This window comes from Pinus tabuliformis, chromosome 2_1 (assembly GCF_031772625.1).
Source record: "Pinus tabuliformis cultivar Carrire ecotype Pingquan chromosome 2_1, CPIR1, whole genome shotgun sequence".
Lineage (NCBI taxonomy): Eukaryota > Viridiplantae > Streptophyta > Pinopsida > Pinales > Pinaceae > Pinus > Pinus tabuliformis.
Window position 1 is genome coordinate 192,792,600 of NC_142299.1, and position 144,179 is coordinate 192,936,778.

Here is a 144,179-nt window from a genome sequence, read left to right on the forward strand (position 1 = left end):
GGCCAACATTCCCCCTCTGATGTGGTACTTATACACTGCATGACTTTAAACATGCAGAGAAGGAAGCTGAGAAAATTAAAATGTTAAAGTTAGCAGTCATTCCAAAGAGGCAGTATGATCCAAAAGCAATTGCCTACAACTTTACCTCTCATGTCAAACTTGCCAAGTTTGAACATGAGAAAGATGATTATGATGATTTGTTCACTTCAGCTGAGTTATTTTCTCAAGTAAAACATCTTGCAAAAATCAGATTGGGAGCAGAGGGATTAGAGGGATTTCTAAAGTCCAGAACACAGAGGTTGCAAACTCTACCTCTGGACTTATTAAATACCACCCCTATGGTGCAACATGAGGGCCACAGTGAAGGAGAAACTATAGAGAAGACTCCTGAAAAGGAAAAGAACCCTGAAAGGGAGAAAAGTCTTGAGAAGGACTGGACAAATGAAGGGACTAGTGAGATCCTTGATACTAATGTTACTATTGATCCTACTTTAATCAAGGAATGGGAGCAGTTTGATCTAATCATAAAAAACCTAAATGACTCCAAAGAACTCACTACATCAAAATCACCAGAACCTGAGGTTACTAATGTTCCAATTCAAGGGGCAATCGACACACACAAAATTCAGCAGGATATTGAAATAATTCCAGAAAATCCCACAGAGGAGATTGTTCTAAAAATACAAGAAATACCACCACTAGATGTATTCTATAGTCCAAAGCATAGGGCTGTGGTCAAGAGACAGAGGAAAAAGAGGAAAATTGATCAAGGACCTCTTTCAACTCCTCTTGCCGAACCGATGAGCGTGGTATGGAAAGACTCAGAAGTCAATCCTTCTGAGGATTTAACAAAATTATCTCAGTATGCAGGGGCTTACACAGCCGCAACAATGGACAAAGCCTCAGAAGTTAGTCAGCTAATCAGAGAAAAGGACCAGAGGATCAATCAACTTGAAATGCAATCAGCAGAAGAACAATAAAGGATTAGTAAGCTTGAACAATAGCTAGCAGAGCAGAGACAACAAAATGAGCAATTAAAAGAGTAGTTGAATCTAGAGAAACAGAAGATTGATCAGCAGGCTCTCCAGAAACAACAGAAATTGTCTCAAGAGCTGAGCAGGCTTCAGATGGAAATTGAACAGGAAAAGAAGGCTAAGGAAGATCAAATTGCAAAACTGCAATTACAGATAGAAAAGTATAAAGGTTATCCACAGGTTAATGAATTCAAGAAAGAAGCCTTGGAAGTAACCAAAGCCTTATCCCAGCAGTTAAACATCCTTTGCCATAATATATCTTTGGCTGACCCTTTGTGTGACATCTCTGCATCACTGATTGATAAGGCAGTTGACACCAGACTGGAGTTGGAAAAAGTAGATGAAAAGATATCAAATTTTCTCTCTTGGCAAGATTCAGAAGAAGGCAAGGCTGCCAATTTGCCTAAAATACAACAATCACACAAGGAAATCTTGTTTTCAGAGTGGGAATCATAGATAATGAAAGCCGAGAGGGCGACTTCTAGAGCCAGAGCTATAATGAACGGAGTAATCGAATTAGTAAATGACAGTTTATATATGGCTAATTTGGTCTCCGATTGCTCTCCAGGAAAACTCCCGAAAGAAAAAGTACTAGAACATCAATGGAGACAGGATCTGGCAAACAGAGAGAAACAAATCAGAGAACTACAAAATTTGACATGGGATGCATTCTGGCTTTTTCTAGTCAAGCCACATAGCCAATAGATGGCCATGAAATGCCTTTCCGATGCAGTCAACCGAATGATTCCTGAACTCTCTGATGCCACCTACACAGTGCAGCTACATTCCAGGATGAGCCATCCTCTGGAAGTCCAACCAATGCTCGCAATTTGTCAACTGCAAGCACAAGAAAGGAAGCAGATTCAATGAATTAGTCCAATCGCTATCACACTGCTATTTTTATATAGAAAATCTCATATTTTCATGTTTACAGTTTTAACAACACATAGCGATTTTTATTGATAGTTAGTTTTTATTTTTATTATTTAAAGACCCTTTCATGTATTTAGAAAGGGTCCTCAATTTCTATAAAACTTGACTTGGGAAGTTGCACTTCTGTACTTCTAAATATTTTTTTTATCAAGAGTGGATGTTTTTGTCTTATTTCCTTATGTGAATTAACATGTCTTTCAAAATTTGCTATTGTTGATATATATGTATGTTTTTCAAATATTATTAGGAGTTTATATTTTTTGTACTTCTAAATATTTTTTTATCAAGAGTGGATGTTTTTGTCTTATTTCCTTATGTGAATTAACATGTCTTTCAAAAATTTCTATTGTTGATATATATGTATGTTTTTCAAATATTAATAGTAGTTTATATTTTCTGTACTTCAAAATAATTTTTTTTTAATCAAGAGTGGATGTTTTTGTCTTATTTCCTTATGTGAATTAACATGTCTTTCAAAATTTGCTATTGTTGATATACATGTATGTTTTTCAAATATTATTAGGAGTTTATATTATTATTATAATATTATTATAATATTTATATAATAATATATAGAAATAATCTAGTTGTTAATATTTATATAGTTATTAATAATACTTGATTATAATATTATAATAATATTATATTATTATTATTGTATTATAATAATATAATCAATATTATTATTATTCTTTACAATCCTTATGAAAATTCCATGTTGGACCATGGTCGACATCATAATGAACCATGTTTCACCCACGAATAATAAACCGAAGTGATTGATATTATAAACCCAAGGGATTAATACTAAAACCCCAAGGGATTATGAACCAAAGGGAATACTATTAAACAAAAGGGACTAATAATATAAACCCAAGGGAATAATAAACCCAAGGCATTGATATAATAAACCCAAAGGAACAATAAACCCAAGGGATTATTATTTATTTTCATGGTGAGACAATCCTTGTCACAATGTGACATTCAAGCATGGTTGGCTATGATTGACAATGGTTTACCATGATCAATATTATAAACCTAAGGGAATAATAAACCCAGGGATTAATATGAGAAACCCAAAGGAATTGTTGTAGCTTATATTGTGTTTTAAGTTTATTTATCAGTTATATCACTAGCGGAGGTCTAAAAATCATTGCAGGGGTTCATCCTTAATGAAGCTCTCTTATTTTCTTTACATTCGCAGAGTCTAAGGGAAATGAAGTATTTTGTTTATTATACATTGAAATGGAAAAATAAAGAGGTGTAAAAGAATCGGCCCCGATATAGGCAAGAATTAAATCAACTCATAATATAAGAAGTTATATGGAGTGGTCCCCTTATATATCTATTACTAATGCAAATAAATCACAATTGCAAAAGTGCAGGAGGTAGGTTATTACCATAGGAATCACCAATTCTCGATTGCGATGAGCAGTGCGGACCTGAAACACATTTATATTTTGTTGTAAAGTCCCGGCGGTACGCAGTTATATGTATGTAGATATATAAAGATTGCCGATTGTGATTAATCATGGCGTACCTCAAACATATTTACGTTATGTTTAAAAGCCCAGTGGGTCTGCAAGGTGCTGAATACGTATGTTGGTTCATTCAATGATTTTCAATTACGATATGGGTAAGCAGGACCCGAACATATTTACGTTATGTTTTAACAGCCCGGTAGCTCCGTAGAACGTTGAATACGTATGTTGGTGCATTCAATGATCAACGATTGCGATTTGTGATCACGGGCCGCACCCGAAAGGTATATTCATTATGGTTGTAATTGCCATTAGGTTCGGCATGTCAAAAAGTCTTTTTATGATTGAACATTTTATATCTTTCAATTATAAAGAGAATTAATAGAAATGATTGTCGATTGTGATATGGGTAAGCCAGACCTGAAAGCCTATGTATTACATTTCATGGCTGTGGCGGGTCCGTCATATCAACGATATAATCTGTATATATATGGGGAAATGGTGATTGCTGATTACAATGAGGGGTATGCCTCGACGGTCGGGGTAACAGTATTAAAAGTGGGAAAAGCACATTTTATGTTATATTTTCAAAAGCATAGATACAAAGGATTTATATATAAATCCAATATTATTAAGGGTGCATAAAGGGCTGATTGCGATTGCGACTAATTGTGATTACGATTGCGATGGTCTAAGATGTTTTGGTCATACATGTACCAAGCATTAAAGACCAAGTTTCCAGGTCCTTCATTTAAAGACACAACATATATTTAAGTGACAAATAAGTGACAGTAAATAATATTTATTAATGTCTTAAGCACAATTTCCCTACAACCAGAAAGAGATTTATTTAAACATTTTTTTTTTGAAAGAAATATTAAACCCAAGGGACCAATATTATAAACCCAACATATATAAACCCTAAGAAAAATATTATAAACATTGAAATAAACATGATGGACCATCATTGATTTTCATATTGAGACAATCCTTATGACAATTCCATGTTGGACCATGGTCAACATCATAATAAACTATGTTTGACTCAAGAATAATAAACCCAAAAGATCGATATTATAAACCCAAGGGATTGATATAATAAACCCAATGGAATAATAAACCCAAGGGATTATTACTTATTTTCATGGTGAGGCAATCCTTGTCACAATGTGACATTCAGGCACAGTTGGCGATGATTGACAATTGTTTACCATGATCAATATTATAAACCAAATGGAATAATAAACCCAATGGATTAATATGAAAAACCCAAAGGAATAATAAAATGAAGGGATTAATACTAATACCCCGATGGATTATGAACCCAAGGGAATAATATTAAATCCAGGGGACTAATATTATAAACATTAAAATACACATGATCGACCATCATTTATTTACATATTGAGACAATTCGTATCACAATTCCATGTTGGGCCATGGTCGACATTATAGTAAACCATGTTTGAATCGGGAATAATAAACCCAAGGGATTGATATAATAAGCCCAAAGGAACAATAAACACAAGGGATTAACACTAAAACCTCAAGGGATTATGAACCCAAGGAATTATTCATATTGAGACAATCCTTATGACAATTCCATGTTGGACCATGGTCGACATCATAATAAACCATGTTTGACTCATGAATAATAAACCCAAGCAATTGATGTTATAAACCCAAAGGATTAATACTATTACCCCAAGGGATTATGAACAAAAGTGAATACTATTAAACAAAAGGGACTAATAATATAAACCCAAGTGAATAATAAACCCAAGGCATTGATATAATAAACCCAAAGTAACAATAAACCCAAGGGATTATTATTTATTTTCATGGTGACACAATCCTTATCACAATGTGGCATTCAAGCATGGTTGGCTATCATTGACAATGGTTTACCATGATCGATATTATAAACCTAAGGGAATAATAAACCCAAGGGATTAATATGAGAAACCGAAAGGAATAATAAAACAAAGGGATTAATACTAAGACCCCAAGGGATTATGAACCCAAGGGAATAATATTAAATCCAAGGGACTAATATTATAAACCCAACCTATATAAGCCCCAAGAAAAATATTATAAACATTAAAATAAACATGATCGACCATCATTGGTTTTCATATTGAGACAACTCCTATCACAATTCCATGTTGGACCATGGTTGACATTATAATAAACCATGTTTGAGTCGGGAATAATAATCCAATGGGACTAATATTATAAGCCCAATATTGATAAACCCAAGGGACTAATATTATTAACCCAAGGATTGATATAATAAACCCAAAAGAATAATAAACCCAAGGGATTATTATTTATTTTCATGGTGAGACAATCCTTGTCACAATGTGACATTGAAGCATGGTTGGCTATGATTCAAAATGGTTTACCGTAATTGATGTTATAAACCTAAGGGAATAATAAACCCAAGGGATTAATATGAGAAACCCAAAGGAATAATAAACGTAAGCAATTGATATGACAAACCCAAGGGAATAATAAACCCAGGGGATTGATATAATAAACCCAAGGGATTATTATAAATCCAAGGGATTAATACTAAAACCCCAAGGTATTATGAACCCAAGGGAATAATATTAAACCCAAAGGTCTAATATTATAAACCCAACATTCGTAAACCAAAATATAAATATTACAAACAGTAGAATAAACATCAATTATCTTCATGGTTAGAAAATCCTTGTGACAATGTGACATTCAAGCATGGTTGACCATAGTTGGCTATGATTGACAATGGTCTACCATGATAAATATTATAAACTAAAATTTGTAAACCCAAATATAAATATTAAAAAGAGTAAAATAGACATGATTTATCAATAGTGGGACAATCCTTGTGACAATGTGACATTCAACCATGGTTGACCATGATTGATATTATAAACATGAGGTAATAATAAACCCAAGGAATTGATATTATAAACCCAAATGAATAAGAAGCCTAGGGGATTAATACTAAAACCCCAAGGGATTATGAACCCAAGGGAATAATATTATAAACCCAACGTTCGTAAACCCAAATATAAATATTACAAATAGTAAAATAAACATCATTTATCTTCGTGGTTAGAAAATCCTTGTGACAATGTGACATTCACGCATGGTTGACCATGGTTGGCTATGATTGACAATGGTTTGCCATGATCGATATTATAAACCTAAGGGAACAATAAAGTCAAGTGATTAATATGAGAGACCGAAAGGAATAATGAAACGAAGGGATTACTACTAAAACCCTAAGGGGTTATGAATTGAAGGGAATAATATTAAACCCAAGGGACCAATATTATAAACCCAACATATATAAACCCTAAGAAAAATATTATAAACATTGAAATAAACATGATGGACCATCATTGATTTTCATATTGAGACAATCCTTATGACAATTCCCTATTGGACCATGCTCGACATCATAATAAACCATGTTTGACTTAGGAATAATAAACCAAAGCGATTGATATTATAAACCCAAGGGATTAATACTAAAACCCTAAGGGATTATGAACCAAAGGGAATACTATTAAGCAAAAAGGGACTAATATTATAGACCCAAAGGAATAATAAACCCAAGGGATTGATATAATGAACCCAAAGGAATAATAAAACCAAAGGATTATTATTTATTTTCATGGTGAGACAATAAATAGAATTTAAACCATTAATACATTGATATGAATACATGAATTTAACCAACATTGCAACCACAGAAAGAACATTGAGTCTTACCATATATTTTTTGTTATTTTTACTACAAAATTGAAGTTCAAAACTATAAACAAGGTCATAATGTTATTAGTTTCATTTATTAGTTATATGGACTTCAATCGCTCCTCTTCCTTCTTCCTAATTGTAACATATGCGCTATATTTCATCTTGGCATATCTTTGGTAAGAGAAAGACGGTGCAATGCGTAAACCATCTATTGATTTCACTCTTGATATGGCTGTTAAGGTAAGGCCTTGCTGCGCTTTATTCCTGATATCAACTGACGTTCATTCTCAAGTCAATCACTGTGACTTGTGGATTGTAAGAGCCCATGCCATCTTCAAAGGAATTTGTTTTTCGTTTCCTCTTATCACTAAGGGTATAGGGACAATGTTTGGATTTCTTACATCAAATGGAACACCAACATACTTATCAAAAACAACAGTTGTGAACATTGGAAGTCGAGGTGGCTTATAGGTAGGCAGATGGAATATATCCTTAACAAAACCAAGTGCACCATTCACCAAGCCAGCCTAAATCCATGAATTACATGTCAACATAACACGCTGACCATGACACAACAAAACTTCACAGTCCAATTGATCATCATAAACACCACCGATTTCTGAATGCCTTGAATATTCAACAACACATCGTGCAATTGAAGCATTTAACGATTTTAGCATATGCCTATTATGCAAGGACACCAAATTATTTGTTGGAAACATGTTAACTACTGCATTAAATAAATCTCTTTCTATAGGATTCAACCTCATATTAGCCTGAGACATAATAAAGTCACAATCTTCAAGAACAAGTTCCATGCTTCTTATGTTATTGAGGACTCTGCAAAAACAATATTGTTTCTCATTATTCCCTTGTTGGTGAAATATTGTGTCAAGTGTGACAACAATGTTGAATTTGTTCCACAAGACTCTCCCTGCTATATTACCTGCATACGAAGGCTTATCTCTAACAAGAGGCAGTTGGCAAAGGTCACCCACAAGGATGATGGATCTCCCACCAAGAGGACAATTCTTTTTCTCTGGAAATGCTTCTCATAATCGAGCATATATTTACATAAACAACCTTGATCCTAGAAATCTCATTTCATCAATCAATATATATCTAACATGTCGCATTTCTTCTTGGAATACTGCAAGTGACTGCCCCTGTAGTCACTGCATATCTTTAACTGGAATTTTTAGAGCTGAGTGTATTGTTTTTGCATGTATATTAAAAGCAGCTATTCCTGTTGGCACAAGAAGTAAAGGTCTTCTTCCATCACTTGAAGAATTAGAAAGAGCTTCAAAAATACAATGGATAACGAAAGACTTCCCAGCACCCATAGTTCCCTGAATAATCATAAGAAGCGCTTCCCGAATTTCATATTCAGCAAAGTGCCTTAACACAATTTGAAAAGCAAGTCTTTTTTTTTCCGAAAAATAATCTGAAGATGCAAATGTTCTGTTTGAAAGGTCAACAATATCACCCGTTGATTTTGCATTCCTTATAAATTAATAGCCTCTTCTGTAAAATCATCAGGAATAGTTGTACTTTACCAATCAAAGGATATATCAAAGTCCCTTCGACCAAGGATGTGAAGATTAGAAACATTCACATCGTTTGGTGGAACCAAACGAGACAAAATATGCCATTCTTGAAAATCATCTTCAACACTCATTTACTGGTTAGAAAAATCATCATGTTCTTCATCTTCAATATTGTCTATAATTGATGGGTGTCGATCAACATGCCATGCTCAATATCAAAATTCCCCCAACTTTCAATAATAACTTCATCTGAAAGGTCAATTTCTACATAAATGTCACGAAATGGCTTGTACAATAGAAATTCTAACCAACAAAAGGTTTCAAATTCCTCTAAAGCCTCACTGAGAATAGAATAAAACGGTGGCTAAACCTGAACAATAGCATGAACATCTCTAGGCTTCCATGGATCTTGTTTACACTTGCTATCAAATTTCTGAGATCTTTTAGTTTCTATCAAAGGTAGATGTTCAAGGCAAAAAGGTCTCTTCTGATAATGTTGAACGAAATTATTCTCAGATGAAAATTGCAAGACATCCCTTGATATTTTCCTAAAAACATCTCTTCCAACATTTAAGGAAACAAATTTCCGACTAAAAACAACAAGAGGTAGCTTCAACAACATATGGCATGTTTCTTGTGCTCCAATGTCATGGTCAACAATTTTTTCTACAAGAAACTTTCTATATGCACATAAAGCATGATCCTCATAGCCAATAGAATTTGAAATTCTAGTTAACGTATGATGATAAATTTCAGACCTTTTTTCTGCTTCCGATGTATACTTAGCAATGTATTTCAACGCAGCATAACGAAAAGCATTGGCTAGCAATCAACATTTGCACGCCACATTGTTAGAAGGTCAATGTTATGTACATTAAGCCTGTCATCATTTCTTGTTGGCTCATATTTTTTTCTTCCTTGATCATCTATGAACAATCTTCATTCACCACAAAGATCCCATGGAGCATTGTACCGACATGTTAGAATAATTCCCTTTTGCTCAAAAAAGAATCCACAGTACACATTGTGTGCCTTTGGACACAGTTTAACAATTCTTTGTAATCATTATGAGGATTACAAGAGAAAATCTGACCAGTATTCAACAGTAAAGGGTCATAATTGAGGCTTCGTGGAACCATTATGTTGTGAGGATGTATTTCACATGGATTCCATGCAGTTACATATTTTTCGAAGAACATCTTTGCAAGTTGTACATCAGAACTGTTTGACCAATCAAGTATTTCCATGTCAGGAGAAACTTCTAACCATAGTAGACCATGGATATGCACTGAACCTCTGTGTTGCCACTCATATCTGAAATAAATGAACATATAGTTACTACAAATAATATGAATAGAATCACAATAAAAGTTGAAAAGGTATAGAAAAAAATCAGCACAAACCTGTGCCAAAAGTCTTTAGTTTTAAGATATTTTTAGATAACTTCCTCTCTAAAAGTATTGAATCTATGGTGCATAAATTCCACAACAATATGAGGGTGTTGGATAACATTCTCAATTTTCTTACAATGCTCATTTGAAGAACAAGAATGTGAATGTATGGGCATGAGGTTATGTAACTCTGGCCACTTTGTGTCAGCTGCACTAAAAGTAAAAAATAAAGATGGACATCCTAACTGAGTAATCATGTCCATCAATTCAGATCGACACTTAGTCTAGCATGCCCTTGTACCTCTTAGAGAAGAACCAAACCACATGAGATGATCAACCAGCTTATTATCTGGTAAATCAGATAGTTGGTGACGCAACTCCTCAATTGTTGTAGGTGAGTTATCATGTAAATGTTTCTTTGCAAAAACTACAGCAGTTGCTTGGCTCTGATGCCACATTATCATGTTTAATAGGTAATATCGAAATCGAGGATGGCTTCCAAATCTCTAATCATAATACCTAAGAAGATGCAATGCATACTCATGAACTTCAACACTAAAAATACGTGGTTGCAACCAATCAACATCACCAGTTGGGAACAATGTTGGGAATGCCATATCAAACAGCCCCTTTGTATTATATTCATTCACTGGAGAGGTTCCAATAGTGGGCCAATCCATGTCTTGAACATGTGAAGAATGAACATTATCAAGAAATGCTCTAATTTCTTCCACTTCTCTTCATTCATTTGGTAGGCAAGCAACAAAGGAAGAAAGATGAGAGGGCAAATTCTCAGCATGAAACTCTTCATTACTAGTTTCATTGATCTGAGATTCTTCAATATGACAATCAAAAAATTTAAGCCTAGAGGAGACATTTTTTGATCTTTCGGGTAGAGCGTTCACTGAATCATAAGCAATTACAACATCTATATAGTATTGATCACGCTGGATTTTGAAAAGCAAAGCATCCATCACTCAAGATCTTTTGACATAACATTCATAATTTTTAGACTCAGCACCATGTCTCCTCACAATTAGAAATTCAATATCTTCAACACGTCAGGGAAGGCTTCGTACAATTGTAGAAATATCTTGAGGAAAGCTAATTGTATTACCACTATACTTATATTGCCCACCTCGAGCATGTGTCCGTTGCAAAATGGGATTCACACATGCTATTAGAATTTCTTCAACTTGAGTAAGAACTCTTAAAATATGAGGTTGATCACCAGGATCTATGTTATTATACTGACAAAAAAGATGGGCTCCTCTTTCACTCTTACATCGCTTACAAACAGGTCCTTCAGAATCTCTCAGGACAATGATTCCAGGATATGATTCTTAGAAAATGTGGCACATCTGGACAATTGACAAGCTATCCATCTTTGCTTGAAACGCACTCCAATCATGCTTTCATCAAAATGAATATGATCTATACTCGCCGAACCATGTTGAAAACCATTTCGATGATTAAAATCTCTTCTATCATTTACTTCATCTTCAATAACATGAGATTCCCTTCACAAATTTGAAGCATGTGGAATGGATCTATGAGAATGTCTTTCTGTTATGGTGTGCACTTCAAAAACCTGAGAGGATGTAAAGGTCTCTTTGTCATAAAAGACCTTAAAATTTAATTTCCAACTAATTATAAATGAAGAAAATGAAAAAGAATCAAATGCATTCAAAATTTACATTTGTGTCTTCATGTGGATGAGGGTTATGAGATGGTTTCTCTTGGATTCTAAGAAGAGTGGATGGAACATTTTTGCATGTAGTTTCCTTGCCTCTATTCAAATGAGTTGTTTCCTATTTCGAAAAAATAAAATACGTTATAAAACTAAATGTCCAAAAAAGAAAGATTCAAAAATTGAAAATAAATCAAATACATTTAACATCTACAATAGTTTTACAATTTGATATTTTGGATTCCAATTGGCCAACCTAATGACATGACATCATGGTTTCTCCATGAAATGTTACAAAACACAATTTCAAGGAAAATGTAAATGAGAAAATGAGAACAATATCAAATGCACTCAACATTTACATTTGTTTGGTGATGTGGATGAATGCTATGAGATAGTTCCTCTTCACTTCTAACATCAGTAGATGTAACATATACAAAGTTAATTTCTATGCCTCTATTGGAATGACTTCTGTCCTGTTCAAATAAAGTAAAAGACACCATAAAATTCAATGTCCAAGCAATTAGAAATTTAAAAAATGAAAAGAAAATCAAAAACACTGAAAATTGACATTAGTCTGAAATGTAGCTGAACAACCACTATTGCAGTGAAAACCAAAATATAATTGTGTTACCTCCATTGTGCCACATGAAATGCTATCAAGGGTGACTGATTCTCTCTGTGGGACCACATTACTTTGAGAAGCGGGATTTGAAGGTCTTTTGTTTTGAGTAGCTGGATCCAAATTATCAAACAAATGGCCAAGAGAAATATCATTTAAATCATTAGAGAAAATGTGACCATTACCTCCACCATGAATTTTTTGCAACCTTTGGCCATCAGAACATCCAATTGGACACACGGAAGGGTTAGGGTGGACATTTGCATGCACAATATCGATATGGCATTATTCCTAATTGAAAGATCTTTCCCAATTTTATGAACATTTTCAGAAGAGCATCGAACAAAAAAATTATGCTCAAGAGGAGCATATCCTGATAATGAACTATCAACAGGAAATGTTCTTTCCATTATATCGTCCATACTACGATACTTACAAGGAACTATAGAATCATTTTGACCAGTGGATTCACTCGTTTTTCCCTTTTATGTAGCTCTCCTACGCTCATTGATCACATCCTTATTTTGTTGATACTACAAATGACAACTTTCATTAGACCTCTGACGTGATTGTGATGATAAATTTCTTTTTCTTATACGCATGCTTATGTCTTCAGATGACATTTCTACAATGAATAATAATTATTCATTATGGAATCATAAACATGGAACATAAAAAGTGCATATCTTATTTTTTTCCAACCATATAAACTTATGAAAATAGGATTTTTCCAAAAGCATAAAAACAAAAAAATAAAAATTCAAAATGGCAAAAAAAACAAATGAATCCTTCCAAATGGCTTAAAAAAAAAAAAGTCTAAATTTCCATGTATCATATTATAATCAAAATGAAAACCATATTATTGTAACACAAGAATCTAAAAATTTGCAACTATATATACTATCAAAATATAAATATAAATATTAAAATGAACATAAACATATAACATTGCTTGAGAATCAATGACAAAAGCCATTACAAATATAATGTATAACATAAATCATAGAAATTATAATTATACTAACAAAGAAAAAAGCATAACATCAAGAAACATCTACATGTAAATAAGAAAACTTTAGCGGAAACAATATTAAATATTTTACATCACAAAGATCGATACAAACATAATTTTAAAGTATTACCATAAAGACACATAGTATGTATAGAGGAAAAAATGGAAATATTTTCCACAACCATAGAGAGTATATAAAATGGAAATATTTATAAGAACTACTAAGAATACTAATATCCTAAGAATCCATCACCATATCCAATGGTGGAATCTCATCAACGGAATCCATACGAGTAGCAATTGCAAAAACATCTCCATACTCAATCAGATCATTGTAGTCCTCTTGTACTGGGTACCAAAAATAAGACATATGCGCATTAGTTGAACAATCAATATCTATTGAAAAACAGATGTGAGTTACCATGTCATATAATAGGAAAGGAACTTGACTGCAATTGCACATAAGAACCAGACCATGGATTGTTCAGAACAAAAGATAGTTAGGATATTTGCTATTTATATCTGCAGAAATTTCTTCCAACAACTTCCATCTGAAACCACAATCATATTCAAAGTAGTCAATTCTTCGTTCAAGACGTGGTTGACCAAATTGGAAATGATCTAATTCTTCAATTGACCATACAGAAGTGGAGCCATCATTGACAAGGCATATCAACTGATTCATGTATATTACTAATGACATACAACGTATGTCAGTGATTGGAACAAATGAAAAACCCCATTCATTTTTTATTACATCAAACCAGTAGATTGTATATCCATATTGAGGATATTCTTCATACTCCTTGTCGAGATACACCCAAAAAATTTTACTTTTATAAAACACTACATTCTTGGGGTGTGAAGTGCCACGAAATGGAACAACAACCCATTCCCATACCCTATCAACACTACTACAAACATAAAATTCATACTGAATTCTGTCATAAATATGTTTTAGAACAACCCAATCATATTTTCTGCTGCTTACGTTTTCCAATAATGAAAGGAACCCTGAGTCTCCAATGTGTATTGTCCCTATGTTTTAAAATGCCTTTGTAAATGGATTCACTACAAAATAGTTGTGTGTTTGGGAGCATTTTGTTGGTAAGGATAAAACCACCATTGGTCCAACAACACACTCTATTCTGTATCTTGAATCTATGAATCCCAAATGAAATTGATATATGTGGCCATTCTAATTAAGGTATTGGGTAGCAAAACAATTGTCTTCACTATTGAGGAAACGAACAAGAAATCCAAATTGGTTCATGGAGACATCCTTGGAATGTACAAAGAAAGAAGGGTTCTGCAAAGCACTCTTCCATTTTTTACATACAATGCCAAACTTTATCACAACTGATAAAGGGAGCCACAACAAGACAAGTTCAAGAACTTCGAATGGAAGAGAACTCCAAATAGTTGGATCCATGATGAAATAGTGAAATCACCTAACAATAAAAAGAAAAGGCATTTGATATCAACAAAACGATTTAATTTTGAATAAAATTAAAAGTAACATAAATACATAATTTACCACACACAATTTTCCATTTTGTTGAGAGTATGTTAACTGAAAACATAGTAAAGGATCATGAATCCACCATGATGATAGACATAATGCAAATAGTCATGGAAGCTTTTGGGGCAGTCACTAAGAAGGGAGGACATATACTGAATGATGTTAAGAAGGAAGAAACCTATGCAGAGGATCTAACCTCGAGAGAAGGAAAACTAACTGAGGAGTGTTTTATAGAGGATGACCAATCTTTTGAAGCTGTCAGAAGTATGGAGAAGTATCTTGCAAAAGATAAAAGCTCTGAAGTAAAGGAGGATGGATAATTTCTCTTAAATGAGAGAAGCAGTGATTTATTGCAGCAGAAAGAATTTGATAATACATTGAAATTTGAAACTGTGACAACACGGGAACAAATTTTTGTGCAAGAAGGAGATGAAATTCAGTTTGAAGAGCTGATCTGTGAAGCAACAATTGAAACTATTGAACCTTATGATTTCCAAACTAATAATTTTTGTATAAATGTAGGAACATAAGTAATGATGAAATACTTATAAAGTGTCACAAAGAAATTGCGTTTCTTACTCTTACTTTGTAATTATGTATTGATTTATATATATTTCGAGAGATTTAATCCCTAATTGAATAAGTGTAAGCATCGAATGGTGGAAGATGAGCGAATTATATCGTTTTGTATATATATATATATATATATATATATATATATATATATTTGCAGGTGAAATGCAGTAATCACACAGAGAATACTTAAAGAGGAGGATCGAGATGGGGTGTTGAATCCATTATAAGGACCAATCGAAGCTCAAGAGGAAGAGTGCGTGGCAAAATAACAGTGGGATGAAACCTTTAAAGAAGAGAAAAAAATGAAGACTTAGCATAAATTCTATGTAAAAGGAATGAGCAGAGGAGCGAAGATTGATGCTCAACAACCATTAGATCTAGGAAGATCAACCTTTGAGATCGAACCGGGAAGGCAAAATATCGCATTGGCGGGGTCATTATATAGTTTGACTCCACCAAGCAGAAAACCCAATTACACTAAGAAATGACGAGAAACACTGTCGGAACAAAGTGTCAGACTTGAAATATTATAGTGAATGGTTTATATCCCTATCTGGTCCATAAAGATATCAGATTAGTGTATGGAAGTGGAAGGAGTCTGTTGTTGGGAAAAGTATCCAATACAGAATGACCCTATCCCACTCTAAGAGTGATAGTTCCTTAGCAACAATCAAAGCAAAGCTATCTGAGATTACTTCTTTATGAGATGTAAAAGAGGGGAGAAAGAGATCCACTAACCGATGTCTTTCGCTAATGGTTGATCCAATCTTCTCTCCTTGCTGCTTGCCCCCAACTCCTTGCTCTTTCACTGGCCCAGCTACACCAAGATCCTGCAAAATGGCAAGAGAGGGAAACTACAAGAAGCATACATTCATAATTGATTCAAGGATTAGGATATATCAAATACACAAATATAACAATACATCATTGAAACACATGTATATAGAAGAACCTCAAATGCTTTATTAATGGAAGAAGTAAAGTTCAGGAAGTGATACAACCATAAGAGGCCCAATCCAGCATCACCTTCCCAGCAGAAATAAATCTCCTCTTCACCTCCTTCAAAGCAAATCACCCAATAGTTCTAAACTCAAACCAACAGCACTTCCTTACATTCACAAGATTCCAGCCTCCCTAGACCTCATGAGAGAGATCTATATATAGGAGTTTTGGAGAAAGGATGAGTCAGCTTGAGGCTGGCATGAAGCTGACTAGTGTCCTCTCTCACTTCAGTTATTCTTCAGTTCTTGAGTCCACTTGGAGGTTCTTGCTTCCACTTGGAGATCTAGACCCTCTTACTCATCACCAGTCGAATTCCTTGATCCAAGTGTCATTTTGGAAGCTTCCTGGGCATTGACACCTTGAGGAATGACTGTGCCACATGTCCAAGCTCGCTCAGCGCAGGTAGCCTTCTTTGCAGTTGACATTCAGCGTAGGTAGACAGTGGAGCACTTGACATTCAGCGCAGATGCTCAGTGGAGCAGTTGACATGATCGATAATTTCCTTGTTTTTGAGTGTTTTCAGGTGGAGAACTTTTATTCAGTGTTGTGGTTTGCTGACCTTGTTCCTCTAGGGGTAGGAACAACATGTTTAGGGACTTTGGATCCCTTAGATTATGGACATTTCATGCTTCATGCTGTAAGGCACAAAAATGTCTATAACAGTTGCCCCCTAAAGTATGAGGTCGTTTATCGGGTGAAATGCTTTATCAGGAGGATCCGAAGTTCATTCAATCGCTGAGAGGTGACCTGTAATAAAATACAATACAATACATTATTTTTCATTCTGCTTTCATGATCTAGCTGAGGTGGGCATTCCCATGCTCAGCTTTATAAATTCATTTTGGTACATAGAACAGACGATCGTCTGATGGTAGACTGATAATTTTGGTGAAAATTATCATCCTTTGAGTAGGATGATCATCTGCTGCAATGATGTACATGTCAAATGTCTTTTTATTTCCTGAATATATATCGCAGCCCGGATGGATGAAACTAGATCCGGGGTCTTCAAACTCGTTCGATCTTCACTCTAAGTACAAGTCGATCGATGTGAGAATTGTGCTGAAGTCGAACATGGAAAGACATCGCTTGATTACTAGTCAATGATGTAAATCGTTAACAAGCACGAGAGGAATCACCGATAATGATAATGACCCTCAAGGTACTGCAGTACAATTCACGTGGTGTGAAAAGGACTTGACATCGAACACCACGCAAAATCTTCTGGTCGAAGGTCATTGATGTATACCTGTCGCAGGAAGTGAGAAACTTGCCATTGAGGCATGCAAGCTTCAAAGTACTAGGGGGGGTGTTCCTAGATCAACTTCTTGGATAATGAGCTGAAGTCGACAAGAAGCGATCCGTCGAAGGAGGGCCTTAATGAATCCCACATCAGTGACACGGAACGGAGCTAATGATTTTAATGGAGGTGAAAACAATCTGTGACATATGATTCAAGGTGGCGATCATGGATGGATGAAGGATAATGTATGGCAGTGGATGGGACACGGTTGACTCTTTCTGAACAACATCTCTTGAACATATAACGACACTGATGTGATGGATCGGTAGCATTACCCCAAATGTGGATGGTTTGGCGAGACCATGGTGATGAAACAACCCAACCCGATATGATACGGAGGAAAAGTGTCATGTTCAAGAGCGACTTGCTACCATTACAGCTTTGAGGTTCTCCCAAATTTTCCCCAGTAATTTCTGACTAGTACCTCTTTATTTTTGTCAAGCTTGAGGAGGATAACATATGCTTGCTCTATAACCTGCCCTTCGGGCAAGCCCATCGCTATGTTTTAACGAGCCTAGCGATAGGGAAACTCGTTCTCGTCTAAAGACAAGTTTGTCGCTATTTAATCATTTTAACGAGTCTAACGACAAGGAAAACTTGGTCCTTTTCATTTTTAGAGAGTCTGAAAAGGTACAGAAATTTAACTCCAAAATTCCTTTTTCGTCATCTAATCCCTTAAGTCCGAAAAAGTATAAAACAATACAGAAGGGATGAGCTTTCGATAACTTTAATGAGCCGAATAAAACAAGCGCTCGACCTTTTTGTGCAATAATCCCTCAGGTCCAAAAAGATTAAAATCTAGAGGAGGGATAGCTCTTCCGGTCACTTTAACGAGCTGCAAGGCCAAAACTCAGCAAACTTTTCATATTTTACGAGTCAGTTGAAAAGAGCTTAAAGAAGACTCGTCTTTTGAGGAACGAGTGATAAACAGGGATAGCAACTGATTCCAGGTACAGGTTGGAATTTTCCAATCACAGCAGTGTCACAAGGATGGCTAAGTGAAATCACTCTTCGCAGCTGTTCCTCAAAATGGGTAAACAATCATATGGAGGTGAACGATCGGCCAAATGACGGTGGAGGTGGCAGGTGCAAACACGACCAAGGCTTTTTATGGCTGATAAATTTATGATCACAGAGGTTATTTACAGGAATAGGTTCATTTTTTATTTAAAAATGAGCTTAAACTCTGGGGGAAACATTGCTCACTGCTTTTATTTATTTTTTAACGAGCATGAAGACCGCGTTAAAACTGCTCGGATCTTGCGTTTATTTTTTAACAAGCATGAACTTTATGCTAAAACTGCTCGATCTTATGTTTATTTTTTAACGAGCATGAACTATGTGCTAAAACTGCTTGATTATACCAGTCATAAGATAAGAAATGTCCCCTGTGAGATCTCTATTTTTTAAGGAGTTTCATCTTCACTAAGCTTTACTCCATATCCTTTCTTTATGCAAGTTCGGAAACGGTTAACCCTAAAAATAGATAAATAACCACTCTTTGCTTGCACTCCAAAAGGGTTGCATGCCCCCAGGTATAAAATACAATTTCAAGGCTGCCCCTCCTCCTTCCCACCTCTGCTTTTCTTTGGGTGTTCACAACTACTTGTCGTCTTGCCAGTCTAATGTTAATGATACTTGTCTTCTCGTTATTTTTAATGGGTCTTATGCGATACTTGTCTTCTCGTCAGCCCAACTTTTAACAGATCTTTCGCAAGATCGCAAGAGAACAGCTACTTGCGACAAGAGAGCAGCTACTTGCAACAAGAGAAGAACACTACTCAAAGACAAAACATTAGTGTTATTGAGGGAGGCTTACCTCTTTCTGGTTACCCAAAGATTGTTTCGTTAATCTTTCAAACAAAACATTTCCTCGGCACTGTCTACCGAAATAGATAAGGGTGAATGACTCTTGTCAAACACGTAACTTTGACAAAAGAATCCTATTCCAGAACAACCCCTCTTCCATCCACGGATGGGGTACGGACTAGTCATATTCTCTCGCGGAAATTCTACCTTACACCCAAGGTTTTCTCTGCCCGAAGCAGACCAGGATGCATGCCCCCTGGGTTCCAGTCCCATCTTTCCGAATCACTCGCACTCATCGGGAAGGAGGACTGGGAGTGGAGACATTTCTTGATTGAATAGACCATTCAGGGTTGGTATGTGACTATTTGCGATGTGTGATCACGGAAATGAAAGTTGGTCTACGAGCTTGACCATTCTTCCTTCGTGTGGAAAACACATTACTCTAAAGAGTGAGGAGACTATTGCTCCCATGCAATATATATAGTCTCGTCCAAGGAGTAGGTTATAATCCAAGGGTCCTTGAACGACCATCACGTTCATTTGAACAGTCTTCCCTTTCAATGTAACAGGCACATTGGGGAGGATCCCTAATGGTCGACTGGTTCCTTTATCGAAACCCGAGAGATTTCTTATCTCAGGCAAAAGCATCGGGGAACCCAATGCTTTCCAAGCAATAGAGGAAAGGATACTCACAGATGCCCCTTCATCAATGATAGTGCCAGCCATTACCATTCTGTATATTTGGACTATGATTCTGAATGGTATACTGGCTGGCAACCGGGGTCTGCCTAGTTGGTTCCAATCAAAGGACACAACCAGGTTGCTTGGTGGTGGGACCGAATACACGGCCGGATATGACCCTGACGATGTTCCTTCCTGCGATAAAGGAATGGGCGCATTGCCCTGATGCTCGTCAGAGTCTGTGTTGATGAAAAGAATCTAGATGGTGTCATCCTTCTTCTCTTCAGTGAGGGTGTCATTTGAAGATGAATCTTCAGTGACGGTGTCATTTGAAGATGAAACTTCTGAAGGGAGAACCGGGTCAACTGCCGTTTCGACCTTTGGACTTTCGTCCGGTCTGGATTCAGTAGGTTCATTTTCAATGACTGACTCTTCAGCTGACCACTTGAGCGGGCCAGCTGTATTCTCAACCAACGAAGGACTTGGCACGAGTTTTTTGTATCCAGGAGGAAGTCTCAACGGTGAAACCGGACAATCTTCCAAAACTCTCTTCGCTTCGTCTAAGAAGGGACAATGGCGGATGGCGTGGCCGCCTTTACACAGTCTGCAGGGGGATCTTGCTCCCCTTTTTTGTCTTGAACCTTAACTTTCGCTGGTTGACGGTAAGCATTCAACATGGCTATCAGAGGTTGATGCTCCCAAATTGTGCAAATGAGGGGACCAGTCCCTTAGTATCCGGGGAATACAGGGACAATCTCTATGGAAGTGGTCTCCTCTACATATGACACATGGCGATTTAGGCCCGGTCTGTGCTGTGTGTGGATTTTTGTCAGATGTCTTTTGCTTGCCCCTAGTCGCCTTAGGCTCCTTCTTCTTCTTCTCTCTATTCTTCTTCTCCTTCTTCTCCATGGGAGCTTGGCTTTTGCCGGCTCTACCTTGCGAAGATGAAGGATTGGAGGAAGAGTTATAGGAAGTAGAAGGCTGGTGGGCAGCTCTAGATTGATCTAACTGTTGACTCGACTGTTCAGGAACCGTGGTGTTCTGAACTACATTGGTTGAGAATAGCCAAATTGGTAGGCCAATTGTCAGTCCTGGAAGTGACAATGTGGCCATGTGGGGCGCACCAACTTCTCCCCAAGAGGAGAAAGAACTAGGATTTCCATCATGGGGAATTCCTTGGTTGGGGCATTCCATATTCTCAACTTACAGATCAACGCAGGAATAGGAGGTGATTATGTTCCGTTTAAAATAAATTTTATAACGACGCTTTAGACACAACTTGCTTTTTCACTTTTTAAGAGTCGAGAAAAAGCTAAAGATGACTCTAGTCTCCTTCGATGTTTTAACGAGCCCGAAGTGACAAATGCTCGGATGGACTTTTTTCAGTTATAGAGTTTGAAAAAGGCCAAAAGAAACTACTCTGGAGTTCTAGGCAGAGGGTGTGCCAAACTTTTCGCAAAACCACAGAATACGTTTTACGGTACGGGTGGTCGATCTTCGTGAATGTTGTGTTCACTGCATTGCGATCAGTAGGGCGGTCGACACGGCTTCCTATGGATAAAGGCTTTGTTCCTATAGGGGTCTCCCAATATATACGCAACGGTACGTGGGAGCACAAGTCCGTATTGATACTTATCGCTTCACCGTGGAGGAATCACCCAACCACTCAACGCTAAGATATCACGTTTAACGACGCCGGAACACGTCTCTAGCTTAGACCTCTATGTGTTTGTGTTATGTTTCAATGCGTTGTTATGTAAATTCAATTTATTTTAAGTTGATCTTGTTTAGCAGTTTTCCTTTATGGATCACCATGAGATGTATGGTACAACTCCTAAATGCAGTCTAAGATGATAAGCAAGCTTTTCAATCTTTCAACTTATGAAAATCTTAACTACTGAGGGAAAAGAAAGACATCATCTTTTCACACAGATCATAGAGCACACACTACTGCACTTTTCCCTAAATCAACATGCAAGCTGTCAAAATGCACATGCACAATGCAGGTATTTCTTTTCTCTTTCTTAATGTTGATGTACTACAAAAAGAAAGCTGTTGTATAACTTTGAATTCAATTTCAAGTGAAAGGAAACAAGCTTTTTGTCCAAAATCAAAAGACACCTTAAGATTTACTTGTTTCAACACTAGAAATACATAAATTCAAACCATATGACGAAAGAAAAAGCTCAATCAGCTATGAACAGCAAACAAACTAACTCTTAAGATCAGAACGACACTTATCACAGGTCTAGAACTAAGAGGCCACAGCAAGACTAGTTCCCTTTCGTTATGGGAAACTGCAAATGATGTAAGAAATGCACAAAGAACAAATACAGTTTCTTTATACAACCGAGGCGGAATAGTGGCAAAGAAAGGTGGTTTCATATAGGTACATTGACTGATAACAGGCTGCAAAAACAGGGATGAAAACAGGGCAACAGAAAGCAGAGAACCCCAGTTGCACAAGGCCACACTGGTTCAGCGCAGGTAGAACACTGTCAGTTTGACATTCAGTGCAGGTAGCCCCTTCGGGACCTGCGATGAAATGCAGACTGCCTTCACAGTGCCTGCAATGAAGAGAGAAACTCTCGTTTCTCCCGGGTTCAGGGTCACAGATTGCTAAAAAATCAACAGTTTTTGGCCAAATCAAAGCTACCAATCAAGTACACACTAAAGGATGAAAAGGAGGATGAAAAGCTATCACTAAGAGCTGTTCAGAGTCCTTGTGGATCAGCTCTTTAAATCATAAACATGCCCAGAAACTGAGCTAGAGTAGCTGCCCTCTACTTTGCATTTGAAAGATCCAAATGCAGTTCGATTCGGTACTCCCGGTGTTTAGGAAATGAATAGCAAAAACACAAACAATCAACAAGATACGATCCCCAGCGGAGTTGCCAATTTGTTGTTGGGAAAAGTATCCAATACGAAATGACCCTATCCCACTCTAAGGGTGATAGTTCCTTAGCAACAATCAAAGCAAAGCTATCTGAGATTACTTCTTTATGAGATGTAAAAGAGGGGAGAAAGAGATCCACTAACCGATGTCTTTCGCTAATGGTTGATCCAATCTTCTCTCCTTGCTGCTTGCCCCCAACTCCTTGCTCTTTCACTGGCCCAGCTACACCAAGATCCTGCAAAATGGCAAGAGAGGGAAACTACAAGAAGCATACATTCATAATTGATTCAAGGATTAGGATAAATCAAATACACAAATATAACAATACATCATTGAAACACATGTATATAGAAGAACCTCAAATGCTTTATTAATGGAAGAAGTAAAGTTCAGGAAGTGATACAACCATAAGAGGCCTAATCCAGCATCACCTTCCCAGCAGAAAGAAATCTCCTCTTCACCTCCTTCAAAGCAAATCACCCAATAGTTCTAAACTCAAACCAACAACACTTCCTTACATTCACAAGATTCCAGCCTCCCTAGACCTCATGAGAGAGATCTATATATAGGAGTTTTGGAGAAATGATGAGTCAGCTTGAGGCTGGCATGAAGCTGACTAGTGTCCTCTCTCACTTCAGTTATTCTTCAGTTCTTGAGTCCACTTGGAGGTCCTTGCTTCCACTTGGAGATCTAGACCCTCTTACTCATCACCAGTCGAATTCCTTGATCCAAGTGTCATTTTGGAAGCTTCCTGGGCATTGACACCTTGAGGAATGACTGTGCCACATGTCCAAGCTCGCCCAGCGCAGGTAGCCTTCTTTGCAGTTGACATTCAGCGCAGGTAGACAGTGGAGCACTTGACATTCAGCGCAGATGCTCAGTGGAGCAGTTGACATGATCCAGAATTGCCTTGTTTTTGAGTGTTTTCAGGTGGAGAACTTTTATTCAGTGCTGTGGTTTGCTGACCTTGTTCCTCTAGGGGTAGGAACAACATGTTTAGGGACTTTGGATCCCTTAGATTATGGACATTTCATGCTTCATGCTGTAAGGCACAAAAATGTCTATAACAGAGTCTGGTATTGAGGTTAAGCGATATGTGATCAGATGAGTAAATCTAAACTGTCGGATCGCAGATCGAATCAGGAAGGTGAAATATTGCATCAGCGGGCTCATTATACAGTTTAACTCCCGCAAGTGGAAAACCCAATTACACTAACAAAAGGTGAAAAACATAGTCAGAATCAATTGTTGAACTTGAAATATTTTAGGGAATGGTTTATATCCCTATCGGATCCATAAAGATATCGGATTAGCATAAGGAAGTAGAAGGAGTTTGGAATTGAGCTTGAGCAATATGCGATTGAGCAACTTAATCTCAACCATTGGATCATAGATCAGATCGACGGTCAAGATCTGATCGTAAATCGTAATCGGAGGAAGCACAGATTAGAGTGAACAATGGAAAGGCTTCGAGACCTGGAACCAATGGGCCTATAGTGGCGAATCTATAAAATTTGAGATCGACTATATATATGATTTAGAGTGGGTTTCCTGTGTAATCCATATATTTCCATTAAAGTGGTTTAATGCTGAAACATACATTAACACTCCGATATTGCATATCGGAGCGGAAGGGGTTATGAAGATACATATATATACGTATGACTGTGGAAGGAGCGATGGCCGATTGCAATGAGGTTAAACCTTGGGAAACGTGACAAGGTTGTACTGAAGGGCTAAAAGGTATGTTTATGCAGGCATTTTCCTTTGTAAATGGTTTATAATGAAATATGTGCCGATAAGAGATTTATGTGTTAAAAACATATGTAACCAAAGCTTTTGTAATGAGAAGCTTATATATGTGTGATTTAAGGTTTTGTAAAGGTTGCGAAATGATTTTAAGTCTCGATATTTTGGGAGAAGATCAATGGCAGAGAAGTAATAAATTTTGGGAGAGCGTTTAAAAAAATACCAGAACCTTCTTTTTTCTACGGGCTAGTGATATCACGAAGATTTGATACACAATAAATTCCCATGTTTTTTTCTATGGGCTAGTCATCTCATTTGAGTTAGAGTCGAAAAATATCGTGGAAAGAAAATTTGTACATATCTGTAAGGTCGATTTCTGAATGCCTTTGAAACCTGAAAAAAATAGTAAGGAATAATTGAATCACACACGAACTACACCAAATTATCAGAGACAACTGCGAGAGCATGGAAACAATTAAAAATGCAATCACTGAGAAAGTGTTTCTCCAATCCTAAAACCTGAAAAAATAGTAGGGAGTAATTCAATCAGACACAAACTACACCAAATTATCAGAGACAGTTGTGCGAGCTTGGAAACAATTAAAAACACAATGAGATTTTCCAGCTTTTGTACCAGATAAAAGTTGAGAGAAGCCAACATTCCAGTTATCCTTCAACAATTCCAACAACCTTAAGTGCTAACAAAGAAATGCATGCATCCATGGAGCATTTGAGAATCACTGAGAAAGCGTTTCTCCAATTCTAAAACCTGAAAAAATAATAGGGAATAATTTAATCGGACACGAACTACACCAAATTATCAGAGACAACCTCGAGATCTTGGAAACAATTCAATACGCAATAAGATTTGCAACCTTTTTTTTACCAGATAGAAGTCGAGAGAAGCAGAGAGAAGCCAACATTCCAGTTATCCTTCAACAATTCCAACAACCTTAAGTGCTAACAAAGAAATGCATGCATCCACGGAGCATTTGATTATAATATATGGAATGGGCCCTACTATGAGGTTCGAACTTTTGTAATGTAACTAAAAACTCAAAACCCCTAGTGGAGGAGAATATGAATAGGCAAAACATTTCATATTTTGACTGTACTTAATTGAATTAAAGAAATGTTTCATCGATCGATGCCTACATACCTCATTGTCTTGGTTATTGATGATTGTCGGGCACAAATGCTTCAACCGTCATTGTAATGGATGAAACGTGTCCTTATTACTCAAATTTATACCTACATACCTCATTGTCATGGTTGTGGATGATCGTCGGGCATAAATGCTTCAACCGTCATTGTAATGGATGAAAACGTGTCCTTATTTTTCAACTATTCATACGTTTTAGAATGCAAAGAGACCACTTTCAAAGGCACTGTCAAAGACGGGTGTTCGACACTAATTTTTTTATTTCACTTTTTCTTAATCCTGCATACATGATTATCAACAAGAGGCACAGTAAATTTTTAATCATGCTTTGTAAAAAATTAATACTAATTATGGTCTAAACATGTCATCTAGACATGCAAGAAAGTTACTGTTGTGAATTTCATTCATTGATTTAGTGACGACTACAAGAATATACTGGCATCTTTCAATACAGGCCATCCAATAAAAAAGATTAATTAAAAAAATTATTAAATTGCCAATTCCGATAGGGAGATCCCTATCAGCGTAACTATATTATAATTTAAATTTAACCTTTGACTTTTAAAAGAAAAAAATAAAGTTTTATTTTCCACATATTGAATCACCCCGTTCTTCCGCACAATGTACGTGGTAAAGATAATGTTATCCTAAAATTCTCGTTATAGTGTGCTAAAACAACATTGGATCTTCCTCTTTCAGCAACCACATAATAGATTCTCATATTAGTGTATGCTTTATTAACTCTAAATTTAAATGTCCAGAATAATATATCCATAATAAAATGCTAGTGTTATTATATATATATATTTGTATTAATTAAAATTAATCATCATTCTTTAAAATTTTAGCTCTTATTATTGTTCATTTAAAAAAATATTTTAAAAAAGTTAACGATTAAAATATAAGTAGAATTGCTTTATGAATTGGACACCAAAATGTCTACCAGTTTCCTCTTTTCCAGCGTTGTTTGTTATATAGTGAGGAAAATGGCTTAGAGAGGCTTCAACCATTGAGGAAGGATATCTTGGACTCAGCCTTTGGGTTCACATGAGAGTGTGGGGACCTAATTTGCATCGAAAGCATTTCTTCATGAATTTTAGCTATTGGGCAAAAGGAGATAGCCTCGGGTGAGGAAGAGGCATGTTTGAAATAGAGCTTCATTCTAGTTGAGGAGTTTGATGTTGAATTTGAAGATTCAATATTATACATTGTAAATATTAGGATTCACATTAATAAATATTATCACACTATAGTATGAGGGAGATGTTGTCATGTAATATTACATTTAGAAATAATAAAATAATAGTTATATTAACGAACAAAAAATGATATTAACAAATGAAATGAATATATCCACAAATAAATAATTCAATTTCCACTTTAATTGTATATCAAATATTATATTGAGAGATGAAGTCATTGAAAATAAAGAGAAATTAATTTAACTTTTAGTAATTCATTTAGTATTTATTATGTAGTTGACAAAATGGCATGTAAAAATAATATTATTGATACTACATGATGTGTGATTCATTTTATGTCTTCATGAGATCTAACATATAAAACCAAAATATATTAATAACTATCCTAGATCCATCTTAAGTCTATATCTATCAAGCACCAAGCAGGATCCAATATCTTGAGGTGAAAACCTCTTTTCGAGTGAAAAAGCTGAGAAGAAGTTTATGCCTCATGAGATTTGATCCCTCTTGATGCTTGATATATTTGAGGTTAAGATGCATCTAGACTAGTTTTAGTCATGTGCAAATACATAGACTTTGTCGAACATATCATTAATTTAATCATTTTGATTATGATAAACGTATCCAATATTAGTATGATGGATAGATTCTCTTATACATCTTATGCACATTATGCATGTATTTATATTAAACACCTCAATTATAGCATATGACTCCTCACACAAATGACATATTTTAACTTGACCTAATTGATAAATCTTGTCACGAAATTTTGAATGTGTAATAGTCATGTGAGAGATAGTTATAGGTTTCTTTTGGGAAAATATATCTTTTAAAAAACTCCTTTCATAAAATTTTCTTTTGCATCTTGTACTATGCATGATTTAGTTGATTATTTCTTTCTTTTTCAATATGCTCTTTGTTATTCATCTATTGATTTCATTGACTCTTCAATTTTCATTCTCCCTAAAAAAATTGTTGATTTCCACTTCATTGTATATTTTCTTGTATTATTTACTCTTATCACTATTCAATTGTCATTTATTGTGCTCTTATTTATCGATATGTTCTTTGCTATGTCTTTCGTCGTTCAATTTTTCCATTCATCTTTTCTTATCATTGTATAGTTGTTATTTCTTAGACTATATTTGTTGATCTACTCTTTGCATAATTTCTTTTTGTTGTTGACACTCCTTGGTAACTTCCATTTCTAATGTATTTATTTGTCAACTTGCTCTCTATTGTTAATTTCTATTTAAGATGCATCTAGGATGATGATTAAAATGGTTCTAGGCTCTTTATCATTGCTTTTCATTAAAAATGGATCTATGACGATGATTAATGTAACAAAGAAATCAATGTTCGACACCAATAATTACTTTGTGCATATGGTGAGATACATGCACACTATTAATCTAATTACTTTGAAAATAATGTGCATCATCCATTTATTTACATCATATCTCAAATTAACATTGAGACTAGAATTAATGCATCCTTAATTGTCATTTCATGTTCCTTTCTCTCTCAACCTGCACTTTGTTGTTCATTTCTATTTAAGTTGAATCTATACTAATGATTTAGATGGACCTAGGATCTTTGTTGCTCAATTCTATATAATATGCATCTAGGATTATGATTACTATAACACATAATCAATACACATTGTTAATAATTACTTTGTGCATACACTAAAATCAAAGGATCTAGTGCAAGCGATAATATAGGATCAGAAATAATCATTTACATTGGAATCAATGCATCAAGTGAAGTTAATCAAATGATATTATGAAGCAATATCTACACTAAAGTAAAAGCATCAAGTGTAATCGATCAAATGAGAATAGAAATTATGATCAAAACTCAAATCAATTAATATATTTTGGCGGAAAAAAGTAAAATTATAATGCCAAAATAATTTAAGAACATTTTAGGATCTTACATATGCCTTTACCCCCTTAGATTAGTGAAATTTCCACAATTTTTGGTATCTTTTTTTTTTAATCTAATTTTGGGACATTGATGGATTTCTATATCCAACTTATTTTACCTTTTGTAAAAGTCTTTCTTTCTCTTTCTCTATGGTTAATAAATTTTAATATTATATAATATCATATGCTATTAAACATAATATTGTATAGCATTATAATAAATATTATAGAATATTTTATTTCAATACAATGATATTAATATTATGTATTATTATATTATATTAAACCTCTCTCGCCTAACAAATATATATATATATATATATATATATAAATATAATTTTAATATATAAATAAATTAATAATAAATATTTTATATTAGTATTATGTTTAATATTAATATTAAATCTAGTATTATATTAAAAATATTTATATTATTTGGATACCTAAACATGTAGTTCTCTCTCAAATTAGATGAGAGACAAATTCGATAGAACTATTTAAACAGGTCCTAAATCGAAACATTGTCCATGTTTTCTATCATTTTGAAGTTTATACCCGACAAAGCCTTCATGATGTCTACGATGAAAGCATCGACAAACGCTTCATGATATCTATGATGAAAGCATCACCTTCTTCCCAAGACATAGGCTAATCTTATTTCACTTAAATAATTTAATAGGATGTAACATATCTAACTTAATATCATGCAATATATCTAGCTTACATTAAATCTATTATCACAATATCATAAATAATTATAATATGATAATAGCTATTAAATTACCATTATATGATATAATCATTAATATATATTTATAAGTGTGGATCATCATTCGTTTTTACTTTAATTATATAAATTAATAAATAATCAACAATTATTATAAGATGCATGTTAAGTGAAACAATCATCAAATTCTTATTTTTATTTGTTTTTGTGCTAAGAAATGTGTAAATAATCATGGGCGATAATTGTTAGTTAGTATGCCTAATTTCATACAAATCATGCCTAATTTATTTAATTCATAACATGAAGTTCACATATAATATTTAAAAACTATTAATAATAAAAGAATTTTAATATGGATTACAAATCAATTATAACCCCTCTCCCATGTAATACGCACATGAAATTATTTTCATTATTAGTATTTTTTCAAATATTACATTTAAGATTGAAGAAATTACAAATATATATCGTACTTTGAATTAAAAAAAATAAAATATTAACCAAATAAAAACTCTCTCCATATATAAATTATTTAAATAAAAGTGAAATAAATATTCTAACTGCTAGAGTAAAGATCAAGTTTCTATTTTCAAATCCACATAACCATGCAACAACCGGAGGAATTTAGCAAACATTCGCGCTCAAATACATAAAAAGAGAAACACAATAATTATATTAAGAGGACTCCAAATGAGTTGCTTAAGCAAACATGGAGTCATTTATAGACAAAAACATTTGTTTCCTCTAGTGCCCAAATTCAGGAAAAGCGTGAAGATAATTATATAGTTTGATAACAATTTTTCTCGTAGTGTTAAAAACCTGAAGGTCACTACAATAGTTGAATACATTAGAACTTAAGAGAGAGGACGTAAAAGGACGGAATATGGCCATCAATAATTCAACATCAACCTCCTTACCAATACAAAAACCCTGCAAAAATGGAAAAAGACTATGGAAACCCTTACTGGGTAGGTATGTGGCATTCATAAAATAGTAACGTAATGGATTTGTGACCAATATTAAGATAATCGATTTGTGACAAGATTGATAGGTCTAAGCTACATAAAAACAAAAAGGAAACTCGTTGTTAGGGTTCTCGTTTCAATTTACACAATAAAAACATACTATAAATGAAAATGCATAGCCAAGGTTTTACCATGAAGATCAAGTTCCAATGGCTAATAATACATATGGTATTGGATGTAATGTTTTCATGATTTCGAAGTTGTGGTGAGTCATAATTGTCTGAGTTTTTAGGTTAATAATTGTATTAGCTATTCACCATTTTCAAAATCTTTCTAAAATCAATAAAATTTTATTTACTTATATAGTCTTTTATATATAATGTCTTTCATATCAATAAAATTCTGATGTGTTGTTTGGAATCACTCTCCCCTATATTTTTAACCTGGTATTAGAGTTGGTACCCGCTTAACTCCTTCCCCGGACCCCGGACTTCTAACATGGTATTACAGTTGGTGCTCGCTTAACTCATTCCCCGGACCGCGAGGAAGATGTGACAGCTTTGAATGTGATTGCTTCCTAAATAAATTAGGATAGTGTGTGATTTAATAGCTGTGAGAATTTATTTGATTAGATTAAAATACCCAGTGTGTGAAATTTGTTTGCTGCCTGTGTGTATAGATCTGTCCGTTGTGTAGATTTGAATAGTTTCGTGGTGTTGACGATTTGGATAGTGTGATCCTTTTTCCATATTAGGCTGGGAAATTTCATTGTGATTGCAACGCTCACACGTTGTAAAAAGGGAATAAAATAAGCTAGACATTACCAAACCAGAACTTCACTCCCTTAGTGTGTCTGGATCTCAATAAGAATGTGCTCTCTAGTTCCATATGTTCTTTGCCATCGTCATTTGAATATCTTGTTCTTTCCAAGAACCAATTGAGCAGCGGGATACAGAATACAGGGGGTGTGCTGCAGTTAACCTATGTTGATCTCAGCTTCAGTAAATTGAGCGGAAGTGTCCCTCGTTCTCTGTTTGGATTTCACATCAATATGCTTCAGTTGTAGAGGATGTATTTTTATCTGGGTTGATTGAACTCCAGCGTTTGGGGCAGTTCCTCCAATGTTTGCAGATTGTCTCCTTTCTGATGGCGCAGAACAGTTTAATAAAAAAGATAAAAACTGAAGGCATCTTTCTACAATTAGTGGGATTGCGGTGTGTGTGGCGACATTCCTAAGGGAATCCACTGAATATTTTTCCTGCTGGTGCATTTGCTCAGAACGACTGTCTATGTGGATCGCCTCTTACCGTGTACAGGAAAGCTAATTTAGTTCAAAGAAGAGATCATGCCGCTGATCTACTGATTCTTTAGTAAAATCGCGCTTGTCTATTATGTGTAAGCCATTAGGGAAGAAATGCTAAAAAAGGAAACGTTAAGTGATTTACTTCAAATGTACGTTCCTATGACGTTTCTAATGCCTCACATCCAGAGCATGGGAATGGATCGAGATCTTGCAGTACTCAATGGTGACAACCACTCTTGCATTAATTAATGGTCCTTTTACTTGATTTTTTTTTTTTTAATATGGTATGGACAAATCTTGACGATTCTGGTGTGAACTCTATGGCGGTGTTGGGACACAATACAGATCATGTGTTTGGTGTGGATCGCGGATCCATGTATAATCCATTTGGTGAGCCATCCTTCGTGTAATGCTCCGGGATTTATTTGTGTTTGAAAGTCAAACTGAGCGCTGACCGAGGCTCAGGCCCGCGACAGGCCGTTCCACAACGAGGACAATTTCTCGTACCGGGCCCTGTTGAGGATTTTCAACATCTGTAAAAGAATTTTAAATTGTTTTTAAAGTGTTTAAATCATTTTGAAAGATTTTAAATTGTTTTGAAAGCATTTTAGCTCCATGAGTTTAAATTTCGATGTCAGAATGCAAACTTAGCGGAGAAGGAAACAATCCTAAACGCATATTGCTGGCGTTAAGACTTTCATGTCATAATAGTATGGTTGGGACCATGTGCATGGTTTTTAATATGTTAATTAATCATGTAGTTAGAGTGGTTACTATGATAATTTATATATATTATATTTTTGAGTGTTTGTTGTTTATGGTAATTTATATAGAGTATATTTGTGAGTCTTTGTTGTTCATATAATAAAGATGGAATGATATGCGTAAATTTTTTAATGCATATAAGGATGGTGTTTCACGCATCTAGAGTGAGATGATCAAATACGGAGAACTATAAATAATATGTCAATTATTTAACAAATTAATGTGACCCGTTGTGATCTAGGAGCATTAGTCACATGTAGTTCTTAATAAGGTGAAGATGGTGTGACTCGTCGTGCTCCGGGAGCATCAGTACATGTTATTTTATACAAGGTCAAGTTGTAGAATTGTCTGCTGAAGACATTTGATACCCAAAATGTTATCCTAGATAACTGTATTTTACACAAGGTCAAGTTGTAGAATTGTCTGTTGAAGACATTTGATACCCAAAATGTTATCCTAGATAACTGATGAAGGTTGCGGAGGGTCGTGTATTCAATAGATGGTGGCAGTTTCATAGGATGGTTCAGTATGGAGACTAAACCATTGTGTTCCACGAGGTTGAGAAACATAAATTCTACAAATCACTTCAATGATGGTCTAAAGCAATTATATCTTAAATGGATCAAGTGGAAACCTCGAAAGTGTGGTGAAGGAAAGAATAGAAACCATGAGATTTCAAAGTGGATATGAGTCCTAGTGATGACCTTATTAGAAATATTTGGCAGAGATTCATTTATTGTTGTAATGTCTATTTTATTTATTTGTCATGTAAGAATTAAGGGAGGGTGTTGGAAGTATTTCTTCCATGACATCCAAGTTATGGTGAGTTGTAATTGTGTGAGTTTCTAAGTTAATAGTTGCTTTAGTTATTTTTAATAATATAGATCCATGATTCTCGAATCTAGAAGTATAATGTATTCCTATATATGTAATGTCAGTGAGATTAATAAAATTTGAGTGTGTTTTGTGTCTTGTGTAATCGCTCTCCCTCATATTTCTAACATGTGGAAAATAACGGTATGATAAATCATACTTTTGACTTTTCTCTAGAAATATTAGCGAGAGAAATGATAATCAAGAACATAGAATTTGACCGACGGGGTGAATTAACCGATAAAAATTAATTGGATTTGTTTAGGTTTATAATTTCCAAAGTGAACTAAAAATGAATCTTCCCACATACCCTACAATGGTATGCACATAAGAACATGATTTGAAAATGTAAAATCCACAAAGAAATAGGAGCATTAGGGGTACTCCCACCGTTGTAACCAACAAGTGGCTTCAAACCCAAACACATACAACAAAGAAGGTTACAAATGAGATAAGTGAGTTAGATACTTATGTAATAAACCTTCCTTGGCCATGAAAATTGATTAGGAGGTCTGTAGACCTTTTGTGCCTTTGTAGACATTTGCACACAAATACCCTAAATAAACTCAATTAGAGACCCTGGACAGGACCCAAATTCATACCCGGAGGAAATAATCTTAAAAAAATACAAAATACAAAAACTTTGACATGAAGCATCTTACGGTCACATTCCATGCAAGTGGTGACCCTTCTCTATGGGAAAAAATAGCCTTGGTGTCGCATTCATAATAAGAAGAGTGAGCGAGAGGGGATTATTTTCCTTTTACACCAAAAGCCATTTTAAATTATCATGGATGATTGAAAGAAAACCCCAAACAAACTTGTAAAAACTAGGCATTCCATATCACATTGAATATATGGTCATGTGTGGGGTTCCTTCATCACATGGATCACCTATAGGGAATGGTTAGGGCCCACCCATGTGACAAACATTTATGTGGGAATCTAGAATATCTCAGGTGTAATCCAATAGAGCTTATTGCACAAAGGTTTGGTTCAGTCTGAATGACTACTAAATTGTCCATGTCATTTTGTCATTTTTGTTTCCTATTTTGAGGTTTTCATTCTACTAGGGTTTTAGCTTCAGTGCATGATTTAACATAAGGTTTGGCCTTGGGCCTATCACTCAAGTGACAACTTCATATAGGCTTTGGAGGGTAACTAAGTTAACTTTTGATAGTTCACATGATATCATATATTCACATCAAATAAGATTACATATAAATATATTTAGTGTTGTCTCAAGATAGGTAGACTGTCTTGGACACACAATCACCTGCTTGAGAGAATATCTCAACCACACACCATTCTAGGAATATCTAGATATAACAACCCTAAAGAATAAGATCATACTCCTTTACATAGAGAGTCACAACAGAGACAAATAGGAATTTGTTATGAAACCAGCTCACAAAAAGATAGAAAACAGAGATCAACGCCTTAGAATTCAGCCTCTTCGAGGGGGAAACCTCCTTTACATTACACAAATGAACAATTCTTGGATGATTCAAATGAAAAAACCTCCTTTCTATATATAGGAGTGTATGGAGTCTCAATATAACCTAGCCAACCTAACAATAATAATATAAAGCCACAAAAATAACAATAGAGGGATTCTATGGGGCACAGTAATAAAAATATGGGGACAATAGGGACTCAACAATATTAATAAGGGATACAACTTTAATAGTAATGGGGTAATCCTCGTATTATAGGGACCTAACATGCCCCTATCCTTCAAAAAAGTGTTGTCCTCAACGCTTGAGTAGTTCTGGATGCTTTTGTATAAAATTCTCATCCTCCCATGTGGAATCTTTAGCGGATAAGTTCTTCCACTTGATGAGATACTCTGAAATTGATCGATTTCGTAGCTGTCGAGTTCTTGTTTCTGTGAGTGGTTTCGGTTCCAATATTATTTTTCCTTCCTCGTTAAGTTTTGGCAATATTGTTTGAACTGGGAGGTTGTCACCTATAACCTTCTTTAAACATGAAACATGAAAACTAGGTGCACTTGAGACGCCGCAGGAAGCTCCAATTTGGATGCCATAGTACCAATCTTTTGCAACACCTTGTATGCACCATAATACTTTGGTGATAATTTATTATCCTTCTTAGCTTGCTTGAGGGTCATTTTCTTATATGGTTGTAGCTGTAGGAGTACCCAATTGCCTACATCAAAACTTCTTTCGCTATGATGTTGATCTGCTTGTTGTTTCATTCTATTCTGTGCCAACACGAGATTATCATTTAAGAGTTGGAGGACTTGTTTTTTATGTTCGATGTGATGTTCCACTACTTGAACCTTAGAATTTTCTCTTAAATATGATGTGATGGATGGTGGTTGATATCCATAAAGTGCCATAAATGGGGTCATTTTTGTTGCTGTAAGGAAGGAAGTGTTATACCACCATTCAGCTAGAGGCAACCATTTGACCCATTGTGTCTGTTTATCAGATACAAAGCAACGAAGATATCCTTTCAAAAGTTTGCTTACTATCTCAGTTTTCCCATCAGATTGAGGATGATAAGATGAGCTATGAGCTAACTGAGTACCAAGACAAGAAAATAATTATATCCAAAAATTTCTAGTGAAAATGGGATCTTTGTCACTTACAATAATATTTGGGTTTCCATGTAGCTTTTGAATTGTTTCCATAAATGCAGTAGAAACTGTATTGGCTTTAAATGGATGTGATAATGCACAAAAGTGTGCATACTTGGTAAGTCTATCAACTACCACCATGATGACCCTCCTTCCCTCAAACTTCGATAAACTTGTGATAAAATGCATTGAAACCTCCTCCCAACATTGGCTTGGAATGTATAAAGGTTGTAATAGACCCGAGGTCTTAATTGTTTCAACTTTACTTTGTTGGAAAACCAAACATTCCACCACAAAATTTTGAATATCCGATTTAAGGCCATCCCAAAAAAATTCCTTCTTAACCCTGTGGTAAGTTTTTAAAAATCTTGAGTGCCCTCCTAAGAGAGAAGTGTTCAATTCTATAAGAATTTTTTGCTTGAGTTGTGAATTCTTATAGAGGTATAAGTGATCTTTGTACCATAATGAATCATTTTGCCAGCTGAATCTACTAGATGTACTGGAATCTTGTTGTAGCTTTCAAATAAGTGCCCATACTTCCTCATCATTCTTCCATTCCTCCCTTGCTTCGTTTATCCAATCTGGTTCGATAATAGAAATGGCGCACAACAATGCTTCCACATCCTCATCCTTTCTTGAGAGTGCATCTGCCACCACATTTTTCTTCCCTTTTTTGTAGATGATTTCAAAGTCATAACCCAACATCTTTGTGACCCACTTTTGTTGCTATTCAGAGGATAATCTTTGTTCTAAAATGTATTTAAGGCTATCATGATCCAATTTTACCTTGAAGTGTCTTCCCATTAGGCAGGGTCTCCATTTCTTAAGTGCATGTAGTATTGCCAACATTTCTTTCTCATAAATAGCTTTGTGTAAAAACTTCCCTTGATTGGACGACTTTCAAAATCAATGGGTCTTTCATCTTGCATTAAAACAACACCAATTCCATTTCCTGAAGCATCACATTCCACAATAAAGGATTTCATGAAGTCTAGTGTAGCTAAGATTGGTGCTTCGCACATTTCCTCTTTAAGATGTTCGAAGGCCTTTGTTACTTCTGGAGTCAATGAAAATGCATCTTTCTTCAATAATGTTGTTAGAGGTGCTACTATTATCCCATATTTCTTCACAAACTTGCGATAATACCCTGTCAACCCGAGAAATCCTTGCAGATGCTTTATCGATGTGGGGATTTTCCATTCCTTAATGGCTTTAATTTTGCTAGGGTCTACTTATCTCCTTCATGAGATACAATATGACCTAGATATTCCACCTCTTGTATTCCAAAGAAACATTTGGATCTTTTTGCATATAATTGTTTCTCCTCGAATAGTTGTAGCACCCTGTCAACATGTTCAACATGATCCTTCCAAGACTTGTTGTAGATTAGTATATCATCAAAAAATGCTAACACAAATTTTCTAAGGAAGGGTTTGAAAATGGAATTCATCAAACCTTGAAATGTAGAAGGTGCATTGGCAAGGCCAAAAGGCGTGACAAAAAATTCATAATGACCCTCATGAGTTCTAAATGTTGTTTTTGGAATGTCTTCAGTCTTCATTCTGATTTGATGATATCCTAAAGGAAGATACAACTTGGTGAAGTAAATTGATCCATGCAATTCATCCAATAATTCATCAATGACAAGAATGGGAAACTTATCTTTAATAGTCAGCTTGTTGAGCTCCCTATAATCCAGACACATGTGCCATGATCCATCCTTCTTGTGCACCAATACTACTGGAGCAGAGAAATAACTTTGACTAGGTTGAATTATACTAGCCTCTAGCATTTCTGCAACCATACATTCAATTTCACTCTTTTGGGCATAGGGATATCTGTACGGCCTAATGTTTGGAGGAACACTTCCTGGAATCAGATGAATAGCATGATCATGATCATGAATAGGTGGGAGACCTTTGGGAGTCTCAAATACCTTGGAATGATTGTCAAAGACTTTTTGGAGATCTGGAGAAATAGATGATTCCGATGTGGAAACATCTAGCGAACATAATTGAGCAATTACACCTCTTTTTTCCTTTTTTAGAAGCTTTGTCATACCGTTAGAGCTGATTATCTTTCTCGGTTTCCCTGCAATACCCCCTAATTCAACTTCCTTTCCTTCGGCAGAAAATTTCTTGAAAAGTTCTTGAAAATTAAAAGCTTTTGTACCCAAGGATTGTAGCCATTAGACTCCTAGTACAACATTAGCACCTCCCATTGGAATGGAAAGCATTGGCCTAGTCAATATATATTCTCCCATGGATAGCTTGATATTATGCCACTTTCCAGAGCAATTTATCGTTCCTCCATTTCCAATCATCACTTGACACTCTGGTGCTGGATATAGGAAGCATTTCAATTCTTTTGCTACCTTACAATGAATAAAATTGTGGGCACTTCCTAAATTAATCAACACTATTACACTTTTCTTCTTGATTCGTCCTTCTATCTTGATGGTTTGAGGAGTGGTAATTCCAGCGAATGCATTACAAGATATGGTCGGATTAATTTCTTCTTTATCTAGGCTTTGTTCCTGGATTATATCCTCGTCCTTTGACCTTTCTTTCTCCTTTTCTTCTTCCTCTTCACAATCTATGTAGAATAATTTCTTCTTGGCACATTTATGACCTTTAGTGTATTTACTATCACAATTGTAACAAAGCCCTTTTGCTCTTTTTTCTTCCAGTTGCTGTGGTGTCAACCTTATAGGTTGTGGAAGGCTAGGGGTAACAACACTTCCATCTTTATAGTTGTGACTCGTATGCTTCCTGGTTGCCATAATTTTGCTTTCCATTTTTCTTGCTAACCTGAATGCCTTCTCTAATGAATCAGGTTCCTAAAGGCAAACATCATGTTGGATATTATCCTTTAAAGTCCCTATGAACACATCAATCTTATGCTCCTCTAAAATTTTTTTTACCCCTATGTTCAATTTTTGGAACTCCTCAATATGATCCATTATTGAACCCTTTTGTTTGAGACTTATCAATTGGCTAAAAAAGTGTCTCTTTTTGTATCCTCATAATGTGTTGTCAATTCTTCCGTAAAAATTGCCCAAGTGATAATTTGTTTACGAGAGCAAAGCCATTGATACCATACAAACTGATTTGGTTTCAAATATAAAATTGCAATACGTACTTTTTGTGTGTTTTGCACATTATTGAGATCGAAAAATTACTCCATCTATAATATCCATGTTGCGGGATCCTTTCCATAAAACTTTCTCATATCGATTTTTGGAATATGGTGGGTCTTTGATCCAACATTAGAGTCTATGGAATCATGATTTACATTTTTTTTGTTCTCATCATGAGTTTCCTTTACTACCCTTTCACCATTAGTGACCATTTCTTGTAGCAACTTATTCATATTTATCTTCAATTCTTCCATCTTATCATCCATGCCATCCATTTTAGCATCCATGCCATTCATCTTAGCTTCCATGTCATCCATCTTAGCTTCTACACCTTTCTTTAAACAATCCATCTTAGCTTCTACACCTTTCTTTAAACCATCCATCTTAGCTTCTACATCTTTCATCTTAGATTTTGTTACTTTTTGTGCAAGTGACACTTGTTGCACTTGGTCTTGTAATTTTGATATATCATGTTGCATTTCTTCCTCTTCTTCATGAGTCATTCTAGAGCTTTTAGGTTGCTTACTAGTTGTTTGCATTTTTTTCCTCAGGGCATCAATTACCAATAATAATGCTTTACTATGCACTTTGAATTCATTCAAATTAATTTTTCAAACCAAGCTTAAGCAAAAATTTAAAAAAAACTACACACCTTTTTTCGCTTTGTAGGATCTTGATATTGAATCTGATGTACCTTTGTAATTTTGGATCATCCAGTTCTGAAATTACGACCTGTAGTAGCCCTCTGCGTCCTCTTTCCAATGCCACCAGTCTGATCCAAATTGGATTCTCCAAGAAAGAGTTATGCACAATTTCCCAGGATGACCTGATTATAGACCTTCCCAGAAGAGCAAACTTGTATGAAGTGCCACGTGTCACTGTTTCAACTTATGGCACTGAAAAACATGTACAAGAAACCACAGTCCATCCCCTTTCTGTACCTTCTTACAAAATTTAAGTCCGATGCTCAGAGAGAATGTTATGACGATTTTCCCTAGGTCACCTATTTGGAATGTAATTTAGGAGTTTGCAAACAGACCAACTTCCTCAGATCATATCTCCGCAAATATAGCGCAAAAATATCTGAAATTCGGACCCGAGGTTCAGTTGGATTTCGTTTCAAATGGATTTTTTTTCACTTTTGAAACGTCACAGAAATAAGTTATAGCGAAAATGCCATAATGACCTATTTGGAGCAACGAAACCCTAGAATCCAAAGCTTTGATACCAAATGTTATGGAACCAGCTCACAAAAAGATAGAAAAAAGAGATCAATGCCTTAGAATTCAGCCTCTTTGAGCAGGCAATCTCCTTTACATTACACAAATGAACAATTCTTGGATGATTCAAATGAAAAAACCTCCTTTCTATATATAAGAGTCTATGGAGTCATAATATAACCCAATCGACCTAACAATAATAATATAAAGCCACAAAAATAACAATAGAGGGATTCTATGGGGCACAGTAGTAAAAATATGGGGACAATAGGGGCGCAACAATATTAGTAAGGGATACAACTACAATAGTAATGGGGTAATCCTAGTATTATAGTGACCTAACAAAATTGCATATTCCAACACCCCCCTTAATGAGTACTTGTCTCAATATCACCCTGAAAAGTCTAGTTCTGGTCCAATATCACAATTACACGTTTTACCTTTTTCATGTAGACATCATCAAATTGTCAATGTCCATATAAAGGAACAACCATCCACCGAAATGCATGGGTACCCAACCGCTACAACCGCTGGTCTAATAGGAAGTCCTTCACATACATGGTTCATCCAACTTCTTGATGAACTTTCTTTGACTTGGTCCTTTACACTTTGAGATTATTCCATCTCACAATTCCCCCACTTAATCGAAGACTCAATTCTTCGATTACATATCAAGCTTAGATACGAGTACACCTGCCACCCTTGTACCTACCGAGTGGTTGATTCCACAACTTGATGTCACTAGGGAACACATAACAAAGGGGTATCCATGCCTCTTCGGGTGTTTCAAGTAAATGCCCTTTTAATATACTCCAAGCTTAAGAAGATACTAGGTACATAAAACATTTCAATTTCCACAACGGACCATTACAAAGCAATCTATGACATGTAGATTTGCTATAATTACAATGTGTGACTCATAATTTATCAAAGTCGTAAGTCTAGTCCACAAACTCACACAGTCATCCATTATGATGTCCTTGGATCCTTTGCCACTCATGTTGGATATACCACACCATTCATATGTTGGAGCACGCCACTTCGTTCCCACTTGAATATCATAGGCTTTGTACTTTTGAGTCTTTGGAATCTTCATTTTAACTTTGGCATATTGGTCTTGGTCTCCATGCTTTACCTGTCATCAGTTAGAGTCGCAATTTCTAACAAAATGACTTCATATTGATGGTTTTATCAGTGCTTTTCTAAATTTTCCTCAGGGTTTATAGACATTACCATAATTTATCTACGTCTAGGTCTCAAAAGTATTTTCTTGGTTTGTTAGAACCGTATACTTTTATGAAACAATCTTAGTGACTAGGAGGTTTTTATTCCTAATGAATCCCAATATTTCTATGGTTACTACGGGTCTCTAATGTGATATTGAAATGCCCTGTTTTACTACTTCATTTTGGGTTTTTCTTTAATGCTTCCTTAGATATCTAAAAGTCGGTTGTAGTTAAAACAAAATACCCACTGGCCTAATTTTCTTACTTATACATCTCTTTGTAAGCACCAAGTATATTCCAGGCTCGGTTTCTTAGAAAGGAGTGCCACCACATTCATTCAATTCAACCCTAAATTGCATGAGGTTAGATTTTTTTTATTCCGCTAATATTTTTTTTCTTTTAACAAGGTCAAGGTAAAAGTAAAGGTAAAGGTATATATATATATATAAAACTTAGAATAATTTTCTTGGGGTTTTCAATTAGGATCATTTAAAGTGTTCCTAAGTTCAATTCTTTAGCACATTTTGGGTCCAAATGTCTACATGGAAGAGGGAACTATTTTTTTGACATTCCTCCTCAGGGTCACATAACCCCCATGTTCCCATTACATAGGAATTTTTAGTTCAGAATTCACATTAAAGGTTCTTATCCTTATGCCCTTGTAGGGTTTCATTGGAAGATTCACCTATTAAGCTGGATTTGAAAACTATGCATTACAATGAACTCAGTTAATTGTTATCAGGTAACTATACCATGTTTTTCCAATTCAATATTTTTTTTTAAACATCCTTTGTCTCGTTAATATATTTCGTTAATTATTTGACGAAGAATTTATTTCAGTGCGCTATGTACATTTTTTGTTTTTGTTCACTAGACTATTCTAATTGTTGCTTCCTATTGGTATTGATAGCCAACATGGCTTGAGAAAAAAACACTCAAGGTAATTCTTGGCTAAACCTTTTCTTCTAAAATTTAGGTTTATTGTGGAAATCTAAATGATAAACCCTAACCACAAAATTTCCCATTTTTTTCATATAAGTTAGACCTTCAAAGCATTTCCCTAAACATTACCTTACCTTTTTTATGAATACCATTTACCTATCCGGTAAGAGTTCCCTCGAGCTTTTTCTTTCTTGTGCAGGGTTTTTCCATGGTGTGGCCGTTGTTGCGAACTTTTTGTGGCGATGGTCGTTCCGTTTACAACCATTCCCATAAAATTGATTGAAATTTATTATATTAAACTTTAATTATGTAGTTAACTTCAAGATTTAATCTGAGTTTTAACACTCAGTATGACATATTGTTTGTTTGTATATGAATGACTATGAATTTTCTTAAGTAGTTTAGTTGGAGTTCTCCTAACACAATTAAATTTAGTATTAAATTTATTTTATTTTATTCAACTGGGTTCAGAATACACATGGTTGGCGTATCTATTTTTCTCTTCTTTTGTTATGTATCTGAGATTTCATCAATTTTTCTCATATCTTCTTGCATGGTTACGTAGCCAACAATGTTTAGTTCCTTATTTTAGCAATTAGAATGTTTTATTCTATTATTATTTAAACAATTTAAAAAAGACTGGGATGAGTTAGTCTCATTGTAAAGTATATATCTTTTGTATATACCGAATTCGTAAATTAACGTTTATGCCTATTCTTATTCTTATTTTGTACATGAATATAATTGAACAATATCTTTTGTTTATGTAAAGACTTGGATGAGTTAGTCTCATTGTAAAGTATATATCTTTTGTATATACCGAATTCGTAAATTAACATTTATGCCTATTCTTATTCTTATTTTGTACATGAATATAATTGAAACAATATCTTTTGTTTATATTTTGGATATGTACTATATCATTAAATCAACTCAATATAATCAACTCATTGGAAATCACTCTCAATTAAAGTTACATTGTACACATTATTATTTTATTATAGTTGCCAAGTTGTAAATATGTATTTTTTTCGTTGAATAGTACTATTTTCATTACCTTGATATTTCCATATTTATTTAGTTACTATTTTTGAAATATTTCCTTACCACTACAATATTAGTTTTTCTTAAGTAAATCTTGCTTTCTCAAATTCTCACTCGAGCCAAAGCTCATATATATTATAGGAAGGATTCAACAAAATATAATTGTGATATTCCTGTACCTTGTAGATATCGTGTCCTTTCTCGAAAGCATGTTTACATATTTTTTACAAGTAAACACTCATCTCAACAATACCATATTTATAAGCGGTTGATCTTAACAGTTAAATAGAAATTCCTAACATTGATCTGAAAGACACTTTTTCTATTCATACCATGTTGTAGTATGTGGAGTTATATCTACGTACATATAGTTTGATAATACTAAATATAAATCTGACACATATATATATATTTCAAACCACACTTATTCTAGGTATAAAAGGGAGTTAATAAATTATTGAAATCATATCAATTAAAGAAGAGAGTAACTTATTTATTTGTTTTAACCCTTAAAAATAAAGTAGGAAACCACATACTCCTTTCATTAACCCCCAGTTAATAAGTATTTCAATTATTTTCACTTAGTGCTACTTTTTTTCTTTCCTTCTTAATAAATTTCTAACAACATCTTGCTTTTAATATATACCTCCTTTTTTTTTTAGCTATGCACTCTATATATATGGGAAATAAATTTCCTTTTTCCCTTCTTTAGAATGCATTTCTCTACTGCTATGCTTATCATTCTCTTTCCACCCAACATAATATATCTCTCTAGTTATGTTGTTCTATGGTAGTAGTCTTTCTCCCTTTCATTTTTGGATAATTCTAAATAGATGAAACTATGGGCATGGTCACTTTTCTCTATTTTTTCCTTGATTTGGACACTCATGTGTTTTTCCTTAATATTTTAAATAAAAATGAAAACATTTTTTCATTAATATAATTTTTTTTACGTGCCAATCAAATATATTCTTGGTCCCATATTTCCAACTTCAATATTTATAAATAAATATAAAATAATAAAAACTAAAAAAATTGCCCAACCTTATTATATTATACATATTCTAATACAAATATCAACTTAATATTAATAATTAAGTCTTATCCGAGGATCACTTACAACTACATAAATATAAAATTACAAGGTGAATTTGGACACCGAAAGTTTAATTGACTTATATAACTTAGGTTACTTTTACACACTAAGACTAGCGTAGAAAATAGAGTTATCATCAACAAATTGAAAATGATATTTATGACATTTAATAGAAAAACACTATAATTTATGACATAGAAAAACACTAATTTTTGTAGATTAATGATTATCTATATATATATATTGTTTCTCATTTATTAAATATGGATTTTTTTATCATTAATTTTTTTTCCTTAAAAAAAGTTGTTAATTTTTTTACATTAATTTATAAAATATAAAAATTAAAAATAATAAAATTCAATTTTTTATATTATAATTTTGTTTTTATTAATATAATTATAGACAACTTTTAAGATAAAATAAAATCGTAATATACATATCACATTAAAATATATAATATATAAGTCGTAGCTATAAGTTAAGATGCATTTTACCTTATAAATTAAACTAATGATTTTGTAATTATATTTAAATTCAATTAATAAGCACATAAAAACATTGATAGTTATAATAGACTTACAATATAACAATATTTTTAACCATGGAGATTCATGCTCACTTTACCATATATTTATTAATGTGTAAATGAGATTTGTTACAATAATTTGGATCAATATCATGACTCATCAATACCACATGCTCAAAAACCATCTATCATCTCAAAATCAAAATATTCTATAAATTTTTTATTTGAATTTAATTTTATAACATTTTTTAATTAAGTGTAAAAGAAAAAAGTATTAGCATGCAGTCTTCTATGATTTATAATCTTAGCATAAACTCTTTCAAAAAAATCACGTCACTGTTATAAAGTCAACACATTTCAAATAACATAGGTCAACATATTTCAAACCACATACCATGGTTCATCATGACAACCAAGATGGATAGTATGATCAAGAACACCAATAAATATAGTAGAGATGCAACCTTCAAATAAGAAATAATGAAATATTAAAGTGAAGTGTTGCCTAAAACTAAATATATATATATATATATATATATATATATATATATATATATAGATAGATATAGATATATATTAAATTAAACATGAAAAGAAAAATGTAAAGAAAATAAAAACTTAAAAAAAAAAAAAAAAAACTTTAAAAAATCAAAAGAAAGCTATTTAAAAAATAAATAAAAAATGAGAAGAAAATATATTACAAACCAACTAAAATAAAAAAAAATAGAGAAAAAATGTCACATACCCCCAAGGTTCAACACTGCCAATCATGCTATGCTCTATTGGAACCAAGACGATGAATTTTATATTCAATTACTAGACTTAAATTCCAATCAAACCCTTGTGCACACATGACAACTTGGGGAAACAAATTTACTCATGGACATTAAACATAATAAGATTCTTGCATTCTCTTCCATTCAGATTTCATTTATGTGATGACCCAAGGCAAGTGTTAATGGAAGGTTATCTTCAATACATGGTAGCTGGAATTGTCATATATCATGATCATAGTGCTATGCTCTATTGGAACCATGATGTGGACTTTTATATTCAATTATTAGACTTACATTCCAATTAAACCCTTATGCACACATGACAACTTGGGGAAACTAATTCACTCATGGGCATTCAACGTAATAAGATTCTTGCATTCATATTTCATTCATGTCATGACCCAACACAAGTGTTAATAGAGTGTTATCATGAATACATGGTATCTAGAATTGCCCTATATCATGATCATCGTCCTATCGGCATAGTTGAAAGCCTTTCTGATATATGTATCATATGCCTTATGAATAAGTAGCTAAAACAAGCCTCATGATGCTTAATGCATAGTGTAAACAACCCAAACCTGATCCACAGGCTATAAAATTCCCCACCTTAAAACATATTTATTTCGCATACATAGTTGTCTCATGCATAAATATTTACCACCTTAAAAATAGAGATAGCACATAATTTTAGAGATGTACTATGTTCCTTCACTAAATTTAATTGTGATTAAATTTAGATTCAATAGTTATCACATGCATCCATATAAAATCCTCTCATAAATAAAGTTAACACAAGAAGATCTACTCATTCATAGTGGTCACATGGAGATTCTATCATTAGTCACATGACCCAAGTACTAATAATTACCTACTATGATCGCATCACTAAATCTATACTTGGATTCAATAGTGGTCAGATGCATAAGAATTCAATCATCCCCATAAATAAAGATAACACATACAACTAAACAAGTGTACTCAGCTATTCAACAAGATAAAAAGTAAATAGTAAAAATAGAGTACATCCCAACATAAAATGTAAGGAGTAAACATACAATACATTCCATGGAATTGACTCAACCAAGAGCAATTGGAAAGAATGTCACTTGGAGAATCCAACATGACCACCCAACCAAGAATTGTCGTTTTCCAGTTCACCACCGAGCCGAGGTTCTTGTCTTCTTCCAATTCACCACTGAGCCAAGGTTGTTGCCATGGATCGACTTCCTAGGTTGATGTCTTCAATGGGTATTTAATACCATCTTTCATGATATCGTTTCCATTAGCGGTGTCCCACTTTTACGGACCATTTTTATCCATTTGCCTAGGCTTTTCCTCACAAAATCTTGCATTTTTCTTCCATGATCCTTTTATGTTTTTCTTGCATCTTTCTTGAGCTAAGTAGCTTAATGCATGTTTATCTCCAACTCATTAATCTTATCTAGAATTGGATCTAGAAGCCTTATCATGGATGAATTATCCCTTCCCATTCACCAATGAAATTTGGCGAGAACCTCATCTCTTGGTGTCTCAATTTTCCAAATGATTAATTTATTTTATTTTAATAATTAAGTATTTATTTTCATTGTTACACATTAACTTTTCTTAACTTAGGTCAACCTAGGTTACCTACAGCGAAAAAGTGTTAAAGAAAACAAAAATATAAATTAGAAATAATATTTAAATATTATTATATTACAAATATTCATATTTTAATAAATATTAATGAATAATGAATTTTACTGAACATAAATTAGAAATTAAGTAAATTAACAGTAAACCAGAAAACAATTAAAAAAATAAATAAACAATAAACAACAAAGAATACCAATATAAAAATGGATGATAATAATTAGATGTTATTTAATAACAAATGTTATCACATTTGAAATGAATGAATTAACATAAAAAAATAAAACAAAAGAATAAAAACGAAAGGAATTTAAAGGAGAACATGGAAAGATAATTTGCTAAAAAGGTAAAGAAATATTAAAGACGGGTAAGGAAATAAATCTAATTTTTTTATAAAACAATGTAAATTCCAATAACAATAAAACATAAAATTATATAATTTTGGTAAAAATGAAATAAATGAAGGAAATCAAAAATAATATAAAAGATTATATATTAATAAGAATATAAAAAATCTTTCTCACCTGAAACCTCAGAAGTTTCTTGTAGGTTCTTCTCACATGAAATTTGCATGATAATGGGAGGATCGACGCGGTGGAGGCACAGCAGAAGCAGATAGGGTTTCAGTGCAACGAGGTTTTTTCCATGGATGGGCACAGAGGAGGGGGCTCCACCCCCTCCTACAAAGTAGCGGTGGTCAACAACATCTAAAAACCTCTGAATAAAGGCAGAAGTAATGCGGAGGATGGAAGGAAAAATAGGGAAGAGGAAGTAGAGGAACCATATCGACGGAGAATGATAGCACAAAATACGAATAAAGGGCCAAAAAAGAAGGAACAAAAGACAAAAATCGAAAGGGACCGTGTAAACCCAAGGCTGAATTCACTCCAAGAGTAGTTTTAAATAATCTTGAGCTGCAGGTACATAGGGAGCACATGAAAACTTATGCAATCATATGCAAATTCATGGGACTATGGCCCACTGAAAAAGAATTACAATCTTGGATCATATACCACTGGAAACCTAAAGGAAGAATTGATCTTCATCTAGGGTCCAATGGTTTCTTTATTGTGGTGTTCACCAACATTGAGGATAAAGACAGAGTGTTTGAAGGCAGACCCTACTTTTATGCAGTAGCAGGGCTCTATATGAGGCCATGGAAGATGAATTTCATTTCGGAGAAGGACCTTCACTGCAGTGCCGGTATGGGTAAGACTCTACTCTCTACCTCTTGATTATTGGCAAATAGAATCACTAGCTGCCATAGGCAATAAATTAGGGAGGTTTGTCAAAGCTGTTGAAGCCACTAGGAGGAGAAAATATACATCCCTTTGCTAGGATCTGCGTGGAGATGGATCTATCTGGAGCTCTTCCGAATGAAGATATCTTGGAGGTCTTTGATGAAGAATGTGTATAGACAGTAGACTACGAGCATATTCCGTTTAGATGTCGTAGCTGCAATGAACACAGGCACTTTTTAAGAGACTGTCCTCTTAGCAAATTAGAAAACAAAGGAAACACTAACACAATGAAAGATATAGATAGTTTTCAAAAAGTAGTTCACAAAGGAAAAAACAGCAAAAAAGGGCCAAAACAACACCAAGTGGGGGGTCAAAAGGCTAGACAGAATCAATTCCAAGTTCTTGAAGAGGAAGAAGAAACAGTAGGAGAAGATCAAGTGATGAAGGAAGGATATGAAAGGAGGGAAAAGGAAGAAGGTAATGAATGAACGCAAGAAAATGAAAAACATAAAGGAAAAATGATGTGTGTTTCAGAACTGGAAATGGATCAGGAGATGAACTAGAGTGAGATAGAAATGGAAGACAATGAGCTACAAGAGATTCTGGACAGAGAAAACCTAGATCTAGAAGGGTTCTTACATCAGGGAACTACAAGTGGGGTAGAATCAATACCACAAGAAGAGATCATTAGAATTCAGCAATTATTCCTATGGAAAACTTCGGCCAAGGGTTTGGAGGAAGTAAAAAACAACGATAAACATAGGAATGAAGGAGTGAAAGCAGTAAAAATAACTCAGGGGCTTGCATCGAGATATCCTGGAAAGAAAAGAGGAAGGAAAAAGCAGAACGAGCTTCTAATGGAATGCTGAAAACTCATGGTAGACTCAGGTAAGATGAAAGATCTAACCAGTTACTCCACCAATCTTTGATCATGAAGTTCACAACTTGGAATATTAGAGGTCTAGGTACCAAGAGAAAAAAGAGAATTATGAATAACAGAATGAAGCAAATAGCACCGAATATAATTTTTGTCCAAGAAACTAAATGCTCTATTCAAAATTTAATACAAATTCATAGCAAATGGCTCAGTAGATTTGAGTTTCTAGAAGCTAAAGTGGAAAACACAACAGGGGGTATCCTCACCCTCTGGAACCCCATGAAGATTGGAATAATAGATGTGAAGGCATCAATCAATTACTTATCAGTGGTCATACAACCGATAGGAGAGAGGGACACTTTTCTAGTTACGAATGTTTATGGCCCTCAAAGATTAGATGACAAAATTAGATTTATAGACTCCTTGGTGGATCTACGGGCTAGGCATGAAGGGTTACCATGGATCATTGGAGGAGACTTCAATATGATCAGATCCCTCTTGGAGAAAAAAGGTGGCACAAGAGCTCTAAACAAAGACTCCTCATCCTTCCAAAACTTTTCAGAAAACATGAAGCTTGTGGACATTGAGACGAAAAATGGCTTCTGCACATGGAATAATAAAAGAGGAGGGGATTCCCATGTAGCCTCCAAGCTAGACAAATTTATGATCTCAGAGGATCTCATGCTTTTAAACAAGGAAATAATCACAGAAATTCTACCTTTTGGAGGCTCAGATCACTGGTCGGTTCAAATGGAGATCAAGGGCATAGGCACCCCAAGAAACCGACCTTTCAGATTTGAAAATATTTGGCTTTCACACCCAGATTTCAGAAGCAACATTGAGAAATGGTGGGTGGAAGATCTGCAGTTTCAGGGATCTTCAATGTTCCTGCTACACAAAAGATTAAAGCACATCAAGATGAAACTAAAATATTGGAACAAGAATGAATTTGGAAACATTTTTGCAGACAAGAAATCTCTTGAAAATAAAATCCAAGAGCTCAGCCAAGCTTTGATCAAGGAAGGATTTGATAAGAACAAAAATGATCAGGTAGAGAAACATCATCAAGAATGGGAACAGTTATGCAAACAAGAGGAAATTTTTTGGAGACAAAAATCTAGAGTTCAATGGCTAAAGGAAGGGGAGCGTAACACTAATTTTTTCCATAGATCCACGATAGCTAACGGGACCCACAACAGGATCTCCTCGATCAAGGATGAGGATGGGTAGATCCATCAATCCCACGAAGAAATAGAAGTGGTTTTAGTTAGACACTTCAGAGTTATTGCCCAGGAATACTTCTTAATAAGGGAACCTTTCATCAAGGACTTCACTAAAGACATACCTAAGCTAGTATCTAAAGGGGACAACTGTAATCTCGACAGACCTATAACTGAAAAGGAGGTCAGTGAGGTACTCGAAGAAATGCAAAACGGCAAAGCTCCAGGTCCGGATGGACTTAATGTGGATTTCTTCAAAGCTCGTTGGGAAATAGTCAAAAAGGATATGTTAAGGGTAGTAGAAGATTCCAGGCTGAACAGATCGATTTTGAAAGCTCTCAACACCTCTTTCATTGCCCTTATACCAAAACAAGAAAATGCTCAAATGCCAGAGAAGTACAGGCCCATAGCCTTATGCAATGTAGTTTACAAAATAATTTCCAAGGTGGTGGCCAACAGATTCAAGCCTTTTCTACCTTCGCTTGTTTCGAGTGAACAATCAGGGTATGTTGAAGGCAGACAAATTCTAGATAACATCATTCAAGCTCATGAAGTGGTTCACTCACTAACAAGGAGGAGGAAAGCAGGTATGATAATGCAATTGGACATAGCCAAAGCTTATGACAAAGTAAATTGGACATATATTAGGAAAGTGCTCACTACGTATGGTTTTGATCATAATTGGATCAGATGGGTCATGGCCCTCGTGACTTCCTCCAGCTCCTCAATTTTAGTTAATGGATCTCCCTCTGAAATTTTTCTTCCTTCTAGAGGTCTCAGACCGGGTGACCCACTCTCTCCTTTTCTTTTCATCCTCATGATGGAAGGGCTCGGAAGGTCCATTAAGCATGCTAATGTAATGGGAAAAATTAAAGGACTCCAACTATCGGAGAATGGTCAAGCTCTGACCGATCAACAGTTTGTTGATGATACCATGTTACAAGGAATTCCCATAGTCAAGGAAGCACTTGCCTACAAACAAATCTTGAATGACTTCGCTATGGCAACAGGTATGGAGGTCAATCTTTCCAAATCAAAAATTTTCTTCTTCAACACCCACATTGCCATTCCTCTAGAATTCTTGGCTTTCAAAGAGAATCCCTCTCCTTCAAGTATCTGGGAGTTCCTCTAACAGCGAAACCTTTGCATAAGAGAATTTGGGAACAGTTAATCAACAAGATGCAAGATAAGGTCAAAAATTAGACGAACATATATTTAAATCTAGGTAGCAGACTAGTCCTTACAAAAGTTGTGCTCCATGCTATCCTAGTCTTTATGCTTTCTGATCTCCCAGTTCCAAAAGGAGTCTTATAGCATTTTAGAAATATACAAAGAGATTTTATTTGGGGCAAGGAGGAAACTAGGAAAAAATGGGCTTTTGTTTCATGGGAAAAAATCTGTAAACATAAGAACCAAGGAGGACTAGGACTAGATGATCTAGAGATTCTCAGTAAGGCTCTTGGAGCCAAGCTTTGGTGGTGGTGGGTTAAAGATCATAAGGCTCAATGGGAAAACATCTGGAAGGAAAAATATGCTAGCTCCTGGCAATATTCTGAGCTATTTAGATTGTCTGGAAATATAAAGGGCTCTCCCATTTGGAACAAGGCCTGGGAGAACAGAGAGGTGGTTCAAAAAAACAGTTTCTGGGAAATTAGAAATGGAGATCAGGCACTATTCTGGGAGGATAAGTGGCAACAAGAGCCAACACTCTTGAGAGAGGATTTTTTGAGCCTCAAGCTTGAGACAGATAACCAAGGACTGGTAAAGGTAAAGGACTTTTGGGATCATAATCAAAATACTGGAAAATGGAGAGTGTGCAAAAAAATAATTAGCAGAGGGGACAGAATAATCGACAATAGAGCCGAGACCCTAAAGAGGATGCTGGATTAGAGAATGATTCTTGTCACTAAAGGGTAGGACCAACTAAGATGGGGTAACAACAAAGAGGGCAACTTTAACATTAAGGAAGCTAAAGATATTCTCTTAGGGCCAGAGTCCCAAGATCTGGATAGAATTTGGCAGAAACTTTGGAGAAGCAAGAGCTGGATGAAGATCAAACTCTTTATGTGGCTGGTCAACCACAGAAAAATCTTAACCTATGACAAAATTAGAAAGAGGGGGATGTTGGGGCCCTCCAGATGCTAGCTCTGTGAAGCTCAAGAGGAGACAATGGAAAATCTTCTCAACAGCTGCAGTTTCACCTCCGGGTTATGGGATTATTTTTCCACCATCTTTAATCAGTCTGACAGAGACAAAAATTGTATCACTAACACCCTAAACAATTGGAGGAATAAGGTCTGAGACAATGAATTCCTTAACTCAGCCTGGGCTCTCTCGCCAAGCTTCATAATATGGAATGTGTGGAAAGAAAGAAACAAAAGAATATTCAAGGAAGAGAAGAATTCCTCTCTCCAACTATTGGAACAGATCTTGAAACAGTTAAAAGTGACAGTAGGCACAACTGTCATGGATCTCCCCAATAATTCTCCCTCAGAAATAGATTTGAGAATTCTCAGGTAGTTAGACTTGGAAGGGTTCACTCCACATGGTATGGATAGGAAAACAAGCATGAGAGAAATGGTCAAAGAATACTAGAAACCCCCTCCAAAAGGTTTTCTAAAGTACAACATCGATGGTGCTTCAAAAGATAACCTTGGAATGGCTGGCTTTGGAGGAGTTCTGTGGGATGAAAATGGAAGCATCATCTCCCTCTTCCATTGTCATTTAAGAAAAGCCACCAACAACATGGAAGAATTAATGGCTTTGGAGAAATGCTTAGTTTCTCTGAAATAGGACAACTGCCAGAATGTGATAATAGAAGTTGATTCAGAGTTAGTTATCAATGCGGCCGAGAAAATCAGCCATGGAACGAGGCTGGAAAAAGTCACAAAACACTAGAGGTTAATAAGGGTGCTTCAGAAAATACAGATTCATCTTCAAGGACTACGCACACTCACATTCACTCATGTGCATAGAAACACCAACAATTTGGCAGACATTCTGGCTAATCAAGGTGTTACATGCAGGGATAGCAAACTTTCGATGGGCTAGCTGGCTATGCCACAGAGCGAACTAAAAGAACTCTGCCATAACCAGGTGGAAGAGGATAAAAAAGTGTATGAGAACAAAACCAAGGAAGACAATCCGCAATAAGAAGAATGATGTTGGATTCTCCCTTTGATCAAATAGGTCTAGGGCAGTTGAATCGCATGGGACAGTCCCTGCAACTACGGTTTTCACAAACACTGAAAATCTTCGAAGGTGGATGATGGGTTGTTTGTAGTTTCGTAAATGGTTGAGTGTTTTAACTATTGGTTTTGTTCTGGCGGAAAATATCCATTCTTTACAGGGTTGGGAGGCTAAACCACTTCGGGGGTGGTATGGGCGCGATCGCACCACTTTTAACGTGAAAGTGGTTTTTGTTCACTCAGCAACGATTCCATATATCAACGGACACATGGATGAGGGCTGGGTCGGAAAACCACCCTCGTCGCATGTTAAACCTCGTTCATATTGGGTGAGCGATATTCATCATAGCTGTCTGATCTTGGTAGGCCTAATCAATGAACAGGATTGCCCGTATGGTTTGGTGGGACCGGGGGTTAAACTCCTTGCTTCTTTTGGAAGAGTTTTGCATCTCAAATGGCGGGTTTAGTTAGGCTACAGGAAAGTTGTGATATAGTGGATGGTTAAGAGCTTGTTGGCGCAGGTCTTAGTGGGGCGGGCTCTTTTCCATGATGACCCTCCTTGTTTATTTTTTGTTGGCTTTCAAAGGTTTTGCGATTACTTTTTGCGGTTAGAGAGCCTTGTTGTCATGGGTTTTCTCTTTCTGCCTTTCACCACTCTATTTGGTGAAACTATGTAAATAATGTAATTTTTGGTTGATTTAATGGAATTGAAGGTACGACTCTTGCTTAAGCAAAGAAAAAGAATAAAATGAATTTAATAAATAAATACAAATAAAGCTATATATTAATAACAATAAAAAAATCTAATAGGAATAAAAGGAATTTAATAAATAAATAAAAATAGAACTATATATTAATAACAATAAAAATCCCAGATTTCGATCCCACTACAACAGTCATCACCAAGCTCCCCATCTGGGTCAGGCTTCCAAATATCCTAGCGTACCTATGGCATTTTGCAGTATTCCAAGCGATCAGAAATTCTCTAGGCCTCTTTCTAGACACAGACGTCTCTAGAGGGGAGAAAGGAATATACACCTTTGCCAGAATCTATGCAGAAATAGACATGAGCAAAGGTCTCCCTGACCAGATCAATCTCAGAATTGGAGACTTCCATTGGACTCAAACCCTGTACTATGAGAACACAGCCTTTCGCAGTCGTAACTGCCATCACACAGGGCACCTTAAGGGCTCTTGTCCCACGATACCTGCCCAAAAGAAGAAAGTTAGTCCTAAGTAGAAATCCAAGAGCTGGAAGCCTCATGATCCACCCCCCATGGATGACTTTGATTTTAGCTCGGATGAAGAGGAACAGGTTGAGGAAGGAATGGAAGCAAAGCTAGCACAGGACCCGCCCTTGACCGATCCTGAGGATTCGTCTGTCCCACCAATCTCACAGAAAAGGAATCATGAATCCTCCCCCTCGGATTCAGACAAGGAGTCCTCCCCGTCAGCACAGCCCAGTCTGCAAATCATGTCGGTTCAGCAAAGTCCTCTTGACTGGGTCAAAGTTGGTAAAAGGAAAGGAAAAAAGAGCCAAATAACTTATTCTACACATGTTGGGTAGAATCCTCTGTTCTGCTCTTGCTCCTCTGTTCTTCTTGTTTCTTCTTGCTCAGCGCAGCTCTCTTCTCTTTTCCTTTCTAGGGGCCGAGGTGGATAGCCTATCCTTTCCGGCAGCCTGTGTTCTTGCCTCTCTTGGCTGTAACTTCTTATTGTACCATTCTTCCTTTTAATAGAATTAGTCTTTACTGAGAAAAAAAATAACATTAAAAAAAAATCTAATAAAAGTAAAAATAATCTAATAAATAAAACAAAACGAATAAAAATAAAAATATTATATTTTACTAAACGAGTATATTTTTTTTTGACTTATATCTAATTTTTTTATCACATTAAAATATATAAGATATAAATAGTAGTTATAAATTAAGATTCATTTTATTATATAATGTAAAATAATAATTTTGTAACGGTATTTAAATTTTACTAAGAAGTATAATAAAATTTTTATATTTGCAATATACCAAGATTTTTAATTTTAGATATTCATTCTCATTTTACTATGGAGGTTATTAAATTTTAAATAGGCTTTGTTTCAATACCATGGTTCATAAATATCACATGTCTAAAAATCATCTCTCATTTAACAATCTAAATATATTTTAGTTTTTTTTTAAATTTAATTTTATTATATATTTGCATTGAGAGACACTCTCCATCTCAATATGGAAGAGATTTTCTAATTCCTTATTATTTTTATGTATATAAACATTTTGATTTGGTCAAATTATATAAAATAAAAATAACTAATTATAATTATTAATTAAAATATATTACATACATATTAAAATTAAATTAAAAAAATTATTAATTATAATTATTAATTTTATATATTGTAATTTTAATTGATTTTAAGTTATAAATTCAAATAATGATGCTTTAACCACATGTAAATTTAATTAATAAGCACATAAAAACTTCTATACTTACAATAAACTTACAATATAACAATACTTTTAATCATGGATATTTATGTCCATTTTACCATAGGTATTCTTTACCTGTAAATAGGCTTTCTTAAGGTAGAAAGGGCCAATATCATGGTTCATCAATACAACATGCCCAAAAACCATCTCTCATTTCACAGTCAAGATAGTTTATAAATGTTTTATTTGAATTTATTTGTATAACATGTTTTTAATTACATATTTAAAAACTAATTATAAACTTTTGAAATATACCTAAACCCTCTCTTAATATTCACTTAATCACGAATATTCATCCCCACTTTACCAATACCACGAGGCAACATCATGTCTCATCCCATGGATATTCACCCCACTTTACCATGTATATTATTAACTTGTATGGAGCCTTTGTTAGAAAACCATGGCTTATCAATACCTCATCGCCAAAAACCATCTATCATTTTACAATAAAAATATTTTAAAAATAAATATATATTTTTTTAATTTTATTTTATTACATCTGTTATAGAATTACAATGGTTTGTTTGAAATCGACCAAACCCTCTTGATCAAAGATTTGCATACATATTCTATCTATGAAAGCATGCATTCTCTACCCCTCTGATTTTCAGCTTGTGACTTTTTAGGAAGAAACACATGCTCTTAATCATTAGACCTACTCAAACTATATAATTAAGCCACAGTGGATTATTCTTATCTTTGTATTTAACAAACTCCTAAAATGATAATATAATTGAGCATGCAATCCTCCAAATCTTACACTCAAAAAGTAATCATAACTTCTTCGAAAATTTTGATCCCTCTAACGATTAAAAAATCCACCATTAAAATAAATATATGTAAATTAATAATATTTATTTTTAGTATGGCAACTATTTATATTATATTTAATATGTAATCCAACATTAACACATATATAGATAACTAATTTATTGTCATACATCACGTAACTCACCATAGTTTGTTATTAAAGAAGTCCAACAATTAACGTAAGGTCATAGCCATGTAATAAGTTATTATTACTTATTTTTAATTTCATGATTTATTTATGTAACACGCTGTATAATATATTTATAATACACATCAGGTAGTCGAAGTTAGTTATATATATATATAGATAATAATAACGAAAAGTCCAATTCTTTGGGATATGGTAACTCTTTAATCTTATCAAATTTGAATTTTCGATCCTTAATTAAGTATTTCTGCGATATTTTACATCACCATATTTATATATTTAATTATAGCTAACTTAGATCTATCTTAACACCGGATCTATCTAGTGCCAAGAGGGATCAAATCCCTCTAGGTGAAATCCAGTGTTAAGATGGATCTCGGCTAGTTTCAGTCGTGTGTGGTCATACAAAATTTGTTGAACATCTAATTATTTTGATAATTTTAAATATGTTAATTGTGTCTAAGGTTAATTTGGTCAATTTAATTTAAATTTTTCTTAGTTACCTTAGGTTGTTGAGCTGAGAGAGATGATTAGTAACTTAATGATGAAAAATGATGAAATACAAATTTTGAGTGCAAAGTATCAATGTAACAATTTTGATAGATAGAAAATGTCAATACTAAGAATATAGTCAATTACAAAAAATCTTCATTGCAATAAATCTGAAACCCATTTTTTTCCATTTCCTCATATTGATCATATGAAAAGAGTAGCTGGAATCATAGACCATTTAAATATTTAACTTGAGCTACTGTAGTAAATGACATACCTTATCTATGTTGCTCTCTAATATTAATAGTAGTTTTCTCCAAAGCCAATCATTGTGACTTATGGAGTTTCAAACCCCAAATAATTTTCAATGGTAGTTATTTTCTACCTTGTTCTATTTCTCTCTAATATTAATAGTATTTTTCTCCAAAGCCAATCGTTGTGACTTATGGAGTGTTAAACCCCAAATAATTTTGAATGGTAGTTACTTTCTATTACCATGTTTCAATGCAAAGTACTTAACTATGTTATGAAGAAAAGTGTGAATAATAAGAATGTACCCAATTATAAATTGAAGGAAGAAAACATTTTATTTAGGATGAAAATTCAAGTATTGTATTTATGGTTGAATAATTTTTATGTGCTTCCACTAAGAGAGAGTGTGTATGTTTTGGGGGTGAGAAGGAGAGACAAGGGGAGATAGAGATATAGATGGGGGGGAGGTAAGAAGAGAGAGGCAAAGACAGGGAGGGAGGAAGAGATATGTATATGGAGAGAGAAATGTGTGTGAGAGAGAGAGAAGGGGAAGAGAGAGAGAGAGAGAGGGAGGGGAAAAGGAGGGGGAGAGAGTGCGAATCTTTAGGGGGTGAGATAGAGAGATAGAGAAGGAGAGATGATACAGGAGCATGAGACTTGGAGGGAAAAATCTTCAAACTTATTCCAAACATCCAAAAAAATCTACAAGAAAAGGAGTGGGGTCCTTTAGCGAGCAATTTCCATGCTTTTCTACTTTAAGATAAGGATAGAATTAACAATAAAATCATGTTGTAATAGTCACTTATGGATAAGTGATAATAAGCCTTATGGATAATTACTTTAATCACTTTACTGTAATTGGCATGCTTTTGTAAGAGATAAAGATTGAGTAAGCTTTATCTATTATGTTTTAAAAAGGAAATAATGGGACTGTCTAAGTTAGTCGAGCCCGGATGCATTGTGATTTCGAGAAACCTCTCTCTATGTCTCTAAATTAATGGTTCTCTGTTAAAGAGGTAATGGTATGCGTGTATCAGTTCGATTCTTTTCTTCTTATTTTTATATCAATGATTTGGCTTAGAATTTCCAATTAACGTGGAATTTGAAGCCTTTAACCTGTTTTTGTTTCATAATGGCGAGTCTAGTTTCTTTATTTACTTAATAGAGTTCGCCGGCAAAAACCTATTTTACACAGAAAATCGTGAAATTACTTAGCCAAAACAGAGTTCCAAACCTGAAATATTATCACCTCTGGGCTATACCCTCATCGGGTCCAAAACCTTTATCGATTCGATGAGTGGGAGTGAGTCGGATCTAAACTACCGAAGTCCGAAACTCTGACAGCCCAGACCTAAAACACTATAGAGAAGAGTGGAAAGGTTATCAGGTCTGTGATTGTTATCGCATCACCAGATCAGAGCGAGAGAAGCAAGCTTTTAGACTATTAGATTCACCAATCGCGATCTCCAATAATCCTATGTATTATCGCATCGGGGAAGAAGCTTGGAAGGACCAATAATAAACCGCCGATAGTGTAATTGTTTTGAATTAACACTATAGTTGAACTTAAAGCGCCAATAGTGTATTTTTGTTCCTTTGGAATGAAAGCCCTCCACCTATGTATATTGCATTTTAAATGCATTTTCACTTGTTTTAAAGCAACGATAGTCTGCCTTTATAATTCCTATGGGATTATGATCCCAATAGAGGAAAACATGCCTATGAGATGATTTGTTCCCGATAACAAGGGTTGGGGTGATCAGAGGAAAAACTCATGAAGCAGTCAGTCGAATAATAGATGACTGATACACCTATAGAAAGAGAAGGAGGAATTTGACCAGAGTTAGAAGAAATTATATCAGGTTTCAACCGCTTATCCATATCTCCTATACCCAAGCCACCATTAGTGATATCAGAGCAACCAGCTGACATTGAATTGAATCTCAGAAGCAGGAGAAGGAAAGTTACTAAGGCTTTTAGATTTGGAAGTGGATGAGGACGTGGTGGAAGAGGACTACCTATTGCAAATACCGCAGTAATGGAAGTTGTGCAAGAGATGCAAGCTAGATTGGATGCATTAACAATAGGAAGGAATATAGATGATGGAGATGTTAGTGAACCTAAGGTTGAAGCTACATAGGAAGAAGCTATAGCAGTTACCCCTAAGATGATATTCTTCCAGTCAGTGTTGAGATCCACAAGTAGGACAAAGATCGAGGTTTCAATATATGAAGGAGGACTGAATCTAGAAGAATTGATAGATTGGATTAATGGCATGGAGAAATTCTTCGACTACGAAGAAATAGAAGATGAGAAGAAAGTAAAGTTTGTTGTCACCAAGCTAAATGGCCATGCAATGCTTTGGTGGGATGGTGTGTAGGCAGAAAGAAAGAGACATGGCAAGCAACCTATCAAGAATTAGAGCAGGATGGTAGAAAACCTAAGAGGTAAGTTTCTACCAAGTAATTATCAACAAACCTTGATTAGACAGATGTAGAATCTTAGACAAAGGTCTTTGACAGCGAAAGAATACATAGATTAATTCTACAAGGTAAGCATAAAAGTTGGAGAAGCCCAAGATACATATGAGAAGGTGGCTAGATATGTGAATGGCCTTAGAATGGACATTCAAGGTGAGATAAGTATACTGTCTCCTAAAACAATAGAGGAAGCTTATCAGATAGCACTGAAAGCTGAAGAAAAACTCATGAGGAAATAGTCTACCAGAGGGAGAGGTACTTTCTGAGGAAGGGGAAGTGAAGGTGGTAGAGGAAGATCTACAACACCTAAAGGTGGAGCTAGCAGTAGCTCAACCTAGCATGCACCCACAGGAGGTGATGCAAGAGGCAGAGGGAGATTTTCTAGAGGGAGAGAAGGTAGAGGAAGAGGAGGAGATGTAAGATGTTACAGATGTAACAAATTGGGACACAAAGCCTTTGAGTGCCTAGAGAAAGCATAAACAAATCATAGGAATGTTATTGTTGCTCAAACTGAGGAGGAAGCAACAACAACAATGACAGAAGAAGAAAATACACCAGAGAGAGGAGAATATTTGGTAGTTAATAAAGTTTTGCACAAGCCAGCAAAGAGGATAGTTGAACCATCGCAAAGAAAGACTTCATTCAGAACAATGTGTAAAGTTCAAGGGAAATGTTGTCAGATGATCATTGATAGTGGCAGAACTAATAATTTGGTCTGTACATATGTGGTGGAGAAATTGAAGCTAAAGACAATGAAACATCCATCACCTTACAAGGTGTCATGGTTACAAAAGGGACGGCAACTGTTAGTGAATGAACAGTGTGAAGTGGAATTTTAGGTGGGCAAGTATAAAGATAAAATTTTATGTGATGTGATGCCAATGGATGTGTGTCACATATTTCTTGGAAGACCTTGACAATATGATAGAGGAGCCATGCATTATGGGAAAAGAAACACCTACAAGTTTGGAAAGGATGGTGTCAATCATACGTTGTTGCCTCTACAAGAAGAAGATGTACCAGGAAAGAAGACTGATCCAAAAACTCTATTACTAGGAGGAAAGGAATACTTGAAGCAAATTGAAGAGAATGAGGTAAATTTTGCTGAAATTTACAAGCCCAAGGTAATAGTGACTTCTACTAAAATTTCTGATTTACCCATTAAAATTCAAGAAATTTTGGAGAACTATTGTGATATTATTGTTGATGATTTGCCAAATGAGTTGCCACCCATTAGAAGAATTATCCATCATATAGATTTCATTCCTGGAGCAAGTCTATGGAACAAAGCAGCTTACAAAATGAATTCTACAGAAAATGAAGAGGTTAGGAAGCAGGTGCAAGAATTGATTGACAAAGGACTGATCAGAGAAGGCTTGAGTCCTTGTGCAGTGCCAATAGTGTTGAGTCTAAAGAAAGATGGAGGTTGGAGAATGTGTATAAATTCAAGAGCCATCAGTAAAATCACAATCAAGTACATATTTCCTTTAACTAGAATTGAAGATTTAATGGATTGCTTAAGTGGAGCAAAGTATTTTTCAAAACTAGATCTTAAAAGTGGGTATCATCAGATAAGGATAAGAGAAGGGTATGAGTGGAAAACCAGTTTTAAGACAAATGAGGGATTGTATGAGTGGAGAGTAATGCCTTTTGGATTGTCAAATGCACCAAGTACATTTATGAGACTCATGAATGAAGTTTTTAAAGATTTATTGGTAAATTTGTAATAGTATATCTGGGCGATATATTATATTACAGGAGGTCTAAGGAGGAGCACATGAGGCATCTGAATTATGTCTTACAAAGGCTATAATAGGAGAAACTATTGTTGAATTTGAAGAAGTGTTCATTCATGAAAGAAGAGGTAGTGTACTTGGGTTTTGCTATTTCTGTTGAGGGGCTGAAGATGGATCCAAAGAAGATCAAGGCAGCCATGGAGTGGCCTTCACCTAAAAATGTTTTTGAGGTAAGAAGTTTTCATGGTCTTGCTAGCTTTTATAGAAAAATCATCAATAATTTGAGTAAGATCAATGCACCTATTATTGAGACCATAAATAAGGATAAACAACCATTTAGATGGACTGCTGAAGAAAAAAAAAAGAAATAGCTGTTATAGAAGAAAATTGCTGAAAAGCCTATTTCGGTTCTACCTGATTTTAGTAAGCCTTTCCAAGTGAAGTGTGATGCCAACAGAGAAGCAATTGGAGGTGTTTTAAGCCAAGAAGATAGACCTATATCATACTTTAGTGAAAATATAAATGATTCCAAAAAGAAGTATTCTTCTTATGTAAGGAGTTCTATGCAGTTGTGCAGTCATTGAAGAAATGGAGGCATTATCTAATGTCAAAGGAGTTCATACTTTATTCAGATAACCATGCACTACAGTATATTATGTAGCAGCCAAAGCTTAGCCAAAAACATGCCAAATGGGTAGAGTATATTTAAGGTTTCCATTTTGTTTTGAAGCATATAAATGGACAATCAAACAAGGTTGCATATGCCTTAAGTAAGAGGAATGTATTATTTCAAGAGAGTCAAATCCAAGTGTTTGGTTTTGATTTTATTAAAGAATTGTATGAAAGAAATCCAGATTTTAAAGAGACATTTGAAGCTTGTAAAAATCATGTTTTGATGGATAGGATTAAATGGTTGGATTACTTCTTACAAGATGGACTGTTGTTTAACAAAAATTAGCTGTGCATACCAAACTGTTCTATGAGGGAGAACTTAATTGAAGAGAAACATAGTGGAGGACTTGCAGGACATTTTGGTGTAGAGAAGACTTATGAGTAGTTAAACGGATTTTATTTCTGGCCGAAAATGAAATTTGAAGTGGAGAAGTATGTGAAAACTTGCAAAATCTATCAATATGAAAAGGGAAGGAGCCAAAACATAGGTTTGTATATCACATTACCAATTCTAGATAGGCCTTGGGATATGGTAATTATGGATTTTGTTTTGGGCTTACAAAAGACTCAAAGACGTAATGATTCAATTTTTGTTGTAGTGGACATATTTTCAAAAATGGCACACTTTATTCCATGTTATAATACTAGTGATGCTTCTCACATTGCTAATCTGTTTTTTAAGGAGGTTGTAAGATTGCATGGGCTGCTTAAGAGTATTGTCCCAGACAGGGATTCCAAATTTGTTGGAAATTTTTGGAGCACACTATGGAAGAAATTGGGAACTAAATTAAGTTTCAGTTCTTCCTATCATCTCAAAATTGATGGACAGACAGAAGTTGTGAACAGGAGTTTGGCCAACTTTTTAAGGAGCCTTAGTGCAGAACATCAAAAGCAATGGGATCAAGTGTTGGCACAAGCTGAATATGCATATAATGACTCAACTAATAGGAGTATAGGACCGAGTCCATTCCATATTGTTTATGGAATGCATCCAAGAGGAGTATCTAAGTTAAGAAACTTGGGAAAGAATGACATGAGAAGTGCAGAGGGTGAAAATGTTGCTTCATAAATACAAGCAATACATGAACAAGTTAAACAGAAGCTGCAGGATAGCAACATCAAGTACAAAACCAGAGTATATATGAGAATAAGAGAGGTGAACTTTCAAGTTGGAGATCTGGTTTTAGCACATCTCAAAAAGGAGAGGTTTCCAAAGAGGGAGTATAACAAATTGAAGTTCAAAAAAATTGGACCATACAGAGTGTTAAGGAAATTTTCTGCAAATGCCTATGAGATTGAGTTACCCCCTGATGTTGGAATATCACTAATTTTTAATGTTGCAGACCTGTACAAGTAGGAAGGTGAAACTTCAGATGATACAACACAAGATCAAGAGACACAAGAGATTGACTGGGTAAAAAAGTTACCCAAAACAAAGGAATTGCAGCGAGAAAGAATTTTGGACAAGAAGTTGTTTAAGAAAACAAGGGGACAAGAATACTTCTAGTATTTGGTAAAATGAAAGGATCAACCAACCGCTAAAGCTAATTGGGTAACAGAATACATGCTACAGAAACTAGGTAGTTTTGTAGATGAGCTCATGGACAGGAGCCCATGAAGAATTTTTTCCTTAGCAGTTTGATGCAGGACCAAGAGACTTAGAGGGAAAAATATTTAAACTTATTCCAAAAATCCAAAAAAATCTACAGGCGAAGGAGTGGGGTCCTTTAGCTATCAATTTCAATGCTTTTCTAGTTTAAGATAAGGATAGAATTAAGAATAAAATCATGTTGTAATAATCACTTATGGATAAGTGACAATTGTTGGGCAATTTAATTGCTTAAATTGCTTTCATTAAATTATCAACCAGGGAAACTCGTAAGCTTGTGATGATGCCAGCAAAATATATGCAGGAGTAGGCAACTAACTCTATGTCTAACTAAATGATTTATGATTCAATATAATATGCAAGGGAAGAGGCTCCTAATTGAGGAGGTCGTGGTTTTCCTTCCCTACAATATTATAGATTGAAAAGAAATCATTGATTACATAAAACTAGAAACTTGAAATAAAGACAAGAGAATGAATTTAATTGTTGTTCAGATTCAAATAGAGAGAGAGACTAACTTAGTCCCTTGAGTGTCCCCTCATATACTGATCCAAACTAAACTAAGATTCATTCATAAGTATAAGAAATGAAATAACTTGAAACTTAAAAGCAAAAGAATGAGTTTCAGTTATCATGCAAATCAAATAGAGGGAGAGCCTAACTTAGACCCTTGGTTGTTCCCTCATATGCTGATAAGATTTTAATTTAAAACTCATTCACCAATCACAAACAAATCCTCAAACATCTAAGCAATGAAATAAGATCTATTATGAAATAAAATGTTTCTTTGATCCTTTTATAGTGAGCTCAATTCTCTTAAGAACAAAGTGACAAACTATTCCATAAATTCATATACTACATTAAGACAATTTATATCTAAAACTATTGTATGGAAATTTATGTAAAATGAAGCTTTATTCTATTCCATCATAAGTTGGATACTTGCTCCAAGAGTCCTCCCTTCTGTAATGGAGGAGGTGCTCCTATTTATACAAAAACTATGATAACCACCTCATAAATGTAGACCCACTATTCCCTCCTTTGACCCACATATTTCTCAACCAATGGTGACACATAACCCTATCCTCCATGATCTCCTCCATGAGGTCCATGATCTTCTCCATGAGGTTCATGATCTTCTCAAATTCGAATTTGAACATAGAGTGCCACATAAGGATCCCTTGGAAGCTTCCTTTGTACCTACACATGTCAACAAACTCATTCTAATTGTTAGGTATAAGTATAATCATATTATTTTCTAAGTTTTAACCATAAATCCACTTTAAAATGTTAAGAATTAATAAACGTTGTAAAAGCATAGCTATAACCCAATGATGAGGTAAATGTAATGATGTGGAGGTGGAATGGAGGTGACATGAAGGTAATATGGAAGTAATGTGAAGGTATTGGTGAATAATTGACTAAGAATAAGGACTATTTTGAGGCCCTACATACCCTCAAACTGAAGATATTGCATGTCTTCATGCAATCTATTACATTAATTTTTGATACTTGAGCTTGGCTTAAACTCTGCATGATATCATTTACTTAACTTTTGCAAAGCATTTTTGATGAACTGCAACTTGGTTGGTTCTTGTGTTTCAACCATATTTTCTTTGTTGCATTCAATTTTAATGTATGATCTTTGCATATTGATAATGTGATTTTTATTGCAGAGTATTTTTGTTGGAATGCATCATGGTTGGTTCTTGTGTAACAACCATGATTGTGTTGGCATCCAATTAACTTATAAATACTTTTTGACAAAGCCATTTGTATGCTCATGTAATAGTGAATATATTTTGAAGGTAAGTGGGTTTTAAAATGTGATATATGAATATGGATGTTATATGAATGTGACAAAGTATGTATGTAAATGTATCCTTCTCCTTAAACGGATGGTTTTGGTAGTTATGTGAATATGAGGAAAGGGGGTGAAGTTTTTCCAAAAATTATTATTATAACGTTTCAAGGAATTTAATGGTTAAAAGTTAGAAAATATCATACCTTAACTTACCCTTCCAAAAATGGATGAGAGTTGTGCACGTGTGGCTGCAAAAATGTTGTTCATAGTATTCTTTACTTGGTTGTGAAAATGGTGGATGAAATCGAAAGAGTGAATCTTTTATTGTTGCTGCATCTGCTGCTAGATCTGTTGTTGGTTCTTCCGCTGAATGTTCAAAATCTGCTGCTAAATGTGGCTGAAAATGTATAAGGCTTGGAAGGTATACAAAATATAGAAGTTACATTCCCCCCCCAGCCTTATTTATTGACTTGTCCTCATGTCATGACGAACTGAAAAACAATGAAAGGAAATCGTCTTCATCTGCTACAAAATTTGGGTCTTCAAGTCTTCAACACTCGATGGCACAAATATTTCCATGTGAATAAATGTGTCGATGTCAAACATGGAAAGAATTCATTGGATTACCGACCATTGATGAATGTCGTTAACCAATGCGAGGCAAACTCACCATTAATGTCAATGAGTGCCAAGGTGCCTAAGTACATCTTGCGAAGTGCGAATAGATGGGCTGATGTCGAGCCACTTGCAAGATCCAACGATCAAGGGACATTGGTGTATTCCCATGATTGTTGGCGAGAGAGCCTATCATTAAGGCATACAAGCCTCAAGGTACTAATAATGACTCTAGTCTTTATCCCAGATAAGGTGCTGAGGTCGATGGGTCAAGACTTGTTAGAAGGGAGGCCTTAAAGAATCCTCCATCATCTAACACGAGTATGAAATAATGATTTTGAAGGACCAAAAATGGAAAATTTGCATTGAAGTAGGGTTTATTTGGAAGAAAAGAAAAATAGGGTGACTCAGCTTTGTAAGGGGGCTGAATGACTTTATTCATGGGCTACAGGTTAGTGAAAGAGACAGGAAAATGACTGTGAAGGAAAATGAACAATGGATCAAGGTTTTATTTGAAAACATGAAAAGGAAAATGGAATGGAAAATTTATTGACTAAAGAAGTGGGAATGCAATGAAGTTTTTATTTATTGAAAAGGAGTAGAAATATAATGGCGAATGTAAAGGGAAATGAGGCGAATGTTTATTAACTGAAGAAGCATGGATGAAATGGAGACATTGGCATCTGAAAGGCTTGCAAGTAATGGATATTATGACACTCTCCCCCTTGGCTTACCCAAAAGCATGTCCTCATGCTTGAAATGGGGTCTTTAAAAGACACTGTTTGCTTGTGCTCATTTGTTTATCTTCCTCGAACCTGCAAAAACTTAGTACTTTTTCTGCAATGAAATGTAAGTTTATCATAATAGAGAGGTGATCAATCTCTCTATTTATGACATTTACAAAAAGAAACTGAGAATTGGTACTAATGAAACAAATTCTTGAAAGAAAAACCAAAAGAATTTTTACCTGTCTCGAAACTAGTGCCTCATTTTACCTGTTATGTCTTGTTAGAAATTTCTTCAATCTTGAAATATTTCAAACTATTTTGAAAGATTTTTCATTGTTTAGATCTCGCCAAGACCTTTCCAACGACTCTTGAATTATCGAAATCCGATGTCGTATGAGAAGGTTGTGCTTATTTGAAATTTGGGTGAAACAATAAAGTTTGTCATAAGGTTTCTCAGTTGCAGGATTGTGCCCTTCCTGCACCTAAAAATTCTGTCTATCTTCTTTGGCCAAGCCATGCAATAAGATTTTCCAGTTTTTGATGCCTTACGATTTTATTCCTGCCAGATTAAAAGAAACATGATCATTCTGTATGAAAACATGTTAGTAGAAATGAAATGTAAATAATCAATTTATCTAGAGAATTGCAATCAACTTTAAAAAAAACATGATTGTGATGTAGTGGCTTCTATCCATGCATGCTCAAAGTAGGAATATTTTTCAAAGGCTCTTCTTGCATCTTCTCCCTCGCAGCCTCCCTACTTTCTTCCTAGGAATTCTTTCTGCTTTTATTACCCATTCTCGTCTAGTGCGAATGCCAATGCCAGAGTGATCAGTAGAAAATCCACCACGCAATTTCTTTTCTGATGCCCTTCTCAGAAATTGAATGCTGAAGAATGCTCAACTTAACCACTTCAATTTCTGTTTCTTCTCCCTTCTATTGCCAAAAAGGAGTCTGCTGCTCTGCAAAAAATCGATTCGCAATCTCTGTTTCTCATAAAAATTCAAGTTGTGCATATAAATGGAATGAATTTGTTCATACAGACCATACGTGGAGGATATGAATTATGCAAAGATTCATTCATTAAATCAAAATTGAAAATGACAACAAGGGACCATAACTACGTAGGAGGAAATTGCGAGATTTCCTTATCTGGAAGTGTTTTTGTAATATCTCCGAGATATCTTTGAGTTCCTGTGTTTAGACAGCACCAAAATTGCCTTCAATATTTGCAACGATTTGTTCATTAAATTAATGGCAAATACGTGTTTAATCGCTCAGGTTGTTTCGGTTGTTTGACTGAAGTTTTAGCTCCTTTTTAACATGACACAATGCAATGTTTAACACAAGTCTTTTTCCTTTTACCTTCTTTCATGGGATTTCTGGAGAGAATTGTAAACAGAAGATCTCTGCCCATGACAACAAGCTCGAGTATAGGATGGTAAACAGAAGATGAAATGGGACAAAAACGTTTTCTAACACGTTAGTTCCATGGCATCTGGCATCTACCTGCACATACTCCAAGATTTAGGCCTGATTATCTGTTTTGATGGAACGAATCTCACGGATTTTATGCAACAATCTTTTCATCTTTGCAAAATTTTAAGGTCTTCTTCTTGGTGGTTATAACAAGATCGATAATAGTGGGATCTCCCTGGCAGTGGAAGTGTTTTCTGGTGAACATGAGAATAGCCAGCAGTATCCCAGCAATTAAATCGAATTTTCCAGCAATTAAAGAAATCAAGATGATAAACTTCCATGCCTATTGTTGGCTCGTATTTTAAATTCTCCAGTAAGGATATTGATTGACACGAATTGTTTTCTCGGTGCCTCCATTGCCAACCATAAAAAGTTTGATAATAGCGGACTGTTTCTCCGGAACTTTTGCTGGAACATATCTACTCAAATCTGGATCAGTTTGGCCAAAAACAAAAGGCGAGATTGTAATTCTATAATTGGGCACGAGATAATGCTTGCAAGGCGATAAGATTGACAACAACGAATGGGTTAGCTCAAACGATGCAACCAGTTCTGCATAATCGTAATCCTACCATTCTATGTTTTAGAATCCCTGGAATTACTGGTTTGAGATTGTTGCCATATACAAGATGCCCTTGTTGACTGTTTGCTTCTTGCGGTACACTCTGTCGAGATTGAACATACCAAGGAGCAGGTGGAAGACTTCCAGGACTTTTCTGTGTAGGCACATTCAAATTGACTGGTTGTTCTAGAGCTCGAGCAGCAACTTGATTACTCATAAAATTTTATTCTCGATTGTTTGTTCTAAGCCCTCTCAGATTTTTTAAATCAGATTCTTTCACTTGCCCCAAATGCATAACCATTTGCGAAATTGACACAAAGTTTATCAATAAACAAGTCGTGATCAGACTTATGTGTCCCAGCTTTTTATCTTTGTTTTTTCAGTTGCAGGTTAAAAGAGGCCAAAAACGAGACTTGCAAACTCATCATTTATGATTTATTTATTCTCCAGCATTTGACCCTCATTTATGTGCAATGCATTTTCTCGACCCTCTGAGGTTTTGCTTTGTGTTTTGTTGTTGCATGAAGCATGGTTTTGTTTTGCACTTACTACCTACAACTGTTTGCATTCACCATTCTTCACTGATAGGTGGAGAATGTCATCTAATTTATGGTAAAGAATGTCTTCTCACAATCCACGTAAGAAAGATACTCATGCACCAAATTTCACTTGCGTTTTTAGCAAAGGCATTTGTTTCCAAGGAAATAAAGTTCAAAGGTTTGTCTCGATTCTTGGTAGCAAAAGAAAACCTCTTTTGGTTTTAATGCTCTCGGCCTTTTTATGTTCTTTATTATTTGATCCTACGTTCATGTTTTTTAATATATATAATTAAAAACGTTGTGTTGTGTTTTTTATTTTTGGTTTTTAATTATATATATTATTCATGTTTTATTTCAATGTTTCCAACCTACTTTTGTTGGTTTGAATGAATTGGTTTTGTTTTTTTTTAATGTGTTTTATTGTTTTGTTTAATATATATGACTTTTTGTTTTGTTTTTATTTTTTAATTTGTTTTTAATGTTTTGCAATTTTTTATAGTTTGTATTTTTTATTTTATTTTTTAATGTTTTGTTTTTATGTTTCATAAAAAAAAAAAAAAAAATCAAAAATCATTTATTTAACAAATAAATTGGAGATCATTTTTTACAATCAATAGCAATTTTAGATCTCCTAGTTATTTATCTAGATCTATGATTTTTATTGTAAAATTTCAAGGCTAACTTATTCAATTTCCTTTTCTGATCTTCCAGGTCGCAACAAGGTGCAGGAAGAGAGCATACTTCAGAGTTTTGTCAATTCTTTATACATTTGAAATTTTGAATTTGAAAAACATAGTAAGAAGAATTGATCTCAAACCTCAAATTTTAGTGCTCTGAACTCCACTTGTTTTCCTTCTCACAAATATCCCTTTAATTGTAGCTTCCTGCCAATGGTTAGTGAATGAGGTGGCTCTTACTGCACCACCAAAATTCCAAGAAATAAATAAAATCAAATCTTTTAAAAAAACTTTCCAAGCTTGGTTTTATTTTCCTATTCTATCCTACTCCCTTTTGAGAAAGAGATTTTTATTTTTATTTTCAAGAGTATTTTCAATGAAGCCATTTACGGATCAAAGTCTCTAGTATGCTCACATCCAAATTTGAAAAATATACCTGAGTGTTTACAAGGATGTGAGAGATCAATTGCACATTTGAATTAAATGTTAGGATTCATTGAATAATGGAAGAATGTTGTGGTGTAGTCACCTTTTGAAACCAATATTTAATGTAGTCCTCATTCTCTTGACTCTACTCCAAATGCTTGAACATCATTCTAGATTTCCTGTCCATAAATGGATTAGTTTAACACTTTTATAATGAAAATATTGATTGAAATTTATGCATCCTATTTATCATGATTTATATATGCAGCTAAAAATGAGATTCAAAGCTAAACCCTATGTATAATTCCCCATGTTACTAAGATCTTGTTGTCACCAAGTCATCCTTTCAACATGAGTTAGCTTTTCCAAAGAAAAATACTAGTACTGAATTAAATTTCTAATGCCTAATCCCTTAGCACCATCCCCGCCAACGGTGCCAAAATGTTGGGCAATTTAATTGCTTAAATTGCTTTCATTAAATTATCAACCAGGGAAACTCGTAAGCTTGTGATGATGCCAACAAAATATATGCAGGAGTAGGCAACTAACTCTATGTCTAGCTAAATGATTTATGATTCAATATAATATGCAAGGGAAGAGGCTCCTAATTGAGGAGGTCCTGGTTGTCCCTCCCTACAGTATTATAGATTGAAAATAAATCATTGATTACATAAAACTAGAAACTTGAAATAAAGACAAGAGAATGAATTTAATTGTTGTTCAGATTCAAATAGAGAGAGACTAACTTAGTCCCTTGAGTGTTCCCTCATATACTGATCCAAACTAGACTAATATTCATTCATAAGTATAAGAAATGAAATAACTTGAAACTTAAAAGGAAAAGAATGAATTTCAATTATCATGCAAATCAAATAGAGGGAGAGCCTAAATTAGACCCTTTGTTGTTCCCTCATATGCTGATAAGATTTTAATTTAAAACTCATTCACCAATCACAAACAAATCCTCAAACATCTAAGAAATGAAATAAGATCTATTATGAAATAAAATGTTTCTTTGATCCTTTTAGAGTGAGCTCAATTCTCTTAAGAACAAAGTGGCAAACTATTCCATAAATTAAAATACTACATTAAGAAAATTTATATCTAAAACTATAGTATGGAAATTTGTGTAAAATGAAGCTTTATTCTATTCCATCATAAGTTGGATACATTCTCCAAGAGTCCTCCCTTTTGGAATGGAGGAGGTGCTCCTATTTACACAAAAACTATGATAACCACCTCATAAATGTAGACCCACTATTCCCTCCTTTGACCCACATATTTCTCAACCAATGGTGACACATAACCCTATCCTCCATGATCTCCTCCATGAGGTCCATGATCTTCTCCATGAGGTTCATGATCTTCTCGAATTCGAATTTGAACATAGAGTGCCACATAAGGATGCCTTGGAAGCTTCCTTTGTACCTACACATGTCAACAAACTCATTCTAATTGTTAGGTATAAGTATAAGCATATTACTTTCTAAGTTTTAACCATAAACCCACTTTAAAATGTTAAGAATTAATAAACTTTGGAAAAGCATAGCTATAACCCAATGATGAGGTAAATGTAATGATGTGGAGGTGGAATGGAGGTGACATGAAGGTAATATGGAAGTAATGTGAAGGTATTGGTGAATAATGGAGTGAGAATAAGGACTATTTTGAGGCCCAACAGCAATAAGCCTTACGGATAATTGACTTAATTACTTTACTGTAATTAGCATGCTTTTCTAAGAGATAAAAACTGAGTAAGCTTTATCTATTATGTTTTAAAAAGGATATAACTAGACTCTCTAAGTTAGTCGAGCCCAGATGCATTCTGGTTTTCGAAAAACCTCTCTCTATGGGTTTGAATTAATGGTTCTCTATTAAACTGGTAATTGTATGCGTCTATCAGTTCAATTCTTTTCTGTTGAGTTGTATATCAATGATTTGGCCTAAAATTTCCAATTAACGTGCCAGTTGAAGCCTTTAACCTATTTTTCCTTCACATTGGCGAGTCTGGTTTCTTTATTTACTTAACAGAGTTCATGGGAAAAACTCTGTTTTACACAGGAAATCATGAAATTACTTAGCCGGAACAGAGTTACGGACCTGAAATATTATCACCTATGGACTATACCCTTGTCGGGTTTGAAATCTTTATCACATTGCTGAGTGGGAGCAGGATGGAGCTAAATCGCCAAAGTCTGAAACTCTGACAGCCTGGACCTGAAACACTATAGAGAAGAGTGGAAAGGTTATCGGGTCCGCAATTGTTATCGCATCGCCAGATTGGAGTGAGAGAAGCAAGCCTTTAGACTATTGGAGTTGCCGATTGCGATCTCCGATAATCCTGTGTATTATCACATTGGGGAAGGAGCTTGGAAGGGCTGATAATAAACCGCTAATAGCGTAATTATTTTGAATTAACACTATAGTTGAACTTAAAGCACTGATAGCGTATTTTCGTTCCTTTGGAATGAAAGCCCTCCACCTGTGTATATTATGTTTTAAACACATTTTCACTTGTTTTAAAGCAACGATAGTCTATCTTTATAATTCCTATGGGATTATAATCTCGATAAAGGAAAACATGCCTATGAGATGATTTGTGCCCAATAACAAGGGTTGGGGTGATCAGAGGAAAAACTCATGAAGTAGTCAAGCTAATAATAGATTACTGATATACCTATAGAAAGAGAAGGAGGAATTCGACCAGAGTTAGAAGAAATTATATCAGGTTTCAGTTGCTTGTCCATATCGCCTGCACCCAGGCCACCAAGAGACAATGGGAGATAATGATATAGATCGAGGAGGTATACATGTGCTTACATGGAAATCAATGCACACTATTAATCTAATTACCTTGAAATTAATGTACATCATACATTTTGTTGCATCAAATAAAAAATCAACATCTACACTGAAATCAATGCATCTAGTGTAAGGTAATAAATATGATTAGAAATCAGCATCTAAACTGAAATAAATTCATCTAGTGTAAGCAATCAAGTAGGATTATAAATAAATATCTACACTAAAACCAATGCATCTAATGCAAGCAATCAAATATGAGTAGAAATCAACATCTATGCTGAAATCAATGCATAGAGTGTAAGGTATTAAATATGATTAGAAATTGGCATGTACACTGAAATCAATGCATCTAGTGCAAGTGATCAAATAGGATTAGAAATCAATAAATACACTGAAAGCAATGCATCCTTTGCAAGCAATCAAATAGGAGTAGAAATCAACATCGACACTGAAATCAATGCATCTAGTGTAAGGTATTAAATAGAATTATAAATAGACATCTACACAGAAATAAATGCATGTACTGCATGTGATCAAATAGGATTAGAAAGAAACAACTACATTGAAACCAATACATCTATTTGAGTGAAAATCTAAAATACTCATGACTTTCTAGATGTAGCTTCTATTTCTTTATTTGTCTCTACAAGAGTATTTTTTCTTCCCTCTCTCTCCAGCTTCCATTCTATGTGTATCTCCCTCCTCCTCTCCTTCTCTCTCTTCCCCTCCCTCTCTCCGCTGTCTCACTCTATCTACCTCTCCCTAACTTTATCTATATTTCTCTTAATTCATCTCCCCCCCTGCCATCTATATTTATAGCTCCCTCCATCTCTCCTTATTTGTCTCTCTATCTCAACCCCCTAAACATATGCCACACGTTCTCTCTCTCTCTCTCTCTCCCCATATCTATGTATATATTTACCAATCTCTCACTCTTCCTTTCCCTCTCTATCTCTTTTGCTTCTCTCCCTCCCCTCCCCCCCCTCTCTCCATTGCCACTCCCTCTCCACCTTTCTCTCTCTATGTATTTCTTCCCCTTCCAAATCCATCTCTCTCCCCCGCCCTCTCTCTCATCTCTCTCAAGTCCTCTCTCTTTTTCCTTCCTCTCTCTTCCCTTCCTCTCTCTTCCCTTCTCTCCCACCTCCCTCTGTCTTTGCCCCCATCATACACACACTCTCTCTCTCCACCCTCCAACTCTGTCACTATCTCCCTCCCTCTTTCCTTCTCTCTCCCCCTCTCTCCCCCCCTCCATATATATTTCTCCCTGACTCTCTCTTCGCCTTCTTTTCCTATCTTTATCCTCTCCTTTTCTCTCTCTTCCCTAGTATCCTCTCTCCCTCATTCCATCTTCATCTTTGCCTTGCCACTCCCTCTCTTCCCCCCTCCAAATTCATCTCTCTCCCTCCCTCTCCCCCCCTCCTCTCTCTCTTCCTTTCTCTCTCTCACTTTGTGTCTTACCTCTATGTCTCTCTCCCACATTTTATTCCCCCTTCCATCTCACTCTCTTTCTTAAATATGATCCCATTGTATTGTATTTAAGAAAGTACTTAAATTAATAAGAAACATAATTGGTTGTAAAATATTAACCCTGTATTTTGGATCAATCATGTTAAAGAAAATACAATAATAAAAAGATTAAAAGAATCATCCACTATCTTTCCTCTATCATTGTTAATCACTTTGCTTTCTCGCTTGGATCCTTGATTAAGAGGCATCTATCCTAATTCTTTATAATATTATTTATATTATATAAATTTCACATATGTATATATAAAAGTATTCTCATTTCTCAATTTTGAAATTATTGTTAATAGTCGCAAGGATGGAGGGTTGAGATATACCTCAGAAGTAATCATAACATTTTTCTCTTAAATTTTGTAAAATATTTTATTTTGAAATAAGTTGTTGTTTTTGGGCATGTGGTATTGATAAGCTATGGTATTGGCCCATGGTAGTGTAACAATTAAAAACCTAGATCCATAACATAATAATCAAAAGTCTAGATGACCCATGGTATTCATAAACCATGGTAGTAGCCCATGGTATTATAATTTTCTTCCCTTCTCTCCCTCTCTATCTTTCTCTTGTCAGTATTGGCCCATTGTTTTGTAAAAAACCTACATAGAAGTAAATAATATCCATGTTAAATATTCATAATTAAAAGTCTTGCCATATCCTAAATATTAAGTTTTTTTCGGCTTATTAATTAAATTTATATATGGAACACATCTATATTAAGTGTTACAAATATATTGATTACATAAAATATAATATTACAATATTATGTGTTACCCAATATTTATAACCACCACCACTTAACAAATAGTGGCCACCCGTAGGGAGAAATACTAATTAAAATATAATATTATTAAATTTTACCTAATATTTCGGGTGAGACCCCACCCTAAATATTACATTCTACTCAATATTTCTCCTCACTCCTACTAATTTTATCAAGCACCTTCCATTATATTGAGTTTACCTTCCTAAAACCGAAAACCAGAATGAAATGAAATATAAATTTACCTCATTATTATTACGAAATATAAATTTACCTCACTAATATTATTACAGAGCTCACACAACGAAAAACCTAAATTCTAGGAAATTTACCTCGTGAATGTGTCCAATTAAATCCTCTGCTTCCTTTACCTAATTTTCTTTGTTATTCAATGAATAAACTAATCGATCTCTTTTTAAATTGTATATATATCATTTTCAAAATTGAGTATGCTAATTTTAGCCAACACATTTTTTTATTTTAATTATTTTTTATTTTATTTTAAAGTTACACATATCTTAAGCATATACAATATATAGTATCCAACACACATATATAGTAATGTTACACATATGTTCAGCATATACAATATATATTAGCCAACACATATATATTTTTTTAATCTCACGTTATGTTAAACGACAACATCTCCTTCATATTTTTTAATATTTTAATGTAACTTTACATTACGTGACAACATCTCCCTCATATACTAGTTTAATTTTTTTAATGTAATGACAACATATCCTTCAAATTTTTTAATAATTTTTGTAATGTATTACGTCGCAACAGCTCCCTCAATTTTTTTTAAAATATTTTTAATGTACAACATCTCTTTCATATTTTTTAATAATGTTTTTTAATGTATTACGTGACAACACCTCAATCACATTTTTTTAATATTTTTAATGTAACGATATGTTACATGACAACATCTCTCTCATACATCTCCCTCATATACTGGGTTGTAGAGCACCTCATTTGGGTTTTATGTTTTGTCATTTCTGTAATAATAATAATGAGGTAACTTTATATTTGGTTGCATTTAGGTTTTCGGTTGTAGGAAGGTAAACTCAATATAATTGAAGCTGCTCAATAAAATTAGTAGGAGTCAGGAGAAATATTGGGTAGAATGTAATATTTAGGGTGGGGTGTTACCTCAAATATTAGGTAAAATTTAATAATATTATATTTTAATTAGTACTTCTCCCCACCTGTGGCCACTATTTATTAAGTGGGGTTACTTATAAATATTGGGTAACATAAACGATTGTAATATTATATTATATGTAAACAATATATTAGTAACACCTAATATAGATGTGTTCCATCTATAAGTTTAATTAATAAGCAGATAAGAACTTAATATTTATGATATGACAATAATTTTAATCATGAATATTTACCATGGATATTATTTACTTCCAAGTAGGATTTTTTACAATACCATGGGCCATCTAGACATTTGATTATTATGTTATGGATCTGGGTGTTTTAATTGTTACAATACCATGGGCCAATACCATGGCTTATCAAAACGGCATGACCAAAAACAATAACTTATTTCAAAATAAAATATTTTATAAAAAAATTATTTTAATTTAATTTTATAACATTTTTTAACTAAATCTAAGAGAAAAAAGGCTATAATTACTTCTAAGGTATATCTCAACTTTCCATCCTTATGACTACTAACAATAATTTCATAGAGATTAAATGGAGGTTTTAATAAATTAAAAAATGAGAATACTTTTATATATACATATGTGAAATTTATGTAATATAAATAATATTATAAATAACTATGATAGATGCATCTTAATCAAGGATCCAACCGATGTGAGAAAGCAATGTGACTAGCAATGACAAAGGAAAGATAATGGGTGATTCTTTTAATTTTTTTATTATTGTATTTTCTTTAACATGATTGATACAAAATATTAGGTTAATATTTTACATCCAATTATGTTTTTTTATTAATTTAAATACTTTCTTAAATACAATACAATGGGATCATATTTAAGAAAGACAGTGAGATGGAAGGGGGAATAAAATGTGGGAGAGAGACATAGAGGTGAGACACGTAATGCAAGAGAGATAGGAAGAGAGAGAGAGGGGGGAGAGGGAGTGAGAGAGATGGATTTGGAAGGGGAAAGAGAGGGAGTGACAAGGGAGAGATGAAGATGGAATGACCAAGAGAGGAGACTAGGGAAGAGAGTGAAAATGAGAGGATAAAGATAGGGAAAGAAGGGGAAGAGAGAGACAACGAGACATATATATGGAGGGGGAGAGAGGGGGAGTGAGTGAAGGAGAGAGGGAGGGAGATATTGACAGAGTTGGAGGGTGGAGAGAGAGTGTGTGTATGATGGGGGCAACGACAGAGGGATGTGGGAGAGAAGGGGAGAGAGAGGAAGGAAAAAGAGAGAGGATTTGAGAGAGAGGAGAGAGAGGAGAGAGGGGGAGAGGGAGATGGAATTGGAAGGTGAATAAACACATAGAGAGAGAAATGTGGAGAGGGAGTGGAAAGGGAGAGATGGAGAGTTAGTGAGAATGAGAGAGAGAGAGAGAGAGAGAGAGAGAGAGAGAAAAGGGGAACATATAGAGAGGGGAAAGGAAGAGGGAGAGATAGATAAATATATACATAGATATGGGAAGAGAGAGAGAGAGCGTGGCATATGTTTAGGGGGTTGAGATAGAGAGACAAACAACGAGAGATGATGGGAGGTATAAATATAGATGGCAGGGTGGGAGAGGAAAGAACATAAATATAGAGAAAGTTAGGGAGAGACAGATAGAGTGAGATGGGAGAGAGATGGAGGGGAAGAGAGAGAAGGAGAGGAGTAGGGATATACACAGAGAATGGAAGGTGGAGAGAGAGGGAAGAAGAAAGAGTCTTGCAGAGACAAATACATAAATAGAAGTTAGATCTAGAAAGTCATGAATATTTTATATTTTCACTAAAATAGATGTATTTATTTCAATGTAGTTGTTGATTTCTAATCCTATTTGATCACATGCACTACATGCATTTATTTCAGTGTAGATTTCGACTTATAATTCTATTTAATACCTTACACTAGATGCATTGATTTTAATGTTGATGTTGATTTCTACTCCTATTTGATTGCTTGCACTAGATGCATTGATTTCAATGTAGATGTTGATTTCTAATCATATTTAAAACCTTACACTAGATCCATTGATTTTAGCATAACTGTTAATTTCTACTCATATTTTATTATTTGCATTAGATGCATTGGTTTAGTGTATATGTTGATTTATAATCCTATTTGATTTCTTGCACTAGATGCATTGATTTCAATTTAGATGTTGATTTCTAATCATATTTAATACCTTACACTAGATGCATTGATTTCAGCGTAGATGTTGATTTCTACTCACGTTTGATTTGCATTAGATCCATTAGCTTTAGTGTAGATATTGATTTATAATCCTATTTGATAGCTTGCACTAGATGCATTAGTTTCAATTTAGATGTTGATTTCTAATCCTATTTGACTGCTTGCACAAGATGCATTGATTTTAGTGTAGATGTCGATTTCTGATTTGATGTAACAAGATGTGTGACGTACATTAATTTCAAAGTAATTATAATAATAGTGTGCATTGATTTCTATGTAAGCACATCTCTACTTCCTCCATCTACATCTTTATCTCCCATTGTCTCTCCTTCTCTATCTCTCTATCCTATCCCCTAAACATTCACACTCTCTCTCCCTCCCTTCCCTTCCCCTCCCTCTCTCTATCTTCTCCTTCTCTCTCTCTCTAACATTTCTATCTCCATATCCATATCTCTTCCTCCCTCCCTTTATTTGCCTCTCTCTTCTTACCTCTCCCCCCCATCTATATCTCTATCTCTCCTTGTCTCTCCTTCTCATCCCCAAAACATACGCACACTCTCTCTCAGTGTAAGCACATAAAAATTATTCAACCATAAATACAATAATTGAATTTTCACCCTAAATAAAAATTTTTCTTCCTTGAATTTATAATTGGTTACATTCTTATTACTCACATTTTCCATCACTCAACATTGCTAATTACTTTGCATTCAAATGCGGTAATAGAAAATAACTACCATTGAAATTTATTTGGGGTTTAACACTCCATAAGTCACAATGATTGGCTTTGGAGAAAACTAATATTAATATTAGAGAGAAATAGAGACAAGGTAGAAAATAACTACCATTGAAAATTATTTGGGGTTTAACACCCATAAGTAACAATGGTTGTCTTTGGAGAAAACTATTATTAATATTAGAGAGCAACAGAGACAAGGTATGTTGTTTCGGTTAATGTGTGCTCCTTATTTAGTGGCTCTATGGTACAACCCAATTCATGGCATTATGAAGCTTCAAGGTAAAATTTCCCAACACTTTCCAACCTAGGCCATGCCTATACTACTAGTGGTTGGAATGAATAATATTCTCCTAACCATACAATGAAGGTCCATGAGCTCCATACAACCCCATTACCTATATATGAGTTGTTTAACAAGAACATATGCTCCTCCTTAATTGAATTGTATGTTATAAGAATTTACCAACTTATTCATAATTGGTAATTCAAATTCAATATCAAACAATACAAAATAAAAAATCCATAATGACTACCCAATCATTTTCCTGTGGTCCATCGTAGTTCCTTCCGACACCTAAATAATCATCAATGATATCTATTAATAAGTGTTCATGATATGTAGCATTAAATAACACTATCAAATACTAACATAAAAGTTTATCATCGCTATCAGATGCTAACATTAAATCATCATTATAGTCTATCCTTATAGCTAGAAATGCATATCAAGAATAATCATCACATGAATAATAACTAAATCATTGATATCTAACGTTATCAAAGAATATAGTGTAAATCATATTATGTATCTCATAAGTTGAAATAGAACTAGAAGTTTCTATCTCAAGTCAGCCTAGGATGGGTCACTTCAAGTATCTAAAAATATTATGCGCAATCGCTATATTTACATGGTAAAAATGAGGATAATAAGGCAGAGGATAGAGATTTCCAAAGACTAGAATTAAAATATATAAATCCTAGAAATCAAAGGTCTATTCCATTTGGTATGGAGTCTCAAAGAGAATCACACAAAACTTTATAGGGGGAAGGTGGAATAATTGAGATTTTTCTTTTATCTCAGGCTAATAGATATTAAGGTTGTCACTCTTAGCTATATATAAAGAAAATGAATATGTTGCCAATTAAGAATGAATATACAAAAATAAAACGAATTGTGGACATTGGGTTTGAAGATATATCTAACACTTGCTCATGAAATATAAAATACATTAGCAATATGTCATGATAATATAGATGAAATCTAAAACATCATAAGTTTATTATAAATAGAGATCTTATCAAATCGCTAAATAGTAATGGGGAAAATAACATTGTGAAATAAATGGATGTTAGCATGAAATATATGAAGAGAAATTAAGTTCCATAACATTAACAGATGAATCCATAGATTAAACATTAAATCTCAAAAAATTACAATAAAAAATTCCATCGAACTTATTATAACTACTCATAATCATGAACTATCACACACTCACTCACCCTCTCTAAGATATTGATATTATGTTTTTATGCTCCTTTGATGCTATCTCCACACGTTGAGTTATGGAATTAATTTTTAAAATAGAGTTAGGGGTGTGGATTATTTTGAGCTACCTTGAACACATCAAAATTGTCCTCCTTTACCTAAAAATAGAAATTCTATTTCATATTTAAGCAATAGCCTTGGCTTCCTACATTTTTCTAGGATATATATTTCTTTAATTAAATGTTATAGTAGCTCCATCTCCAAAATGAGAAATTTGACAATCACAACATGAAATTCTACATAACGGTAAGCGTACTATATTACTCACAATCTTTTGTAACCGTACATAGAATACCTCCATTATATAGCAATGGAGGAGGACCAGTGTCGATAAAGGATTATGATGACAACTAGATAGATGCATGTCCCTATGTGAGCTTACAACTCACCATACTTAGCTCATAGGGAAATGAGGCATTGGAAAATCCAACTCTAACACCTCCCCTCAAGCGAAACATAGGGAGTAAATAAAGAGAAAATAAAACAAAGGATGGGTTCCAGCAATGAAGCCTGATAAGATACCCGTGTACAAACTCTCATACTCAGAGAAAGAAAGAAAAACTCGTAGGAAAAAAATACCCCCCACCAAAAGAGAGAAAGATGTCTATGCTCGAATTATGATGGAGCTGAAATTATAGATCCCATAACGATCCACTTAATGGAATGAACATAGGCTTGCTCCAATCAAGAAGTATGAAATGTTGAAGTACCAATATTCTGAAGAGATGGGAAATGTCAATGAGCTTGGTCGATCCCTGAAGTAGAATTTTGTAGAGGCACAAAAGTGATGAACAATGTCAATTTCTCCCAACAATATGCTTTAGAGAGACTGGGTGTCGATAAAGAACCAGGACAAAGGCTTCAAACTAAAGCAACACCATTAACCAAAAAAATTAATAATGATTCCCATAGGTATGGAAATCTCATCTCAATTGTTTTACAAAAACACTCCTGAACTTGTCTGAACACCATCACCATCACACTGATAAAACACAAAAAAATGACAACTATAAACAACAAAATGACAACAATATTTGTCACCATTTAACTACCCCCCCAAAACATAATTGTGGAATGAGCGAGAATCAATAGTCTTCATTGTGAGAAAATTTCCCCCTTTGAAACACAATTGAGGGAGAGATGAAATTCACAAAATACAAAAAACATAAATTTAGTACTGTCAATAAATCGGAGTTGCTACTCAATATTCTATTCAATCTTGACATTGAACTAATTACAACTACGGTGATATTCACTTTATGCTTCAACATACTTCACTTTGCTTTCCTATATTACATCTGATCCCATGGCATGTATATAGAATATAGAGTTGCTAGACATAGACTCATGCAAACTCTCACATAATTTACATTTTATCTTTTGGATTTCTTAGCATTTCTATAAAAGGAATAAACTTATAATCTAGACTTTACCAAACTTAACTCGTCTATATGCATACATGTCAAAAGTAATTATCTTCAACACTACCCCTTAATTATGTCCCCTAGACATAACTACCACTATGACTGAACTACGTCTGCTCATTTAAGTCTCAGTTAGCCATACATAGAAAGGTTAACTTAAAAAACTAATCTATTGTTAACATGAGTGGCTATCTTTTCATCTTTCTCCACTTTCTGAAACATTTGACTAGTTCTAGTTTTATCCTTGTTTTTATGTTAAATGTTGCAAACTTGAATTTCCTTTTTTGATTTTTCTTCTTCGGTTGACTTTGCACCCTTAACATTGTTTCATGTTTACTCATTAACATTCTAAAAGACCATTTCAGGTTGTCAACACATGTCTTCTTCATCTTCTTCAAAGACCTATTTATATGTGGATTGCTTCCATGTGTACTTATCTTTTGCTTGGTCTCCATACTCATGTATTTTCTCATTCAACTACTACAAAAAAACTCCATAGTAAAATGGTATCTCTTCTTGGCTCCATTGCTGAAAAATATAACATTTCCTTGTTCAATTTTTGTAAAGATCTTTGTGTCTTATTCTTCATTTTCACTTTTACCTACAACTAGAAGTAAATGGTTGTCATGAAATATGCATACTTATAAAACTCATTAAAAAAATTTAAAACATCATTACAATAGTCCTTTTACTTTTGCTTTTCTTGGAGAAATTTCTCAAAAATTTAACTTCTCTCTATTGCACAACTTTATTCCACTTCGTTTTTGCATGCATGTGGGCTTCCCTTACCAAACTATAACTACTTAATTATATGTTTCTATTTCATATTTTGCGACCATTGTTTATTAGTTAAGTGATATTCATCAAATTTAACATCATGTACCTCTTATTTAGAGAGGTGAAATTCATCAATTTCACTCGATAATATCATATCCATTTACGATAGCATCACAATTGTCATGATCCTACAACCACATCTACATCTTTACCTCCATGGATCATAATTCTTCCCTTATAGAATATATGGTGGAATACTTGCTCCAAAATCCTTCATACTAGAAAAAATTTACATGTCGATGCTACTTTCCATCAGAAATGTCATTGACTATGGCTGAAATTGACTACTACATCAATACACATTTCTCTTTTCAAAGAAACTCCCCCTCAAAGTTTTTTTTTTTTTATTTTTTATAATTGTCGGTTCTCCTACGAATCCTCAAGCTTCATGCTTTTCTTCGAACCACACCATTCAAGCATTAACCTCGCTTTGATACCAATTTTTTGATTAGGAAGAGATGAAATTCACAAAATACAAAAAACCATAAATTTGGCAGTTTCAGCAAATAAGAGTTGTTTCTCAATATTCTATTTCATGTTCAACTTGAACTAAATTATTACAATTGTGTTGATCTTCACCATAGTTTCCGCTTTTTCCTACCATACTTCACTTTTTTTCCTTGTATTACAACCGATCCCATGGTTTGTATATGAACACTAGAGCTTAAAAATATAGACTCATGAAAACTCTTACTTAACTTAGGTTTTATATTTTCTTAGCTTTTGGGTTTATTAACTTTCTCCTTTCTTAGATTCTCTATAGAAATCATGAACTTCTAATCTAGACTTTACTTATAACAACTCATCTATATGCATTCATGGTGGGAGTAATTATCTCCAATAATATTGGAAATACATTAACAAATACCAAGAGGTTATGCCTTTATCCCATCTCTATACACACCAAACTCACGAAAAATATTAACATGGCTACTCAAATATAATTATACATTACTATAACAACCTAGAATTATGGTGCATAAAAAGTTCTGTCTCTCCAAGCTTTGTTTTCCTTTATAAGAGTTTTCATTATTTCCACTTCTCTTCTCATGCAATATTACCATCTTAATAAATTCCAATATTACTATTATTCACCTACCCATTTGTCAAAAGTTTATGAAAACACTCATGAATTTCAACTTCTTATGTTCTTTAAAGGACCATTTCCTCTCATCAAAAAAATATTTTAAAATTTTTACCTTATTTTGTTTTCATCCCATTTCAAATTCCCCTATTCTAATATCATGTGTTTCTTTAATTTTCAATTAACTATTAGGTTCCAAAATTAGGTATCTAGCCTCCTCTTTCATTGGTCAATTCTGAAAATTATGTTATAGATTGCAATCCTATGCTTCCTCCACTTCGAGTCTTTCCATTAATATCATTTTTTTGTTTTTAATTAAGTTGTTTTTAATTCATGCACACCTCTGACTATGAGTGTGTAGGTTTTAACCTTGTACAACAATTTCCTGTGAACGAATTCTTAAAACAAAAAATATACAATGGTGAGAACATAAAACAAACACAAGTATTTTCCCCTGGATCCCAAAACTAGGTCTTCCAAATTGGTTTTTCGTTATGTTCCTTTCAATGTTACAATACATATATATACATATTGAAGAATTTGTAAAACCCAATCCATTAACCCTGGATTAGAATACAATCATTGTTCCCTTCACCTGATCTACAAAATACCATAGGTAGAAAACCACCATGCTCAAAACCATGTGAAAAACCCATGCACGAAACCATAGGTAGCTCTGCCCAACTATTAAAGTTTCCAAAAGATATATCTGGGGCACTGCCTCGGACCTTGTGCAGGGGCGATACTGCCCCTTGTAAAGAGAGTGTTTGTATTTAATTCATATTTTATTACCATTTTACTTAGATATGGTATCCTCCATAATTCTTTTATCATAATGGTACTATTTAATATAGATACTTTCTTTCATTTTGATTTTCCAAGGTTTTATTTTTTGTCAACTACCATATTCTCTTTTTGCAAAATTATCTATAATTTTAATCCATATTTTAGTTTTAATCGTCTCTTCTTCATCCCCCTCAACTAAGTGTTTAATCCATTAAATTGAATTATATTTACCTCCTATTCATTTCCTAATACCAATGGCATCAATTTAGTTGTTCCCTTTAGAAATCACCTGAGATAATTCCAAGGATGTCACAACTATTTCCCTTCAATTGTATAAGATTAATTGGGGTAACATAGGCATGATGATGGATAAAATCGTTAACTCCAAGGTCACCCTTTGTTTTGAGAATAATGGTGGCTAAAGATTAAGGTGTTTCCCTTCATGTGTGCCCTTTTTTGAGACCCCATGAGCGACTGGATCTATGGTCCAACCTAGTTCATGGCGTTATGAAGTTTTAACATTAAATTTCCCAACACTTTCCAACCTAGGCCATGGCTATACTAAAATGAATAATATTCTCTAGACGTACAAAGAAAGTCCATGAACTCCATACAACCCCATTACTTATATGTGAGATGTTTGACAAAAACGTATCGTCTTCCTTAATTGACTAACATGTCATAAGAATTTACAAACTTATTCATAATTGGTAATTCAAATTCAATATCAAAAATTACAAAATAAAAAATCCGTAATGACTCCCCAATCATTTTCTTATGGTCCCTCGTAGTTCCTTCCAACACCTAAAGAATCATTAATGATATCTAATAATAAGGTTTCATCGTATGTAGCATTAAATAACACTATCAAATACTTGCATAATATTTTGGCATCGCTATCATATACTAACATTAAATCATCATTATAGTCTATCCTTATAGCTAGAAATCAATATCAATAATAATCATCACATGAATAATAACTAAATCATCGATATCTAATGTTCTCAAAGAATATAGTGTAAATCATATTATGTATCTGATAAGTTCAAATAGAACTGAAAGTGTCTATCTCAAGTCAATCTAGGATGGGTCACTTCCAGTAGCTCAAAATATTAAGTATAGTGGCTATATTTAAATGGTAAAAAATAGGATAATAAGGTAGAGGATAGATATGTCGAGAGACTAGAACTAAAATATATAAATCCTAGCACTCAAAGGTCTATTCCATTGGGTATGGAGTCTCAAAGAGCTTAGCACAAAACTTCATAGGGGGAGGTGGAAGAATGAGATTTTTTTTTAATCTCTAAGCTAATAGATTTTATTGTTATCACTCTTAGCTAGATATGAAGAAAATGAATACGCTGGCAATTAACAATGAATATTCGAAAATAAAATGAAGTGCGAATATTGGGTTTGAAGATATATCTAACACTTGCTCATGAAATATAAAATAAGATAGCAATACGTCATGAAAATATAGATGAAATCTAAAACCATATAAGTTTATTATAAATAGAGATTTTATCAAATTGCTAACGAGTAATGAGGAAAATAGCATTGTGAAATAAATGGATCTTAGCACGAAATAGAGGAAGAAAAATTAAGTTCCATAGCATTAACAGAGGAATGCATAGATGGACCATTAAATCACATAAAATTAAATAAAAAATTCCATCGGACTTATTATAAAATAAGCGTAATCAGGAACTGTCACACACTCACTTACCCTATCTAAGATATTGATATTATGTTTTTATTCTCCTTTAATGGTATCTCCACACGTTCAATTATGGAATTGATTTCTCAAATAGAGTTAGGGGTGTGGATTATTTTGAGCTACTTTGAACGCATCAAAAATGTCCTTGTTTACCTAAAAATCGAAATTATATTTCTTATTTAAGAAATAACCTTCATTTCCTACATCAATTATGAAATATTTTTCTTTATTTAAATTTTAGAGTAGCTATATCACTAGAATGACAAATTTGACAATCACAACATAAAATTCCACATAGCTGTAAGAGTATTCTATTACTCACAATCTTTTGTAAAAGTACATAGAATACCTCCATTATATAGCAATGGAGGAGGCCCAGTGTCAGTGCATGATTACTATGACAACTAGACAGATGCATGTCCCTATGTGGGCTTACAACTCACCATACGTAGCTTTGGGGGGCCTTCTTTGCCCTCCACCTATGTTGTGCAAGAAGAACCAAAAGACAATCCCAGGTAATAGTAAAGCTTCATAGGGTCTTTGTTTCCAGGTGTCCTTTACTCTGGAAACTTAGATATCCTCAATAATAGGTAATGCTTCTATTACGGGCATTGGACAGTATTCTACATATTTATTTATAAGATCTCTTCTAGATGTACGATTTCCCACCAAGCCCACTAATCGGAGTGGATGTGTACGAGATTTTTCCCTTATAGAGGCAGTAATATGATTAGCTGCAAATAATGCATCGAATCCATTATCTGTAATAATAACACGGGAAATGAGGTGTTGGAAAATCCAACTCTAACACTTCCCCTTAAGAAAAACATAAGGAGAAACTAAAGAGAAAAGAAAACAAAGAATGGGTTCCGGCAACAAGGATTGATTAGGTACCCATGTACAAACTCTCATAATCAAAGAAAGGGAGAAAATATCATAGGAAAAACATCCCTCCCAAAAAATAGAAATATGTTTATGCTCAAATTATGATGGAGGTGAAATTGTGGATCCCATAATGGTCCATTGAATGGAAAGAACGTATGCCTGCTCCAATCAAGAAGTATGAAATGTTGAAGTACCGATATTCTAAAGATAATTGAAACCTCAATAAGATTGGTCGATCTTTGAATTAGGAATGTCGTAGAGGCACAAGGGTGACAAACAATGTCAACTTCTCCCAAAAAACACTTCAGAGATACTTGGTGTCGATAAAGAATGAGGATAAAGGCTTCAAACTAAATAAATACGAGAAAAAAAAACAATGACACCTAAAAGTTTGGAAAGCTTAGCTCAAATGTTGTACAAAAAAATTCTTGAAGTTGTCTAAACACCATCGCCATCACATCAATCAAACAAAAAATTTGACCTCTGTCAACAACGAAATGACAACAATATTTGTCACTGTTTAACTCCTCCCCCAAAACACAACAATGGAAGGAACGAGAATCAATAGTCCTCATTGTGAGAAAATTTCCCTCTTTGAAACACAACAGAGGGAACAATATTGGCAATCAACAACGTTCAACAGATGAAGCATGACATGAATTCTTCAATCATTGGTTCAAATGAAGCCATGACCATCCATCGATCCATCCACAATTGATCATAATTGTTGGCACTAGTTCACAATTCATTCTCTTATGTCTCTCCTGTAACGATCAGGAGTAGCAATTGACCAATAATGTAAATTCTTAGGTAATTTATTTTGGTGAGGATGTGTAGATAGCTCATTTTTTATTTTTTTAGACTCAAACTTGGGTGCCACAACATTTTCATCTAGAATGACATTAGCAACCATGTCATCATTATGTTTATCACAATTATCGAGAGCATTTTATTCAAGAACCTCACAGTTTGATGCATCTGATGAGGTAGAAGCATGATCGTATCCAAGACCTTCTCTTGATGTTCACACTAGAATGTTAATAGGAACAATAATTCCCTATTCATTCTTCGGACTTCCCAAGTCCACCACCAGTATATCCCATTTTTCTCAACAATTGAGACCCAACACCAGTAGTATGGTTTTCACAATTCAGTGTGACAAAGGCATGCGATGAGTCAACATTTGTCTTCTAGCATTCGACATCATCAAGTTTGGAAGAATGAGACCTTGCACCTTAACATCAAATGTCTCTATCTCAAATTTCATAAGATGACTAACTTCCAATTCAAGTTCCTTCTTAGACTCTTACAAATTTTGAATGACCTCATCCTTCTCAATAATTTTGTGTGATAATGCATCATACTTTTGTTTCAACACATGATATTATTCTAACAAAGTTTTCTTTAAATAGTTAATTTCATTAACATGTTGATTATTTTTCTCTTCTAGTTGTTTCTTCAAATTTGATTCCGAAAAAGACTCAACTACCACTTGCAAGTCATCAAGGAGGTCAATATTCTCTTGGAATTCATCTACAAGCATATTGAAATGTTTTCCCATGGTTGAATCCAAATGGACAACCTTTTGGATTTTCTCAGCTATTGAAGTTTGCAACGTATTTTTAAGAGTTGCATTCTCTACCTGCAATAGTGCTACAACTGATTGCAAGTCAACAACCTCTTTACGAAGTTAATCTATTGCCTTTTTCTCATGGAGCTCCTCTAATATTTTACCTATATTCATAACACAAAGCTATAAAAATTATTTCTAGTAGTCACAAAAGTAAAAAAGAATAACTTATATAAAAATTTTGTGATGTGGACTAGAATGAGTGCAGGACTATGCTTCACCCAAAATGAAGATCAAACACATATTTTCATAGGATTTTACCCCTTATTTTTTTTAAGTCCTCTTACTTTTAAAAAACTTTAAGATTCTTGATGAAAAAAAACTTAATCACACATAATGTGTTATTATCGGGCATGAGAGAAGTGAAAATAGAGGCAAACACACCGTAATGATAATCCCCAGACATACACCTCTTTCGTTTTTCATACCAGCATTGGCTATCTTGATCCAGAGAATTTATAAGTTATATCCTACCTACCTATATCAAGGCCCATAAAGGTTGGGGTAGGGACAATGTGGTGCATCTTCAATATTTTCCAAAGGATGCTTTCCACCAAAGACACAACTAGCAAGAAAGAAAATGTGGGACCCTAGTAACCTCCCAATCTAGTGTAGCTTTCTCTTAAGTAAATATGAAATATTTCAGTTAGATATTTAAGGGAAATTGCCTACGTTGCATGAGTTTCTGGTACGCAGTACTTGGGGTATGGGGAACCAAAATGGCTAAACGCTTTGCCCAAATTTATAGGAAATGTCAAGTTGGGAGGGGAATAATATAATATATTAAAATTTAATATATATTAAAAATAAATATAAAATAATTTATTTATTTCCATTCAAAACTTTCCAATCAAATTCCATCTTGCAATCATATATGTAAATGACTCAACTATGAAACAGTGCCAAAAAAAATCAAAATATCAATCAATCAACAATTTTCCAATGAAATTCCTTGCCAACAAAGAAACATGAGGAACTCCCAAACTGACCAAAAAGCTATTATTACTTGATTATTATGTGATTTCATGCAACACTATATTATATTCAACTTAGAAATTCAAGTTTGAAAATTTATTAACTGAAATTGACTAACACACTACTCTTTCTTTTTGTGGCCATCATTGTAATTTGTTGAATCTTATCATTAAAACTTCAAGATAGAGTTCAAGATAGTAGACTTATTTTCAATTGTTGAACTTCAAGATTTGCAACAGAAGCTACCAAGGAATGACTGGCAACTGTTTATATTTTGTTGAAACCTTTGCTACATCTCCATGTCTATGTCGCTTTACAGAGCACATCCCTTGACCTGACATGTATCACTTAGAAAATAAACAAATGGTACCTTCTCTGCTCAAAATAAGTACCTGAAAGGTGAAAATCTTCTCAAAATAGGTATCCAACACCTCAAAATTTGTTGTAGTGCCAATTGAAGCTCCTGGTGATTTTGAAACATTTCCTACCAGCTCCCAAGCTCCCAGAAGCGTGGGGTACTTGATCTCCAATGATCGGGAGTAGTACCCATGTTACTATGGAAATTGCAACATCTACACCGAAACTAAAGAATAAAGAAAACAAGCAGTACCCATGTTACTATGGAAATTGCAACATCTACACCGAAACTAAAGAATAAAGAAAACAAGGAATGGGTCTCCGCAACAAGGCTTGATTAGGTACCCATGTACAAAGTCTCATAAGTGGAGAAAGAAAGAAAAAAATTGTAGGGAAATATGCCAGTGCTCAAATTATTATGAAGCTAAAATTGTAGATCCCATAACGATCTTCTGAATGGCAAGAACGTAGGCATGCTCTAACCAAATGTTGAAGTACCAATATTTTGAGGATGAAAGCTATGAAACCTCAATGAGGTCAGTCAATCTCTAAAGTAAGAATGTTGTAGAGGAACAAAAGTGGAAAACACTGTCTAATTCTCCCATAAAAACTTTAGAGAAACTAGGTGCTAGTAAAGAATGAGGAAAATGCTTCAAACAAAAGCAACACCATCAACCAACAAACAAACAATGAGTGAATGGAAATCTCAACTCAAAATTGGTACAACCACACTTTTTAAATTGATTGAACACCATCATCATCATAGTGATCAAAACAAAAATATCTACCACCATCTAACTTCCCCACTAAAACACAACTCCCATCTAACTTCCCCACTAAAACACAACTGTGGAAGAAGCGAGAATCAATTGTCCTAATTTCCAGCAAATTCCCACCCTAAAACACAACTGAGGGTACAACGCTGAGACTACCATCGCGAGTTATGTCTGGTACAATAAGGTTCAACCCAGTAACATGAACGATTTATAATCATAATTATCAAAGGTCTCAAAAAAATTCGAGAAGCGCTTTCATATTCCTATACTGAACAATAGCTTTGATATCTTTGTCTAAGCAGAGATTTTACAGGAGCGCTGCTGCAAAGAATTCAAGTTAAAAATAATTAATATTATTTTGTATTAATGGAGAAAATGGTTACATTGTTGGAACGTTCTCCCTAGTTTAGGATTAGTTCCTAAAGTTTAGGGGTTTGGGTGCAACTTCCTAATTCCTAGTATTGTATTTAATGATGTAATCTTTCATTGTTGAATAATAGAGTGTACAAGAGTGATCTCTCTGTTTTGGTGAGTGTAGTCTCCAAGTGTAGGCCACACCTGAGAGCTACATCTCTTTCTTTTCAATTCTGTTCACATTTTATCTTGGTATCAGAGCTCAGATTGGGTGAGCCTGATCTTTTGTCACCTTGTGGCTGAAGTGCCTTTGTAGCTAGCTTACCTATCTAGTAGAATTGCCTGTGTGGCTTGAAGTGCCTTTGTGGCCACATGTACACAAGAGCTCTGTGCTCAATTGAGCAGGTGGACTGCAGAACGCCTGGCTCGGACTCAGATTTTCGTTTTCTGAGTGGGGAGGAGATTGGCGCGCTTTTTGCACTGACAGAGGTGCCGGAAAAGGGAGTTAGTGTGGATTATGTGGGATTAATCATGCCAGAGCAGAAATTAGCACGGAATTTAAGAAAAAAATCGCGCCAAAGCGCCAGAACGCCCAATTGGTGCGAAATTTAAGGAGGAAATCGCGCCAGCAAAGAACACTCGCACCGATTTTTAATTGGCGCGGATTTTTCGCTCGGGATCGCGCCAGCACTAAGAGGATTTTTCGCACGCTGATTGAGGACGCGCCAATCTTCCTTCAAGGGGATCTGCGGGAAGCCTCAACTTCGTTTGGCGGTTTGCAAGGGGTGCAGATTGGCAAAGTTGCAGATCTATCCGGGAGAGGTAGATTGGATCAATTTTTGATCAGATCGGATCTTCAGCTGTATTGGAGACGTCGAATTTTCTCATTGGAGCGGGATTGCCAGACACTGTAGATCGGATCCAGAGGTGACAGATCGATCTGACAGGTATTGTTTTTTTGTTGTTGGGTAGATTCAGAATGAGTAATACGATGGAATCTTACCTTAATGAGTCTGGTAAACTTAATGGATCTAACTTCACAAATTGGAAGTTTAAGATCCAGACCTTGCTCGAGGGTGCGAATGCTTGGTCCATAGTTACAGGCGATGAGCAGAAGCCGAATGGAGGGCCACAGGAGCAAGATTGGGAAAAACGAGAGAACAAGGCCAAAGTCTTGTTGAAGATGTCTGTGAAAGACAATGTTATTGCGCACATTAGAGACTGTAAAACGTCTGCGGACATGTGGACGAAAATCAAAAGTCTGTATGAGACCCATAATACGAGCAGAGTCTTGGCACTTAAAAGCAAGCTATTTTCAATGAGGATGGACGAGAGGGAGACTGCTACTGCATTTGTTGCAAGAATTAAAGATGTGAAAGAAGCATTGGTGGCCATCGGAGTGGCGATGTCTGATGAAGATCTTGTTGCAATCACAATGAACGGGATGCGTGATGATTTTCAAACATTCATCAGTGGAGTGTCGGCAAGGGAGAAAACGCCCTCATTTGATGATCTCACTGGGATCTTGCAACAAGAGGAGGAGCGGCGACAAAACTTGAACCCCCAGAGTGATGATCTTGCGTTGATGGCGAAACAATGATCATCCAAAGGAAAGCAGTCACAGCAGCAATCAAAGCAGAAAGGAGGAACACCACATCAAAATCTGCATTCTCATAAAGGTATGCTTGCAAATCATTCTGAAAAGAAATGTTATTATTTTGGAAAGACAGGTCATATACAGAGGTAATGTTATAGGAAGCAGGTTGATGATGCAAAGAGGAGGCAGGAAAATGCAAAGCACAGAGGATACTTTGCTGAAGAAGAAAACTTCAGTCATGAATTTCGACTGTTCACAATCGACTGTGCCCTTTCAGCATCTAATGAAGATGACATTTGGTATTTCGATTCCAGAGCATCCTCTCACATGACAGGTAAAAAGGAATTTTTTGATAGTCTTGAAGAAAGTATAAATGGATCAAAAATATATCTAGGAGATGATAGTGGATATGAGATTAAAGGTCATGGGGTGATTTCAGTTAAGTTACCAAATGGAAAAATTAGTCACCTTAGAAATGTTTTATATGTACCGGGAATTAAGAAAAATCTGATATTTGTATCCATGATGGCTGATCAAGATATGCAAGTTGAGTTCTTCAAGACTCACTGTGTGATAAAGGATTGCAGGAATGAAATAGTTGCAACAAGCATGTGAGTTGGAAGCCTATACAAACTGGATGCAAAAAGCATACCAAAGCAAGGCATGGTTGCAGGAGGATCGACAGCCAAACAACTCTGGCATCAGAAGTTCGGTCATTTGAATTTGCAGGACCTCATGTTATTGCAGGAAAGGTATGGTCGAGGGACTCCATATCTTTCGTAATGTTCAGTTAAATTGTGATGGTTGTGCCTTAGGAAACATGCATAGAGAACAATTTCCTGTGCATGATAGGAGGAAGGAAACAGATGTTTTACAACTAGTTCACACTGATGTATGCGGACCTATGCAGATGAGGTTGCTAGGAGGTGCATACTATTTTTTGTTATTTACTGATGACTGCACTAGATATTCATGGGTTTATTTTTTGAACAAGAAAAGTTAGACTTTCCAGTGCTTTATAGAATTTAAAACCTTGGTGGAAAAGCAGTTTGGTAAGAGTATAAAAATTCTTCGATCTGACCAAGGGGGAGAATACAAGCTAAAGGAATTCAGGAAATTCTACAAATCTCACGGAATTGTTCAGTAGTATACACACCATAGCAGAATGGAGTTGCAGAGCGCAAAAATAGAACCTTGGTGGAGTGCACAAGGAGCATGTTACAAGGTAAGGGTCTGTCTAATAGCTTTTGGGCAGAGGCTATTAATACTGTTGTATATTTGAAGAACAAAAGTCCTACCAGGTATCTTGGCTTCAAAACTCCTTTTGAAGCTCTATATGGATTTGAACCAGGAGTAAACCATCTAAGAGTATTTGGGTCAAAAGCATTTGCCCATATACCCAAAGCTGATAGGAAGAAATTAGATCTTATTTAAAGCATATAAATTATTCAATCCTGAGTCTCATAAAACATTTGCAAGCAGGGATGTAGTGTTTCATGAACAGTTACAGGAAGGGAAAGATGACGTTGGTGATGACTGGCACATTCCATTGTTGTTGGAGGAAAGCAGCGAGGACGAAAGAGAGCAAGAGCAGAAAGAAGAGCAAAAAGAAGAATAGCAAGAAGGTGATAATGCAAGCCCAGTTATAGCAGAAGAAAACAAATTTGAGGCAAGTCCCCTACCAAGGAGGTCAGGTAGGAAGATGCAATTACCATTAAAATTGAGAAACTATGCTTTGATGTCACAAGTTTTGAACATTGTAGAACCCTCTAATTACAAAGAAGCTAGTCAATTTAAGGAATGGAGAGCTGCAATGAATGAAGAAATGGAATCAATTCTTAGAAATGATACTTGGGATTTAGTTGAGCTGCCTAAGAATAAAACACCCATAGGATGCAAGTGGCTGTTTAAACGAAAAATGAATGCAGACGAAAGTATAGATAAGTTAAAAGCTAGGCTGGTTGCAAAAGGATATTCACAGCAGGAAGGTATAGATTTTGATGATACTTTTGCACCTGTAGCAAAGCTAAATACAATCAGAATGCTTATTGCTTTAGCTACTAAATGTAATTGGGAATTACACCAGCTTGATGTTAAATCTGCATTTTTAAATGGTGATTTAAAAGAGGAAATTTACTTAGTACATCCAGAAGGATATGTAAAGCAAGGGCAGGAACATCTTGTTTGCAGATTGAAAAAGGATTTATATGGTTTAAAGCAAGCACCCAGGTCTTGGTACGAAAAGGTTGATTCTTTCTTTGTAGAGTATGGTTTCCATAGAAGTTTAAATGACCCAAATTTGTATACCAAGTACAATAATCAGGGGCAGATTATTTTGATTTCTCTGTATGTGGATGACATGATTATAACAGGAAATGCAGATGATTTAATCAGAGGAATCAAAAGGCTTATGGCACAAGTTTTTGAGATGAAGGATCTCGGAAGCCTTCACTACTGTCTGGGATTAGAAGTATTTAGAGATACTGGGAAAACTTTTCTTACCCAAGGGAAGTATGCCAGAAATCTGTTGGAAAAGTTTGGTATGGATCAGTGTAGAGCAGCAGCGACACCTTTGCAGCAGAATCTAAAATTGAACAATGATGATGGCACTAAGGAGGTTGATGCCACAATGTACAGACAGCTGGTTGGCAGCCTGATATATCTTACAACAACCAGACCTGACTTGGCATACTCTATTAGTGTGTTGAGCCAATTTATGTCAAAACCGCTTGAAAGTCACTGGATAGCAGCAAAGAGCGTGTTAAGGTATCTTTGTGGTACTGTTAATTATGGTATTTTATACACTGATGTATTTGATGTTACTCTAGCAGGATTTTCAGACTCAGACTGGGCAGGTAACCTGGATGATCGGAGGTCCATCACAGGTTATGCATTCAACATAGGTTCCGGGGTCATAGCTTGGAGCAGCAAGAAGCACAGTACTGTAGCCTTGTCTTCATGTGAAGTTGAGTATCAATCATTGTGTGCAGCAACATGCGAAGCGATCTGGTTGAGAAGGCTTCTCAAAGATGCAAGAAAAGAACAGAAGAATCCCACTTCCATCAAAAGCGACAACCAGAGCACCATTAAATTAGCATACAATCCAGTGTTTCACAAAAACACCAAACATATAGACAGGTCAGTTCCATTTTGTTAGAGAGAAAATACAGTTTAAAGAAATTGCTGTTGTATATTGTAAAACTTGTGACAATGTGGCTGATATTTTCACAAAACCTCTTGCACGAGTGAAATTTGAATTGTTTAGAAAGTTGCTAGGAGTCCAGGAGAACCCTTTCTCCTTAAAAATAATTAATATTATTTTTGTATTAATGGAGAAAATGGTTACATTGTTGTAACGTTCTCCCTAGTTTAGGATTAGTTCCTAAAGTTTAGGGGTTTGGGTGCAACTTCCTAATTCCTAGTATTGTATTTAATGATGTAATCTTTCATTGTTGAATAATAGAGTGTACGAGAGTGATCTCTCTGTTTTGGTGAGTGTAGTCTCAAGGTCCAGGCCACACATGAGAGCTACATCTCTTTCTTTTCAATTCTGTTCACATTTTATCTATTCAATTACTCGTCTGACATACTTAGTACTTTGATTCAAATGCTTAAGAAACCATATTTACATTTTGGTATGGGAAGAACAGTTACTGCAACGAAACCAACTGGTAGAGTACGAAGCTATATAAGAATTTAAGTACACGATCGCCACTCTTTACAATTAAGAACTACCTTTTCCTACATTAATTTTCGCTTGCAGAGGCTCTCACTATGAAATCCATGGAATTCTTTGGAGGTGGTTGCAGAGTCGCCATCATTAAGGCCAACAAAATTTGTATCAGCCACGATGAAATTTACTGCAATTAATAACTCTCACTAGGATCAGTCTTCTACGAAATCTAACGAGATCTGTGATTTAAATGTTGTGAAGGTTTTTTGTAGGATTTACCCAAGATGCGACGAGGGCAAGCTCTGCTACGCAGGCAGAGACGAGGGTTGTGGCTCCCAGCAGAAGTATCTCTTTCCCATATTTGATTTGCCAAGAATTTGAGTGACCAAACTGCTCTTCAGATCCAGATCTATCGGTCCTTATCACACTGGAGATCTGAGGTGGAAGAGATAATATACCAGGAATCACGTGTTTTAATATCATGGGACAGTATTTTATTACTCACATTTTTATATACTTTATAGAAGATCTCTATCATATAATAATGGAGGAAGCCTAATGTCATTTAAAGATAATTATGAAAACTGAACAGATGCCAGTACCACATTTTTATATACTTTATAGAAGATCTCTATCATATAATAATGGAGGAAGCCTAATGTCATTTAAAGATAATTATGAAAACTGAACAGATGCCAGTACCATGTGAATTTACAACTCGCTATAGTTAACTGATAGAAAAATGAAACATTGAAAAAGCCGACTGTAACAATAATATCACATATTTTCACTACACCAATGAAATTACAAGAAAACCTTTCTTCCGTATCACACATTGGTTTGTGGAAACATATGTTCTATGGACAAGGTCTCAACATCCGTGTCAACAATCCCCTAAATAAGGAAGAGAAAGCAGTGGTTGTCCACGCTTGCACTCGAGATCAGATAGTTGGCGTAGGCTAATTTCCATAGTGAGTTTCAGGTTATCCTTCCATAGATCACTTTTGGCATCACCATCATTTGGGCCTAAAGATGATTTTTTTTTTGCGTAAATCTTTGGAGTGATTCGTTTGATAACTCTACATTTATCTATTCATTATGTTTTCCACGTCTTTAAACAGACGATCGCAATTTATTTTTCGGGTGTTATAATTCATAGAAGTTAATAGATTTTATGGGTGCGGAAATACATAAACTACTTATTTATATCTCATGTCCTTAGTAATTTCAGCCCTAAGAAGTAGTTTTTGTAAACCATTTTTTGGGCCCCTTAAACTGTATTCTGCTTTGGTGCTTCATCATAGTTTTTGAACCTATGGCCCTTGGATCTAGGGTGAGTTGTTTCCTTGGCCCCTTATCAACTGCATTCTGCATTGGTGCTTCATCATAGTTATTGAACATATGGTCCTTGGATCTAGGCTTGCTTGTTTCCTTGCCACCTATCAACTACTAATTATGATTTGGTTGTAGGTTTTCCACATAATTTTCGCTGTGAATAATTTTTTCGTTGTAAATCCAACTGAGATAGGCGTTGATGGGGCATTTATTAACATCGAGTTGGTGTTAACATGGTTTGGAGATGAATGGTCATAGCTTCCGTGGCTTCTAAATGTATGAGTGAATATGGTAAGTTGATAGAAGGCATATGTATAAACCATATAATAAAGTCATCTAACAAAGTTATAGCATTTTTTTCAGCAAAAGTGTGACAAAGGGAAAGGACATAATGTAATATTAAAAATATAAACAATTTTTTTTTTGTTTTTTTAATGTTGTTTGAGTTCATTATTGATTATATTAGTCTTGACCTGTGGCTAGAGACACCATAATTTATTGGCATCTAAGTCATCAAAATCACCTTGTGATGGCAACTAGCCTCTTCACACCAACTCTTAACATGACTAGATTTTTTTTCACGGATTTTTGAACTAATGACCTTCACATACTGAGTAAATTAAAAATACACACAATCACTTGTTACTCTACACCCGGTAAAAAATTAATAAAATATTATTTAATTTAAAAAAATATTTAATTAAACGAATCATTTAATTAACCATTATTTTTTTTTAATTCATAGATTTTCTTCAAATAATTCTAATATTTGTACATAAGATAATAACTTGGTAATTTTGGGAAAAAAGAACCCGGTCATTATATTAGGTACAAATGCTAAAATTATGGTAGTTTTGAGAAAAAGGCAAAGTTTTGAGGTCTCGTTGGATTGAAAACACTGAAATTTAACATGTTTTTGGACGAATGAGGTGAGGAGTAAATTTTTTCGATTTAGTTATTTGATTTTACAACTTATTACTCCAAGTATAGATTTTACAACTTCTTACTCCAACTAGGAATCTAGTCTCCTTATGAGACACTGAGAACTGCAGATTCCAATTTTAAAAAATGAACCATCACAATGAATGAAATCTATTAATGCTTATTTCTGAAAACCAACTTTTCCCATAATTACTTTACTATTCCAATTTCTAAAAATAAACCATTTCAATCAGTGAAATCTATAAACGTTTATTTCTGAAAACCAATTGTTCCGAGTAATTCGAAAATCCTACCTATTCACATTAAAAAAAAAACTATAAATTCTTGAAAATCCTACTTATTGGCAATAAAAAATAAAAAGCTATAAATTCTTTAACATCCTACTTATTTCCAATAAAAAATACGATAAACTAAAACCACTGCTCTACTACAAACTGAATCTAGAAGTTTCAAAATCCGTTCACAGAATTGAAACTGAAAACAAGTAAATGCTCAAACTCTTAACTTATTTACGTACAACAAACTACTATAGTAACCTGGTCAACCCCAATCATGTAGAAGTGAATTTCCAGTGCAACCATAATAATTTTCCAATAAATAAAGGGACCTTACTTTCACTTTTATGTATGAGTATGACGCGCAAGACCAAACCATGTAATAAAAAAATTAGATTGATGATTATACCTACAATTGTGAAAGTGAAAGCTTTTGATAAGTTATTCATCCTTCGATCCCTCATCAAAGCTACCATAATATCCTGGAAAGTATAAGTATTTATAAATTTTTAGTTAAATGGTTGATCGTTGATTCTTGCGACTTTGATAAAGTAAGGTTTTTATAGTTGGACCTTAGTGTAACTAAAAGAAAAACACGGTGAACTAACTAATCTATTGGTTTTTTTCAAAATCTGTATCCATAAGAATTCATAAGAACAATACATCTCACTAAAAGTCTCCATCAACGTTTTTTAAATTATCATACATACAACAGTGAAAATTTATGAATATTTTATTCTAAAAATATACTCTCCATTTACTTGTTAGTCATAAAGACCTTTAAAAACCGTATTAAAGAAAAGAAGATCCTTTTACACTCTCCTTCATTTACTTATATTCATAAAGATATTTAAAAGTGTTATGCCGGAATGGAAGTTCCTATTACTTTTCATGAACTAAAAAGTTTTTATGACATCTCTTTATTTTTATTTCAAAAATTTTACTAATTCTTTTATTATTAAAATAATATTGAAAAAAAAATTCTTTATTTTTTTCATTAATTTTTTTTAGAAAACAGAACAAACAAAAAGATAAAATTGTAGAAACAATTTTTTCCATATGTCATCGAATGTTATACATTTTCTACCATTTTTTATTAATCATTGAACAAAAACATGGCTCCTTACTCTATTATCTTTGTCTATTGCTTTATGAAAAAATCATAACAACTTATAACACAATGTATAGTATTATAGTATTAGGAGGTAAGATGCTAATGAGATATTTACATTTTCCCTCTAAATAATCTAAACTATCCTTATGAATTTACATTTTCCCTCTAAATAATCTAGACTATCCTTATGAACAAATCATCTCCATATTATAATTAAAAACCTGAGACAATGAAACATATCTTCATATTGTGCTTGAATAATTTCATTTCAACTTAGGACCCATTTCTAAGCACCCTTGAGTATCATCCACATGAATGGAAAAACGTAGTTGATGTATTAAATCCAAAGGCGCGTACCTTGAAGAAATTGAATTAGTGAATGATTTCTCCATTTAAAACATAATAAAGTCCCTAGTGGAATCTTTAAAATGTGGAGTTTCAAGCAAAAAGTTCAACAACATTTGTTTGATCCTTATCACCTTTGAGAACCATATATAGTCTCTTTAAAACCTAGGGAGAATAATGTAGTATCTACCTTTTATACCAAGAATGGAAATACATGTTTTTCCTTGACATGTTCTTATTTTTTTAGGAACTATGCCAAAGCATTTACAACCTTTTTTGGCCTTAAGTTGGATCTTGGGCCAAAGGGGGATCCCATAGAAATGAAGCTAACCAACTGCTATTGCTAAGTAAAAACTCACAATATTAAGTTAAATTGATATACTTAGATTATAAGGAATATCATAATAAGACCAAGGTGGAGATGGTAAGACATTAGAGTTTAGAATTTGTAAATCAAGAATATGAGAGAACTATTCCAATGGGTATGGAGTCTCAAAGAGTAGAGCACAAAAATTGATAGCTGGAAGGTGTAAGAATTGAGAAAAATATTTATCTCAATATAAGAGAGAGAAAGCTCCTAGCTATTCCATAAGTATGAATAAAATGAATCTAGTGAGCACTAAGACTGAATCTAGTAAAACAAAACTAAGTTCGTAAGTTAGCTATGAAAATGAATCCAACACTTTCATAGAAAATATTAAATATGAAATAAGTTAGCAATAAGTTATGATAATACACACAACTTGATAGATGGAAGGTGTAAGAACTGAGAAAAATATTTATCTCAATATAAGAGACAGAAAGCTAGTAGCTATTCCACAAGTATGAAGAAAATGAATCTAGTGAGCACCAAGAGTGAATCTAAGAAAACAAAACCAAGTTCCCAAGTTAGCTATCAAAATAAATCCAATACTTTCATAGAAAATATGAAACAAGTTAACAATAAGTTATGATAATACACATGAGGTATAAAACTTTATAATCTTATTAATAGTAGCAGTTGTACCAAAATTTTGTCAATCTTAAAATCAATGAAAAAGAGAATAAAAAAACTTAACCTTGAATAGATAAAGGAAAATTTAGCTCTACATTATTAGGAGATAAATATATGGACAAACCTTTTAATCCCCAAGAATTACAATAAAATGCCCATGAAACTGATTATAGAATAAGCGCACTTTTGATTCACTTTCCCTCTCTAATATTTTAATTTGATGTATTAATATATTTATGCTCCTGTCATGTTATATCCATGTATTTAGTTTATGGAAATGATTTCTAAAATAAAATTAGGGATGAGAATTATTTGAAAGTTTTCAAAACATCAATTTCATACGATGTCCTTTACCTAAAAATAAGAATTTTGTTGAATATGTAGGCAATAACCTTTTCCATCTCTTTTGACATCTATCTCTTTAATTAAGTGCTTTAGTTGCTCCATCTCCAAAATGAGAAATTTCCCAATGATTGCATGGAATTCCACATAAGTTTTCGATCTTTTAATTATACCAATGCGATTAGAGCCAAATCTTTCTTCCATGTCCCATATTGATTTTTAGGAACATACATTGTGTGCACAAGGTTTGATGATAGAGGAGAAAGACAATTGTCCATGGTCAAACTAGATATTGGATGGTTGGCATAGGCTTATTTCCATAGTGATGTTAAGGTCATCCTTTTATAAATCACTTTTGGCCTCACCATAATGTGAACCCAAGGATAAATCATTTTCTGATAAATCTCTGAAGTGCTTCCATGGTTTGGCAGCTCTATATTCATATGTTCATTGCACTGTCCAGGTGTCACTTAAAGTAACGTGTCCATTAAAGTGAAGTGATGGGAATTTAGTTAATAAAGGATGGTCGGACGAAGTACAGAAGCCACTTATTCACCTACCAACTCATTAATATTGGCCCTAACAGTTATTTTCGTAAACAATATTTTTACTACACCTAAACTATCTTCTTTTTTGGTGCTCAGTCATATCTCTAAGACATATGGGGCTTTCCTCCAGGCATGCCCCCCTACTGCCTATCATCAGCCGATTCTGCTGTAACATAAACAAATTACCTGCTTTAGCTCCAAGTTTTCCCTGTAACTCTAGTTATGTATAATTCTTGCATTGTCAAGGTAGATGACATAGTAATTGATGTGCACCCCAAGAAAGTCGTTGCCATCAAGGCAGAAGTTGAAAAACTTCTCCATGTTGGTTTTATTTACCTGGATCCTCTAACCGATTTGGTATCGAACATTGTTCCTGTAATGAGAAAACAAGGAACGATTAGAGTGTGTGTCGATTATAGGGATGTAAATCAAGCTTGTCCAAAAGACAACTACCCTATACCATTTATTGACCAGATAATTGATGAATGCGCTGGATGTGAAATCTTTTCATTTATGGATGGATTCTCTGGGTATAATCAAATAAATATCTTCCCATAGGACCAGGCAAGGACTGCATTTATTTGTCCGTGGAGCACATTTTCATATCGAAAGTTACCCATTGGTTTCAATAATGCAGGTGCAACATTTCAGAGGGCAATGAATTATGCCTTCCATGACATCAAAAACATCGTTCAACCATATCTCGACGATCTTCTGGCTCAATCGGGGAAGCGGACTAATCATCCGCAGCATTTGACAGCAATATTTCTACATTGCCGACACTACAAGATACGAATCAATCCACACAAATGTGTGTTATGTGTCAGTTCTGGTAGTTTTCTTGGCTTTGTAGTCTCAAAGGACAGGACTCGTCTCGACCCGTGTAAGGTCCAGGCAATCGTAAATTTGCCTCCACCTTCAAATTTGCTTCAGATTCAAAAACTCCAAGGGAAAGAAAACTTTCTGAGGAGGTTCATTTCAAATTACGCCGAACTTGCTAAAGGTTATACACATATATTGAAAAACGAAGTACCATTCGTCTGGGATCAGGTCGCGCAAGCTTCCTTTGATGCTTTAAATGAATCCCTAATGAAATCATCATTAATGTACGCTCTTGATTATCAAAAAGACTTTAACCTATGTCTGGCTGCAGCAGATACAACCATCGCAATGGTTTTAGTTCAAGAAGACAATGGAATTGAACATCCCATATATTATTTGAGTAGAAACTTAAATGATACAGAAAGCAAGTATTCCTATGTTAAAAAGCTGGCTCTTGCAGTTGTTCAAGCGATACAAAGATTTCGACACTATGTCCTCTTTCGAAAAACTACCATTTTGTCAAATTGCAACCCCATGACTTATATATTGTCGCGACAGTTGTTGGGGGGAAAATATTCAAAATGGATAGAAATTCTTCAAGAGTTTGATCTGGAATTTGTAAAATCCAAATCGAGGAATCCCTGGTTTTCACGGAATTACTATGCGATCTCCCATCCTCGTCCAACGATGAAACATCCGAAGAAACCATCGTGGGTGAATCTTTGTTTCTGATATCTTCAAGCAATCTGTGGTATGGTGATATAATCATCTATCTCCAAACCCAAAAATATAGGTCTAATACCTCTCGCTCGGAAAAAAACGTATTCGATACCAATCAAAAGACTACATGATCGTCGGTGATACGCTTTATCGTCGTGGTGTCGATACATTTCTGAGGAGGTGCCTCACCCATGAGGAGGTTGAAAAAGTCCTGAATGATTGCCATTCAGGCGCGTGTGGGGGGCATCAATCTGGTTACGCTACGGCACAAACAATTTTACGATCAGGATACTTCTGGCCAACAATGTTCAAAGATTGCATAACCGCAGTCAGAAGTTGCCATGCATGTCAAATTTTTGATAGGAAAACCAGATGACCACCCACACCCCTACATCCAATAATTGTTGTTGGGCCATTCGCCAAATGGGGCATATATTTCATGACATGTAACCCCACCTCGACCGGGGTGCATGGGTATATTATAGTCACGGTAGACTATTTTACCAAATGGGCCGAGGCGATGCCTACATTAAACAACACCGACGAAACAGCTGCCCTTTTCTTTTTCAATCATGTAGTCGCCAGATTCAGCATTCCACAAGCCATAGTCACAGATCATCGATCACATTTTCACAATCACATGATGGTTGAATTGGCTGCCAAACTAGGATTATCCCATGATAGCTCTACTCCATATTACTCGCAGGCCAATGGACAAGTTGAAACAATCAACAAAGTCCTGAAGCGGATGCTACAAATGATGATTGGAGTCCACAAAAGGAGTTGGCACCTGATCCTGTACTTAGCCTTGTGGGCATACCGAACATCGGTAAGGAATGCAACCGGGTTTACACGCTTTCAACTAGTGTATGGCCTAGAAGCAATCTTATCGGTTCAGTGTGAGATCTCGTCCCTCAAACTCGCAGTCGACCTTCTCCCCAGAACTTCAGAAGAGGAGGCTTGTTTCTTAGAACTAATCTAATTAGATGAAACTTGTCGTGATGCCGATTTGGCTAACGAAGCCCATAAGAAACGAGTCAAGGCGCAGTTCGACAAGAATGTCAAACCCCGTGTCTTCTCAGAAGGTGACTTGGTCTTACTTTACGACCAGGAATTCGATAAATCGGGAGCAGGTAAATTCAAGTCTTTGTGCATGGGGCCCTATATTGTTAAACGTGTATTAGCAAAAGGGGCCTATAAGTTAGTGGATTATGATGGGATTCCACTGGTGCAACCTCGTAAAGAGTTGTACCTTAAGCGTTACTACGCATGATTCGATGTAGTAACCCCTATGCTTTTGTTACATTTTTGTTTTCACTAAGGGTAATTGTTTTGGTCAAGTAATCCACTTTTTGCATTTATTGCAGATGTCGAACCTATTGGAATCATTTGTTGGATATTCCGATGGAGCGAGTCGTAGTTCGCAAAACCTATCTTCTGCGGCCTGGGCCATTTTTTATCCAAGCGGCGAGTTAGTAAGTTTCAGAGGGGTATGTATTGGTCGGTCAACAAATAACATCACTGAGTATAGCGCATTGATAGAACTTCTCTCTGATGCCATCGCACATGGCATAAGTCGACTTGTCGTCAGGCTAGACTCACAACTCGTCATACTACAACTCACTGGTATCTACTCCGTCCAAAATCCAGCTATCTATCGCATGTTCCTAAGGGTCAAGATTTTGGAAAGTCAATTTGATTTTATTCAATATCAGCATATTTCTAGAAACTTAAACACATTAACGGACTCATTGGAAAATTATGTGTTGGATAGACATTTGCAACATTTATAAAAAGAAGCATTTCATCAATATTTGCATCGCGATCATGTAACTTAACCAAAACAAAACTCCGAAAATCAAAAATATATATATAACTATTTATGGTTTACACATAATGTTCTGTAACCAAGGCAAAATTGGTCAGATGACCCAAAACTCAAAACGCTAGGGGGCACCCTAGTCTAATGATGCTGGTGATAACAAGTCATCGCCTGTGTAATCATGCGTAAAAGCCTAGTCCATCGACTCAGCACGTCGGTAGTATGTCGCTGCAACCCCAGAGATAGCTCGTTAGTCCTCACATCCGAAATACCAAGAGTGAGGCCTTCAACCTGATCCTGCAATGCTAAAAGAGTCTCAGCCACATCAAGGTCGTGAAGGATAGCCCTTCCCACAGCCTCTCCTGCTGGAGTGGCAGATGGCATTCTCAGGCGTACTACTAGCTGAACTGGTCCAACATCTGCATGAGCACATGAGTTTTGATTAGTCCTGATAGAAGAAAGCATAAGAAAATTATAAAGATAAATGATAAACAGAGATATGGTCAAAGAATTTACCGATGGCACCCCACTACTTGCCAGTCGACAGTACCAAATCCGGGTCACCCCGGAAATCCATACTAGCATATGGATACTCGGAAAAAACCATCTCCTAACGATTGAACCACTCGAAGAACGTATCAGAAAACGAAACCTAGGACTGACCAGCATGTTTGGCCATAAGGTCCACCCATCTCTGCATCCGTGGCTCAATCGGTGGAGGTAAACCAAGTGAAACATACTGCGGCTGCATCAATGGGATCTTTTCCAAGGCAAAAGCGGTCAAAATAGAGCCATATCCAAAGTTCTTCAATCTTCCATTTTTTACCTTGGTCAATTGTTCTTTCATCATAGAGAGTACTGCATCACACCAGTTGAACACCTTTGGTTCAAGGCATTCCAAGGCATACTGCATGTAAGACCTGTTGGCCACATGAAGAGCTGCACTACCAACTAGTCTAGCAAAATTGAACAGAATGGTCCTCAAAGACCTGTCAGTGACATCTCAGATATTTATCTTGCTATCCTTACTCAACTGAGATCCCTCTCCGCAGTACCGACGAATATAATCTCTCATAGATTCGCCCCCACGGGCCGAACCTAATAATGAGATAGGGGCACCACGCCTCGATAAGTCGGTCAAAAAATAGATGTCCACGACAGTCAAGGGGATGGATTTGCCCCTAATTTGGAACACCTGGTTGGTAGGATCCCATGCATTGAGAAAATATTGCAACAAGTTGATTTGTTGCCTCATGCTAGAGATGCAGAAAAACTTGAACAGGCCACAGTTCCGCAATGCATTTACCGTAACCGGATCATGTAAAGAAAGCATGTCCTCTTCTTCATGCTCATGTTCTCGCCATGTAACAGGCATTTTTCTCCAATGAATATTTGAAAACAAACAAGAGATGAGTCAGGATCCTAATTTGGTGAAAAACAAGCAAAATTTTCCATGAAAAACTGTGCACAAATTTCCCTCCTTGCGCCCATCGCACCCCCAGTAGTGTACTAGGTGGGATGCATGATGACTGGCCAATGGCCAAGCCAGCATGCATCGCACTTTTCGATATAGGAAAGGTGCGATGGAGCCAAGGTGAATTCTTCAAACCTCAGGGGCTCAGAAAAACTAGGAAACATGCTCAGAATTCAAAACGGAAAGAATGAAACTGAAGACTTAGGTTTAGCCCTTACCTGGTCCAGACGGCACCAAGAATCGTCCACAGAATCTCCTAGAATCAGCTAGTGAAAATCAAGGGGGAAAGCACCTCCAAAGCTCCAACAAACCAAAGTTCAAATGAAATGGTAAAATGAGAGGTAAAAACCACTTTTAAACTAATTTTCACGTAATTCAAGTAAATATTAGTGTTTTGACTCATTTTTCAAGCATATATTATTCGTTTCTAACTAGTTTTATGAAGCAATTGAATAGGCAGTACAACCTTTGAAGGAACAAAGTTGTCAATGGTAAAAGCAAGGTAATCAATGACCATTATATCAAGTAGTTTTTATGTGGAGTTCAAGCTCGTTAAAAATTAAACATAAGCAGTGAGCAAATGTTTCCCCGGGAGTTTAAGCTCATTCATTGAAAGATGAACCAATTTCTAGTAAATAACCATCATGAATGCATTATCATCAGCCTTTGAAGCCTTGGTCGTGTTCTCATCATCACCTCCACTCCGTATTGGCCGATCATTCACCTCCATTTGATTGTTTACCCTTTTCGAGGAACAGCTACAAAGAGTGATCCTGTTAGCCATCCTTGTGACACTGCCATGATTGAAAAATTCCAAACCTTACCTGGAATTAGTTGCTACCCGAATTTATCACTCGTTCCTCAAAAAACAAGTCTCCTTTAAGCTCTTTTCATTTGACTCGTAAAATATGAGAAGATTGCCGAGCAATTGGCCTCTCCAACTCGTTAAAGTGACCGGAAGTGCTATCCCTCCTTTAGATTTTAATCTTTTTGGACGTGAGGGATTATTACACAAAAAGATCGAGCACTTGTTTTGTTCGGCTCATTAAAATTACCGAAAATTCATCCCTTTTGTATTATTTTATACTTTTTTCAGACTTAAGGGATTATATGACGAAAAAGGATTGTTGGAGTTTTCTTTATGTCCCTTTCATACTCTCTAAAATTGAAAAGGAACGAGTTATATTTGTCGTTAAACTTGCTAAAACCGAATAGCGACAAACTTGTCCATATAGACAAGAACGAGTTTCACTATCGCTAAGCTCGTTAAAACATAGCGATGGGTTTGCCCGAAGGGAAAATTATAGAACAAGCATATGTTATCCTCCTCAAGCTTGAAAAAAATAAAGAGGTACTGGTCAGCAATGACTAGGGAAAAGTTGGGAAGAAAACTTGAAGAAACTTTATTGGTAGCAAGTCGCTCTTGAACATGACACTTTTGCTCCGCATCCGAGTAGGGTTGGGTTGTTCCATTCACTGGTCATATCACCATTGGTCCATCACACCATCCATATTTGGGGTTAACGCTACCAATCCATCATGTCGGTGTCGCCAATATGTTCAAGAGAAGTCGCTCAGAGAATTCACCTGTGTCTCATCCACTGCAATACATTTATGCTCCATTCTTTCATGACCGCCACCCTAAACCTTATATCATCAGATTGTTTTCACCTCCATTAAAATCATTTGCTCCGTTCCATGTCATAGATGTGGGATTCACTAAGGCCATCCTATGATGGATCTCTTCTTGTCGACATCAGCTCATTATCCAAGAATTCGATCTAGGAACAACCCTTTGAGTACTTTGAAGCGTGCATGCCTTAATGGCAAGTTTCTCACTTCCGGCGACAGGTTTACATCAATGGCCTTCGACCGAAAGATTTTGCATGGGGTTCGACGCCAAGTCCCTTATTCACACCATGTGAATTGTACTGTATTACCATGAGGGTCATCATCATTATTGGTGATTCCTCTCACGCCTGTTAACAGCTTACATCATTGGCCAGTAATCAGGCGATGTCTTTCCATGTTCAACTCCAAAACATCTCTCACATGGATCGACTTGTACTTTTAGTGAATATCGAACGAGATTGAAGACCTCGGATCTAGTTTCATCCATCCGGGCTGCGATATTATTCAGGAAAATAAAGACATCAAATGTACATTATCGCTGCATAGATAATCATCCAATCTAAGGGATGATGGCTCTACCAGAATCATCAGTCTGCACACAGACGATTGTTTGTCTTATGTACATGAAAATGAATTTATAAAGATGAGCATGGGAATGCCCGCCTCAGATAAATCATGAAAATATTATGAATATAATGTATTGCATTGTATCTTATTACAGGTCACCTTCCAACTCGAAAAAACTTCGGATCCTCATGATAAAGCATTTCACCCGACATCAACCCCAAACATAAATGTCCATAAACCAAGGGCTCCTAAGTCCCTAAAAGTGTTGTTCCAACCCCTAAAAGAACAAGGTCAATTGATTACATCATCTCCCAGAAGTTCTCCATGAAAAACTACTCAGAACTGGTCAAAATTAGACCATCTCACCTGCTCCATTCACAAAGTGCGCTGCATCCCACCTAAATGCACACGGGAGTTGCGATTCATACTGAAAAGCCCTTCTATAGGGTGTGATGGGCGAGAGTGGACAAATGGCAGAGTCAATTTGCGAGGTGGAAGATCATGGAATCTTCTAGAAACTTCTCCTGTGACGCTTGCCTCTCTGCATTCGCCCATGGATGAGTAAGAGATCATCAACCTCTAAGTGGAATAAAGAACCATCAATGAGAGGACACTAATCAAATCTCAGAAGCTGACTCACCCCCCTTGCCAACATCTATATATGGATCCCTCATCCCAGAGATCCAGAGGCTGGAATTTTGTATCTTGTAAGGAAGTGCTGCTGGTTTCTTGGTGTAACATCATAGTGTTGGGTGATCTAAGCTTTTCATGAGGTGAAGAAGGGCTTTATTGTTGAGAGGATGACGCTGGGTCAGAACAATTGGTTGTAATCCTCTTTTCTATTCTTGATATTAATAAAGCTATTCAAGTTTTCCTCCACATTCTTGTATGATTGATTATATATGCATTTGTGTGGTAAATATATATCTGGTCCTATATTGTTTATGATAGTAGATCTTTGTTCTTGGATAGTTTTATGCTGCTTTGATTCCACAGGTGCTCTTTGAAGCTGGGTAGATAAGGAAGTGAGTGGCAAAAATCTATTAGAAGGGAGAGGAATCAAGCAAGGAACCAAATGCAAGACAGAGGTTGGTCTCCTTTGTTCCCCTCTTATCTACTTCTCATAAAGGAAAACGAAAGTAGTTTTAGTTTGTTTGTTTCTAAGATAGCTGCTAGTCTTAGTGTGACTAGCAGCTCTGCATATACAGTAGATTTCTTGATAATAGGCATCTATCTAGTTATGGTGCTACACAAAATATCTTATGAGCTGGTTACTTCTGGCCAACCATATTCAAAGATTGCATAATTGCAGTCAGAAGTTTCCATGCTTGTTAGATTTTTGATCGCAAAACCAAATTACCACCTACACCACTCCATCCAGTAGTTGTTGTTGGGCTTTCGCTAAATAGGGCATAGATTTCATGACATGTAATCCCACCTCAGCTTGGGGGCATGGGTATATTATAGTTTCTATCAACTATTTTACAAAATGGGCCAAGGCGATGCGTACATTAAACAACAATGGCGAAACGACTGCTCTTTTCTTTTTCAATCATGTAGTTTCTAGATTTGGTGTACCACAGGCTATAGTCATAGATCACGGGTCACATTTTCGCAATCACATGATGATTGAATTGACTACCAAATTAGGACTGTCCCATGATAGTTCTACCCCATATTATTCGTAGGCTAACAAAAAATTTGAGGTGATCAAAAAAGTCCTTAAGCGCATGCTGTAGAGAATGATTGGAGTCCACAAACACAATTGGTATTTAATCCTGTACTTAGCTCTATGGGAATATAGGACTTCGGTGAGAAATGCAACTGGATTTACACCCTTTCAGTTGGTGTACAGTCTGGAAGCAGTCTTACCAATTCAGTGCGAAATATCATTCCTCAAGCTTGCAATCAATCTACTTCCCGAAACTTCTAAAGAAGAGACTCGTTTCCTGGAACTAATCCATCTGGATGAAACCCGTCATGATGTCACATTGGCTAATGAAGCACATAAGAAACATGTCAACGCGTAATATGACAAAAATGTCAAGCCTCGTGTCTTCTCAGAAGGTGACCTGGTCTTGCTTTATGATCAGGATTCTGACAAATTAGGAGCAGGTAAATTCGAACCATTATGGATGGGTCCCTACATTGTTAAACGAGTATTGACAAAAGGAGCCTATGAGCTAGTCGATTATGATGGGATTCCACTGTTGCAACCCTAAAACGGCTTGTATCTTAAGCATTACTATGCTTGATTAAGTGTAGTAAACTCATTGTACATATGCTTTCATTGCATTTTTTAGTGTTCTCATTTTAGAATTGTCATTTTGGTTAGGTAATCCACTTTGCATTTGTTGTAGATGTTAGAATTTTTGGAACCATTTGTTGGGTACGCTGACGGAGCTAGTCGTAGTATGCAGAACCTATCTTCTTTGGCCTGGGCCATTTTCGCTCTGAGTGGTGAGTTAATGAGTTTCAGGGGGATATGTATTGGTTGATCGATGAACAACATTGCTAAATATAGCGCATTGATTGAACTACTCTCTAATGCCATTTCACATGGCATACACCGACTCATTATCAGGCTAGATTCACAACTCGTCATTCTACAACTTACTGGCGTTTATTCCGTTCGGAACCCAGCTATTTATCGCATCATCCTAAGAGTCAGGATTTTGGAAAGAAATTTTGATTCCATTCAATATCAACACATTTCGAGAAACTTAAACACATTGACTGATTCATTAGCAAACTATGTGTTAAATAAACATTTGCAGCATTTGTAAAGAAAGCATTTCATATCAACATTTGCATCAGAATTGCATCACTTAGCCAAAAAAAACTCCAAAAACAAAAAGTAGATAGTTGTTTAGAGTTTTTACAAAATGTTTTGTGTCCAAAACAAAATCAGTCATCTAACCAAGAAACTCAAAATGAATACAGAAAAACATCCTAAACTAGTGATGCTGGTGATAGCATGTCACCGCTTGTGCTATCATGTGTAGGAGCCTAGTACAATGACTCAGTATGCCAGTAGTATGGCACTGTAACCTCAAAGGTAACTCATTGGTCCTGACATCCTGAATACTGAGAGTGAGGCCCTTGATCTGATCCTGCAACACTGCGAAGGTCTCTGATATGTCCAGATCCCAAAGGACGGCTGTTACACTAAAAAATGTCACCATGGCTATTTACAGTTAGTATGGCTCTATCAACAGTCATGCTATCCTCCTGAGAAAGTCTTATGCCTCTGCTCTCCATGTCAAACTCCAAAAAGAGAGAAAGTCTTTATAAATGTATTTATCTCTGGGTACGCAGGTTCTCTCAACCTTACCTGCGGGTACGCACCCAATGTTCACAAAAGCTGCGTACTTGTACGCTCTGTATGTAAAGGGGCAAGTGCGTACCCCTGTAAAGGTCAAAATGCGCAAGTTTCATCTTTAAAAAGTTACTTGTGGTCATTTCTAGAGCATTCTAGAAGGTTGTTCGACGTGTATTGAGCGCCTCCAGATGGTTCATGTACCCCTACCAAAGAGGAATTTATCCCATCAAAGAGGGAGCTATCCCATCCAAAGAGGGGATTATCCCATTGATGGTGGACCTGAATAAATTCCTCTAGAGCACTATAAATACAGGCATTGGGCCAGAAGGAGGGGAGGTTGGAAGCTAAACATTTCTAAGGGTAGATGCTGCAAGAATTAGGACTCCCATTTAGAAGCTTGTGAGGAGAGATTGCCATCTTTGCTTGTTCTATTTGGAAGTGGGTGAGCTTTGTCAAAGTAAAGGAGAACTCTTGATGGACCCTGGGAGGGACTTGCACAACACCAAGGCTCAGGTTGTAATTGTTCCTTTTGTTTCCTATTAATGCAAATGAGTCCATTCTTCTCAATAACTTGTTATTTATGAGTTGTTTCATGTACTCCTTGGTCTATGTGTTAAATATGTTTTATTCTATGAGATTATCAAGTGCTATTTAATCGTTTGATTGTTAGTGGATGTAGGTTTCAAAGTGAAGGAGGAGCTCATCCGGATCAGCGGGGCTAGACTGATACAACAGCGTTGGACTACAGGTAGGATCTAAACACTTGATTTCTCACATAGTAAATGCATGTTTAGAGAAGGATTGCTCTTGTTTGTCTTGTTTGTCACTAGAGATTCTTAGGCTCTTAGGGAGGTTGGTTGTGTCCGCACTATCGACTCTTTCCGCCTGACAAAATGGCGACTCCACTGGGGAATCCATGGATGTGAAAGTCTTTTCCTTTGTATGCAACTTTGATCTGAGAAAAGTCATTTATTTTCTGGTTTTTGGCTCTGTGACTTTGCATTTGGGTGGGTTAGCTTAGGGTCAGATTGAATTTAGCTTTTCTTGGTTTTTTCAGTAGTACGCACCCTCTGAGTATTGCACAGTGCGTACTTGTACGCACTATTGCTGTGTGCACAGAGCGGGCCCGCACCTGGCTTAACTGGTTGCCTGCGTACCCTGCTAAAACTTAAGAAATTTCCATTTTTTGCATTTTTTTCCTCTTAGATTTTGCTTTTTCTTAGTTTTTACTGCCCAGATCCATTAGCCTCTTGTCAAAGATCTTCACCTGAACTTGTTTCGATAGCATTGAGTGTTTTAGTGGATTTCATAGAAGTTTAAGCCCTAGGGTTTGATTTTTGAGTAGGTCTTGTAGTGACTTTGGCGGTAGAAGTTGTCAAGCCTTAGATCTCTCTGGTTTTGTCAGCCTTCTTAGAAGTCGGACCTGTCATAAAGTCTACCTGTGTGAGTAACTTACCTTTGAGTTATCTCTTTGGCAAATTTCGAAGTGCTTGTTGATTGAGTATTGAATTCCATTTTACAAAAAGAACAAAAAGATTTGAGTTTTGTTTTGACTGGTCTTTTGATTCTGCATTAGCTAGTCCTTGACTTGATTGTCGTCAAGTAAAACAACCTAGAATCATCCTTGTAGGCTTTTGCCTCGTTAGGTTTCCTTAGAGTAAATTTCTTTTTGATTTGCTTGTGAGTCAAGTTTTCATAGATTTTATAACTTTTGAGATTGATTTTCGTTAAAATAGATTTATATGCTTTATTAAATAATAGAAAATACAAAAACATCTACTTTGAAAAGTTTTGTTTCAAGTAGCTTTGAAGAGTTTTGAAAGAAAAAGAGTTTTTCGTGCACGTAAGGAGTGGTCATGTTTGTATGCTTCGAAAGATAAAGAGAATTGTTTCTTTGATTGTCTTTACTAAGAAAGTTGTTTTCTATAAAATTTGCATTTCTCAACTCTCTTAGTTAAGAATTTCATTGAAAGAGAAAAGTAGCGTAAATCATCTTAGGTGCATCTTTGTAGTGGTTTGAGTCGAGTCTACACACCATTGGTTTCACTTCCGCTACCTTCTGTCTTTAAGAAAAACCATAAAATTAATGCTTAAAGTAAAATCAACGTAGTAACTTTTATTTACTAGGGCTCTGAAACACCAATTTAGATCAGGCTAGTGTCTTGGAGTAGGAGAGTAATTAACTCTCCAAGACAACAAAACCAAACAAGTAGCTTATCTTGTGATAGAATAAATCCAATTGTCTCATTTGTACTCTGGGAAAGCTCCTCTTAAAGGAGAAGCACGAGCTCGTGTCCGAACCAGTGAGGGGATCAATCCCCCCTCGTTGGGAACGACGCCAGACACGCACGTATTACAAACGGTAAACCTCAGGTTAACCATTGTCGAGGAGCCAGGGGTCACTTGTCGTTAAACCTTGGATTATTGTCAAGGAACCGGCAAGGGGATTGAGCTTGATACTCTGCCCTTGCGTGTTGTCGGAGTGTAGACTGTTCCCCCAGGTGCATTTCTTGCGGTTGGTAACCTTAGTGACCATTATCTTTAGGATTCTACCAAGGTGATGGTGGAGGGAAGATCCCACTGTACCTGGAGCAGACGTCGGCTAGACTCACTTGGATTTTCCGGGGGGTTCACTTCACTCGAGACGGTTAAAGTGGAGGAACTTGTGCCGGTCTATTCATTAAGCAGGTTGCCGGGGTAACTGTTCCACCTGCCACTTCTGTACTGAATCTGGCAATGTTGGGTTTCATCTCCAACTAGCGTTTTCGGTCTGGAAGGCTACTGTTTGTGCTTAGTTTGACGCCCTAGATTCTTTAGGCGTGTGATTCAAATTTGTTTGGTTCTTTAGAGACTTTAGGTGGTTTGATTTGAGATTTTACTTTGTTTTCGTGTGTAGTAGTTAAAAGTTTTTAGCTGTGGTGGAATTACCGAGACAGTCCCGTAGACTTCGGGGCCAGTCTCCTGAAGTTGTTTCTGTGGCCGAATTGTTGAGAAGATCCCGTAGACTTAGGGGTGAACCTCCTCGAGACGACCCCAGTAATCTAGAAGGTTTGAAGGTCCTTGTAACTCCTCCTAGTGGCAGTAGAGTAGGTTCACCTGAAGAAGGAGAATCTTCCTTGGTAGTCCATTCAGATTACCAAGGTCTAGAGACAGGTTATAATCCCGAAGCTGTTACAGTTTCTGAGCTTGTTGGTAGTTTTTCGTCTACTAGGCGAAGAACCTGAAATATCTGAACTTGTTACTCCGACTTCTAGTGTTTCGGATTCACCAAGAGTAGAACGAGTTATCACCGAAAATCTTCCTACTGATCTGATTGCTATCGAAGAACTTGCTCCAGAGGAAGAAATAGGCATCTCTAACCTTGAAGATCAACTTACTATTGAGCTCAGGGAGCGTGAATCTATCTTTTACAGTCCTCCTAGAAGTAGTACTTGGTACCTTTCGTTAACCAATTATTTAGACAACTCAGGGGTAGGTTTTTCTACACCTCGTGCTCCCTTTCCACCTAGAGGTATTTATACTCCTGTAAATATGTCTGGTCAGTCGTCCGTGTTTACTCAAACTCCTGAATCTTTCTTACACAGCGGTCCTTCTGTTCCCACCGGGTATCAATCACTTTCTGGTTCCTTTGCAGGGGCATCTCCTCAACCCATTGATCATGGGTTATTAGCTGGAAACAATGGTAATATACCATTGGGTGTAGGAGACATTTACATGATGTCAAGTTCAGTTCCCGTTTCCCAACCTCAAGGTGGCCAATTACCGCCTGGGGGGCAGCCTCAGTTAACGCCTGGGGGGCAACCTCAAGGTCAGTATGTACCTATGGTGCAATACATGCCTCAAGGTCAACTCCAGCCTCAATATGTACCCCAGGGTCAACCTCAGTATCAACCTCAAGGGTATCAACCCCAAGGATGGCAACCTCAAGGGTATCAACCCCAAGGGTATCAACCTCAAGGGTATCAACCTCAAGGTCAAGGTCAACCCCAGTATCCGTATTTACCTCAAGGTTATCAACCTCAAGGTCAATACTCGAGTCAAGGTTATCAACCACCTCAAGGTCAGTCATATGTTCAAGGTATGGGAACTGCACCTTTCAATTATCAATCCTATCCTCAATCTGGTTATGGATCTCAGTATCCTCAACCTGTTACGGGTTAATACCCCGGAATGTTAGTATGGGATCCATCACAGGGTCAACAGGTGTTGCAGCCAAGTATACAGTTGGTACCTCACGCTGGACAACCCGTAGTTTCTGGTCCACCCAAGCAACCACAACCTGTCCAGTCAAATGTTCAAACTTCTGTAACTTCGGTAGTTACTCAGCCGCCAATTGCACCTAGTACTCCATCTCAAACGGCTGCTGCAACTACCGCTACATCTGCCACACTTACTTCTGGAGTATCGACAGCTCTGGTTTCTACTGTCTCTGCAACCACTCCTCAGACATCTTTACCGTTGTCTGGATCTATGATTCAAACCACGGTCCAGATGCCTACAGGTTAGCCTGGTATAAGTACGGTTGTCACTACTCAACCTCAATTTGTTCATCAACAACGTACCAGGGACAGTACCAACATGGGCAAGCTGTCCAACAGTCGCTTTACCAGTATCAACCGTATCCTGGGTACACTTATCAACAACCTCAACAACCCCAGTACAGTCTGGTTAATCCTGGTTTTCCAGGAGGATATAATATCCCTAATGCGACTCTTGTTCCTAGTTATCCTGGATATCCTCCTCCTGGGACTGGTCTTGTGACCCAGAGTTTTAGAGATCCTAACCGGCAGTTACCATTTATCGCAACTTTGCATTTACTAGACTTGACGCGCCTAACGAACGATCCAATTCAATATCTTCCGTTCTGGCCGCTAATGCCAAATAAGTTGCCCAGTGATATACCCAAGTTCGAAGGTAAGTCTGGAGAGGATCCGTCCAATCATGTGATGACTTACCATCTCTTGTGTGCTTCAAATTCTATCTCGGATGATTCGATCCGCTTACGTCTTTTCCAGCGTACACTCATTGGTCTCGCGGCCAAGTGGTACATTGAGTTACCACGGGCCTCTTTTTACAATTTTAGCCAGTTAGCTACCTCGTTCTTAACTCATTTTCAGTTGCCGGTCAGATACGATAACGGCACGGAGTTATTAACTTCACTAAAACAATCGACGTCCACGTATATTTCTGATCACATTCATGAGTGGAGACGTCGAAGAAGGCTAGTGAAAGTTTTTATTCCGGACCAAATTTTAGCTGAATGATTTGTTAAATCATTATTACCGAAGATTACTGAAGATGTAGCTAAGGCCGGAGTAGTTACTGAGGAGCAAGTCATTGCTCAGGCGCAGTACCTTGACTTAGTTTACACTCAGTCGGGTACGTTACACGAGAAGATTCCAGATCTTCCAAAATCGAATCAAATCACTGCTGCTCCTTCGGGATCTCATGCCGCTGATGGTATGATTGGCATCGTGAATACAAAGAGCAAGAAGAAATCCTCCAAGACTTCTACTACTCCTATAATCACTTTGCCTGATTCCCCGACAGGAGAGTCTTCTCCTGAACTTTCCGCCGATATTCACGCTGTAGAGTCATCTACGGCCAAATCAAAAAAAGGTGGAAAGAAGAAAGGAAAGAAGAAGGCTAAAGCAAACAAGGCTCCGAAGGAGAAAACAGAAAAGTTGGAAACCAATGACGAAAAGCGCAAACCTCGATATCCTTGTCTTATTTGTGAAGAGGATCATTTTACAAGAGATTGCCCTCATCGGGCCGAGGTTGTGAAAATAGTCAAAGGTTCTCCCACTCCTGCTGTGTTAAAAAATCCATTTCCGGAGAAGGAGAATAAGATGATAGGTTCTTCCTCGACTGCCAGTGAAGAACCCATTTTGATGATGTCTCATGTGAGGATTGCGACTCGATCGCAAGATTATGGTAGTAAGAATCCTGTTGATGGTAAAGAAGCAGAATCTTCTCATTCTAATCCATCAACCTCAGCTCCTGGTTCCGATCCACTACAGATCGAAAAACCTAACCCGGACTTAGTAATTAAACCACCCGCCAAGGGTGTACTTCGAAGGTCTGCTTTCAATCCACATGGGAGAGCGGCCCAGAATTACAACATTGTTGAGGACTTAGTTGTTTCACCCTCAGCAATGTCGGCGTTAGAAGTGCTGCAATCATGCCCAGCACAACGAAAATTACTTTTGTCGGCTATCGGAGCTGTTGATGTTCAGGACCCGAACCTGATAATCTTCGATCTAGAAAATAGTACACCGCGTCTACCCCATCAAATGGCTTTCCAAATTCCAGTGATAGTCAAAAACATGCCTATTCATCGGACTGTGATTGATGAGGGAGCTTCTACGTGTATTATGTCGATTCAATGTTGGAGATCGTTTGGTTCTCCTTCGTTGAACCAATCCCCGACCATCCTTAAGGCCTTTGATGGCCGTGGGTTCCGTCCGTTTGGTATTCTACAGGAATTGCCTATAGGGGTAGAAGGTAAAACCGTTAGTTTGGATGTGGAGGTGGTTGATGCCCCTCTAGACTACAACCTTCTTTTGGGTCGAAGTTGGTCATATGCTATGACAGCGATCATTTCATCAGTCTTCAGAGTAATTAAGTTTCCACATAACGGTAAGATCGTGACGATTGATCAGCTGACATACTTTTCATCCGACCCAGCCTCTTCAGAGAGTATCCAGCATGTCGGTAAGACGACAATCCCTTATAGGGACGTTGGCGTAGGTTTAGTTAAAGATTCCGGTTTACTGGGAACTTTTCCTTTCCCTCCAATCAACGCAGACCCTTCATTTGCATCAATTCATATGATTACATCAGAAAACATTATTTATGATGATCCTTGGATCGTCCCATCTGAATCTGAGATAGACTCATTCGGTGATGCTATGCCTTTGAGTCCATATGAAATTGCTTATGAAGCCGTCATGTCTTTTACTGACTCGCGTTCAACCGAGATCGAGCAAATGAATGTGGTCAGTGAAGAATCACTTTTCACATCAACCTTAGAACGGATAGCGTTTCCCGAAGTCGTGTCATCTGACGAACAACTTCACGAAATCCTAAGTGTAGACGATCTACCATGGGAAGATCTCCATCACAGATCTTCGTTTTTACCTAAGGATGATGCTTTTGAAAATGATTTTTCATCTATCTTTACCGCTGAATATGTCAAAGACGCTCAGAATCCAGCGAAACATTCTGATTCAGAGTTGAATTTAGGGAATATTTCTCGCACTATTCCCATTGATATTTCAGTGAAGCCCGAAATTGAGGAAAACATTCATATAGGTGCCTCATGTACAGAAGATGAAATCCAAACTTACAAGGCCCTATTCCAAGAATTCCGCGATGTGTTTGCCTGGTCTTACGATGAAATGCCAGGAATCGACCCTGCCATTGTTGTTCATGAAATAAAGACCTACCCAGATGCTAAACCCGTCCGGCAATGGTTGCGTCAGATTCACCCTCGGAAAGCGGCTGCGATTAAAGCAGAAGTCGAGAAGCTGTTGAAAGCAGGTTTCATTTATCCAATCCCGTTAAGAGATTGGGTATCGAATATTGTTCCGGTCAACAAGAAACAAGGAACAATAAGAATCTGTATCGACTATAGGGATATAAATCGAGCTTGTCCAAAAGACAACTACCCTACGCCTTATATCGATCAAATTATTGATGATTGTGCCGGAAGTGAAATGTTTTCCTTCATGGATGGTTTTTCGGACTATAATCAAATCAATATTCTACCTGCCGACCAACCAAAAACGGCATTCATTTGTCCATGGGGGACATTTGCTTATTGCAAATTACCTTTTGGGCTTAAGAATGTCGGGGCCACTTTTCAACGGGCGATGTCTTATGCATTTCATGACATCAAGCACATTGTGCAACCATACCTCGATGATTTACCTGCTCATTCTTTACATCGAGCTGATCACCTTGTCCACTTACGAGCAATCTTTATGAGGTGTCGACATTATCGAATTCGGTTGAATCCACACAAGTGTGTTTTCTGCATAGAGACGGGTCGATTGCTGGGATTTGTTGTTTCAAAAGCCGGCATTCGCGTCGATCCCTCGAAGGTCGAAGCTATCATCAAATTTCCTCCTCCTTCGAGTTTGCGCCAACTCCAAAGTTTGCAAGGGAAAGCGAATTTTTTACGCCGATTCATTCCAAACTACGCCGAGGTCACTAAAGGTTTTACACGGTTGTTGAAACAGAACGCTCAGTTCTTTTGGGACGAGATTTACCAACAATCTTTTGATGCACTTAAACACGCGTTGACCCATGCACCGTTGTTGCATCCTCCCAACTACAACCAGGACTACTTCTTATACCTCGCAGCTTCGCATTCCACCATTGGAATGGTGTTAGTTCAAGAAGATGAATTCAGAGCGGAACATGTGATATATTATCTTAGTAGGACATTAAACCCCACTGAGCTAAAATATTCGCATGTGGAGAAATTGGCCCTGGCAGCCGTTCAAGTTGTCCAGCGTTTTCGTCACTACATTCTTCCCCATAAAACTATAGTTATTTCGGATTGCAACCCTATGATTTATATTTTGACAAAACAACTGCTAGGGGGCAAGTACTCTAAATGGATCATTATCCTGCAAGAGTTCGACTTGGAGTTTGAAAAGTCCAAGTCTAAGAAATCCTTAGTTTTTGCGGAATTGATGTGTGATTTCCCGCATGCTGACACAGAAACTGTGGCAGAGGAGTCCATTGCGGATGAATCTTTGTTTCTTATCAGTACTTTAGATCCGTGATACAGGGATATAATCATCTATCTCCAAACCCAAACCTTTCGGCCTAAAGCTTCAAAGTCGGAACGTCGAAAATTTTGGTTTCAATCCCAGCAATACAAGATTATTGGAGATACACTTTATCGCCGGGGAGCAGACTTAGTTTTTCGACGTTGTTTAACTCACGAAGAGGCTGAGAGGGTTTTGAATGATTGTCACTCTGGAGCATGTGGCGGTCATATGTCTGGGTATGCCACAACTCAGAAGGTGTTGCGCGCTGGCTATTTCTGGCCATCTATGTTTAAATATTGTATCATTGCAGTCCGGAAGTGCCACAACTGTCAAGTGTTTGATCGCAAGATGCGCGCACCACCTGCTCCCCTCCATCCTTTAATTTCTGTTGGTCCATTCGCCAAATGGGGTATCGATTTTATTACTTGTAACCCTCACTCGACCGGGGGGCATGCGTATATCATCCTCGCAGTTGATTATTTTACTAAATGGGCCAAGGCGATGCCTACATTCGACGCAAGCGGCAAAACAGCTGCAGTTTTCGTATTCAATCATATTATAACTAGGTTTGGTGTCCCACAAGTAATCATCACTGACCATGGGAGCCATTTTCGAAACATCATGATGACTAAGCTTACAAGCCAACTTGGTTTGCGCCACGATAGCTCTACTCCTTATTATCCGCAAGCCAACGGTTTGGTTGAGTCTATCAACAAAGTTCTGGTTATCATGATCCGACGAACCATTGGTATTCATCGGTCGAATTGGCACAACATGTTATTTTTAGCGCTATGGGCATACCGAACCTTAGTGAAAACTTCAAAAGGGTTCACTCCTTTCCAGCTAGTTTATGGCTTGGAAGTTGTGTTACCCATTGAATGCGAAATCCCATCACTTCAAATGGTTTTCGAATTACTTCCAGCTACTTCCAAAGAGGAGAAGAGTTTATTATACTTAGCTAAATTAGATGAGACTCGACGTGATGCTGCATTGGCAATCGAGACTCACGCGAAGCGAATGAAAGCTCAGTATGATAGAAATGTGACCCCTCCAACTTTTTCGGAGGGAGACCTAGTGCTATTATATGATCAAGCTAACGATAAGCTAGGTGCTGGAAAATTCGTTCCTATGTGGCATGGACCCTGCATTGTAAAGCGAAAGCTAGCAAAAGGGGCTTATGAGCTGGTAGATTTTGATGGGGACTCTTTGGGTAAACCCAGAAATGGACTTTACCTAAACAGGTATTATGCTTAAATGCTGGGTATGGAGAATTTTTTAGTTAGGTTAGGTTTTCTTTCTAGCTAGTATGTTTGTTAGTTTAGTTAGTGTGCTTAGCTTAGAAAGTGTGTTTTTCGTCGTTATTCTGGCTTATCTTGGTTTTACTCTTGATATTGCAGATGTCGACGCCTCTCCGAACATACATTGGATTTGCTGATGGTGCTTGTCGTAGTACACGGAATATCTCTTCCGCAGCTTGGGTTATCTATTCGTCGTCTGACGAGTTAGTTTCTATACATGGGGTAAGCCTCGGTCAAACGACGAACAACATTGTAGAATACAGTGCAGTGGTTGAATTATTATCTGAATCTATTTCATTTGGAATTCGACGTTTGATAGTGAGGTTAGATTCTGAACTTGTTGTATTACAGCTTAATAGAGTATATGCCATTAGAAATCCTGTGTTATTAAGGTTGTTTTTGAGAGTGCGTCTCTTGGAACGTGAATTTGATTACATTGAATATCAACATATTCCAAGGTCTTTAAATACATTAGCAGATGCAATTGCTTCTCGAATGTTGGACAGACATTTACGATAATCATGCAAGTAAATTTAAAAACATTTCATCACATATGTTAAACAAGATAAGCCGGTAATAGTGATATATATATAGATAGGAGTGTGTCAAAAAATATACATCGTCTTCGATCATAGGTTGAAAAACACCTTATGATCGGCAAAAATGATAAGTACAAAAAACCAAAAATGTCATATGTGTCTACAAAAACGACTAGCCAATCACTGGTGGTGCTGTCTATATGAGACCACTGCCCGCGCTACCCTACACAAGAACCTCCTAAAAGGTCCTGGGACTGTGACCACATAGCGTTGAAGTCGACTGGGAATGTCATCTATGGTGGTCTCTGGTATATCCGCCGTCAGACACTCTAGATCCTGTTCCAGCTCGGCCAAGGTCTCTGCGGCAACATCCTGTGGGGCTGGTGCTGGTACAGCTAGTGCTCTCCTCTCAAAAGCCCGGAGGTTGGCTGGACGTCGTGGACCTACATCTGCATTTTGAAAATTTGTACTGTCAGTTTCAGGCGATATATATAAAAAAAAAACAAAAAAATATATAATTTGAAAACTCGTAAAAAATGAAATACCTCTGTCGTCCCACTGTTCTCCCTATGGAAGAACCATGTCCGGATCATTCCAAAAATCCATTCCGGCATAAGGAAAGTCCTGAATAGCAAAGACCTGGTCCTCTAACCAGTGAAAATAACCAGCAGGGAATCGAACAACTGTCGCACCGTCGTCAGGATGTCGGGCCATCACCGTAACCCATCGTATCAGCTTTGGCTCCCGAGGACCCAAGATATCAACAGTGAGATGCTGAGGGATCAGCATTGGAACTCTCTCTAAAGCAAAGCTCACAACTAGAGGCCCATATCCAAAGGTCTTCAGTTGTCCGTTCTTTGCCCTAGTCAGTTGGCCCTTCATGTTGGCCGACACAGCATCGCACCAGTTGAAGAGGGTGCCTCGAAAACAGTCAATCGCCATCCGCATTTGGGACCCGGTGGCAATATGTAAAGCGGCTGCGCCACAAATTCTGGTAACCGTGAAAGCTATAACCATGAGTTCACACCGAGAGATGTATTTGATTTCTATGCCTTTCGCATGGTTTTGATTGGGTATACACCAGTCTGCCCGGAGACTAGCAAGGGATTGGCCACCCGGCCTAGTCCCGGCTAGATTGAGTTGCTCGCCCCTATTTGGCAAGCCAGTGAGCAAGTATATGTCAGAGGGCTCTATCTCGAGCTTGTGCCCTCCGATGTAAAAGCATTGCTCATGAATGTTCCATCTCTCAACCAGCCACTCCAAGAATCTCACCTGAGCCCTCATGCTAGGTATGGCCCAGTATTTATATAGTCCGCATGCTTTTAGGGCATCAATGGAAGGTTGGTGACCAATTGAAACTAAATCAACGTCCTCGTGCTCTCGTTCTCTCCAATCCAACATGGTGAGTGCCCTACACACCAAGAAATAAAGATTAGAATTAATTTGGGAAAATTTAAATGGTTATTTTTGGGGTTTGGGGTTTCAAATTCCGCCCTTCGCGGGGTACGCACCCCGCGTTTAGGACACAGAGCGCCGGTACGCAGCTGGCCTGAAGGTGGGCTACGTACCCCGACCTTTTTCCTGTGTAGGAAATGGTCGGGGTACGCAGGTCACCCTTAGGGCACCTGCGTACCCCGCAGAGCGGTTTTTAAAACCTAAAACCCCCCAAAAACCAAAACTAAAACCTAAAACAAAATTTTAATCAGATTAAATTGAAAATGAGGATGTTGTGAAATACCTGGAAGAGACGGCGTTCGATTCTGACGGTCGGATTCTCCGCAATGACCACAGGAAGTTTCTTGCCAAAAGCCCTTTTCTCAACCTCAACAGTAAAATGGTAAAAATGACATGGTAAAAAGTCTTTTAATAGGTTTTTTGGATGAATGAATGCTAGGTTTGTTTATTTTTCACCATGGAAGGATATTTTTCAATGGATTTTTGCCTATCTTAAACAGGTATGAGTAATGTGTCGTTTTTGTGCAGGACAAAGGGATTTAGAGGGAAAATTGTCATTTTTCACGAACCAAAATATCAGAGTCATCTTTTAAGCCCTTTTCTGACTCCTAAAATATGAAAAGATTGCCGAGCGTTTCTTTTACACTCGTTAAAACGGAATTAAAAGACAGTCCCCTTATAGCTCTTTTCTGACCGTAAAATCAGGAAAAGATTGCCGGGTTTTTGTCCTTTCAAACTCGATACTGGAAATAAAACGACGTGTCCTTGATCGCTTTTTACTTTTCAGGTCAGTGGCACTAATTATGAAAGTACTCCTTGGTCGCAAGATCAAGCGGTTCCCCCAGGTATTATTTTATACCTTTTCGGGCTTGAGGGACACAAATCTACGAAAAAGTTCAACTTGGAGTCTTCTTAAGTTTTTCAGACTCTCTAAAATTGAAAAACGCCGAGTTTCTCCTATAATGGACTCGTTAAAATTTCACAGTAAAGGACCTGTTCAATTACAAACAGGAACGAACCACTCCTTCCTAGGGTTCGAATCAAAACTAGGTTGGACTCATCCGAAGGATGAGCTTATAATCAAGCATATGTTATCCTCCTCAAGCTTGTTAAAAATAAAGAGGTACTTGCCAGAAATGGTGGGGGAAAAAAGAGAAGAATGAGCCTATTTGTTATCTTTTGTCTCAGAAGAAACTTTATTACCACTCTTGGACACGACACTTTTCATTCACCTGGGTTGGGAAATCCTTTACCTCACAGTTGATCAAACCACTTTGAAAGTCTTCAGCCGGGTTCCGGGGATTAACTTTGAGTCGTTTATCACCAAGCCATCTGTCGTGTCGTTCCGTGTTCAAGAGGTCTGCAAGCAAAACTTTCATCTGCAAAATACTTTTCATCCATTTGACCATCCCTGAGTCAGTCCTTACTTCAACTTGAACAATGATTTCGTGTTGTGGGCTTGCCTACAACGGGTCTCTTTCTATCGACATCAACACATTATCTAGAGAGATGACTTAGAAATCGTCAGTACCTTGAAGTCTGCATGCATCAACGGCAGGTTTCTCGCCTTTGACGTCAGTTTACATCATTGACTCTCGATCGAAGGATTCCGTGAAATGTTCGACATCAACTCATTCATTCACATCTCATGGATTGTACTGGGTACTTTGAGAACCATTGACATTACTGGTGGTCTCTCTCACACTTGTTAACAGTTTACATCATTGACTGGTAATCAAGTGGTTTCTACCATGTTCGACATCAACTCATTTATTCGCATGGCTAGAATCGTACCAATTCGGGAAGCAGAAATGAAGACCCTGGATCTAGTTTCCACCATCCAGGCTGCAAGGAGTTTTGTATTCATTATCTAAGTAGACTAATCATAAATAGATGGTTGCGCCCATACTGTGTCTACAAAAGTCTATGATTATGATGTACTGCAAGATCATTCCTGTATCGGAGTAGTTAGTCAGTTACTTAAAGTTTTGATCTGAGTATGGGAATGCCTACCTTAGTGATGATACAATCTTATACATGTATTTTGTGTTGAAAATTGCAGGTTCTGACCAGGCTCTCCATGAGATAATCCTTGAAATGATAAAGCGCTTCACCCTTCCTAGATAATACAAAACCCTAATCTATTACAGGCTTCGCACTTTAGGGGGCAATCTGTTACACTAAAAAATGTCACCATGGCTATTTACAGTTACTATGGCTCTATCAATAGTCATGCTATCCTCCTGGGCAAGTCTTATGCCTTTGCTCTCCATGTCAAACTCCAAAAAGAGAGAAAGTCTTTATAAATGTATTTATCTCTGGGTACGCAGGTTCTCTCAACCTTACCTGCGGGTACGCACCCAATGTTCACAAAAGCTGCATACTTGTATGCTCTGTATGTAAAGGGGCAGGTGTGTACCCCTATAAAGGTCAAAATGCGCAAGTTTCATCTTTAAAAAGTTACTTGTGGTCATTTCTAGAGCATTCTAGAAGGTTGTTCGACGTGTATTGAGCGCCTCCAGATGGTTCATGTACCCCTACCAAAGAGGAATTTATCCCATCAAAGAGGGAGCTATCCCATCCAAAGAGGGGATTATCCCATTGATGGTGGACCTGAATAACTTCCTCTAGAGCACTATAAATATAGGCATTGGGCCAGAAGGAGGGGAGGTTGGAAGCTAAACATTTCTAAGGGTAGATGCTGCAGGAATTAGGACTCCCATTTAGAAGCTTGTGAGGAGAGATTGCCATCTTTTCTTGTTCTATTTGGAAGTGGGTGAGCTTTGTCAAAGTAAAGGAGAACTCTTGATGGACCCTAGGAGGGACTTGCACAACACCAAGGCTCAGGTTGTAATTGTTCCTTTTGTTTCCTATTAATGCAAATGAGTCCATTCTTCTCAATAACTTGTTATTTATGAGTTGTTTCATGTACTCCTTGGTCTATGTGTTAAATATGTTTTATTCTATGAGATTATCAAGTGCTATTTAATTGTTTGATTGTTAGTGGATGCAGGTTTCAAAGTGAAGGAGGAGCTCATCCGGATCAGCGGGGCTGGACTGCTACAACAGCGTTGGACTATAGGTAGGATCTAAACACTTGATTTCTCACATAGTAAATGCATGTTTAGAGAAGGATTGCTCTTGTTTGTCTTGTTTGTCACTAGAGAGTCTTAGGCTCCTAGGGAGGTTGGTTGTGTCCGCACTATCGACTTTTTCCGCCTGACAACGGCCCTCCCTACAACCTCTCTTGCTGGAGCATCATCTGCCGCCCGTGGGCGTGCCACTAGTTGTACTGTTCCAATATATTCACACACATATAAGTTTGTTTAGTCTTGGTAACATCAAAAACACAAAAACATTATAAAACTAAAAAACAAAGATGTGTTCAAATCATTTTACCTATAGGACTCCATTGCTCGCCAGCTAGTTATGGCAAATCTGGTTCGCCTCGGAAATCCATCCCAACGTATGGATACTCTGCAAATACCATCTCCTGGTGGTTGAAAAACTCCAAAAAGGCATCAGAGAAGGAAATCTATGAATGGCTGGCATGTTTGGCCATAATATCAACCCATCCCTACATCCATGGTTCCCTCGGTGTTGGCAATCCCAGTGAAATGTTCTAAGGCTGCATCAATGTAATCCTCTCCAAAGAAAAAGCAATCAATATGGATCCATCGCCAAAATTCTTGGTTCTTCCATTCTTTACTTTGGAGAGTTGTTCTTTCATGACAGGAACTATCACCTCACAACAATTGAACACCTTCGGTTCCAGGCATTCTAGGGCATACTGCATGTAAGATCTCTTAGCCAAATGTAAGGCCGCGTTGCCAGCCAATCTAGCAAAGGTAAATAAAATGGTCCTCGAGGGCCAATCAGTGACATCTCGAATATTGATCTTACCATCTCTGCTGGGTTGAGATCCATCCCTACAGAGCTGACGAATGTAATCTTTCACAGATTCACCCCCACGAGCGAATCCTGAGAGTGAAATAAGGCCATCACACCTTGACAATCCCGTCAGAAAGTAAATGTCCTCAACTATCAATGGAATAGATTTACCTTTGATCTAGAATACCTAGTCAATTGGGTCCCAGGCATTGAGAAAATACTGCAACAAACTGATATGTTGCCTCATGATGGATATGCGGAAGAACTTCAACAAGCCACAGTTTCTTAATGCATCAACTGTGCCCTCGACATGTAAAGAAATCATGTCCTCCTCTTCATGTTCTCGTTCACGCCATGTGATAACCATCTTGATCCAACAAATATTTGAAATGCAGACAAAATATGAGATAGGATCCAAATTTGAGCAAAAATAGGCAAAAATTTGATGAATAATCACTGTGTAAAGTTGCCTTTCTGCGCCCATTGCACCCTGCCTTTGAGCAAGGTGAGATGCATACTGACTAGCCAGTGTACAGCTTAGTATGCATAGCACCTTTTGATATAGGCTAAGTGTGATGATTGGGGAAAAAATTCTTCAAACCCCAGGGGCCTAGAGAAGTGGAAAAACTAGCTCAGAATTAAGAAAATATGGAATGAAAACGAAGAGCTCAGGGTTAGCTCCTACCTAGTCCTAACAGCGCGGAAAATGGTCCAATGGATCTCCCAAAATTGACTGGTGAAATTTGAGGGGGAAAACCACTCCAGAGCTCCAAAATCCCAAATTTGAAATGAAATGATGAAAGTGAAAGGTAAACTACTTTTTATATTTACTATTCATGTACTTCAAGTAAAATTTTAGTTTTAGTTCATTTTTCATCCATATAAATGTATTTCTAATCAATTTGATGGAGTTTTGAGCAGGTTGAATGGCTGACGAAAGAATCTGATATGCTAAACAATGAATTTAACATCTTTGACCACCTATTCAAGCATAATTTTGTCATTTCGAGCTTGTGTAAAAATGAAATTGACTCCAAGCATAGTTTGTCTGTTTCAATCTTGTAAAAACATGAAACAATCCAAGCATAGTTCCCCTATGCTTCAAGCTTGTCAAAAAATGAACCCACCTTCAGTAATTAACCTTTGTGATTGTCATTCTATCAGTCGTTTGAGCCTTGGTTGTGTACCTCTCATCACCTCCATTTTTTTGGTCGATCATACGCTTCCACTTGGTTGTTTAGCCTTTTTGAGGAACAGTTGTGATGAGTGGTCTTGTTAGCCAACCTCTTCATAGAAATCACCATGTTTTTAGAAGTTCGAAATTCACCGGAACCAGTCGCTTTTCTAGACACCACTCGTTCCTCAAAATCAAGTCTCCTTTAAACCCTTTTCAGACTTGTTAAATATGAAAATATTTTTGAGAAATTGGCCTTTCCATCTCGTTATAGTGCTTGGAAATGTCATCCCTCCTATATCATTTTATCCTTTTTCGGACCCGAGGGATTATCTCACAAAAAAGTTCGAGCGCTTGTCCTTTTCGGCTCGTTAAAGTGATCAGAAAAGTCATCCCTTTTGTATTATTTTATCCTTTTTCGGACTTAAGGGATTATTTGGATTATTTTATGAAAAAGAACTACTGGAGTTTTCTTTTCGTCCCTTTTTCAAACTCTCTAAACATGAAAAGGACCAAGTTTTCCTTGTCGCTAAACTCATTAAAACAATAGTGACAAACTTGTCCACTCTAGACAAGAACGAGTTTCACTGTCACTAGACTCGTTAAAACATAGTGACGAGTTTGCTCGAAGGGAAAATTATAGAAGAAGCATATGTTATCCTCCTTAAGCTTGACAAAAATAAAGAGGTACTGGTCAGCAATGACTAGGGAAAAATGGAAGAAAACTTAAGAACTTTATGGTAGCAAGTTGCTCTTGAACATGACACTTTCACTCCATCACCAGTATTGAGTCGGGTTGGGTTATTCCATTCACCAGTCATCTCATCATTGGTCTTTCACACCATCCATCTTTTGGGGTTAATGCTACCATTCCATCTCAGTGTTGCTGACATGTTCAAGGGAAGTCATTCAGTTGAGAAACCTCAATCCAGTTAATATCTCATCGACTGCAATACCTCCAACCTTCATTTTTTCATGACCGCCATTCCTGAACCTTGTGTCTTCAGTCCATTTTCACCTCCAGAAATCATTTGTCTCATTTTGTGTCATAGATGTGCAATACATTAAGGCCCTCCTACGACGAGTCACTTCTTGTCGAAATCAGCTCATTATCCAAGAAGTTGACTTAGAAACAACCCTTTCAGTGCTTTGAAGCTTGCATGCATCAATGGAAAGTTTCTCACTTTTGGTGACAGTTTGACATCAATGGCCTTCGACTAAAAGAATTTGCGTGGTGTTCAACATCGAATCATATATTCACACCAAGTGGATTGTACTGTAGTACCTTGAGGGTCATTAACATTATCGATGATTCCTCCCGCACCTGTTAACAACTCACATCATTGGCTAGTAATCAGGCGATGTCGTTCCATGTTCGACTTCAGAACATCTCTTCACATGGATTGACTTGTACATTGGGAAAATATTGAACGAGTTTGAACACCCCGGAGCTAGTTTCATCGATCTGGGCTGCGATATATTCAGGGATATAAAAACATCAAATGTACAATGGCGCTACACAGATGGTCATCCAAGCCAAGGATGATGACTCTACATCTGAAGAATCATCAGTCTGCATATGCCGATGACTATCTGATCTATGTACATGAAATGAATTTATAAATTTGAGCATGTGAATGCCTACCTCAGCTAGTTCATGAAAATTATATTATGATGATGTATTGTATTGTAACTTATGCAGGTCACCTTCTAGTTCGAAACCTAGGATCCTCATGATAAAGCATTTCACCTGACATCAAGACTTATGACTTCATGCTTTAGGGGACAATTGTTATAGACATATCTGGGCACTTCAATCCCAGTCTTATATGTCGATAAACTAGGGCTCTTCAACCCCTAAAAGATTTTTTCCATACCCTAAAAGAACATGGTCATCTGATTACATCATTCCCCAAAAGTTCCACCTGAGAAACCATCCAGAAATGACCTAAACTGAACCATACTGATTGTTACACTGGCCAAGTGCGATGCATACTGAGTGGTACACTGCCCAGGTGTGATGCATAATGTTTGAGCCTTCTATAGGGTACGATGGGCGAGGATGGAAAAATGTCCGAGATAGTTTGCTAGGTGGTTGCTCATGGAATCTTCTAGAAGCTTCTCCTATGACACTTGCCTCTCTGAATTCGCCCAGGGATGAATAAGAGATCCAAGAAATCTCCAAGTAGAATGACACTAATCAAAACTCCAGAGATGACTCACACCCTTGCACACATCTATAAATGGATCCCTCATCTAAGAGATCCAGATGCTGAAATATTTTGAATTGCAAGGAAGTGTTGATAGTTTGTAATTGAGGAAAGAGCATTGTATTGTTGGTGTGATCTTACTATTTCATGAGGTGAAGAGGGATTGATGTTGGGAGGATGATGCTCAATCAGACAACTGGGTTTTAATTCTCCCTTCTATTTAATAAAGTTCTTCAAGTTTTCTTCCATATGATTGTGCAATTGTGAATGTTATCATTTGTGAATGCTATTATATGTTCATTATATAGTTGATTCTGTAATGTTTATGATGTAATAGATCAAGATGCTTTGACGATTCTTTATTACTGTGTTTCTACAGGTACTCTCCAAGTGGGTTAAGTACGGGGAGGAGTTGCAAGCTCTATCAAGGGGCAGAGAGATCAAGCAAAGGATTAAGTGGAAGTTCCAGGTTGGTCCCATTATATTTCTCTTATCCATTAGACATAGAAGAAATCGTTGAATTTCTTTGAATATTTGTTTCTAGGGTAGCTACCAAACCTAGAGGGCTAGTCATGCGACAAGACACTAGTTTTCCCAGAAACACTCGCTGAAATGAAACTACAGAATTGAAATGAAAGCAAGGAAATGACTAATCTACATTGCTGGAATGGAAATTGCAAAATTGAAATGAAAGTAGGAAATGACTAATCTATTTTGTTGAAATGGAAATTGTAGAATTGAAATGAAAGCAGGAAATGACTAATCTACGTTTTCTGAAATCGAAATTGCATAATTGAAATGAAAGGAGGAAATGACTAATAGACGTTTGCTAAAATTGTAGAACTGAAATGAAAGTAGGAAATGACTACTCTACTTTTTCTGAAATGAAAATTGCAGAATTGAAATGAAACAACTACTCTCATTTTAGTACTGTAGTACCTTAGCAGAATGTTGCAATAAAAAAGAGAAGAAAAGCAGTAATCAAAAAATACTCTGACGCTTCCCCGGCAATGACGCCAAAAAGGTGGTGAGTACTAGTATTGCAGCAATAATGCCGCAACTCCTGGGGCTTCCTTCTCTACTTTTATCAACCCGGTAGTTCGTAACAAACTTGGAAGTGACGGTGTTGTATGCATAAGTACTAGCTCTCACTGTAGGCTGTCACTTGGTCAGCTGGCCCAAGTTCTGTAGGAGCTTAAGACAACTTCTATGAATTCTAAGAAGAAGATTTTAATTGTGATGAAAGAAAGCTAACTCTATAGAGGCTATTCTATTTGCAGAAATAAAAGGAAAACTGACATGTAACGTAAACCCTAGCAAACCCTAATTTACCTATTAACCCTACTTTTGCAGGAAAAGAGATGAAAACTGATTAAACGAGTGCCATTGACTACTAAAAAGGTAAATTTCATTTATTCAAGCTACTTCTAAAAAGAAAGGAGAAGAAAACATCTCTTTGGTGCTTTTGAGTGTTTTTATGTGAAATTATTATGCTTGTGATTTATCTGGTTCTCACTGTGCAAAGGTTTGGTGGCAAAGGAAGGTGGAGTTGGTTGTTGTAGAGGTTGACGAAGATGTGGAGAGGTCCTAAGAAGCCCCTAGTACCCTTCTAAAGGCTTCCATAGTGATAACACTTCAAAAGATCACTCATAGGAAATTCTATAGGAGGCTGCAGGGGATCAACAAGAGAATCTACGCGAGCAGGTTGAGAGCTATTTTTGGAGTTTTGAAGGTGGAAAAATGATTACAAAGTGTAACTGAAGGCTAGATGAAGGTGTTTAGGTGCCTGGAGTTGGTCAAGGACGATCAAGAAAGAGCAGGATGGTTGGATTTGTTCAAATGGCAAGTAAGAAGCTTATGGAGAAAAATGCAGAAATTAGGGTGGATTGGTGAAATGTTGAAAATGACTTGGGAAATATATGAGAAGCGAGTTGGTGTTGGATGGTTTATGGATGTATGGTGAGCTGAGGTATCCTGCAAGAGATCTTCACATCTACTTACAAACACTGATCAAAGAAAGGACTAAAAACTGAAATTTCTCTAGCTTGACCTAATTTCTGACCTAAAAACAGAAAATGCTGAATAGTAACCTGTGAACAGAAAAGCATGCAGAGAGATCTGTCGTAAAAGAATAGGAAATAATCTAGGCAACTGAATCTAAACCAATATCAATCTTTCCAAATCAAAATATCACACTAGCAATTGCATGGAAGAGAAAAAACTGTGTTTTTGGTGGCAGTAGTAGTCCCTTTACCTCAAATCATAGTCCCAAGAAGGGAGAAAGGAGATCAGGGCCTGTTGTGGGCCCTTTTGAATCTTATTCTATCACTACAATAACCTACTTGAACAACTGAAACAAAAACAACTATGTTAACCATCAAAAGCAACATAATCTAACAAAGTAAAATGAATCTATGCAACAGAAATTAACTCATGAATTGAAGCAAAAACATATAAGTACAAAGTAGGAGGTGCTAGGCAGCTTGGTTTGGGCCCTCACCCAAGAGCTTCAGCCCTCTGAAAGAGATCAGTGCTGGCTCAAAAATTGTTTCATCTTCATTATCAAAAATAGTAGTGACATCACATAAACTATTCTCAAAGAGGAACTCGAAAATGAGTTGAACACAATGCTACACAAAAGTGAGAAAATATACTAATAACTGGCTAACCTACTGAAGCTCTAAGCCTCCTTATTTATACAAATTTAGTACTCCAACAGTCCTCTTAAAATCAAGGAACTCAGCTTCCTAGAACTGGAGATAAACAACAGTCCTTCTTTACTTGCTCGGTTGCCCCTTGGAATCATCAATGTGGACCTTTGTGCTCTGAGTTGCTGATGGGGGATTCAAGGAAATGGATCATAAATGAAGGATACACACCCCCTACAAGACCTCTTCCATATTTTCCTCAAGTTTTGGCTGCCATTTGCTCATAAATCCCTCGACTTTGCCCAAAATTGACCAAAAAATCTGCACAAGGCACACATTAGACTACATGGAAAAATGACTAACCGAATTCACTCTATTAGCATAAATATATTCAAAAACATGCAATAAACTAATCAGAATGGTGGATTAAGTTGAAGTAAGAGGTAGAATGAGCCCATATAATTACCCATTTCTAGGGATCATCAGTGTTCTAAAAGCCTTTAGGGCTTCGAATAAGGCATATGCATGCTTCTCTAGGATATTATACTTTAGCTCAAATTCTCATAGCACCTGACTAAAGAAGGTTGTTGGTTCCTCATGTCCTTCATTATTTTTCTGCAGTAAGACAACAACCACTATATGAGGAGAAGCAAAAGACAAAATGAAAAATGGTTTCTGGTAATTAGGGCTCACTAATACATGAGGTTTTGTAAAAGCCATTTTAATCATGGAGAAGGATTCTTGAGACTCTTAATTCCATTGTACTTCGTTGTCCTTCTTCAACATTTTTGTGATCTCTTTTACTATTCAGCATAGTTGGGTACAAATATCCTCAAAAAGTTAATCTTGCCCAAAAAAAACTTGAACCTCTTTTCTTATTCCTTTCTAGGGGAATGTTGTTAGTGGCTTCCACCATCTTGGGATGAATATTCACCCCTTATTTTTATACTATTTTCCCTAATAGTTTTCCTTCACTTAGAGAAAATTGATATTTTTAGGATTCAGGGACAAGCAATACTCTTTGAATTTCTCAAAAGTGATTTGTATGTGTTAAATGTATTCCTCATCTATTTGAGAGAAGAAAATAATGTCATCCAAGTAAACTACAACAAACTTGTCATTCTCTCCCAAAAATTCTATATACATTTCTCTTTGAAAAATGGCTCCTACATTTACAAGACCAAATGGAACTATGGCATAAATGAAGGTCCCCTAGGGTGTGGTGAATGCAATTTTATTTTGTTCATCAAGATGCACTACCCCCTGATTGTATCTCGAAAAACCATCCATCACAGACATCTGATCTGAACCTACTACCTTCTATAAGATGTAATCCATTTTAGGAAATGGGTAATTTCCTTGTAATGAGGCTTTGTTTAAAATGTTGTGCCCCACAATGGTTTCCTCCTAACTGGCATACTGCTCATCTATCATCTTCTCATCCCCTTGCTCAATTATTAAATTTGAAAATTCCCCAATAACTTCCATGAAGCGTTTGATCTTCTCCTCATCTACAAACACCTGCCAATGTCTAAAATTATGTGGCACTAAGGGCCTATATCTGACTTCAACCTCATACTTGAGGAAATGATTTTGAGGTGGTTTAAAATTCCTAGCAGCTATGGGCAAGGATTCAACCATTTGATTTATTTATCTGGGAAGAATTGAATGTTGAAGGCTAAGTGTTGGGCGTGGAATCCCAGTTTTTGACTAAGTCCATTGTAAATATTGCATCATTTGTGGGCGCGAAGTGCGAAATCATAATAGAGTCATATGGTTGTCTACCCTTGTTTTTGTAATGTAATGTTGGTTTGAAAGATCTACCCATGGTTCGTAGACTATGGGATTGTATAAATAGAGCAAGGATCTAAGTGTAGAAATAAGCTAATCATGGAAGCATGGATGAATCTAAGGAATTGATGAAGCATTGAGTCAAAGTGTAAGTCGTGTCTTTGGGTCGTAGGGTAGGAGAAGGCTCTACAGCTGAGTGTGCAGATGCCTAGTAGTCTACAGCTGAGTGGGCAAGGCAAGTCGAGTCTGTAACCATTGGAAGAATTAATAAAAGAGAACTTTTACCATATTTCTATGTATCTTTTCCTATTTTATGTATTATTGGGTATGAATTATAACTTTACTATTTATTTACTGCACGAACTCATATAAATGTGTTGAGGAAGTGAATATAATACAAGGTATCTATTTATGTGAAGATAACTAACGAGTATAAGAAGATAAGTAAGATCCATAGTGTGACTTGGGGAAAGAGTGCAGATTGCTACTCCAGGAGCACGGAAACCTCACAACCCCTGGTTACGGTTGTGCGAAGGTGAATATAATAGGGTGCGAATACCTCGCAAGCCAGAGAAGTGCACGAAGGTATTCACAATTGGACTAAATCAACCCCTCAGACATCTTGAAGGTGGGGAAACCGGGTTCCATCACCCCCTTCATACTACTTCGGGTGAGACCTTAGTCCATGCTCCACGAACTATTGCCGAAGGGGCCAGTAGTACATGGATTTGTTTGGCTAATTAGCTCCGAACCTGGGTTGGGACCAAACAAGCCAACAAATACTTTTGTTGCCAGGACCAAGATCTGCATAGAGATTTCTGATGTCGTATCACTGGAATCCAACTAAGAACGAAATTGAAGATTGGTTGGAAAGGAAGATTCATGAGTTCACAGCATAGGAGAACAAGGATCTGTGACTATCAAAGGAAAAATGGTTAGACTGCTACTTGTATATGGAAATCCACAAAATTTTCTTCCCATCTTTCCCTATTGAGTTGTACGAGAGGATCACAAAGTTAGCAGATAGCCAAGGAAGTTGGAAACTTGATAATCCTGTTGTGCAGATTCCATAATTGGTGTGCAAATTAGAAGCATTGGAGGATAATATTGCATGTGTTGTTAATCACTGGCTCAATCGAATTATAGGAGGATTCATTACTGAGTTTGTGGTAGATACTTCAGTCAGCTATAGCGACGCAAAGCGACACTTCCTCAAAGGACCGCAAGGTAAGTGCATTAACACTCTAAACACTTGGATTAAAATGCTATTGTGTGAAAAGTATATTATGCAAATATATTGATGTTTGTGGCTACACAAAGTGGGGGAATTTACAGAAATGAAGGTAGTGCATAACTACAAACTAGCCCCTTGATTTAACCTCCGCAAGGGGACGTGGAAGAGCTTGCAAAGGTCTCACCAAGAAGTGTGATAAATTTGATAAGGCAGAGGATTCTGCACGTACCACCCCCACCCACACCACCACTAGTGTCACTGCCTTCACCCCCATCTTCGCCCATACCACCTACGCCACCACCCCAAGTCAATATGGCAAGCGTCATAAAGTTGTCGGTGTTCAAGGGAGTAGGAAATGAAGAAATGGACTAGTTTTGGTTTGTGATAAAAGTTGTATGGGAAGCACAGGGAGTTACAGATGAAAATATAAAGAGAGCGATGTTGGTCAGCACTCTGCAGGATTTTACATTTAATTGGTATATTAAGCATTGTAATGACAATCCGAATGCAGGGATCGCAAACATCCAAACTATGCTCAATAGAGAATTTAGCAGGCCAAAGTCAGAGTTGCAGTCAATTATTAGATTCAAGGGGATCATGATGCTACTAGGTGAGACTCCTTGGGAGTTGGATTAGAGACTGAAGTACACAATTCACGAAGCTAATATGACTTTGATGGATGGACAACACCATGAATGGTTTGTAGCATTGCTAATGCTGCATTTAAGGAATGCATTGTCACAACATAGGCTAACAACTCAGGTCAAGGCCTTGGATATTGCGATGAGGCTGCATGAAAGCCCGCTACAGGATCCTAGCCTAGGAGTTCAGCAGATCCATAAGTAGTTGAAGAACTTGTGCCTTGACATGCAAAGTCTGAAACAAGACAGGACAACTCGCCCGGAGGTGCATGACGAGGTATGGTGTGTTAAATGTAAGGGTCAGGGTCACGACAAGGACCACTTCCGAGTGTTCGTGAATTACCTCATGGGAGGAGGAACAATGCCATTAATACAAGAGGCCCATGCAGGACCTAGTGCGGTGCCTGCATTGTGGTGCACAATTTTCCAAATAGGAGGAAATCATTCTACGGGAAACTACCATTTATTGTAGAAGTACACATAGAATTCACAACAGTTTCTCTGTAATTTCTGTAGATCAGTGGGACATGATGCGCACACCTGTAGAAGCTATGAACTGATGATGGATAGGACTCCCACCTATAGAGTTCAGGCTAAAACGTGACCCCTTGACCAGAATGCAGGGATGGTGTGAATTGGATTTTAGGGGCACAGACGAGGCTGAGGTGGAGGAGGAGCTGGAAGAGGTCGCAGACAGTTGATATGTTACAATTGTGGAGGGCCACGACATTATGCCCATGATTGTATGAATCCAACACATCCATCATGTCTGTATTATACCTTGTTTGATCATGAGATGGAGGATTGTCTCACACTAATAGCTAGGTTGCACAACAAAGGAGCACTCCAAGCTCCCCCAACTCAGAACCTACAAGTGATAAGGTCTGAGCCATGCGAGGAAGACCCTAACGTAAACATTGTGCTCCAAGGTGGAATTACGAAAAGGAATGATAAAGGAAAGCAACCTGAAGATAGTAGTTGGGTTCACAAGGCTCTGACAAAAGAACGAGAGTTTGATTTGGAGCATGCTAAGGAAACCTTCATGGAAACGAGGAAGAGATTCACTGATGCCTCCACTTCAGGAAGCAAAGACAGACCGGACCCAGAAATGGACCAATCAATGCTCATTGTGTTCTTGGAAACATGCATGAAGCTGTTGCGCGACAACAAGGCTATAAATGGATTGTAGGAACTCATTAATCGATGCATTGGGACCGCACCAGGGGAACCACCCATAGTCCAGAATATTGGAAAGCACATGACAAGGACAGGAAGACAAATGAGATTGACCATGCAGATTGGAGAATATGATATGGACCAAGTGATTTTGGATTTAGGATCAGATGTGAACGTTCTGTCGAAGCAGACATTGGAGTGCATGGGAAGGCCTATGTTCAATGGTCTCCTATCCAACTGTGAATGGCGAACCAACAAAAGATCCTACCGATGGGAAGATTGCAGGGAATCACCATGGATATTGAAGGAGAAAGCGCGCTGGTAGATTTTGAAGTGATAGATATTGTTGATGACAACAATCCTTACCGTACACTCTTAGCAATAGATTGGGCCATTGACATGAACAAGGTGATAAATCTGAAGAAACGCAAGTTGATTTTTGAGAAAAATTCTCTGTGTGTAGTTGTACCTTTGGACCCTGCAAAAGGATCACGCTAAATGGAGCCAATGCACGACTATGAAAGCGACGACGACCCAGATTGCATCTACAATATAACCATGCGAGAGAAAGACTGGGAAAATCCCACCGTGGATTGATGAATCTCATGTGAGCGCAAAAGCTCTTGTACGTCAGATTCAGATGAAGAGATAGAGCGATGGCAGAACCGGTTACATGAGGTAACCATGCTGAACTGCAACATGATAACAAGATCATTGCACTGTGTATCAATGGAAGTAAGGGATCTACCTACGTATGATGGGTTAAGCAAGGTAGATGACTTCTTGAACAAATTTGAAAGGGAGGTGCCAAAATAGCAACAGTTCAAGGCTTTGAACTAGGTACTATGCTTTACGCCTGCAAGGTGGTGGGGTATGCACCAAGGAAGCTTTGAGGACTAGTGCGAATGCAAGAGAATGATGTGCATGCATTTTGGGAAGCGTTAGATGTGTCTAAAAGACAAGTATGATGGATGACATGATTTGTGCGTGCACCTCACCAAGTGGAAAAAGGTCTATGGGGAAGAGCCACAACCTGAGTGGGTGCACTTATTATGTCATACCCTAGATGTTATACCCATGAAATGGTATATAGAGATGGAGCTCAACCATGGGACGAGTAAATGGGATATCTTGCACGAAGGGTTCCTGTTAACGTTCATGTTTGAGGATCGTTGGTGGGACACTATTGACAACGCACTACAAGCAGTAAAAATAGCTATCTTTAAGATACCCTAGGAGCCAATAGAATTGATTAATCTTGAATGGGCTACTCAACTAAGTTGTGCATTAGAGTCTTATAATGTAAATACTAAAGAAGATGATGAGGATCCATGAAATGTTAACATTAGAGAAACTGAAGGCCATCACAAGGTTCAAGGACCATTGATTGAAGACCCTGACATAACCACACCAATAAAAACAAAGCAAGTGAACATTGGTACAGAAGCCAAACCTAAGTATACAACGCTCGGTGACTACTTGGATGATGTGGCAGTGGATAAGGTCGCTAAGTTACTCTGCGAGTACTAGGACCCATTCTTGAAAAATATCATGGTCTTAAAGGGAATCGTTGGTAATTTAGCGATGATGAAGATCACATTAAAACCAGACGTGAAGCCAGTTAAGCAAAGGCCTTACCGCTTGAATCTGAAATACAAGGAAAAGGTCCGCGTAGAATTAGACAAATTGCTCGTAGCAGGAATCATTGAGCTGGTGGAAGAATCCGATTGGGTAAGCCCTATGGTGGTGCAAGAAAAGAAGCAGAAGGGCGAGATAAGAATATGTGTGGATCTCAAGAAATCGAAGGATGCATGTGTGCATGACCCATTCCCAACTACGCTCACAGATGAAGTATTGGAGAATGTTGGTGGGCAAGAAACATATTCTTTCACTGATGGGATTTCAAGGTACCACCAGATCAAAATCGTGTCAGAAGATAGGAGAAAGACCACCTTCGAGACTAAGTGGGACTACTTTCAATACACAGTTATGTCATTTAGATTGAATAACGTGTTGACCATCTTTTCATGCATAGTTGTTGTAGCATTCAAGGAATATATCCACAAGTTCCTGGA